This window comes from Sorghum bicolor, chromosome 2 (genome assembly GCF_000003195.3).
Source record: "Sorghum bicolor cultivar BTx623 chromosome 2, Sorghum_bicolor_NCBIv3, whole genome shotgun sequence".
NCBI lineage: Eukaryota > Viridiplantae > Streptophyta > Magnoliopsida > Poales > Poaceae > Sorghum > Sorghum bicolor.
The window spans coordinates 64,075,091-64,202,815 of record NC_012871.2 but is presented as its reverse complement, the minus strand read 5'-3'; the positions used below and the strand labels follow the sequence as shown (position 1 = coordinate 64,202,815).

General features: G+C 44.4%; 15 protein-coding genes across 27 annotated transcripts; 8 read left to right on the top strand and 7 right to left on the bottom strand.

Annotated features, from left to right (window-relative positions):
• LOC8054770 (probable glucan endo-1,3-beta-glucosidase A6) lies at nt 16,504-20,825 on the top strand. Its single transcript, XM_002462573.2, has 3 exons — nt 16,504-16,679; nt 16,817-18,145; nt 20,553-20,825. Exons 1-3 carry the CDS (start codon nt 16,601-16,603, stop codon nt 20,594-20,596), a joined length of 1,452 nt encoding a protein of 483 aa, XP_002462618.1. The 5' UTR covers nt 16,504-16,600; the 3' UTR covers nt 20,597-20,825.
• LOC8054769 lies at nt 24,303-29,850 on the top strand. Of its 2 annotated transcripts, XM_021452193.1 has the most exons (4): nt 24,303-24,690; nt 24,808-24,930; nt 26,611-28,056; nt 28,558-29,850. In XM_021452193.1, exons 1-4 carry the CDS (start codon nt 24,417-24,419, stop codon nt 29,526-29,528), a joined length of 2,814 nt encoding a protein of 937 aa, XP_021307868.1. In that variant the 5' UTR covers nt 24,303-24,416; the 3' UTR covers nt 29,529-29,850. The 2 variants fall into 2 exon arrangements, with proteins under 2 accessions (XP_021307868.1, XP_021307869.1); XM_021452194.1 differs by lacking the exons at nt 24,303-24,690; nt 24,808-24,930 and adding an exon at nt 24,978-25,573.
• Nucleotides 32,490-35,120, top strand: LOC8054768 (peptidyl-prolyl cis-trans isomerase FKBP15-1). The gene is made up of 6 exons (XM_002462571.2): nt 32,490-32,697; nt 32,786-32,835; nt 33,674-33,736; nt 34,202-34,292; nt 34,375-34,479; nt 34,748-35,120. The coding sequence occupies exons 1-6, from the start codon at nt 32,637-32,639 to the stop codon at nt 34,825-34,827; spliced, it is 450 nt and encodes a 149-aa protein (XP_002462616.1). The 5' UTR covers nt 32,490-32,636; the 3' UTR covers nt 34,828-35,120.
• Nucleotides 35,665-37,329, top strand: LOC8058962 (60S ribosomal protein L32-1). Its single transcript, XM_002462570.2, has 4 exons — nt 35,665-35,799; nt 35,911-36,000; nt 36,696-36,877; nt 37,010-37,329. The coding sequence occupies exons 2-4, from the start codon at nt 35,911-35,913 to the stop codon at nt 37,137-37,139; spliced, it is 402 nt and encodes a 133-aa protein (XP_002462615.1). The 5' UTR covers nt 35,665-35,799; the 3' UTR covers nt 37,140-37,329.
• On the top strand, nt 46,930-49,332 carry LOC110433137 (transcription factor bHLH49-like). Its single transcript, XM_021454836.1, has 8 exons — nt 46,930-47,550; nt 47,652-47,882; nt 47,994-48,059; nt 48,155-48,223; nt 48,305-48,379; nt 48,463-48,657; nt 48,752-48,845; nt 48,937-49,332. Exons 1-8 carry the CDS (start codon nt 47,260-47,262, stop codon nt 48,972-48,974), a joined length of 1,059 nt encoding a protein of 352 aa, XP_021310511.1. The 5' UTR covers nt 46,930-47,259; the 3' UTR covers nt 48,975-49,332.
• LOC8058961 (60S ribosomal protein L32-1) lies at nt 54,515-56,450 on the bottom strand. Its single transcript, XM_002460436.2, has 4 exons — nt 56,304-56,450; nt 56,080-56,169; nt 55,197-55,378; nt 54,515-54,869 (listed from the first exon to the last, which is right to left on the bottom strand). The coding sequence occupies exons 2-4, from the start codon at nt 56,167-56,169 to the stop codon at nt 54,740-54,742; spliced, it is 402 nt and encodes a 133-aa protein (XP_002460481.1). The 5' UTR covers nt 56,304-56,450; the 3' UTR covers nt 54,515-54,739.
• LOC8054767 (auxin-induced in root cultures protein 12) lies at nt 58,330-59,633 on the bottom strand. Its single transcript, XM_002460435.2, has one exon. The coding sequence runs from the start codon at nt 59,527-59,529 to the stop codon at nt 58,732-58,734; it is 798 nt and encodes a 265-aa protein (XP_002460480.1). The 5' UTR covers nt 59,530-59,633; the 3' UTR covers nt 58,330-58,731.
• On the top strand, nt 64,373-66,452 carry LOC8058960 (cytochrome b561 and DOMON domain-containing protein At3g25290). The gene is made up of 3 exons (XM_002462569.2): nt 64,373-65,359; nt 65,488-65,742; nt 65,837-66,452. Exons 1-3 carry the CDS (start codon nt 64,388-64,390, stop codon nt 66,134-66,136), a joined length of 1,527 nt encoding a protein of 508 aa, XP_002462614.2. The 5' UTR covers nt 64,373-64,387; the 3' UTR covers nt 66,137-66,452.
• Nucleotides 67,734-82,588, bottom strand: LOC8057257 (DNA topoisomerase 3-beta). 8 transcript variants are annotated; one of them, XR_002450152.1, is made up of 18 exons: nt 82,431-82,588; nt 82,244-82,300; nt 80,693-80,796; nt 80,315-80,408; nt 79,716-79,815; nt 73,800-74,037; nt 73,400-73,562; nt 73,202-73,321; nt 72,789-72,868; nt 71,778-72,056; nt 71,322-71,490; nt 71,109-71,237; nt 70,778-70,990; nt 70,323-70,502; nt 69,224-69,921; nt 68,904-69,127; nt 68,657-68,718; nt 67,734-68,573 (listed from the first exon to the last, which is right to left on the bottom strand). XR_002450152.1 is itself a non-coding variant. In XM_021453865.1 (15 exons), exons 1-15 carry the CDS (start codon nt 82,449-82,451, stop codon nt 69,268-69,270), a joined length of 2,601 nt encoding a protein of 866 aa, XP_021309540.1. In that variant the 5' UTR covers nt 82,452-82,588; the 3' UTR covers nt 69,186-69,267. The 8 variants fall into 8 exon arrangements, 1 of the variants encoding a protein (XP_021309540.1); XR_002450151.1 differs by having other exon boundaries at nt 68,904-69,122; XR_002450149.1 differs by having other exon boundaries at nt 69,228-69,921.
• On the bottom strand, nt 83,916-90,126 carry LOC8055899 (type I inositol polyphosphate 5-phosphatase 13). Its single transcript, XM_002460433.2, has 11 exons — nt 88,900-90,126; nt 88,500-88,752; nt 87,530-88,346; nt 86,892-87,016; nt 86,667-86,751; nt 86,249-86,402; nt 86,094-86,131; nt 85,747-86,014; nt 85,481-85,604; nt 85,037-85,397; nt 83,916-84,769 (listed from the first exon to the last, which is right to left on the bottom strand). The coding sequence occupies exons 1-11, from the start codon at nt 89,813-89,815 to the stop codon at nt 84,344-84,346; spliced, it is 3,567 nt and encodes a 1,188-aa protein (XP_002460478.2). The 5' UTR covers nt 89,816-90,126; the 3' UTR covers nt 83,916-84,343.
• LOC110432189 lies at nt 95,123-95,960 on the bottom strand. The gene is given in 4 exon segments (XM_021452152.1): nt 95,123-95,461; nt 95,464-95,511; nt 95,646-95,699; nt 95,702-95,960. Coding segments are annotated over 4 exon segments (300 nt in total). The 5' UTR covers nt 95,811-95,960; the 3' UTR covers nt 95,123-95,372.
• LOC8054766 (FBD-associated F-box protein At3g52670) lies at nt 96,554-100,195 on the bottom strand. The gene is made up of 5 exons (XM_021454764.1): nt 100,002-100,195; nt 99,561-99,667; nt 97,589-98,443; nt 97,320-97,481; nt 96,554-97,228 (listed from the first exon to the last, which is right to left on the bottom strand). Exons 1-5 carry the CDS (start codon nt 100,045-100,047, stop codon nt 96,872-96,874), a joined length of 1,527 nt encoding a protein of 508 aa, XP_021310439.1. The 5' UTR covers nt 100,048-100,195; the 3' UTR covers nt 96,554-96,871.
• On the top strand, nt 100,273-103,971 carry LOC8054765 (mimitin, mitochondrial). 5 transcript variants are annotated; one of them, XM_021454765.1, is made up of 9 exons: nt 100,273-100,543; nt 100,765-100,824; nt 101,031-101,083; nt 101,218-101,269; nt 102,476-102,535; nt 102,889-102,963; nt 103,043-103,121; nt 103,529-103,621; nt 103,715-103,971. In XM_021454765.1, exons 1-8 carry the CDS (start codon nt 100,429-100,431, stop codon nt 103,590-103,592), a joined length of 558 nt encoding a protein of 185 aa, XP_021310440.1. In that variant the 5' UTR covers nt 100,273-100,428; the 3' UTR covers nt 103,593-103,621; nt 103,715-103,971. The 5 variants fall into 5 exon arrangements, 4 of the variants coding, with proteins under 4 accessions (XP_021310440.1, XP_002462613.1, XP_021310442.1 ...); XM_021454767.1 differs by having other exon boundaries at nt 100,275-100,543; nt 103,055-103,121; XM_002462568.2 differs by having other exon boundaries at nt 100,274-100,543; nt 103,529-103,971.
• On the top strand, nt 105,267-109,754 carry LOC8054763. The gene is made up of 4 exons (XM_002462566.2): nt 105,267-105,579; nt 106,262-108,045; nt 108,974-109,178; nt 109,251-109,754. The coding sequence occupies exons 1-4, from the start codon at nt 105,443-105,445 to the stop codon at nt 109,543-109,545; spliced, it is 2,421 nt and encodes an 806-aa protein (XP_002462611.2). The 5' UTR covers nt 105,267-105,442; the 3' UTR covers nt 109,546-109,754.
• Nucleotides 116,582-117,609, bottom strand: LOC8054762 (classical arabinogalactan protein 9). Its single transcript, XM_002460431.2, has one exon. The coding sequence runs from the start codon at nt 117,361-117,363 to the stop codon at nt 116,980-116,982; it is 384 nt and encodes a 127-aa protein (XP_002460476.1). The 5' UTR covers nt 117,364-117,609; the 3' UTR covers nt 116,582-116,979.

Here is a 127,725-nt window from a genome sequence, read left to right as displayed (position 1 = left end):
CCCAGCTCCATGCGTGGTAGACGGGCCAGCTCCTTCAGAGCCGCCTGCTCCACCAAAGTGTTGGGGCTCCACTACGCCGGTGGTTTGTCGACAACCAAGGCGGGTGGCTACCTTGCGCAGGCGATGCATTACACGCTGCATGGAATACATATTATAATTGGGTAACAAATATATACGGGCGAACAAATATATACGAGCTCGATGTTGGATTACCTGTAGGGCTGCTCGTAATTCGTTAGCTTCATCTGGAGCACCTGGAGGGATCATCAATGCCCTTCCTTGTTCAGCGACTGTCCTCATGATTTCGGTACCCTGCTCACAAATACTATGAGTATAAATCATTTGACAAAAGACAACTGTCAACAAAATACAAATACATTAGGACTAACCGCTCTAGACAGCACAGGAGCAATCTCAACTTGTCGGCCTGTCCTGGTGGCTTCATCGTAGGGGTTGTCGCCCTCATCTTCACTAGCAATGTCAGCGATGTCTTGCTCCGTCCATGCAGGCCTCAAGCACAACCTTGTCCTTAGGCCTAGCCACACGAGGTACTCATTGAACGCATTGTCGCGGTGCACGGCATGAATTCTCATGTTATTCTGCTCATAACGTAGCCACTCATCAATGTATCTCTGGTGTTCAGCCTGCCAGTTCGTAATCTTCTTCTGTCGCTGACGATTCAACTTGTCAAATTGGGAAATGGTTAGTACAAGGACCATAAGAATTAACGAAACGGAAGAGTCAACTTTGAGAATTTAAGCGAGGTACCTATGTAGCTGCCAACTCGTGGAGAAGTCCTCCGGTGGACAAGGTTGGAGCCTACCAAATTGCCGGGCGACACGGTGCGGGAGGTGGTACTCGACCGCGTAGAAACATATGAGGGGGCACCTCATAGTCCACAAATCCTCATCTGCCCTGCACACTGTGCTAAGTGCCAAGCCAAGGATCCTTTCCCTCCTGTACGGTCTCCACTCAACCTGAAAACAACGACTGCGTTGAGTACTATGTCCATATAGATTGCTACAAGTCAAATAAATTGCTGGTAGACTTACGTGCTGTGGTTGAAGGGTGTCCATCTCATTGGTGTAGCTAATGTAAGCGTGACGGGAGACGTGGTACACCCCGCTCGTACGCTCGTAGAGGTGAGCCACCGTAGGAGCAACGATTGTGTCCCCTTCCGGGAACCAAGCAGGTGGCTGTTGCATCCTATGTGGTCTTCCAACAGGAAGCCTCTCCCACATCCAAATCTGCATTCAAAAGGAAGAAGAACTGAGTATCATAGGTCTATCATGAAATTAATGCCTTGCAAGTGAAAGGAAAGACTCAAATTATGTACCTGTAGAAGTGTCATGCACCCAGACATAGTAGAATGTGTACCTCCAGCCCTCTGACAAGCCTCGCACAGCTGGCGGTACAAGAAAGCCAAGATGGCTGAGCCCCAGCTTCTATTCCCAGCGTCATCCCAATTTTGCAAGCACGGGATGTACATCCAGGAAGCCGTGTCTCCAGTGTCATCTGGGAAGAGAACCGTACCAAACATGTGAAGAACATATGCTCTGCAGTAGAAGTTCACTGTGGCTTCATCAGCGTCTAGTGGACACTGATGCCACTGCTCTCGAAGCCACCTAAGTGGTACCCCGCTGCTCATTCTCTTCTTCCCTGCCTCAAGCTCTGGTAGTGCACGTCCCAAGAAGTTATGCACTCGGTTCTCCCACCCTTCGGACTTAGTGTCTCCGGTCACTGGAAAACCTCTGATTCTCACTCCAAGGATCATGGTTGTGTCCTCTAGAGTGACGGTCATCTCTCCACAAGGAAGGTGGAAGGTGTGTGTCTCAGGACGCCACCTATCGATCAAAGCTGTCAACGCCGCTGGGTTGAAAGGTGGAGTACCGCGACGGCACACACGAGCGACTGCAGCAAGGTTGGCCCTCTTCAATAGGGGCGTGTACCTCTCGTCGTACACCATGCTTGTAGCAGCCTCGTGGGTCATGGGTCTCAAACAGTGGAGCACCTGCAATGAAAACAACAAAGAGAAACAAACGAAAGTTATTCAAAAGAAAAATAGATGAATACAAGTAATAAGTAATACAAGTAATACAAGTGGTAAAAGAAGGGTACCTCTCCATCCTCGATCCTCCGAGCTCGATGTTTCTCATCGAACCTCGGGTCAAGCAGGGTTCGATCCATACTGTAACATAAGTGAGAACAAAAAGTTAGTATGAAAGTAACATTACATAAATAAGACATATTATGTAAATTAAAAAAAAGGAAACCTAAACAATTGTATAACACATGTAAAAGTAGTGAAATTTTAACAATTGTGGAAATTATAACACATGTAAAAACTACGTAAAAGTACCTCCTCTCTTATCAATTGTGGACATTTCCTTCTATTATGACCCGGTGAAAGGTCCTAATATGGCTAGAGGGGGGGTGAATAGCCTATTAAAAATCTACAAACTCACTAGAGCAAGAGGTTAGTAAATAACAAAGCGAAGCTTTTTGCTCTAGCTCTAATGGGGTGTTTGCAAGCCACCTATCCAACAATTCTAGTTGATATAATCACTAGGCACACAAGAGCTATGTCACTACTTACACTAGAAAGCTACCTAAAGTTTCTATACAAGTAAGTAAGCTACTCTAGTTTGCGGGAAAGTAAGAGAGATGGTTCGAACTTTATACCGCCGCGTAGAGGGGATGAACCAATCAATAATGTGAAGTCCAATCACCGGGAGAAATCCAATGAATCAATCACAATGGAGACACACATTTTTTCTCCCGAGGTTCACGTGCTTGCCGGCACGCTACGTCCCCGTTGTGTCGACCAACACTTGGCGGTTCGGTGGCTAAGAGGTGTAGCACGAACCTCGTCCTCACTAGGACACCACAAGAACCTACCCACAAGTGAGGTAGCTCAATGACACGAGCAATCCACTAATATTGCCTTTGGCTCTCCGCCGAGGTAGGCACAAACCTCTCACAATCACCGGGAGATGGCCACGAACAATCACCAACTCGTGCCAATCCTCCTCCGCTGCTCCAAGCCGTCTAGGTGGCGGCAACCACCAAGAGTAACAAGAAAACCGCAGCTAGAACGATCCCCAAGTGCCACTAGATGCAATCACTCAAGCAAATGCACTTGGAATCACTCCTAATCTCACAAAGATGTATAATCTATGAAGGAGATGAGTGGGAGGTGTTTGCTTAGGCTCACAAGTATGTCAAGTAGTCAAGAATGCCAAGAGAGTGAGTCCTAAGCCGGCCAACAACTATTTATAGCCCCTCAAACAAATAGAGCCGTTGGCTCTTTCACTGGGCGAAATACGGGGTCACCGGACGCTCTTAAAGGGGCACCGGACGCTCAACACCAGCGTCCGGTGCTCGAACGTCAGCCGCGTGTCAGAGTCTAACGGTAACCTACAGAGCACCGGACGCTGAGCAGGTTGGCACCGGACGCGTCCGGTGCACACCGGACTCATGCGCAGAGAGCTCCGCAAACTCGCAGGGTCACCGGACGCAAGCCACCGGACGCACCCAGAGCGTCCGGTGCTCACCGGACTCAAGCGCAGAGAGGTTTGCAAAACCTCCTAACACCGGACGCACACCACCGGACGCTTCAAGCTGCGTCCGGTGCCTATCGTCCGGTGCCTAACCCTAACCGAGTCAGGCTGCCTGCTCACCGGACGCACAGGAACAGCGTCCGGTGCTTCTGAGTCAGCGTCCGGTGAGTGTTCCTCAGCGAGAAACACTCCCGCGACTTATCCAATTTTCCCACCGGCGCAATAGAAAATATGCACTTCATTTCCTCAGCGAGAACCCATCCTCTCTCTACCCTTCAAACTCCACCTCCTTCTCACAGTGTGCCAACACCACAACGTGTGTACCAACAAGTGTGCACGTGTGTTAGCATTTTCACAAACATTTTCTTTGAAGGAGTTAAGTTAGCTCACTAGGTTCTAAATGCATGCACATGAACAATGACACCTAGTGGCACTTGATAACCGCTTAGCCAAAGAATTCCCCTCTTTATAGTACGGCTATCTATCCTAAATGTGATCACACCCTCTATGGTGTCTTGATCACCAAAACCAAAACCCTAAGCAATACCTTTGCCTTGATCTCCATAGGGTTTTGTTTTTCTCTTTCTTCTTTTCCAAGTAGAGCACTTGATCGTCTTGTGGTCATCACCATCATCACCATGATCATCACTTGCTCCATCACTTGGCATGTACCAACCTCATTAAGTCTACATATACTTAGCATAGAGGTTAGTACTAGGGTTTCATCAATTATCCAAAACCAAACTAGGGCTTTCACCCGGCTTGTGGCACTTAGAGCAACGAGATTTTTGGGTGTCTTCTACAAAATGAGTGCCAACCTTGCTACTAGTGGACCGACCTTTGGTAGCTCGGTCCATGTCCATCTTAAACCGCTTCCGTCTCCTCGGGCCTCTACTCTTCCATAGTAACCCTAAATCAGCCACGTACTTGGGTCCATCATAAGTGGGCCATTGGCTCTTGTCTAGAAATGGCTCAAATTGAGGGTGCCATGTACTTCTTAGATTTGTCAATGAGAACTCCACGGCCATACGGGGAGGAATCTCAGCGTCGACACGCCTAAGACGACAAGCTGTGATCATATGAGAGCAAGGCCTGTGGTATATTCTTGGTTTCCCACAGGTGCATCTATTTTCATTGATTATGACCTTATGTTTTCGAGCGCCTCGATCCTCTCCACCAATGTTGGTTCCTCCTCCCTCAAGAATCTCATAGCCATGTCTTATTGGATCAAAACATGAACCCTTCTGTCGCTTTGATTTTCTCTTAGAGAAAGCTAGTTGCTCGGTGGCTAGAAGTGGCCAAGTTTTCCCTTGCAACCATAGGGATCTAGCATGTTTCTTCCGCGCAACGAACCAAGAGTTGAGCTTGTAGAAAGTGAACGAGGCAATAGCGGTAACAGGCAGCCCACGACAACCTCTAAGAAGACTATTAAACATCTCTGCCATGTTACTTGTCATGAAACCCCATCTCGAACCACATGTGTCATATGCTAAGGTCCATTTCTCCTTTGAAGGCATCAAGTCACTCAAAAACTGTCTACAATCATCATTTGTAGCTAACTTAAGAGCTTCTAGCTTCTCATTGAATAGCTTAACCTCTTGCTGCCTACAAACCTCCTCGAATAACTTGAAGTTGTCTTTTGTGTGGTCACGTCGTATAAGATTCTGAGCAAGGTGTCTTGTGCACCAACGATGATGTATTTGCCCATAACCAGGGATCACCTCCTCTACAGCATTCAGAATCCCAGCATGTCTATCGGATATCACACAAACATCACATCCAGGGCCGATTACAACTTGTCTAACGAGTCTAAGGAACCAGCACCAACTATCGGTGTCCTCCTTCCGAACAATGGCAAAGGCTAACGGCACAAGCTGGTCTTCGGCATCTGTCCCAATACATATAAGCATTGTGCCCTCGAACTTCCCTGTAAGAAATGTGCCATCAATTGATACAACGGGCCTACAATGCTTGAATGCTTCAATGCTCTGACCGAAAACCCAGAAAGCCCTACCAAACACCTCCCGGCCATTCCTTGATTCACCTTCCTTAGGCACGTACTCAAAGTGCGTCCCGGGATTTGCCGCTTTCATTGCGTTCAACATTACCGGTAGGCGCTCATACGCTTCTTCCCAATTACCAAATATTATTTCCAATGCACGCTGCTTTGCTCTCCATGCTTTTCCATACTTCACGTAGTAGTTGTATAGTTAGAAGATTGTCTCAACCAACGCGGACACCGTTATGGTTGGCATATGCTTCACAATAGGGCACAATTGCCTTGCAATGAACCTAGAGTTGAGCTGGAAATGAGTGTCTTCTGCGTCAGCACTAGCACAAGTATGTGGTTGAATAACTGAGGTAATCTTCCATTTGCCTGCCCTTGTTTTCCTAGCACATACTCTCCATTGACACAATTGTTCCTCACAAGCCACGGTGTACCTCTTCTCCTTATATGAATTGATCACCCGAAATGGACGGTGGTGGAGAATTGAGTACTCTTGCAACCATGATTTCAACTCATCCATTGTGGCAAACAATAAACCCTTGCGTATGATGGGACAAACACTAACATCAGGGATGCTGCTCTCATTTAGCCCACCATCAGCAAAAGCCCTATGACCATGGCTAAGGTCCTCGAAATCACCAATTGAAGGCTCTCTATCAGGCAACACCCTCCTCAAAATCTCTATTTCCCTTTCAGTGAGACGACGAACGGGGCGATCGTCATCGGAGTCAACATCCGCCACATCCTCAAATATCTCATCATCTCCATCTACTTCGATATCTAATCGATTGGTGGCCCGAGCATCGCCAAATTCTTCTTCACCACTAAGATCATCCTCATCACTAAGGTCATCATCAATGGAATCATCACCACTAGCATCATCTAAACACTTTTCTGAGTCACCTATTACATATGAGTCATCATTGTCCTCATTGTCAGTGTTGCCCTGGACATCTCTATGCTCCATTGTATTGTCTTCAGCATATCTATCGTCGTCAGCCCATCCAACACCATGCTCGGGAAAACCTAGCCCTTCAGCACCACCATATTCATCATGCTCCTGTGATACTACCACTTGGCTATCACCATACCATGGTTGTGTGACAATTATTTCTTCTTCCAAAGAAGGACCGACATCTACGCGAGCGGGGGACGTTCGGCATTCTACTCTTACAGATGACTCCTTGCTAACAACTAAATCCAAAGAACGGACTTCAGAGGCCAAAACAACCGCCTTGTAATGACTCCATTCTAAGTCACTTGATATTGGCAACAAACGCTTGATACGTGGACCATTTGCCGACCCAACATCTATCACGCCTTGAATCTGAACAAAATCCACATCATTCCAACCTAACTTTATTTTCACTTCCTCTAACAATAGGGTCAATGTGGGCGATTCACCAAAAATCAACAATTGCTCACTCATTTTCTCAAATTTGACACTATCATCTCTTGTCCTAACAACACGGCCTCCATGATGCAACCTCACTAATTTATCCATCTACAACCATCACACATCGAAATATTGTCATATATATATATATATATATATATATATATATATATATATATATATATATATATATATATATATATATATATATATATATATATATATATATATATATTAAATATCAAAAAGTAAGAAACCCTAACACTACACTATAAGCCATACCAATTAAGATTTCAACATAACAATATACTAATTAATGTTCTCCACAACACCAAAACATGTACATTTAAACCCTAAACTCATACAAGAAGGAGGAATGACCAAATGAACAAAAACCACCTTCATCCTAGGGTTTCCAACGAAAACAAGCAATGCAGCAAAATCTAAACGGAAACGATGGAAGAGGGGAAGGAGTATTACCTCGTGAGCAAGTTGGAGGGGCTGATTTGGGCCCCTAGCCACTCCCTAGTGGCTAGGGTTTGAAGGGGCGGCGGGGTAAGGAGAGAGAGAGGCGCTGGAAGAGGGAAAGACCGAGGAGGAAGAAGGCCGCGCGCGGTCTGTATAGCCCAGACCTCGGTGTCACACGACTCAACGCCGAGGTCTGGGGCTCGGCGTTAAAGGGCAGCGCGCCGAGCTTTGGGCCGCCAGGCCAAAATGGGCCGTCCAGCCCCGCTCCCCAGGACCTCGGCGTGGTGCCATAGAACGTCGAGGTTAGCGGCTTGGCGTCATCTCATTTGACGCCGAGGTCCCAACCACCTGTGTCCGCCGACGACCATGGTCGTCGATGACGTGTCACTACCTAGGCGTCAAATGATAAAACGCCGACATGCGGACCCTGGGCGCGCTGTTACATGACGCCGCAAAACGGTCTATTTTCAAAATTTGTTTCGCCAAGGGTCTTTTTGTAAAAAATGTTTCGAAAAAGGGCCAAAATGCAAAAATTTCACCTGCGGCCACGGACGGCCTCGCGGCTGCTGCTTCCTTGCGGCAGCAGGAGGCAGAGACAAGTCAGCCTGCCGACGTCGACGACGGTGTGCTGTGCCTGTCGCTTATACCCGCGGTGGTGGACTCGTCGCAAGCATGCTCGGTGTTTACCTGACCGTTATGGGTTTGAACAATTGAACGAGAACCACCACCAACGGGACGGACGTTTTGTCAACTCGAATACTTTTTTTCTATTGAATCGTCAACCAGATTGCTCTTTTTCTTTTGAATCGTCAACTAGATTTACTTGTGTTATAGCGAATCTTCTTTTTTCCACTTATACATACACATTCATGGGCTGATCTGTCTGTCCAAGAACATCGTATGATTGGGCTACGTTAGGACATGCCAGATTGTTTCTAGGCCCAATTGGTTGGTTGGCTCCTCATCCCATTTCATCCGCCGACTCGTTGTCGTTGCTGCATGGAAAACGATCGACCAAATAGGATGCCGTGTTTCGAGTGACACGTCGGGTTGACTCAAGGATATGGGCCGATAGTATTTGTGTTGTTGGGCCCGGTTCAACCCAAAGTGAGACTTTGTAACAGTGGCGTGTGCTCCATTTTTCCCAGGAATAATATACTCCTTCTATCTTTTCTAGATGCAATAGATTTTACTATGCACTTAGATATACACTATGTCACTTGAAAGTATTTAGTTTTCTAACTAAGAGGATTTATCTAGAATCATGCATGAATTGGCTAAACTAAAGAAAATACTATTTCAAAAACTAGTTAATTCAATGATGACCTTCCATTGTAGATACATAGTAAAGCCAATATACCTAGAAAAGTCAAAACGTCTTAGAATTTAGAATAGTAGAGGGAGTAATTCAATGATGCCTTGTTTTCTGCCGATTTTATTCAAAATAAAAAAAACTCTATGGATGTCTTTGGTTGTTTGTGTTAGTTTTAATATGTGTTTATATGTAGCATATAATCTGATCTAAAACTAAAATAAGCCTACACAATGTCACGTTGTTTAATTTGGCTATTCTGCCTAAACAAATTGTGTCTGCTAAGATTATATTTTGTTGCTTATATTCTCATAGATGTCTCGTGTTCTAGAAGGGGGAGGTGACGAGATTCTATTTGTGTGTCACATTGGTTTATGCAAATTTGTCTTAGGTCTTGTTTGGCACAACTCTACTTCACCGGTACAACAATTTTTCTTTTGGCTTTAGCGATACAAGTAGCTCCACCATGAAGCTGGCGCAATTTTTGGTAAAGCGTTTGACAAAATAGCTTCTCGCGGTTGACAAAAGAATGAAATGGTCATAATACCTCTAACTTTATTTTGTTAATTTATATTGGACAAAAGTTTGTTTATATCCCTCTGGGTATTCTTTTTTTCTCGAATATGCACGAGTGTGCATATCATTGTATTAGAAGGTAGAGGATTTTATGATACAGAGAGTGCCGTTTCCGGCCGTTGGTACATGGTGCTACATTTTGAAGAGAATACAACCAAGGGTAGAAGCCAGCTACACGCGCACTAAGTGGGCGCCATAGATCCCAGATCACCGGCGCCTGCCTGAATCCAGCAGTCTGCTGCGGCTTTGATTAGTTGTAACAGGTCGCTGAAGCTTGCGCTTTGCCCTCTGAAACATCTAGCATTGCGTTCTTTCCAAACTTGCCAGGAGACTAGTGTGAAGAGAGAGTCAAATCCAGACCGCTGCTCACCCTCTAGGTATTCTTAGGAATAACTAACTATTTTGGTAAGAAAATTAGCGTATATCGTGGCTCCGCAATAAGCAACGACAACAGATATATCCCTCTTTCCCATCTCCTCAAATTCATTTGAGCCAAACTCTAGATATAGTCACAATCACAAACACACAAGACGTGAGCCTGCAAGTGGCGATTGCCCTGGTGCCACGCGCCCACGCGACAAAGCACGGGTGCCCTCTGTCCTGTACCTTGCCTATGACTCTGGCCTTGTTTAGTTCTGAAAATTTTTAAGAAATGAACACCGTAGAACTTTCATTTGTAATTGGACAGTATTTGACAAATATTGTCCAATTATAAACTAACTAGGCTCAAAAGATTCGTCTCGTCAATTCCGATCAAACTGTGCAATTAGTTTTTATTTTTGTCTATATTTAATACTTCATACATGTATCTAAAGATTCGATGTGACGAGAAATGTGAAAAAATTTACAAAATTTTCTGGAAACTAAACAAGGCCAGACTGTCATCTTGTCCAATGACTCATCAGACTACATGTCACATATATCTTGAGTTTCTCCAATCATCTTATTCCATTTGCTTGCTAAGCGAAGTAAAGTTCTTTTTTGATTAGTCTCTTGTTATTGGTTGAAAATCGTAGAAACGCGGTGGATTCCTCATTGTTTAAGGAGTGCCTGGCAAGTGAGAACCTAAAGTCGGAGAAGTGTGTTTGTTTTGAATCTTAGAAAGCACTCGTAGTGTTTATACTAGACTAACAAAGATGTTTTAGGCTTAACAAGTTACTTATCAGATCAGTTTGCTTGATAGCTAGATTGATCTAACTTTTTCTTTAGAAATACCCACCTCCGTCCTATAATATAGCTCATTCTAAAAATTTTAGAACAACTTAAGGAAATACTCAAAAAGATACATGTACCCATAGATTAATTCGAATTAAGGAGTTTCTGCTCAAATTATGGTTTTCTTTTTAATAAACTTTGCTAAATCTAAGCATAGTCACTACATAGAATGAATTATATGTCATTATAAATTTTAGAAATAATAATACACTATATTTCAGAATAGATGGTGTCGACGAAAGCTAGTCGGCAATCTATCTTGGGGTATACGTATATCCACGGTAGTAGTTTATCGGCAGACAAGTGCGCAAGCTACGAACTCGATGGTGACGCAAGACATAGATAGAGGTTTTTATCCAGATTCGACCGCCGTGAGGACGTAATAACTACATCATGCGTCTGATTGTATTGATCTGGGATGTGTTGAATTGTGTTAACCTGTTCTCTAGGGGACCCTTGCTCCTCCTTATATAATATGAAGGGACAGAGTTACAAGTAAAATATCCTATTTGGTATAATATCTTGTAACCTTGCGGTGCACGCCGACCAGCTTCGTGCGCCGCACGCCTTCATCCTGTGGATCGAGCTACCTCTCATGGTGTGGTCCATATCGACCCATGAGGGTATAGGGGTTTATAAGGGAGTACGACAACACTAAAATTCTAGCTTCGACAATGCTAATCGTGTCTGCCACTCAGGTGAAATGAAACGAGAGCACAACTTGAGTACCCAAGCCCCGCCTCCTATGGAATGGATCTATAAAAATGTCACCTTCTCCGAGAAATGAATTCGGATCTCAATTCAGATTTTAGAAATTGCTATCTAAAAAAATAGAAATTGCAGTAAGGGAAAAGGAACCTACATGCATTCTTCATCCTTGTGGACTAGAGGACTATAAGTTGCTCTCCTGCATGGAGTCGCATGTCGATGGGTCAAGGCGATTACCGAGTCACGACATAGTCGGAGTCTCATAAAGGCAGCGTGTCGTGACTTAATTACTTCACACGACACGACTCAAAATGTGCTAGTTAGTGATGCGTCGCACAGTACTTCAATGTTACCTTCTTAAGTTCTTATAAGTTTTCGAGCTTTTGGATCATATATATATACAAAATGATAATATATTGTGCACTACATATATCATATACGGGGGCACCTTCTTCTTGGGAACCTAGAGTGACCACCCTATTGACCTCCCTTCTCTGACTTTTCTTGGTGCTTTACCATTTCATAAACTTGTGTACCTTCTAAGATCTTGTTTGGATGGCTCGTATCCACCTCGATCTATATATATTAGGGTATATTATGATGAAATTTACTTTAAATTTTAGGGAGAATTGGCTATGGAACATGCAGAATGGTGGCCATTTGCTAGCGGACACTAGGAAAAATTAGATTGCTCAAAGACACTCCATTTTTTGTCAAATTTACTGGCGGACACTACGTCTAGTCAAACATTATTACAAAATAGATATAAAATCACATAAGTGCTAGAAAATTATACTATAATTTTTTTTACACTCTACATGATGAGAACTATAGTGTAAAAATATTGTTTAGTATTTTTAGCATCTTACTAATATATTAACTAATTAACCATGGTTATCTTTGTCTATTTATGAAGAGGGGCAAAATGGTCATTTCACTGCAAAACAATATTTTTACACTATAGTTCTCATCACGTAGAGTGTAAACAAAATCTATAGTATAATTTTTCTTGCACTTATATAATTTTATATCTGTTTTGTAATAATGTTTGATTAAATGTAGTGTCCACCATCAAATTTGACAAGAAACGGAGTGTCTTTGAGCAATCTAGTTTTTTCTAGTGTCCACGGGCAAATAGCCACCATGCTACATGTCCCACAGCCAATTCTCTCTAATTTTTACTATAGTCCACCCAACACATACAACATCTAACCAACGCTTAAGAGTATCTCTAAGCAAGTCCACAATGTGGGCTCCCCGCAATTTGAATCTATATAATTAAATCGAGTTGTGGATTTGTGAGCTAGCACACATATATTACCTAAATGTAATGTGTGCTCAAGGGGTGTGCTAACTGACAAGTGATGTGATGGAAGAAAATAAGGCTATAGGGCTTGTTTGGTGCCCGCCTACGCACGCCTTGCACTAGGCGCGGCCACGAAAAAAATGCAATGGAAAATTTATTGGTTAAACAACTATGCACGCTTGATAAAAGCAGGTGGCGCCACAACTTCAGGAGCAACCAAACAGCCGACCAACTTCTCACAACTGCAGCGAGGTGCGGTATGGACGTATGGTGCAGCCATGAACCAAACACAGCCTAACAGCATCTCTAACAGTTATGCAATTAGAATTTGCTATTTGTTAAAATTTGTCAAGTCCCTAAACGTTTTGTCAAAGGAAAAATAAATCCATCTCCAAGTGTTTGACATTTTTGACTTGGCATTTCCCAAAATAGTGGACCCAACTATTTTTGTGCGGGATCTTTTTTGTTTGGCGCGCTTCGCGCGAGATTTTTTCTCTGCGCGGGAATTTCCGTCGCCCGTTGCCGCCAGTCCACGAAGTCGCAAGTCACCGCCAGTCCCGGCCAAAACATCCTCCAACCAGCCATCTTCTACTCCAAGCCGGCCAAAGATTGTAATCCAAACCGCATACAAAAGACTGGATCGTAGGGAGTACTTCAACCGTAGCTGCGTCGCGTCGCGTGAAGGAAGGAGAGGAGGCGGCGATGGATCTCTCCTAGCCTCGCGTCGCGTGAAGGAAGGAGAGAACGCGGCGATGGATCGTATCTCCTAGTTGCGCGCGGGGAAAGAAAAGAGGTGGCGGCGCGGGGAAAGAAGAGTTTGCGCGGGGAGGAGTCCTCGCGGGAAACTACCGCAGCGCGTGGGGGGTCGCGCACGACAAAGAGTCCAGAAAACTGGGATATCAAAATTGTCAAGCCATTGTGCCTATGCAAAAATGTCAAGTTTGGTCCATCAAATGCCAAGTTTGCCAAAATACATAAGTCAAATGCAAAACTGTTGGAGAGCAATTTTTAAGGTTTTTATCAAATTTCTAGAATGCATAGTCCAATTGCATAACTGCTGGAGATGCTCTAAACATTCCTGGTTATCTTTTCCTGAATCATATGTAATGAGCATCTCCAATGGTTTGACAATTTTGGTTTAGCATTTGTTGTTGTTTGCCAACTCTCAAATACAAATGCAAAAGAAAAAATATAGCCATCTCCAAGGGTTTGGCATTTTTGACTTGACAATTAGCTAAAGTGAACCCGACCAAATCCTTTCGCTCTTCTCTCTGTCGCGCGCGCGAGTTGGTTCGCGCCTATTCTCCTTCGCGTGTATGGAGGCGCCGCCGCTCGCAGGTATGTATACGTCGCCGCCGGTTGTCCCCTCTTCTTCGTGATGCTCGTTGATGCACTAGATTTTTCTGTTCTCTGTCCCATCTTCTCCCATCACGTTTCTCTACAGTAGTACGGCAAGCAGTAGGCAGACAGCAGCAGCACACCAGGAGATTTGCCGGCGTGGAAACTATTTGGCGCGAGGACTCCTAGCGACAAAGAAAACCGCGGCAAAGAGACCTGCTCGCGCGCGGGATGGACGCAGGAATATCGGGCGGACGCGTTTGCCAAGCCACAACCTAACTCGCAAATATGCCAAGGGGAGCCTCTAAAATGCCAAGTTTACTAAAATGCCAAACCCGTTTTCAAAACCATTTGAGAAGTGATTTTTAACTTTTTGCCGAACCGTTGGAGATGCGAGGGTGCTTAGAATTCTTCTGCTCTATGTTTTAGCTTCGCTTTACGTTTTTTACTAAATAGTTTCAGCTTTACATACTTTGTTCGAGAAAAAAAATAAAGTTATAAGCACTTAAAAAGATGCTACAAAATTTTAGTCTTTTATAGATATGTTTCATGATAGAGTTTGTGAGCACCCAAGTACGGAGTAATATTAAAGCCAAAGGGAGAGAGGGGAATCAATAAAAGCAAGAGAACGATGGAAACTTCACGGGAAAAATATCAAGCATAAAGACTGCCTGCTCACATTGCCGCCGCCTCCGTCACTACACAGTAGCCGTTCTGTGTTGACCAAAGACCGGAGAATCGGACTGTGTTGACGCGTACTAAAAGAATAATATGTAAGTATATCTTATTTCTAAAGAGTCAAAGTTTATTAGGTTCAACTAGATCTATAAGAAATCATAGGAGTATTATAATTTATATTTTAAAATATATTTATTATAAAAATGTATTTTATTATTATTATTCTAAAGATATACTTATTATATATTGTGAATATTTTTAATTTTTTTGTTTATATATATATGGTTAATATTTTTTTAAAAATTATCTTAAAAAATAAGATTCACATTTTTGTATAATAGGAAAAATTTTGAAGAGCAAGCATCTATCACTATATGCTGACCACACATGAGTAGTTTTTCTACAACACACGCGTGAGTAGTGGGTAGGATGTCTCGCTCACACATGGTTAGTCTAGTACCAGTATGGACAAGTAGTCTGCGTGGTATAGGAGTTGTTTTAGATTAATTAGGCCAATCTTACAAGACGTGAAACTTAAGATGAAACAGATTTCTCTCAATGTAAAATTTCATTAGCACAGTTTTAGGGTTATTTTTAGCTTTTCAAGGGTTCCACCTGTGTCTCTCATGTGCACGAGATGAAACAAATTAAAGGTTATCAATGGAGGTTTCATGTGGTTTCCAATGTTTTGGAAACAATACTCACTTGTTTCATCACATGAAATATTTCCCTTCTCTCTTCTCTTCGATACATGCAAAAGTGTTGTTTCCACTGATGTGGCACTCTATTTATGTGCATAAAACTCCTACAAAATCCATATTGAGGCTAACCATAGTATAATAGTTAAAACTAGCTGGCTAATTATTAGCAGTAGAATGTTTGAAATCCATTATCCCAAAGGTCGTTGAATGTTGTTTTACCAAAACGTATCTCTGCCTTTTACTATAGCTTTAGCTAAAATTAGTTGGTTAACTATTAGTTATGAAGTGTTTGCAATCCACCAATCTATATATTGTTAAAGTGTTGTTTTACCAAAAATAGTTGTGACTCGTACTATAGCCAAACTCATAGTCAGATGCTAATACTTATGGTCTATTTGGATCCACAAAGTCGTTAGACAACCTCACTTTCTTTTGAATCCAAACGTGTCCATAACTATTAGTTAAATACCAAGTAACAATTATCCTATTACTTGGGTCAAACCAAATAATAATTAACTAGTTAACATTAGTTATGAATCATTTAGCTAGCTAGTTATTAACAACTAATAGATCTAAACAAAACCTTATCAATTGATGAGAAGGTATCAATGACAACTAACAAATGAGATAGTTATTAGCTAACACCTAGCTGATAGAGGAGTACAATTTTGGTTAAACTTGAAATTGTTTGATCCTTAATAAAAAGTGAAAAATACATCCCTACGCAGGTTCTCTGGTGGTTTAACAGAAAATGAGAAAAAGGAAAGTGCTCTTTCCACTGACGACGAAATTTACCGTGTAGCTTTTGACCTCGCGTGTCACAATTGACAAACTTCCAAAACCTGGAAGAACAGAAAGAGAAACAAACTTGCAAAAGCCAGCTTCAGCTCCCCAAAGCTCACTTCTCAAGCAGAGGATCCAATGCGCAAGACGAGCACACACAGCCCAAGAGCCCAACGCTGCAATGCACACTTGCACCACTGCAGTTGCACAGCACCTCCTCTCTTTTTCTTGTGATTTTCACCTAGCCTTTCTCCAAAGCATCAAAAAAAAATTTTCACCACAGCTTTACCTCGTTGTATTTTCCTTTTTTTTGCTTTATTGAATTATTTTTTAATTTCCCTTTCAAAAGCAAAGATGTGCACTGGCCAGTGTCTACTGTCTAGTGAAAAGTACTATACCGTTGCCAAACTTTAATTTAAAAAAGGAGCCCCTAGTTTAACACAATCCGCTCTCCTACAAGAAGAGGACGCGGCTTCCCATCCTAGGAACGCCAAGACGGCAACCCCGAGGTCTGAGAACGCCCAGGAAGACTCCAACAGAGCAGAGGAGCCATGGCGGTATCCATGGCCGCTCCACCGCTCTTGACCCTCCCCTTCCTCTTCCTTCTCTTCGCCACCGTCGCCTGCCGCGGTAAGCTTGCGCAATCCTCCTCCTCTGCCGTCAACCACGCCGTCTCGCTGGCGGGCTCAAGGATGGAGCTATGGCGAACCAAGCTGAGCTGAGGCCTAAGCTTTGTGAGCTTAAAGAAGGTGGCTTTATCTTTGCAGGGGCGTATGGGGCAAGCGGCGGCTACGGGCTCGGCGTCAACTACGGCCGGGTGGCGGACGACATCCCCTCGCCGCGGCGGTCCGTGGAGCTGCTCCGCGCGGCGGGGGCCGGGTCGGTCAAGATCTACGACGCCAACCCGGGCGTGCTCCGCGCGCTGGCGGGGACGCGCTGGCCTGTCTCCATCATGGTGCCCAACGAGATCATCCCGGACCTCGCCGCCTCAGTGGCCGCGGCGGACCGGTGGGTCGCCAAGAACCTGGTCCCCTACTACCCGGCGACGCGGGTCAAGTTCCTTCTCGTGGGGAACGAGATCCTCTCCGACCACTCCATCGCCAACTCCACCTGGCCGCGCCTGGTCCCGGCGATGGAGAACATCCACCGGAGCCTCCGCAAGAGGGGCATCAGCAGCGTTAAGATTGGCACCACGCTCGCCATGGACGCGCTCGCCGACGGCGCCTTCCCGCGCCCACCGTCGGCCGCCACGTTCCGCGCCGACATCGCCGAGGCAGTCGTGCGCCCGCTGCTGCACTTCCTGAACGGGACAAACTCGTACTACTTCGTCGACGCGTACCCCTACTTCGTCTGGGCCGACAACAACCTCACCGTCTCGCTCGACTACGCGCTCTTCCAGGGCGGACGCCTCCGCTACGTCGACCCGGGCACCAGACTCACATACACCAACCTGCTCGACGAAATGCTCGACGCGGTGGTCATCGCGATGGCGAAGCTCGGTTACGGGCACGTGAAGCTGGCCATCGCGGAGACCGGGTGGCCCAACGGCTGCGACTACGACCAGATTGGCGGCAACGTCCACAACGCCGCCATCTACAACAGGAACCTCGCGGCGCGGATGGTCAAGAACCCGGGCACGCCGGTGAGGCCGGGCGCCAAGATGCCGGTGTTCGTGTTCTCGCTCTACAACGAGGACCTCAAGCCAGGGCCGGGCACCGAGCGACATTGGGGGTTGTACTATGCCAACGGCACGGCGGTCTACGAGATCGACCTCACCGGACGGCGGCCACTGTGGTCGTACCCGCCTCTGCCGGCGCCGGAGAACAATACACCGTACAAGGGGCCGATATGGTGCTTGCTCTCGGCCGCCGCCAGCAACAAGCTGAACGAGACGGCAGTGGGGAACGCGCTGACGTACGCGTGCGGGCAGGGAAACGGGACCTGCGACGCCATTCAGCCTGGGAAAAACTGCTACATGCCGAACACGACGGTGGCGCACGCCAGCTACGCTTTCAATTCTTACTGGCAGCAGTTCAGGAAGATTGGAGCGACGTGCTACTTCAACAACCTCGCAGAGCAGACTATCAAAGACCCAAGTAAGTGTTTACACTCATCCTGCATTCTGAAATTATGGTCCATTTAGTGCTTGTTTTGAATGATTAATGCAGTTTCAGTCTGTAATTCAATTGACTAGGATGATCTAGAAAGTAAAAAGAAAAAAGAAAGCAACTATCAACAGATAGTAATTTGACCAAAGACTAGAGTGATGACTTTAGTCTGTAATTCATGTTGTGAAAGCATGTTTCAGTTTTGGAAACGGCACAGTACCAGGGCAACACTCTATAGGTCTTCCATGTACAGTATATTTAAAAAACCCTACAGGCTCTAGGTGTCTACTGTGAACTCTGATGATTGGGGTCATCAGACCATTCGTGTCCCCGGGGATTATTTAATCGCTAGTCAAGTGACCATCTGGAACAATTGCCATTTGCCAACTAGGATATGTGAAAAATATTTATTTTTTGTGATTTGTTGCCATCCAGTGAAGTATTCTTGTTGAGATCAATCTAAAATAATTCTTCTGGAGATCGTGGGACGTGCCTAGTTCATGTGCTTGTGCCTAGCGGGTACAGTTCCCAAGAAGTGGTTCCAACTTCGTATGTAGATCGATTCTATTATTTTAGTATAGTATAGGAATATAACTGGAAATGCATTGTGATTAAGATGCTCTTTCCATCTGTCAACTAAGTTTCGTTAGGGCCTTGTTTAGTTCCCAAAAAATTTTACAAAATTTTTCAGATTTCCCGTCATATCGAATCTTTAGACACATGCATGAAGTACTAAATATAGACAAAAATAAAAACTAATTGCACAGTTTGGTCGGAATTGACGAGACAAATCTTTTGAGCCTAGTTAGTCCATGATTAGATAATATTTGTCAAATACAAACGAAAAAGCTACGGTGTCTATTTTGCAAAATATTTTGGAACTAAACAAGGCCCAAAGAAATCTGTAAAGTGAGTTGGTTCCCACCACTTTGGGCTGAGGGATCAGGAATCATAAGCAACATATACCAATCTTCATAATGTGTTGCCATTAGCCTAGCCTAAAGATTTTATAATAATCTATACGGTAAAAGACTCCTGTCGTAGGATTCTAGGAGTACATAGAGATTCCTACAGTGACACTGTCTACATTTAGGGTTTGCTGCCATATATGCCCCCAAAATGTTCAGGTTGCAGGCTTGCATATAGTAGTTGCATGTGCACACCTGAACATGTGCAGTTGTGCACACTTGTTCAGGTTTTGCATATAGTAGTTGCATGTGTTAGCTGTCATCAGCCCATCACTCCATAGGAATAGTACTTTCCAGTGCTATGGTAGCTGATGACTAGTCCTTGTGGGCACGTGAAGCTGGGCCAAAGCCCAGACAGTTCATGATCTTTGACTGTTGTAGTTGTGGCCCATTTATGACTGGGCCAAAGTCCAGACAGTTCATGATCTTTGACTGTTGTAGTAAGGTCAGTAGATGCATGTAAGCCTGCAATTTCGTATATGAGTTTCTATGTGATAACTGTTGCATCTGAACAGTTGATATGGTAGTAGGACGAATGAAGAAACATACCTTTGTTGTGTGTTTTAGCTTCTGCAGGTTCAGTGTAACTGAGCACATCGTCTTTAAAAAAGATAAAATATGGGATCAATATACTTACTTCGAAAAGAAGAAAGAATTTGCTTCATGTGAGCAGTGTTTAGACTGGTTGCTACGTGCTCGGTGCTTGCACGTCCTAGCTGTGCTTCCTTGTAACAACTAACAACCATTTTATTTGGCTGAATTTGTTGCTGATACTCTTGTATTTGCACCAACATTCTCTACATAGACACTAAAGCGTGCTCTATTACAGTTCTAACTTTTAAGCGAGAGATCTGTGAAGGTTCTGTATCAGATCTAGTCCTTGTTGAGTTGATCAGTTCTACAGACACATCCTTGATTTGAACAGACCCCTTTCTTGTTTGCATGCACATCTCTTTACTTGTTCAGTTCTTTGGTTTCTCACCTGCCTTGGCTGCTTGAGTTGGTAAAAGTTATGTTGAGTGATTGAGTCAATGTTGCTTTCATCTCAAAACCAATTTCTTTCTGTTATTACTCAAAGAAAATGATGCAAAATTGCATTCAGATAAAGTGTCAGTCATGTAATCATTCCAGTGCTCTTACAATCGTCGGTCTCTGAACAGCATAGCATTGATAGGATGATGATAGTACATTAATTAGTACCTGAAGCTTACTTTCAATGATGCTCATTATCGTTTGTCCAAAAGAAAAAAAAATGATGCTCATTATTTTTCTGTTGGCCCAAGCAATTGACCATTTTGTTATATGTTCCCATGCATTTTCTTCCAGAGTTCCAGTAGCTCAAGCAATTGACCATCTTGTTTCTGTCGTGCATCTTTAGCTGTTCACGCGTCATGCTCATCATTTTACTCCTTTTTCCCCCCCTTCAGGTCATGGATCCTGCAAGTTCCCTAGCTCGTTGGAGTCGCCTTGAAGACAGAGGAGAGGCGGGGCGAGATGACAACATTCAAGTCTTGATTTTGTGTAACCTGCAGATTAGACGACTTGGGAGGTAGGGAAGTGGTGTGGGGCAACGTAGTAGATGTTCTAACACACAGTACTACTTCTTACCCAGACTTGTGCTATGACAGTGAAGGCTTCCTCTCAGTTGCTCCTGCTCGCTTTGAAAATCAGAAATGGAAGGTTGGAATTGGAATGGTATAGTTCGTTTCAGTACGTGTGCGTTGGGCTGCACGAGCGACCTGTAAGCCTGTAAGCCTCTCGCTCGGACGGCCTAAAACATCACTGAACCCTCGTGTCAGTTTGCCACGAGAAGACGCCTCATATCACCGTATCCTTGGCGTTGGCGACACCAGGTCCCATCCCAAGGAAAATAAACCCCGGCCGTGCGGCGTGCTGCCCAAATATGACTCGTCCGTCACCGCCGCCCGCGCACGCAGGCTCGGATCCGGCCAGTTCTGTTCGCTGGTCATAGGTCAAATTAATGTTGACTGATTTATTATGAGAGAAAAATATTGCTGGCGAATAGAAAAAATACAGCTGATAATAAAAGTGAACGATATTGCCATCACCTGACAACCACTCCCGGACTCCCCTCGCGATAACGTTCGATCAGTGCACTTGCACAGGACTACGGGATGGAGCCATAACTGAGGGTAAAGGACGGCGACGACGACGAGGGTCGGAGACGTCGGAGCAACCGTGCTCGGAAGCCGGAGCGCCCGGAGCTCCTTTTGGGGGCTAGTGTGTGTGGCTTTGCTTGGCGTGGGCGCTACGGAGGGGCCAGCAAGATTCCTCCGGCCGGGCTCCGGCCAAGTGGTCGGCATCATGGCTCGAGATCGATCGAGAAGGGTTAACCACTTCACGTTCGCCCCTCACCACCACCACCACCACCACCTAGTACCATATATTACCATAATAATAACAATATCATATCCAACGGCTACCACAACGCACGCACAGGAGAAAATGAAATCAAAATGATCATGAGACGGCGATGACTGATGAGTGCACTGGCGAGCGAGATGAAACGTACGTTTCGCGCTGCTAACCACCCACACTCCAGCCGTCTAGGCACATCTTTTTTTTTACTGAACAACCGTCTAGTAGGCACATCTTTAACCACCTCGTTTAATTTATCATCGCCACCGAGAAATCACTTCCGGTGCAAGTAAACACAATCGCTCTCAAACTCCTACTAGGAGCCACGGGATGAAGCAAACAAAATGAAAAAGTTCATGACAAGCTTATATATTTACATCTCACTCGTTCTTAACGACTGCGACTTGCTATCAACAGCGATTTGATGACGGTAGTAAAATTGAAGCGCGTGATTGTTCGTGTGTATTGGAATGGTTAATTTTATTTATGATTCTATAATTGCCGCGTCATCTGCCACTGTTCTCGCGACCTGTTCTGCATATGTTGCCCTTGCTGCAAGCCTGCAAATGATGTTCGGGTTCCTGCTAGCTGCATAGAATAGCGCCCTAGCTAGCCATCTTCAACCACCTGGGTTATCCATCCACTGCGACAAATCACTTCCAATCCAAGTAAACCAATCACTCACGGATGATGAGCTTTTTTTTTTTCAGCTAGATCTACTAGATGCCAACACTACTGAACTCCTCCTCTACACTTATTATTACTAGTGCACTGATCGATCAGTGTGGTGATGGTGCCAGGATGTGTCGCCTTCGTTCTGATCTCCCCGTATAGTAAGCAGTTCGTCCTCAATGACGACTATCATGCATCCAGTACATAGCAAAACCTTTTTTTTCTCTCCTGTTCCTTTTTTTGTGCACATGCATGCCCGGTCACACTAGCTGATTATGCATGCTCTGATGAAGAAAAAAGAAGCCATATATACCTGGCGAGCCATTGCCCGATCTGTCATCTGACAACTGACCCAAATGATGATCGGATCAGACGGGCAATCGGACCGACACTTTTCCAGCAACAACAAGAATTGAACAGCTAGCTAGCCGTGCAGACGACAACGAGGAAAATCGCGGAGCAGATCGCCTATTGAAGTCCTCCCCATCAACCATCAGTCAGTCTACAGGAACAAATTGCGATCTCTCTCTCCTCCAAGAACAGATGCGTCCGGCCGGCGGAGGAAGAGACGGGGGACGGGAGCGCCGGGCGCTGGGTGGCTCATGATCATGATGGCTCAGTTACTTCACCAGCAGGGGCCAGGCGCGTGGCCGCGTGGGAGGCGATGATGATAGCGGCGCCTTGTTGGTTTGGCCGATAAGCCAAAATAGAAAGTATTGTTCGTTGATTTGTTATAAAAAAAAGCAATACTAACTAATTGATTTGACTAATAAGTTCAAGTGAGACCTGTGTGATCCTGGACGGTCCGGTACCAGGATGGTGGATGGATCGTCAAACGCCGCGTTAAAAGCTGGCTGTTGAGACGTACGTTTTCGCCCCCCTGTAGCCCGTAGTAGGATCACGCAGTACAGTAACCGTTTTTCCCGTGGACCTTCAGCTATATATATGCATGTACTGCAGAAGTGCACGTTCAGTGGAATCCTGGCCCTGGCGTTCGAATTTAAGTTACCTCCAGATAGCTGGGAGCCGCAGTCAATATACATTTCCACGGTGAAAATTGTGAGTCCTTAGCGCATGATTGCATGAATTTCACAGGACCCAAAGCTCAGGTTTTTACCGAGGCTCCGTCTAAGGTCTCGTTTAGTTCCGAAAATTTTTTGGTTTTCGAAACTGTAGCAATTTCGTTTTTATTTGATAATTGTTTAATTATAGAGTAACTAGGTTTAAAAGATTCATCTCGTGATTTACAGGTAAACTGTGCAATTAGTTTTTATTTTTATCTATATTTAGTGCTCTATGCATATGCCGTAAGATTCGATGTGACGAGAAATCTTAATTTTTTTTTAATTTTTGGGTCAACTAAACAAGGCCTAAGGTCTAGGCAACACGACGAAGCAGCAGAAGGCCAGATGCACGCCGACGCCCAGGTCCAGTCCAGGGGCCAAAAAGGCACGAAGCAGGCCCCCAACTTGTCGCTATCACGTTGTTGGTCTCCACTCTCCACGGGCTCGCGTCCTCCTGTCCTCACCCGCGCCCTCAGCGGTCCATCACGCACGCAACGGCCAGATCTAGCGCAGTTCGGTACCACACTGGCACGACTTCGCTTCCAGGTGGGACCACACCCGCCCTCCCTTTGCTATAGAGGTGGATATTATTGATATTATATTTACTTTTATATTTCTATTCTAATACAAATAGATATCGTTAATATTATATTTATTTTTATATTTCTATTTGGATAGTCAGATATATTAGATAGGATATGAACATACGAACAGATAGATATTATAAATATACAATTTAAACATTCAGATACAAATATAATATTATATATTCAATATTCGAACTCAATACAAACAGACCTAAATTTCTCAAAATCAATGGACCATTTTCACTACTTCCCTCTTCACAAACCTTTCCCCCCCTCCACCACCACGCCCTAGGAAAAACCGGCGGGGAATTTCCTCCCCGCCCCGCCGCGCACATGGCCCCCATCGATGCATCCACTTGGGCATCCCATGATCACCGACGTCCGGGACCCACCTATCGCGGCTCCACCCGTCATACTCACGGCGCACGTGGCTTGTTAAAGCCAAGCCCTTCCCCCACGCCGCCCGCAACTCGCACTTCCCACACCCAAACCCAAACAAACCCCCCGGAGCAGCGGTAGCCTTTATCGCCGATCGCCTTTCCATCATCGCCGCCGCGGCTGCCATCCATTGCCGCAGCGGAGCCCGGCTATGGAGACCGACGAGAAGCGGCACGGCGGGAAGGAGGCGGTGGCGCTCAGCGGGGGCCACCTTTGCCACGTCTGCGGGTACCAGTACCCGAACCCGCACCCCAGCGCCAAGCTCCGCCGCTCCCACCGCAAGCACTGCGGCAAGGCGCTTCCGGCGGAGGCGGTAGCGGAGGCGGTGGCGGAGGTTGAGGAAGCCGTTGTGGGGGTCGGGGTTGGCGTGGGCGAGCGGGAGGACGGCGCCGGCGCCGGCAATGCGGCCGGGCGGATGGTGCTCGGTACGTCCGGGGGTTTAGCTGGTGCTTCTCGCTTGGTTTTATGTAGATTCGATGGTTTACCTTTTCCGTTCGGTGGTTCTGATGACCGTGCCCGTTCGTTCGTTCGTTCCGCTGCAGGTGGTGAAGGAGGACGACAGCGAGAGGAGATTGGCACGAGCGAGGCCAATGGAGGAGCGGCGGCGCTGCGCGGATCTGCGGGAGAAGTTGGCATTTCTATGGAGGACAAGCTGATTGCTGCAGGTAATCGCTGGTCTTTTCTCTCTTCGACCATTGTTCAGACTTCTCTACGGTGCTTGCTACTGCTACTTTCTTCAGTGCTGCTACTTTCTTCAGTTGCGTCCTGCGTTTTGGGGTGTTATGTTACAAATCGAAACTGGACTTAGGTTCAGCGGTTGTTATTATGTATAAACTGATTTGCATAGATGGTGGCATCTTGCGCTTTTTGTTGTTTTGCCCGTACTGCATTTTGCGATACATTGAAAAGGGTAAAAAGCCGCAAAAGGTTTGGCTGCCTTTCCCCCCTGTTCCCCGGTTGAAGAGGGAGGGAGGAGGGGCGCAAAACTCACATGGGCATAGTGAGATGGTACACCTGTGGGGACCTGAATAAAAGTCTGCTTGGCTCTTGGTCTTGGGTCGCATTAAAGCTCAAAGCGTGGGTACTTTCTCGTTTCCTTGGAGTTAGGGAGATACTTTTGTGATAACGATGTAGTACAACAGTTGGAGTGCCTTGTATTTGTAGCTTCCGAACTGTAGATCTGAACTTGGCTAGTAGTAGTATGTTATTGCTAATATGTCAGTAGTAATTTCATACTCCAGAAGCTGAGATCCATGCGAATCTCTCTCCTTGTCTCATGGAAAATTGTTCCTTTGATACTGGTCAGCAGTAAGAATTCGTTCATTGTCTTTGTGGACCTGTACATACATTGGATTCGTTCTCTAGTCCGCTAGGATGAATTTGTTGGTTTCTTGGTACTTGGTAAACCGTCTGTTTTCCTACAAATCCAACATATACGCATAGGTGGGTAGGATTTCTTTGATCTTGTCGTTGAAGACTTGTTTTCTTGGGTCTGCTAGTTTGTCGTGGCCCTCCACCACATGTTGTCTTAGTCACATGGGTGTCCTATTTATTTGCAAGAAGTGTTACCGTTTCATTGTGTCTGCATGTCTCGTCCTATTTTTATTTATTTATTTATATGTCATCTTCTTCTCATACTTGAACAGATCCCATCTTTTGGGGCGTTGACATCATTTCCCGCAATCTATTGTTTTTCCTAATTGTTATGACTTAGAGACATGTCTGTGCGGTATTGATCAATAGTAAAGTCGCTGCATTAGGTCTTCTAAGTTCAGATTATTATACTGCTGTGGTTGTGAGAATTGAGGAACAAGCTACTGTTTGTGTCACTTTTAGGCTAGCCCTCTAGATTGTCAACTTCGTTCCCAAGGAAGCTTCTGCAATGTGTACTTGAGACCGCTATTATACTAATTAATGCCATGATGTATTTTCTGTCGGGTATCAATATTATTAACTGTTAACCTGTTACTTGCATGATTTATTGGTCCTCACTTATTTTACTGTATGGACGACATTTTTCTCATGCCTCAATGTTCACAGTGTCATTATGATTTTACTGTATGGACTTCTGTTACAACCTTTTGGTGTGAACAATTAATGAGCTAGCGAATTCATTTTTCTGTGCCACAGAATCCCTTTCTTCCGTACTTGTTCCTTGTATTTCTTTTCAAATGCCTCGTAATATTCACTAAAGTTTCACTGGACCTATGGTTGTAAAGTTATTAGTTTGTTTGCATCTATTTCTCTGTGTCAGGAGCATTTCGTCCAAAGAATGTTGGATCATTTTACCTTTTTATTCAAGTTACCTAGAGTCTATGTTGATTTTCTCTCTATTGTTTTGATAGAACATTCTTCTCCTACCTGTACTGGAGCTCAAGGCATTGCCACTGAATTGAGTGAAGACCACCTGATTAATTGCGGCAGCAGTGAAAATGTTTTTCCTGAAGATACTGGAGCTCAAATCGACGCCAGTGAATTAAGTGAAAATGGCCTTGTTGACTGCAGCAGCAATTCTATTGAGATTGTAAACGAAGGCAGTGGAACTGAATTACTGATTGCTTGCACTAATGGAAGTCAAAATATTGTGGGACATCAAGTTGAGCGAGAAGACAGCTTTGATGAATACCAGGATGCATCTCCGTTTCTTCATCAATCTGATTCTGAAGATGGCGCTGCACCAAGTTCAGTATTTTCTACAGAAATGAATAAATTGAATGCTATCTCAGCAGGGTCAAGTGTAACTACAAATGTAAATTCTCTAGAAACAAATGGATTCCTCAAAGATCAATTTTCTGGAGAACCCAATGTGACAGATTTATGTGTTGACTCCATAGTTGGACGTAATTTGGAGGAAGGAGCTCTTAGATTGTCTGAACATGAATTAAACCTGAAGCTTGGGGGTCCATATGAACAAGCTGTGAATGTTGACTACACTTGCGCAGATATGGTTGGTAAATCTGATGAAGCATCTGTTCATAGTGAGATGATTGGTTGTTTGAATGCTTCATCCATTCAGGAAACCTGCCTGGTAATTTTGGAACCAGAATCAGAGTCTACATGCTCGAGAAAGGTGGAAGGTTTTATGGAAGATAGAATGCATGTTCTTCACACCATGCCTGAAGCATCACCAAGATCAGAAGTAGTGGGATCAGATAATGTTCAGTTGGAAACAATAACCAACCCTAGCACTAACCCCATGCCTGGTGATCTGAATGTTGTTTGCACTGATAATACTGCTACAGATTGTTCCATGGAGCCCCCCAGACAGAACTGGAGTGTTGAGGATGTACCAGATGGTAATCAACCTGTTGAGAATTCTAGCAAGAAAACTTTGAGATGTCCTGCTGCTGGTTTTCAGGATGATCTTCCTGTTACCAAGATAAATGATACTCCTGTTACTAATGTGGATGATGTAGAATTCACCTTTGAGGAGAGGCCACAGACAGATACTGTAGAAGAAAATCTTTCCATACATAAGACTAACGGGTTCACTAAAGAGGAAATCTGCAACAAGCAGTTTGACCCTGAGATCCCTGCAGAAGATCAATTTTCTGTGAGTCAGAAACATGACACTTTACTAATGGATCAAGCATCTTCTGTCAAGAATCCATTTAATCTAGACGATGACAGGAATGACGACTTATTTGAACTTCCCACTGAGAGCTGCTTTTTGGAGGTACCAAATGCTGTTGAATCAAGACAGCAAGTTGACTCTACATCCGTAATGGTGGATGAACCAACAGTCTCTAACCAAACTAGGATGGCTGAAGTTCAACAATGCCATAACTCAAGTAAGAATTTCTGACTCTTCAATTACACAGTTTTTTATGTAAGTTTGCACTGATTGACTCTGTTGTATACCCATTTTTTTGCTCGTTACTTTCTATGAGGTCACTTATAATTTAGGGAATGCACACTATTGTTGCATTGTAAAAAAAGTCCACTGTTTTGCATCCTTTGCCAATTTAATTGGCGGCTTTTAGAAAGCACTGGTCTTGGTCATAGCTAAGCCTAGATAGATGCTTCATCTTCATTTCTAGTTTGATTGATAAAGTATCGCAGTACTATAGTAGTATAGTATGGAGGGAGTTTATCTAATCCCATTGCCTTGCAAGTTTAGACTGTACCTCTGAAGTTGACTGTACACTGAGACCTGTATTGTAGTCTCAGAGTATTTCCATATACTAAAATATTGTATTTTGAGGCACCATATTACTGTATGTTTTTTCTATCAGATCTTTACCTTTGAATACATAAGGTTTTATGCTAAAATTTGTTGGACATTTCTGCAGCTGAACGCATATTATCTGCATCAAGTGCCAGTGAAAATGAAGTAGTTGGTCCAGAAGACATTCCTGTCAGCAGTAGTTCTGAACTGGTGAACAAGAGTTGCTTGACTGACCATGGCCTGCAGGAAAATGGGCATACAAGTGGTGATATTTTTGTGCCATCTCAGGCAGCCTCCGTGGAGCTTAGCACAATGTCTATGCAGGATATCAGTGCACTCAGTGAAGTTGAAGAAATTATGCAAACTGAAGATGCTAGTGCAAAGGACATGACTGCAGTACGTAGCATTGATTGTATTGAAATGAACCAGGCTATCAACACTACAGAAAATGATACATATGCCGCTAATGTTGAAGAAAAGAAGCTGATTGAAGGCACCGCTGCAGGGATGAATGAGGTGCGACAGACAGATTATGTTGAAGAACAGACACAAGCTAGCGATACAAAGGAGTTGAGCGCAGTACAGAACATAGGAAATTTTGAAGAAAATAAGCTGACTGAAGATAAAGATGCAAAAGAGACTAACGTACGGTTTAATGCAAATGATGTTGGACACAAAACACAAACTCCAAAGGAGATGGCTGCAGCAGAAAGCACATGTAGCGTTGAAGAGAAACAGCAGCTAAACATCATGGTTGGCCAAGATGGAAGCAACAACAAGCTGAATGAAGAGATTGCATCGACAGGCGCCAAGCTGAATTCAGGAAGAGTTCGTGTCCCGCTGAAGGTCCTCCTCGCCGAGGCAAGCATGGAGAACCAAGTGAAAAAACCCAGCACCAAGGAACGAGTGCTGTCGTTTCGGCGCCGGGTGACCAAGGACAGCAACTTGTCAGTGAAATCAGGGTCACCCAAATCTGGCTCTGACGACCATCATTGGAGCTCCCCAGCCAAACTGCCTCATAAGGACGTTGACAAGAGTTCCAAAGAAAAGAAGCAGCCGTGGATGCCGTTTATCTGCTGCCACTCCGTGCGCTGATGGCGTCTTCTCTCCAGATAATATATTGCATCAGCCGACAACTCTACATGTGCTGCTGTAACTAATGCTATCCGTCTTTGTGTAGATAGTCTGTGCAATCAAATGGTTTGATATATAATCTAGTATAAGATTTGAATCAGTGCAATTTTGATGTATCCACTACCTGATTTGTTAGACATTTGCGCATGAATCTGTCTTCATGTTCAGATTCTGCTAGTGTTTCTGTGGACTGAACAGGCCTGGAATCTTTACCGGATTAAGCTCAGTGTAGCCTGCTGGTAATTTTGCGCCAACGAAAAGAAGCAAAGTGAAATTAACGATACGATTTCATGTTCATGTGAATGCCGGATGTGATGACAGTTGGCTGGAGAGTGGAGAGAAATCAGAAGGGGTGGGGTGGGGGGGGGGGGGCGAGGGAGGAGGTGTCCTTGGTGGAGATTGGCCATTGGGAAAGTATTGTGTGCTATTCTACATGCTTAAAAGATAATTTCACCTTATTAGATTATACCAGACAAATAATTTCACCGTATTAGATTATATACCAGACACACTCATATTTGTCGACAAATTTGGAATGCTATAATTTTTCATATTTGCTGATGGAGGGATTGTCAAATTATAAGGCATTTTGGCTATTTTAGATACATTGTTTAAAATATATCTAGACATGATATATATCTAAATGCATAGCAAAAACTATTATATTTAGAAAATGCCAAAACTTCTTATAATGGATGGAGTACATTATAGTTTACTTTAGCTTTTCCTAATCCAATTCTTTTCTTAAATTTTGACTAAGTTTATAGAAAATGTATTAACACCAATAAAACCAAATTAGTTAATTTAAATTGTCCATAAAATATTTTAATAGCGAATGTTATATACATATTTGAATTCATAGATGCTGGCGAACCTCCTAACTCCTTCGGTCCATAGCGGCACTGTGCTGTCGAGCCGCTTCAAGTAGACTTCAATCAATACTACTACATCCGTTTTGAGGGGATCTTTGGTTGCTAGCCATAATTTACCACAACTAACTTTAGTCAAGTGTGGCAAGCCATAAAAAGTGTGGCTAACAAATTGGTTGCCACACTTTGCCATGCTTAAAGGAATCTTGTCACACTTTTTAACTCTATGACATGTGGAGCCCAAAAGAATCATGCCTAAACTTAGTTGTCAACCAAACACTTGCCAATTTAGTCAAACTCGCCTAAGGTAAAGTGTGACAAATTGTGGCTAGCAACCAAACAGCCCCTGAATTCATGATTCATGTATCTTTGGGCTTTGAGGGATTATTCCTATTTGTATATTTTGTTTACCTTTCCTTGATATTGCTGGGTTGTAGAGTGAGGAATTTGCTCTTGTTTCATCGTGTATCTACGGATCTTTATCTTAAAAGTAAATCATGTATCTAATTGATCCCTGCTATTGCTAATTTTAGCAATGAACTGCGTTAGAAATTAAACTGCTTTTTTCCTTTTATTTCTATATAAACTATAACTCTCCCCTTTGAAGCTTTGACTTGTATATTACAATCTCTTCTATATTTTGCAAAATCAGAGAAACATATAGTTAAAAAATGATGCTATGAAATGTGCTATATTGTTTTGTTATCTGGTTGGCAAGCTAAACAAGTCACCTTGAGTTGTTAACAAACCGATCCGAGTGGACACAGATTCAGTGCCTTAGCTTCTTCAAGGCACCACGTACCTTAGCTCCTCATCTCTACTATACAACATGCATCAAGGGCTGAAAAAGGCTATAAAGCTTCTTTCTCACAAGTAGTTAAGCAACGGCAGTACAATGTTTACAAATACCAATTTATGCAACGAAGAAAGGGGAGTTGTGCTTCCAAATTATATATTTTTTACTAGTGCTAATATTACTCCTGCATATTTGCACAACCTATGAACACTAACAATTTTATGACAATGAAAAAAAAATCTTTAGATAGCACAATATTCACAAATATATAGTATAATCTTCTGATGAAAAAATTAGTTCTAGCAACAAATCACATCTTAATTCAATTCAGTGCAATTTATGAGCAACAAGGTCTACTAGCACATTTGCTTATTTGTTGCAAATGACAACGTAACCTTGAAGCCCATTTGCTTCTTTGTTGCTTCTTTGCTTGTTTACTTGTTAAATTAATAGAAGAAATAATAACTTTAAATTTTGCCTTTCACCAACAGTCTCTTGTAATAGTATCCTATACGATTGTACTGGGACACTTTTGTAATAGTGTTTTTAAATGACTTTACATTGGAAACCCCAAACCATTTTTAACCAACCAAACCTTTTTAAATTTCAAATCCCAAAATTGTTGAGAGCTACAATTTTGATATAAAGTTTGTCTTCATCTGAATTCATATAAAAAATTATAAGTTATTTTTTGGTGCAATTATTAACCGAGACGAAGATCATAAGACGCCTGCCTCGGTTAATCGATTAAGGGACCGGTTGTGTTAGAATGTCTATCATGATTGGTGATTAGCTGAAGCAGTTGCACCTCGGTTATATTACAATGCCAACCTCGATTAAGCATTATCTGAGAGTGTCAGTGGCCCGCCTGCCCTGCCTCAACTAACCGAGGCGGGCAACCGAGCCACCCGCAAAATATTTTCTATTGTAGTGTAAGAAAATAGAACATGCTTCTTGTTGGAGGGCACTTTTTTCTTCTTTTGCTAAAAATCAAATTAGGGAGTTATTTTACAAAACTTCAAGACATGCTCTTATATTTTCTTTTGCTACTTTTTATCGGTTTTTGCTAATTTATTTGCGAAGAGGCGCGAGGAAAAAAATTCTGCATGTGATGTCATGGAGATCTCCCGCCTGATAAAAAACCTGGTCACTTGTGTTGAGGCAGCCGTTGGATGGCAATCCTACGGTGAAGAGAGGCAGCTAATTAAGGTACGTGGTGCCTTCAAGAAGCTACGGTACTGAATCTGTGTCCATCCGAGTTGTTAACGAGCCGAGCCGGCTCGTTTTATCCAGTCTAACCCAAACCAAACAGACAGCCACCGAGTCCTGCCGCTCTGCTATAAACGCACACTCTTCTGTCTCCACGAGATCGTTGAATTCATCTCTTCCCTAGCAGCACCAGCCATGGCGAAGCCGCAGCTTCTTCTCTGCTTCCTAGTCGCCGCCGCCGCGACGCTGCTCGTCGGTGAGTAGACCCCACCCCGGCCTCGATTTTTCGCCCGCGCAGCGGCCTCTGATCCGATCCGATCTGATCTGACATTTGTGTTTCGCAGCCACGGCCAAGAAATCCGGGGACGTGACGGAACTCCAGATCGGCGTCAAGGTACCCCTACTAGGACTTTTTTTAAAACTATGTTTCATTCCCTCCCTTCTTGTCGGATTGGGCTGGGCCAAGCAGAGCGGTTGTTTTAATCAGACTGGAGATTCTGCTTACGATGGAAGGGTAGATTTTGCAACAGATTGAAAATTGTAGAAACAAGATTTTTGCAACCGTCTAAGGAATTGTGGGGAAAGTAAGCTGTGCAGGAAAATTCTCAGTCATTTCGGTGGGGATTGACTGGGCCATTGGGCGAAAGATTTATTGTTTGCTCGATATAAAAATCGTGTGTTTATTTCGGTGAATGCATGGAGATTGTGATTTGGATATTGTTCTTTAATGGAACTCAACATTTTGTTGTTTCCCAGTGCAACAAGTCACAGTTTAATTCTGGTTGTTTTTTTAATGTTTATAATAAATGGATTTATTAATGCATAGTTCAAGTTTCAGTTCTCTTTCCATACTGAGTAAGTGCATGAATCGTATGGAAACCATAGACTGAGTTGGCACCTGAAAACCTTTTTGATTCGGCTTCAAAGCAACATAAAATGCTTTGTAAACTCTCTTCAATTTTTCGTCAGCCAGAAAATCAAGTTTTCGTACAACTGGTACTTTCAAAGTGTCATGTTGTAACTTGTAAGAAAGAAACTCTGTCATTCTCTTAAAGAACAAAATATCTAGTTGGACAAGCAGAAGTGAATGTGTCTATGCTTACTAAACCATTAACCATGTTGTAAGCAAATTGCCATGGAGTGTGGATAATCGCATGTGCTGCCATCATTTGCAGCAATTATTTTCAGCAGTTTCTTATATTGATGCTATGCTTGGGTATTTTGAAATGCAGTACAAGCCGGAATCTTGCAGCATTCAAGCTCACAAAGGTGACAAGGTTAAAGTTCACTACCGTGTAAGTCTAGTGTTCTGCCTTCTCATCTGTCCCCTTATGTTGCAATGTATCAATAATGACAGGTGTCCTCCGTTGAACTAACTTATTGTTTTCTTAGAGTAACTGTCACACATATATTGTTTCTCTTAGCCCATTCAGCACTGATCTGTATCTGTATGGCTGTATGTCATAGGCTTTCTCACCGCTGCCACTAGATTTATTGCCAATTCCAGTTAACAATAGAGCATTGTAACTTTTGTTGGATTTGGGAAAGTGGGACATGTACAATAGAGCATTGTTTCGTTCAAAACAATAGAGCATTGTAATATTGAAAAATGGTATCACCATTGGTTTTTAAAAACTGAGCAGAACTCATAATTCAACCAGCCTACATTGCTTCAAGAAGTTCTAATACTAGATAATACTCAGTGGTTACAGTAACTATCTTCTGAGTTATGTTCACTTGCTATGATTTTTTTTTGACAGGGAAAACTTACTGATGGAACAGTTTTTGATTCAAGCTATGAAAGAGGTGACCCTATTGAATTTGATTTGGGCACTGGACAAGTGATCAAAGGTGATTAATATGGCAATGAATTGGCTACTCTCTGTTTTGGCTGTGTTCTGTGTCTTTCTGAATTCCTTTACTTGCTGTGTAGGATGGGATCAGGGTCTCCTAGGAATGTGCGTTGGTGAAAAGCGGAAGTTGAAGATTCCATCAAAGCTTGGCTATGGGCCTCAAGGCTCGCCACCTACTATTCCTGGTATGTTTTTTTTTTAAAAAACATTTTCTGCTCTTTGTCTTTTGAGTATACAGTTGTGATAGTCACATTTGGATTATTCGAAACATTCTGTTAGCCATGAGGGTAATCATCCCATTGTTTGTGCACGGCAGAGAGCACGTAGTGGTTTATTTCTATTATCCTACTAACACAGTCACCTGAATGCCTTGCCCTGCTGAATGCATTCCTATAATGTCTAGGTGAACTTCCGCAGGTCACTGATGTGAGTCATTTATCATTCTCCTTGCAGGTGGAGCAACCCTAATATTTGACACGGAGCTTGTCGCTGTCAATGGAGAACCAGCCAACCAATCTGACAACGAGCTTTAGATATATCAAATAGATGAATGCATAACCTTATTACTCAGAACTCGGCAAATGTAATACATTCCAAGAAATGAGCCTTCATTCCCTGTGACTTTCTTTCGATATTCCACAAGAACATCTAGGATTTCTGGAGCAAACTCTGGTCTGTTTTGACTAGTTTACGCATCTGTGTCTGGAATCCGGAGAATTGCTCTGAAATCATTTCCTTGGCCCTAAAAAAGGTGCTGCTTAGTTTCTTGGCCCTTTTTTTTTCTCGAACTTGCTTATTTGGCTCTAAAACAAATTTCCTTTGGTTTCTTGGCTCTTCCGTTAGTTTGATGGACTAACAATGTTAAGTTGTATGCGAAAGAAGGCTACAATTCATGGGGTTTTCAGGCTATCTCTATCAATAAATTTTCAAAATAAGATACGATATTTTTCACTGCTCCATCTTCCACCGCTGGAGATTGGTTGGAGCCATTGCCAATGACGAAACTACGATATTTTTTAGCATAATATGATGCTAGAAATTGAATCATTAAATAATTCTAGTATTAAATTATTAATAGGTTGAACTCATGTCTCATCACCTGATTTCACAGTGAACAAAACTTATTCACCGTCAAACACATTCATCATTTTTATTTTTGATTTGAGATGCAACAGCCTCACCGATCTTATTAACAACAAAGTTTATAGACAAGATTTTATTTTTCGAGAAACGTTTATCAACAAGACAACAAGAAGAGCTGGACACCTGGACTGGATTAGTAGGAGGCCTATTGGGCTATACAGGCTTTGTTGTCTTTTGCTGTGCTTTCGACCGAGCCCATGAACGACCTCGCGCCCATGGTGGACTGCTTGTCTAGGGTTCGGGGATAAAAGACCCACTCCTGTCCCACAGGCACCCCAACGCCGGCCCGCCCGCCCGCCCGCTAGCCGCCGCCGCCGCCGCCGCCTCTCTGCTTCGCTGCAAACCGCTCTGGGTGCTTGAAGGTACGGCCATCTCTCAGCGCACTCTCCATCCCCACAGCTTCCACTGTTCGGTGGGTGTGGTTCTCATCCAGAACTGAAATTTCCCCGTTCGCCACCACTGTGTATCCGCAGATGGCGGTGCCGTTGCTGACGCAGAAGATCGTGAAGAAGCGGGTCAAGCAGTTCAAGAGGCCCCACCTCGACCGCTACAAGTGCCTCAAGGTATCACCCGCTCCCTTGCTGCGCGAAGCCCTTGTTCTGCGTTCTAAACATGCATTTGCTAGTGACAGCTCGTTGGTTTGTGTTCGATTTAGAATGTTGCCCCAATGGCCTGAAATGTATGCTTAGCTTGTGAATTGCTGGATCAGTATAAAAGCTTTCCTCATTTTAGGATGCCTCCTTTGGTTGATGCAACAGTTTTTGACCAAGCAACTGTTAAAAGAGATCAAGTCCCTCATGTTTGTGAAAGTTGATTAGTTTGTATTGCCGCAATTCCACTTATCCACTTATTCTGTAGCTGGGGATAACTTAGAAACAATACTGTACAGTGTAGCAAATGCTCATTACTTCACACCATGTTTGCTACTGGGTGAATCAGAAATTAGCCATACACAAAACTGTACCAGTGTAGCAAATGCCCGTTGCTTCTGGCCATGTTCGTGGCTGGGTGAATTTGAAATGTGCCATATCGTGCATAAACGTGCCAGAGTTCCCCCCCCCCCCCCCCCCCCCTCCTTTTCTGGAGAGGGCCATGAATTGAGTCTTGGATATGCCTTCTAGTTCTAGCTCTAGGCATAAGTAGATATCCTATAAAAAGATGCGCACACCTTTCTAATTCATTGGTATCTATATTTGCGTCATCTAGCATAAACATTTCTATTAGTTTATGCTAATTTTGCCAATGCTGTTTTCTGTAGCCAAGCTGGCGCAGGCCCAAGGGTATTGACTCTCGTGTCAGGCGGAAGTTCAAAGGATGCACCTTGATGCCTAACATTGGATATGGCTCTGACAAGAAGACCAGGCACTATCTCCCCAACAAGTTTAAGAAGTTTGTCGTGCATAATGTCTCTGAGCTGGAGTTGCTTATGATGCACAACAGGTATCCATTTTTTTTTGGATCTTCAGCAAACCTACTTATTTTATTTCAGGAGTGTAGCATTCCCAATTCCTGTAATCCCTTTTGTATCAAAATCATCAATTATTTACTAATATTTGTATCGCTTCACAACAGGACCTACTGTGCTGAAATTGCACACGATGTGTCCACTAAGAAGCGCAAGGAAATTGTGGAGCGAGCTGCTCAGCTTGACATTGTGGTCACCAACAAGCTTGCCCGTCTTCGCAGCCAGGAGGATGAGTAAACTGTTTCTAGTAGTAGTTTTGGAGTGGTGCGGCTTTAGAGGACTTGCTGTGTATGATGAATCAGTTATCCTATCTGTTTGCTTCATGGTTCTGAGTATTGTGAACCCACTTGCTATCAGTAGCAACCTAACTGTGGCAATATTATTATCTTTTACCATCTCAAATACATCAGTTTTGATTCACAAATCATGTGATTGTGCTTGCCTATTTGCATTGGTTAATTTGTGTTTTTGTTGACGCCCAGCCGGCACTGCTTGCAGCCTGTTTTGTTATTCTCGTCTTGCTGCAAGTGTGTCCAGGTTCTTACTGCACCTTGCATCGTGCTTGTAGCTGTCGAAGACAGTTATCAACCTCTAGTCTCATCCTGTTCTTAAACCTTTGACTTGGCATGTAGAATTTGAACCTTGCTGCTCAGGTGAGCAGTGAGCTAGTTTGCTGAAATGCTGAACCGAGTCTGTCAGTTATCACAGCTGTCCTGTCTGGTTCTAATGACATATTGCTGAATTCGCTGGGAGTTTGTGGTGGCTTCTTGCGTTTCGACCATTGGAAATACAGAATTGGCGTGGCATCGTTAATACTAGGATAGTAGGATGTATATCTCAGGCCCTGTTTAGATTTGAGTTTTTTGGGCCAAAAGAGTAAAATTTTCGTGGAATTGGGGCCTGGAAACTAAACGGGCCAAACAAATTTTGGGGCAAAATTTTTGGGCTGCACAGCCTATTACTGTGCACACACTCCCATAGAAGCCCACCAACGACAACAGCATGCAGTCCAAGTTGTGTCAGAAAAAAATTTGCCAAATTAAACACCTAAAATTTTTCACGTACATTAGACTTCTGAGCTAAAGTTCTGACCACAAAAAAATTTACCACTTTGGCCAAAAAATTTCAAATCTAAACAGGGGCTTACATGGGAGTCCATATATTTCAGGTGCCACTATTACTATATACTCCCTCTGTCCCTGAAAGCTGCAACTTGTAGAGTTATCTTAAGTCAAACTTTTACAACTTTGACCAAATTTATAGAAAAAAACGCTAAGATTTATAGTACCAAATTAATATCATTAGATTTATTATAGACTATATTTTCGTAAGATACTTATTTTATGTCATAGATATTGATGTTCTTTTATATAAAGTTGGTCAAAGTTAGAAAAGTTTGACTGACACAGATTGTAGGAGTTGAAGCTTTCAGGAACAGAAGGAGTATAATTTAAAGGACAACTTATAAGAAATAATTTACAGTTTTTTCTATAGTCAAACAATGACAAGAACCAAAAAAAAATCAGGCATTTGAAATATAAAAATGATCTTACGTAGGTTAAGCCATGGCCATAGAGCAGTTTGCAAAGTACAGTAACCTCCCTGGATTATTGGTGAAGTTGCACTCTGTTTCAGCACCATCCCACGTCTGTAGCAAGTTTTAACATCGATCTTGCCAACTCCCTTGATATCTGCATGTTTTCTAGCGTCAGTTACCGACTCCTTGCTTCTCAGAGTCAGAGACGGCGGCATGATTTCAGAGAGGGACATGACCTGAAAGGCTGAACTGTTCCATGAATGTATACTGTTTGCAAGAGGAAATGTGAGGTGGTCATCTCGTGTGAGATCCATTCACCGGACCGGACCAGACCTCAGTGCTGTATTAGCTCAGATCCGACAACCACCGAACCAACAACGACAATGCTAAAGCTGAACCTGGCCATATGACTATGGCCTTGTTTAGTTCCCAGAAAATTTTGCAAAATTTTTCAGATTCTCTGTCACATTAAATCTTTAGACACATGCATGAAGTATTAAATATGAACGAAAATAAAAACTAATTGCACAGTTTGGTCGGAATTGACGAGACGAATCTTTTGAATCTAGTTAGTACATGTTTGGATAATATTTATCAAATACAAACGAAAATGCTACTATTCATATTTTGCAAAATTTTTTAGAACTAAACAAGACCTATATAAACACGGTGTAGTCTAGATATTCAAAACTTTTTTTTGGTACAAAAACTCACATATTGGACAGTAGTAGTAGCCTAGTGGTACTGTACTGAACAGCTAGCTGATGTTACACTGAAGCCATTTGTTTAAGCAAGGAGTCGCGGTCGCATGAGCTGCAGAGAAAGGGATGGCGATTTTTACTACCGAAAGCATCACGAAATGATTGGCGAATTCACCTAACCCCAAAACTTTTTCCCTAGAGTTTGATTAAATAAGTACATGATTTCGTACGAAAAAGATTCACAAGATGCACCTACACCTAGCTAACTATATATTTCCTAGTTGGTGCGAGAAAAATAGTACCTACCTACGCGGTGTGTTCTTTCGTAGCAGGCTAGCAGCCGCAGCAAATTGCAAAGCATCGCCGTGCCAAAGCCCAAAGCTAGAACGAACTTGTGCGGCTGTGATGTTGTCAAAGCAAGGACGATAAAAAATATCAGCCTGCAGTTAGCCTCTGATGGCAGTGTCAAGCTAATCAAGATACGGTGCATGTGGCCGCAGCAGCATCGAGGTTGTGTTAGTTTACGATGCGCCCCTGTCCGTTTACTCTTTCATCATTCACACAGCCCTTGTTATCTTCCACGGCACGAAGAGTATGGCTCTTCTGGTCATGGTGGCGCTTGATTACTTCACACTGTATCTGATTGCGAAGTCTATATTTTATTTTGAATTTATGTTATCTTATTACCTTATTGTATGTACTACTACGTACAAGTTACGCCCTTAAAATCTAGATTTATTTTATTAACTGCTACAAAAAATATGATTGGAGAAAAATATGATATATGCAAAATTATACTTCCTTCATCCTAAATTATAAGATATTTCAATCTTCGATAGTCAAAACATCTCAAGTTCGACCAAAATTATAAAAAGAATTATAAAGATTTATGAGTTGTTCCATGTATGTGTCCAAATATTCAATAGAATGGGTGAAAACTTTTTGGATGAAAACTAAATAAGGCATAATCCATTAGTAGCCGTTACTCTCCATATTATATATTATCTATAAGAAGCAATGTAAACGAAAATTTTCCTCTTGTGCCTCAGGCCTTGTTTAGATCTAAAAAGTTTTTGGATTTTAATACTGTAGCACTTTCGTTTTTGTTTGACAAACATTGTCTAATCATGAAATAACTAGGCTTAAATATTCGTCTCGTAATTTACTGGCAGATTGTGCAATTAGTTTTTGTTTTCATCTATATTTAATACTTCATGCATGTACCGCAAGATTCAATATGACGGGAAATCTTGAAAAGTTTTTGGTTTTTGGGGCGAACTAAACAAGGCCTCACTTACCACTGGTCGAAGCATCGACAAGGACGTGGGTCTGTTCGCTGGTCTGAAAAGTTAAGACTGAAATTACTGTTGGCTGTTTTATTGTGAGAGAAAAACACTGGCCTGTAGAAAAAGTATGGCTGAATATGCGATTCAAGGTTAATATGCAAAGTGCTTGAAAGAACTTGTACCTCTAGACCTCCTCAATAAGTCACCCGTGTGTTTGAAAGGCTATGCCTCTTGGGACCTTCTTCCCTAGGCTTTATTGGTCATGGGTATTTTGTGTTACTTTGTGTTGGTCTGTTTTGGGTTTTATATATACACTTTTCTTATATTCTAGATGTCTGAATTTTAAGATAATTTTAGACAACACCTTTATATCATCAACTAATACAAATAAATTATTAATTTTGTAATTTGTTATTCGTCTTTGTATCATAAGACATTAAATTTTTGTCCTTGCCTTCCTATACAAATAATTGTTAATTATTAATTGTTTTGTACCAAAAAATAAGATTTTATCTTGTTCATGGTTTTGTCTAACGGTTTTTTATTCTCGGTAGTAAAAACTACAAATTGCGCCTACAGAGGTTTTAGTACAAAATAATATGCAATAATCTTCGCTTTAAAGGAAAACTAAAATTCCTTATATGTATTGTTTGGAGGTTTAGTTGCCGTCGTCCTGTGAATCGTCCTTTAGGATTTGTGTTCTCCAACTTGAGTCAACTTTTTCTCAGACAAAATACGTAAGCTTTTCTACCCGTGTGTTTTAATTTTTTTAAAAAGATGTAACTAACAAGGAACCGCCGCATTCGCTACAGAGAAGCATGGGCATCCGTGTCGGCTTATTAGAACAATAATATAACACTGAATGGTCTGAGCTTGTTTTCTGTTTTCTTTAAAATTAAAAATATAAAAAAGTGGGCGTTCCTATACGGCTAGGCCATGAAAACCACGGGAAGTAGCGGAATAAACAACCTTTTGCCGACGTCCCTGCGTTTTATTTCGCAAGTACGTACTCCTGCATTTGCAGTTGCAGATCCAGCTAGCATTTTTCGTACTTGATTATTCACAAAGATGTGCATATGTTTCAGCAGCCCGGAGGTTTTTTTTTAAAAAAAAATACGCGGAGAGGGAGATCTTCCAAAATCCGGTGTCCAGGACACGCGAGGGACGGAGCACTGAATGTTGCAAGGCACGGCCCGGGCCGGGTTTGACGATCGCGGTTCGCGGAACGCCCCCATTTATTCGATTCATTTCGCGTGCGTACGCAAGTGCCCAAGATGGCAAATGCCAAGTCCGGCTTTGCCTTCTTATTCAACTCAGGACGGGTTTCTTACAGGATAAGTTGCATGATTGATTGCCTGATTGGTCACTATCTGCAGTTTCATCTAGATAGAATCATTAGGCTAGTCTCAATGTATGTTCCACGAGAGTGTTATGCATATTAAATAAGGTGTCACATAAGCAAAATTGCTGACTTGACATGATCATTAAATGAAAAAGTTTCATTAGATGAGAAAGGAATTTTATCCCCATGAAACTTATGTGGCTCGATTATCTAGTTTATAATGTATTGAGACTAACCTTACTATTGTCCTCTAGAATTTTTATTTATAGATATAGACGAACGGTTTACTTAGGCCAGTCTTAGTGGAGGTTTCATCAGGATATCATGCATATTTATTAGAGCGTCATGACAGCAAAACTGTACTTTTTGCATGAAACGAAGAGGAGAGAGAAGAAAGTAATTTTAACATGGTGAAACCTCACGGGCGTTGTTTTCCACGCGGTGAAACAGGATGAAATCCCCACTGAGGACCAAATCGTTTCATCATCTTGCATATGATCCAATTATTTTGCAGCAATTAAATGCTTTGCTTAGCCTTGGAAACAACAAAGTGAAATGGGTTCAATGCTGGGTTATTTCATATATGGTTTCATTTCAATCTTGATGACGTGTTGGTATGTGAAACCGTACAGTAACACTATCCATTGAGACTGGCCTTATGGAAGCTGTGAGAAAAAAATTATAGGCTGATAAAATTGGAAGATCCTTAAAAAAAGGAACAAGAGGTGGCTCAGGGATCATAGACCTTGCGGCTCAAGATGCTTACTTGTTAATTAGTCTCTCTTTAAATTAACAAAATGAAGAAAGGGCTTGGAAAAAAAAAATAGAAATAAGTACTTAAAAAACAAAAAAGAGAAAACACATTGGAAACCAGGAGATTCACACTTTTGGTCAGGTCTTATAGAGGTCAAAGATCGTTTCCTAGATTTATCTTCTTTTAATTTACACAATGGTTCCCTATTAGGTTTTGTGAGGACAAGTAGTTTGGAAACTTGGCTCTCAAAGAATAATACCTAACTTTATACAACTAGAAAAACTATTACAATTACTCAAGCTTTTAGTTCTACACCACTTAATTTGACTTTCCATAGGGCACTAGTTGGTGATAAGCTAGCCAAGTGGAATGAATTGGTATCAAGAATAGCGTTTGTGCAACTTGATAACCACAAGATGTAATTAACAGTGGAATCTCAACAACCAAGGTTCCACACAGTTCAATCCACGTATACTTAGTGAACCAACTTGTTGTGATGCCTCTAAATAAAGCAATTTGGAAGTTGAAGTTACCTCTTAAAACTAATATCTTCATTTGGTTCTTTCTAAAGGGCATAATTTTAACTATAAAGATAACCTTGTAAAGTGTAGTTGGAGAGGTGATGAGAGTTGTTTCTTTTACAGCACAAAAGAAACTATTCAACATTTTTTCGATTCCCATGTAATGCACTTTATTTGGAGGGTGTTTGAAATTGCTTTTTGTTTACGTCCACCAACAAAGCCCTGTTGATTCTTTTGGTCCTTGACCTCGGTCCTCAACAAGTATATCACAACTTGCACTCTCAAGTTTGTGTAGGAGTGAATGCAATGGAATGGCTTGGTTTTGAAAAAAAATATTTACAGGTTATTTTAAAGGATACTCATTGGACATTCTTCTGGTCAATCTTGCAAAAAAAAAATTAACCCACCAATGTTAAAGTGAGCAAGTCGTATCTTGAAGACAATAGTAATAAGGATATTTACCAAAAATGGATGGTCATCTTTGTAATAGAATTATTGTATACATGGTCGTCATTGGACATGTTGGAAATATGTTTGCTTCTAGCGGGCTCTTTGAGGGCTAGTTTTTATAAGCCAAAGACTTGATTTGCATTAAATTTTGATCGAGCGCATGCTGAGATCAGGATAAAACTTTTTTTCAAAAAAAAAGGTTGGTCACCTAGGATACATTGGAGTTTAATTTCAATTCAACCAATACTTCCACAATTCTACCATACTCAACTTGTGCAATATGGATGGAAATTAATGCCTAAAAATCTTAATAATAATATGGATATTAGTATTCGTATTCATTTCTAATATAGATACTAAATGGATGGATGTATCTGATTCTTTTCTATTATTTTCTTTTATCTAATTTGATATTCATATTAAAAATTAGATAGATATCCAATACCATCAGCACCCCTGAAGAATATAGCATGTATGGAAGAAATAAAACTGAATTTGGCTAAACAAATCCCATCCAGACCCTACTTTTTGTTACTATTAATTTATGTTGGATTCACATTTTACTTGTAATAGAGTTGGTGAGTATTTTGGTGTAATTTCTAGGTATAATTGGTAAAGTAAAAAACGATGTGGGAAAAATATTTCACCTTATTCTTACAACAACTTTGATGTGAGCGTAGAACTCTTCTAAAACACTCAAATTTTTTTCTTATAACATACTCATAAAATTCAAGTATATGTAGGAAGGACTTTTTCACCTGCTATAATATAGTAGTAAAATTGTTTTTTATAACATACTCCCTCCGTACCTATAAAGAAAGTCGTTTAGGACAACGACACGCTCTCCAAAACCTAACTTTGACTCTTTGTTTTTATAAAAATATTTATCAAAAAGTGGTATATATATACTTTTATGAAAGCATTTTTCAAGACAAATCTAGTCATATAGTTTTTATATTTTCAAATTCAACAACTCAAAAGATATTCATGATTTATATTTCCAATGTTTGACTCAAACCTTGTCCAAAAACGACTTTCTTTATGGGTATGGAGGGAGTAAGTGGTATTCATTTCTTAAGACAAATTTAGTACACTAACTAAACACGGTTAATGTCAAGAACAGTGGGCTCATTCCAAGACATATACTCAAAATGATAGAGTTCTCACGTGTATGCGTGTAGTGTGTCTTAAAAAAGAAAAAATATATAGATAGCCATTGAGATTCTACAAGGCCAAAATACACTATAGAAGAACAGTATCGTATCCTTATCCGAAGCTAACACCCATCCTGTACAACTCGTGGAACTTAAGCCGATCGCGTCACCCCTCTGAAAAGATCAATAAAGCAGTGGGACGAACAAAAGGGGCCTTTCTATTTGGAGCGCAGGGAAACGAAAGGTCATTATGGGTTTTAGGCACCCTGATTTCCATCCAGTGAGGTACTATCAACTAGTAGCATCTGCATCCGGTTTGCAGAACTGAGCTAGGCATTTAGGTGAGAAGTGGCCAGACCCATTCCGTTTCTGCTTCTGCCCATCGATTGGGAGCCACTGCCAACAAACAGAAATCCAATCTCTATCTGGACAAATAAACTGTTGTTATACTTGATTAACCCAAACAAACTCTTATCATTGTCATCACCTGGTTGCCCATGCATGCGCCTATGAGAGGCGCCAATGATCTAGATTGGAAGGGAGATTGTTTCATAAATAGAAAGTGTTAATAAAAGTATACTACCTCGTATAGAATTTAGAAGTCGTTTTTGGATAAAGTTTGGGTCAAACATTGGAAACATAAATCATCAATAACTTTTAAATTATTGAGTTTGCAAATATAAAAATTATATGAATAGATTTATCTTAAAAAATATTTTCATAAAAGTATACATATATCATATTTTCCTAAATATTTTTTATAAAAATAAGAGGTCAAAGTTGTGTTTTGGAGACCGTGTCGCTGTCCTAAATGACTTCTAAATCCTATTAAGTGAATAATGTCATATCTCCTAATATTCTATGCTTTTGGATATGCATACAACTCAATAGAATTTTTTTAGAAGTAACTTTTTTAAATAATTGACTAGTTACATACTCTCTCCATCTTGTAATATAGTAAATTTTAAAAATTTTAACTCAAATTAAGAGAGAACATAAAAGACATATATACCCTTATTTTATTTCCTAATCAAACGCTATCATTAACATGATGGATGGTGAATGGTTGACAAAATGAAAAGTATTTAATGTAAAATTAGGTTTTATCCTCTAGAATGTATTATATTTGAGGATAAATTTTGAATCCTAAAATGCACTATATTACAGGACCGAGATAGTAGAAAATAGTATTAATATTTATATGAAAGTATATTCCATGATCATTATAACAAAGTTTATTACACATCATAAATATTGATATTTTTGTTATATATTTGGTAAGATTTAAAACGTTTGACCCGTTATTAAGCGAAATATGCACTTGTTCTGGGACGAAGTCCTAGTCTATAACATTGTTTGGCTACAATCTAAAGTTTGCACGGATATACCCTGGCAGCAGCAAGCCCGAGCAAGTGCCCTAGGTCATGGTCTCATGGACCCTCTTTGGCTAGACTTCGGCCTTGTTTAGTTATAATTTTTTTAAATGGATATTTTAGTATTTTTATTTGTATTTAACAAATATTGTCCAATCATGTACTAACTAGGCTTAAAAGATTCATTTAACAAATTACAGACAAACTATGTAATTAGTTATTTTTATCTATATTTAATGTTCAATGCATGTGCCGTAAGATTTGATGTGACGAGAAATTTTGAAATCTTTTTGGAAGTAAACAAGGCCTTCAAATGGCTTCAGCTCAAATGCATCTGCTTGGGCTTGAGATGCAATTAGTTATTTCCAATGTTTGACCCAAGTCTTGTCCAAAATGACTTAAGTATAGTTCTAAATTCAAACCAAGTCAAACCTTCTTCACTTAGTTAAATTTAGAGAAAAAAATATAATATCAACATGTATATGTTAAACATAAAAATGTAGTTTATAATATTTTAGTAATATTTATTTGCTATCCTAAATATTACTAATTAATTTATAAATTTGGTTGAGCTTAAGTTGTTTGACTCTAAAAACACAAGAATTACTTTTTAGACGGATGGAGCAATTTAGCTTGAAATAATAAATAGCACTAGCATTTGGATCCTAGTCGAGTAGTACTACAAACTACTCACCCTAAAAGACGGCATATTTTTAGAATTCTTTCACGGTCCAGTGTAGCCGTGTAGGCTGTCAACACGCTGGAGGGCACCTTCCGTGATGCGTTAGCGCAGGGGCAGAAACGTCCTTCTCACGAGCCAGAAATCCCGGAGCACTGCCCCCCAATGGTGAGCTGCCAGAGACCGTTATTTCCTCGGCCTGCCGGCGCGGCGGCCACTCCGTCCCGTTTTGACCGCCCGTTTCTCCCCTCTTCTCCGCGAGCGCCGCCGCAGTAGAACCCGGCCCGGTGGTAACCCACCGCCGCAAGCATCCCACCGCGCCGAGCTACGCGACGGACGCGGCGCGCGGCCCACAGACCCAACCGCAGCGGCAACAACCGCTCTATAAAGCAATCCCCCCACCTACCGGCTCCGCGGCCTCGCTCGCTGCGCTTCGCTTTCCCCTCAAATCCACCGCGGACTCGAGCTTTGCTCGGAGGAGACGAGACGACCCAAGACTTGCTCAGCTCCCCCCTTTGCTTCCTGCGCAATCCCTGCGGCAGCGCCTTTTCTTTCATTCAATGGACAGCGACTACGTTGCCAGCCTGCTCATGGGCTCATCCGCCCATGCGCTCGACTTCGCCGCGCTGGACACCGGGTTCCTCGACACGCTCTGCGGCGGCGCCGGCCTCTTTGGGGTGCCCGGGGTCGCCGCGGGGACTGGGTGTGGCAGCGGCGGCGGCGGCGGGTCCCCGGAGGGGTCCTCGGTGTCCGACCCGGCGTGGGCGCGCGCCAGCGACGGCGGCAATGCCAGGAAGCGCAAGGCGCCGCCCACGGGGTCCGCCGGCGGGAAGGAGACCTGCTTGGGCAAGGTGCGGGAACGACCAGCGCGTAGTGGATTCTTCAGATACCTACCGAATTTAGCTTGCTGGTTCTTGATGGTGCTGGTGCCGTTCTGAATATTGGTTTGCAGGCTGCGGAGGCCAAGGTTCCGGACGGGAAGAGGTGCAGAGTGGGCGCTAGCGACAGTCCGGTGAAGCCCAAGGTAGAGGAGGCGGCGGCGAGCGACGCCTCGGTTGAAGTCAAAGGGCAGAAGAAGGGCAAGGGGAAGAGCCCGAAGCCGGCAGTCGAACCACCCAAAGACTACGTCCATGTCCGGGCACGGCGAGGTCAGGCAACTGACAGCCACAGCCTTGCAGAGAGGGTAAGACACTGCAGTTCCACTTGGTTCCTACTGTTTGAGCTGAATTGCAAACGGAATTTTGTGCTTTGGGTTTGAATTCACAATCATACTTTGTTATTGGTGTCTTGATAGGTTAGAAGAGAGAAGATTAGCCAGAGGATGAAGTTTCTACAGGACCTAGTGCCAGGATGCAACAAGGTATGATCATAGAGTTCTTGGACAGTGAATTGTTGTGTCTTAAGTGTGAATTGGTGCCTGTAATTGGGCTAATTTGTGGGGATTCCCTATTGTAGGTGGTTGGCAAGGCACTCATGCTCGATGAGATCATAAACTACGTGCAATCGCTGCAGCAGCAAGTTGAGGTGGGGATTCCACTTACATTTGGTTACAGAACACAGTCAGCTCGTAATTCTAATCAATTTTGCTGTTTATTACACTTTCAGTTCCTGTCCATGAAGCTTGCCACTGTGAACCCGCAACTTAATTTCAGCAACCTGTCGACTCTCCTACACAAAGATGTGAGCTTGAACATATCATTTCTGATGCTCTGTATCTATAGAACAATTTGCCCTTGACACGCTATTTTTTCTGGTTAATTCAGATGTACCAACCATGTGGCCCATCAGCTAATTCGGTCTTTCCATTGGAAAGTGCCGGTGCAGCTTTTCCATTTTGTGACCAAGGGGATCTTTTCCAGAACTTTGGTTCGGGTGCTATGGAGGATCAGTGCTCTCTAAGTCTGTTAGACACGGCTCTACCCCACACGGCCAACCCACAGTTTGCTTTTCAAAAGCAGGTGAGTGTTGCCTGAGGAATCAGCAATCTATATAATTAATGGCAGTTAATATGAATCTTATCATAATACTGCTGTCCCTGATTTTATTTCTCAGCAAAGGGACTTCTGGGAGGATGGCCTACAGAATGCTTTGCCTACCGGTAGTGAGCAAAGACAGGAGGATGGGCTTTTAGTACCGAACTTTGATGGTATGCGACTTATGCTTAAATGATAAGCGATCAATTGAACTGCACACTTTGGAGATTACCATTTGACTAATAACCATCATATGTGATGCAGGTCAGTTACAAGCTGATCAGGCAAAGATTGAGTTCTAGTCCCTGGTGATCTCCAAGGTTGATATTTTTGTATATAGGCGGTACGAAGAAGACCTGTGGCAAGCAAAGCTCTCCTAAGCTGACCATCATTAGAGTTTAGGCCTCCAAACTGATTCATTCTGTGATATGCTGGATGTTTGGCAACTCGATTCTTCCCATAGAGACCTTGTGATCGATCTCGCAAAATTGAAGTAGATTGTGTACTAGATATGGTGCAAATATTACATGCACCATCTTCTAAAGTTCTACTAATATGTAAGAGCGCTGGCTGGTATTGGGACGATGCCGTGTTACTGTTTGTTGCATTTTTATCTTATGATGACGAAAGTACAAGTATGAGATATTTCTCCTGGGCTAATGTTTCTGTGCCATCATTTGGTTGTTGCAACTGAGCTTGCCATGAGTTCATCATAGTGAAGTGTTGTTCTCCCATACTGATCAAATCCGTTCACAGTTCACACTATAGACATGGTATGTCCTGGTAAATTTTTGCAGATGTTACTATAAAGACTGATCTGAAATTGCTGGAGAAATGAGCAGACCAATTAGACATTTTTTAACCACGGGTAGGCAACACACTTCCCTTTCACACAACTCACGATCACAGCAGCTCAGCGACTTGGGTAAGCCAAGTCGTGAAATGGGTGTTGCCTGTTGCCCTGGCCGTCGTTTACGTAGAAACAAGCGGGCGGGGGCCGTCGTTGTCTCCCCCAATTCCGGTAGGTTATCCATCGCTTTTTTTTCCTCGGTTCCTGCTGGATCTCAATTCGTGGTACTCCGCTGTGCTCCCATCCAGTGATCCATCCACGCCGCAACCGAATCCTGCCCGCTTTTTCACAAAACGCCGCAGCTCTGTTCAGGCGCAGTGCAGCGAGAATGGTAGCGCCAGTCATAGCTCTGCACACTTCATCCAGAAGAGGCAATTCAACACTCTTCCTCAAAAACAAAACGCCGCCTGCATATTCGGATGCAGACGCAAAGCACAGACACGGTCATTTCTCTCCTCTCTTTTTGCAGATGAACCACGGCAACTTGGGCTGGGTCGCGTGTGCTTACAAGAGGAGCACTATCACTGCATTGTCTAGACAGAGAGGTGAAAAAAAAAACCTTGAAAATACTGAACAGAGAAGTGTTGTCGTATGCTACCAAGTAGTAGTATAGTAATGCAAGGCTAATACAGCAAAGAAAGTCTTGTACTGTCGGCATCAGGATCAGGCTGTGCTGTCTCCCCCTATTCTCATTCCCCGTGCATGATTTCTACGTGTATCTTGAAAAACACGGCGTATTCAGCGCTGGGTTCCTGCAAGTAGGGCCTTGTTTAGTTCGCACCAAAATCCAAAAAGTTTTCAAGATTTCCCGTCACATCGAATCTTGTGGCACATGCATGAAGCATTAAATATAGACGAAAGCAAAAACTAATTACACAGTTGAGCTGGAAATCGCGAGACGAATATTTTGATCCTAGTTAGTCCATAATTAGATAATATTTATCACAAACAAACGAAAATGTTACAGTACCGAAATCCGAAATTTTTTCGGAACTAAACAAGGCCTAGGTTCCGTGTCGTCGTGCTCGCTCGGCCCCGGTCCTTTTTCTGCTCCCTGCAGGCGATATGGTATGGTACAGGTACACACACATTTGCAGGTTGCAGCTACTAGCCTCCGTCCGTCCGTCCTCTCTCGGAGAGTGGACTGGCTGTGGAAAACTGACGGCTGAAAGGGCGCACAGCTCATGAGAAGGTCGAGTACGTGAGTGCGCTAGTACTGGCCAACAGTGCCTCGAAGACTTTGGAAAAAACAGCCATGTCCTTTCTTGCAAGAATGACCTGCCTTGATGCTTCGACGTGCCACGTACTTGGACACAACTACTACCAGCAAATCAAATGAAGAAGAAAAAAAAACAACAACTTGCAGCATAAAAATGTTAAACTGGAACTTGCATAAGCATCTCCTTTGGACAACTATCAACTAACCTTTGCATAATCATAGCTTGATGAGAGGTCGTTGTTTGTTTATTCGGTCAATTCTCTTCTTCAATCAAAGGAAGAAAAAAACAAGTTTGTTAGATGGCAGTCTGTATAAATCTAATGTCGCATGTCGGCTATTTAATTTGATAACCTTCAATGATAGCACTAACTACTAGAAGAATACATATGTACTCCGTACAATGTTTCAGCTTATATTAGATTAGATCGTTTGAATATTTTATTTGTGAGGTATTGAATGTTAAATTTGGTGTTCCAGTCAGGCTAGCCACATTTACATCCAAAACCCCGAACCGAACTGCACCTAACCGAACAGAAATTTGCTGGTAGTAGTTAAAACTTCAGTTAAAACCGAATGCCCAGCATGATGTTCGAGGAAGGTTCACACCTTGTAATGCGCGGGTCGAACACTACAGAGAGTTTGCTGGTTATTCGACGAGTCTTGTTTTTCAAAATTCACTGGATTAATTAGTCGAATATAGTATACTGTTATATGAACTATTGACATGGAGTTCTTTAACGTTTCTGTAACGGGTATCCTAAAATTTGTATAAGAAAATATAATTATATATACTGTTGAGTTGTCGTTGTCACATAATCAGTCCAATATATGGTTCTACACTATTTAGTGGCTTGCCTTGATGCTTGAATGTGATACATACTTGGCCACTCTGCAAATTAAATTAATTAAAAAAAAACGTGTGTCAATAGAGAAAATTGATATTTGCTTATGCATGTACAAACTTGCATAAGCATAATTTACTGAAATCCTGCAGTCAACCTATATATTTTTGTTCCTGAGATAAAAGCTCACCGAATTATTAGTCCAATAATACAAAATACTATTATTGGAGTGAACTTCTTGTCGCTTTTACTCAATAGTATTAATTATCTCTGTACCAAAGATAATCATATATACTCCCTACACTCAAAATCAGTACAGTATTGTTCAATCTAGCTTTGCCTAAGTCAAACTTTGCGAATTTTGACCGGGTTTTTGAGGAAAGTATTATAGCATCAGCTATCTCTGTCTCGCAAAGAGTGATGTCTTAGTTTTGCCCAAAGTCAAAATACCTTATGTTTCACCAAACATTTATGACACCAAATAAATTTACTGTGAAATAATTATGTTTCATGATGAATCCAATGATATTTGTTTAGCAAGCGGAACAGAGCTAGTACAATTTTAAATAAAACGCACTATCAAGACACAAGTCATATCAAAAAAAAACAAAACTGATTTAAATAGTAGATGTTGAAGCATTTTTTCCTATATATTTGACCCAAATTAGAAAGTAATGTATGATTTAAGACAAACTAAAATAAACTTCTCCTTCTATTTCAAATTATAAGTCGCTTTGATCTTTTAGTATATTTATTTTTGTTATTCATCTAGATATAACATATGTCTAGATACATAGTAAATTCTGTGTTAAAAAAAAATAAAGCGACTTATAATTTGGAATATAATTGAAACACAAGGAAGACATCGTGGGATGACATGATTAGCCGAAGCTATTCACTGTTGGAGTTGTTGTCGTTTGCCAAGCTGATTGATGTGTTACCCTGTGTTCCCCACGCTCACTAGGTAGCAAACCTACTCGCATAATAAACCAGAGCCAGCCCATTTCCCATTTAATTTAAACATCTGTCTTCATCAGCCCCTATTCGGTGACGCCGACGTGTCCAGCTGTAGTAGGGCTTGCAGCGACTCGGAGCCAAAACTGTTGGTTTTTGGTCCCCCGTCCATCCGCCGGAAATGGTGCTCGCGCGCTCAGCCCTCCTCGCCCGCCCACGATCGCGGCCTCGATCGATCGGCGGTCGGGGTGGGGGCTGAAAGGCAGGCCGCCATGGGCGTCGCCGTCGCCTGACGAATCCGCCGATCCGGTCATGATGCCCAAGGCTTTTATTTGGCGCCTTGCTCCGCTCCGAGACGTACGACCGCGCGCGAGGGCAAGGTGCGTTGCGTTGCGTCCACAGGTCAGTCACGGCGGCGGACGGGCGGGCGGGCGGGCGGGCAAACGGTGCCCGGCGGGTGCGAGTCGTGCGATTCCGAGTCGGGCGGGCGGGTTTCCATGCACCCCGGCCGCCGTCGCCCTCTCGTTCGTCGCGCCGGCGGGTGACGCAGCGCGCGCGTACGTCGGCGTCGGTGTCGTTTGTTTATCCCTGTCTTTGCCCGGCTGCGGATGAGTTGGAGCGACAGCGACGACGCCGACGAGGACGATCGGATCAGGACGGGCACGGCAACGGCGAATGATCGATGCAGTCGTCGTATCGTACATATATATATCCCTACGCCGCCGTAGGGAGGCCGAGGGGATCGGACTGTAGCACGCAGGGCATCCTGCTGCCTGAGCCCTGAGCCCTGAGATGATGAGCAGCAATGGATCAGGATCGATCACTGCACGCTTGTGCAGTGCGCGATCTGCGGCCATGCACGAAGCGGACCAGCGGGATGGCCGGCCGGCCGGCCCGGCCTCGTCCCGATCCGATCGATCGATCACCGGCTCCGCTCCGCTCATGATGGCCCCCCACCACCCCACCCGGGGGCCGGGACACGAATGAATGAATGCGTGATGGAGATCACAGTGTAGTTTTGTTGCATGCATCGTATGGTCCTGCCCGGCGGGCCGGCTGATCGGAGAGAATGAATTGAATGAAACCAACGAAGAGGGCAGCCGGACATGCAGCCGCGCAGGCCAGCAGCACCCAGCAGCATAGGATAGGAGACGTACGCATACGCTCTGCTCTGATCCGACCGATCGTGTGTGCGCGCGCGCTCTGCGCACGGAGAAGACGGCAGCTAGCTAGCTCCACCGCCGAGAACGAGAGCGAGAGCGAGACTGCGAGAGGATAACGTGCAATGATGACGAATCGAATGATTGCTGGAGACGGGGTTGGCCGGATTGGTTGGCCGTCTCCGTCCACCCCGATCGCGAGGTCTCCGTGACAGTAACGCCTCCGTGGGAGGCTCAGCCGCTGAGGTCTCCTCGGCGCCCGCAACGGAGGAGGAGGTGATTCGGGATTGACCGCGGCGATCGGTCCGGGTCCGGTAAGGAATTATCCCTGCCCTGCGGCCTGCTGCTTCTCTGAAAACTAACGTCTCCTCCTGGCATGATGCCCGGGCCCCGGCCTCCGGCCTCCTCCTCCTTGCATTGCAAATGGTCCCGCGGGACGGCCCTGTGGCTGTCGTCGGATGGGGGACTCTCCGTGGCCACTGGCCACTTATTACTGTCGCCCTTCAATGCTCGACTGCTCGTCGTCGTCGACCGACGAGCGGTGTGCACTGTGCTGTCTGCTGTGCAGGCCGCAAGCGCCGGCGAGCTCACCGAGTACAGGTACAGTGGCCGACGACACCGTGGCGCAATGCAAAGGCGAACCCCGCGGCCCGCGTTATGTGTAAATGGAAACGAGCCTCTCGGCATCGCTGCTCTGGGCCTTAGATGGGCTGCGTCGTTACGCTCGTCAAAAATGGGGGATGGGTTCACTCCGCACCTTGTCTTCATCATTCGAATAGGCCAACAGCTCTGACTCTTGACCTCAGAAAATGCAATATAAGCTTCAGAGTCACAGATTCATTATCATTACTTGCAATTGCAAGGCTCCACACTTCATGATGTCGGGTCAAAACTAGATGGTACTCTCCATCACTCTTTACTCATAACATATAATTTTGTCCATAGGAAAAGTCTAACATAAGCATAAAAATGGTAGAGCAGTATCTCCAATCTCAGTAACGTCTTGAACACCAGCAAATCACAATCAAAACTACTGAACATTTCACTCGTCCTCCTGGCTGCGAAGCCTGGCAAGCTTGTTGGTGACCACAATGTCCAGTTGCGCAGCACGCTCAACAATCTCCTTGCGCTTGCGGGTGGACACGTTGTGGGCAATCTCAGCGCAGTAAGTCCTGCATTGCAGAAAATAGGATAAGTAGGACGTAAGAAAAAAAAAAGGGGGGGTTGGAGGATCAAAACATGTAAGCATGTTCACAGCACATTTAAGTAGTAATGGTCAGTCGGTCACAAAGTCAGAGGCACATAACGGAAATGGAAATCTCATTGGCTCATTGCTATGACACAACTCTCAACTTCTGCTTAACTACTCGCCCTACTAGGAGAGTTAGTATCATTCAGTTCAGGTGTAAGCTACGTTGTAGCCAGGCTTTCTGGAATGATTATGTAATAAATTCACTGCATGCATGTGTGGCAATATCAAAAGGTGAACCAAAAATCACCTGTTGTGCATCATCAGCAGCTCCAGCTCAGAGACATTGTGAACAACAAACTTCTTGAACTTGTTGGGAAGGTAGTGCCTGGTCTTCTTGTCAGAGCCATATCCAATGTTGGGCATCAAGGTGCATCCCTTGAACTTCCGCCTGACGCGGGAGTCGATACCCTTGGGCCTGCGCCAGCTTGGCTACATAAAACATTATCAGCAAAATTAGCTTCAACCAACAGAAATGTTATGCAGATGACTCAAATATACAGTACCAATGAATTAGAAAGCTGTGCCCATCTTTTTATAGGATATCTACTTATGCCTGGTGCTAGAAGTCATATCCAAGACTCAATTCATAGCACTCCCCAGAAAATAAAAAGGAAAAGAAAACTCTGGCAGGTTTAGGTATGGTATGGCACATTTCAATTTCACCCAGTTACCAACATGACCAGAAGTAATGGTCATTTAATAAACTGGTACAAGTAATGGGTACTTGCTACACTTGTATAGTATTGTTTTTAAGTTATTATCCCCAGCTACAGAATCAGTGGCACAACATCAACTTCCACAAACAGAAGGGACTTGGTCTCTTTTAATTAACAATTGCTAAGCAGGCATCCTAAAATGAAAGTCTGTATACTACTCCAGTACTTGACAAACTAAGCTTACATTTCAGGCCATTGGGGCAAGATTCTACCTAAATCCTACACAAGCCAACGTGCTGCCAGTTCAAACCAAAATCGGACCAAGGCATTCAAATTAGTGCACAAGTGACATTCTTCCGGTGAACCTAAAGCAAAGGTTATGTAGCAGTCGACCAATGGATCAACGAATAGCAAGCACGCAGAACAAGGGATTCGGGCAACAAGGTTCAAGGCGACGGGCGATGCCTTCCCTACCTTGAGGCACTTGTAGCGGTCGAGGTGGGGCCTCTTGAACTGCTTGACCCGCTTCTTCACGATCTTCTGCGTCAGCAGCGGCACCGCCATCTGAGACAGCAAAGATCACGCAAAGCAATTAAACACCAGATGCACGGACCGAGCCACAAATCCTGTAGTGCGAGAACAAGGAATTCGAGCACGTCGCGGTCGGAGTCGCGCCGCGGCTTGCCTGGTGGCAGTACCTTTGCGAACCCTGCGGCGATGCGGCGGTGCGGGCGAGTGAGGCGCTAAGCAGCGGCGGCGGGCGGCAGGGTGCGAGAAGAGGAGAGGAGAGGCTCTTATGGCACCGAGAGAACCCTAGGGTTGGTGGGCTCGGGCCTTGTGGGCCGCTAGCCCTTCGAGGTGATGCCGCGCCACGCGGTGACCCTTGGGCGGGCCGCAGGCCGCAGCGTATCTGTCTGGTCTAGTAGACTTTTTTTTTTACCTCTACATGGGCCAAACAGGTCGGGCGCGAACCAACTACTTTGCCTTAAAAAATTATCGAGGGTTTAGAACTAGCGCCTAAAATGGTCCACCGGCACTTCTACCTAGTTTGAATGATCAATATCAACTAATTATAATAAATAACGAGAGTCTCTTCTAACAAATAAGCACAAGATTCGAACATTTTTGAACTAGGCATCATAAAATAGAACACGATCTCAGAAAAAAAAATTAAAACTAGTTTCATTATTCTTCAAGTTAAAACAGTTTTCTAAGGTTTTTAAATTGCATTTTTTTTTCATGTAAAAGTATTTGGATAAATTTTGGAAAATTTATTTATGGAATTTTAGTTATTTTTTAAAATATGTCAAGTCCAATTTATCTTCCTTAATTTTTAACTTAGTGCGGTTAACTTTCTCTGACGTGGCATCACATCAGCAAAATCAGCATAAAATCCATCCAAGGTGCAAAAAAAATGGTTTCAAAAATTGAAGGGAGTCAACTGGTTTTGTAGTTTATGGAGTAAATAATATTGTGGGAGATGCCGGAGGGGAGAAGGCCGGATTTGGGGCAGGTCAAGGTTAACATCGATGCTACTTTAGCGGTGCACAACCACAGTGGACTCAGCTTGTATCATTTGGAACCATTGAGGGATGTTCAAAGTAGATCAGGCTTGCTGGTATGATAGAAGCGTAGACGCCTGCATAATATGGAAGCTATGGCTTGTCGAGATGGGTTTAAGCGAAGCAAAATGGCGAGCTACGGGTGATGCTTGAGACAGGTTGCCTTTAGCTTATTAATCTATGGAAGAAGAAAAAGGTGCAACCCTCCATCGTTGATCCGGTGCTGAAGGAGATTGATAATATCAGACTTGCCTTTCATGATTTTTCTTTTTCTTATGCTAATGGATATTGTAATAAGGTTGCTCATGTTTTAGTTAAACAGGTCTTAGACACGCATCATGCGGAGATGTTGCATGTAACTCAGGTATATGTGTTTGAGCCGGTCTTGTTCTTGTACGAGGCTTCGACTGGTTGTTGTTCAACAAAAGGCAATTAAGTAAAAAAAAAGATAGTCATAGAACTTATGGGAGGTAAATTAAATATTTTTAAAATTTGTATACAAGCACCAAACAAAATAACGGGTCGGACGTGAACCAATTGGTAGTTAAATATGTCAGCCATTCAACAATATTTTTTTTCGCATAATAGATCAGCTAACATCTGTCATGGCATGTCAGCCCAGACAAGATGATGGGCCGCGCGGGAGTACGCATTGGGCATTTCCGCTCGATTATTGTCGGCTGCAGACGCAAGCGGCGGCGGTTTGCCGGTTGCCCGGTGTTGCAGGTGGATCACCATTGGCAGGGCCACGAGCCAATCGGACCATCAGCAGGTGGCTTTCCATGGAATCGCGCGCAGGCGCAGATCTTCAAAGTTCCAACCCACCACGACTTGGGAGGAGGTGATTTCTGAATCAAATGAGTGCACGCAGCTAGTTTACCTCTACCCAGGCCAGTTCAATCGTAGGGATTAGGGCGGCATCGATCGATCACGTGCGGCGAGAGCTCCCGCGCCGGACGGAACCGGCAACACAAAGCCAAACTAATGCTTTTTTAAGCTGCAGGCCGGCTGCAGCATCCATGCTTCGTCTCGGATCAACCAACACAGTTCAGATTTACAATCATCGCGTACAGTACGTAGCATCAATGAAAAGTCAGACGTTGACCGAAATTCATCCAGTAAGCTGCGGCTAGGTGCTAGCCAAAGCATTGGAACACTGTAGTGAAAGTGAAACTAGCCAGTGATCTACACATGAATTGGATTCCCCTATTAAAAAAATCATGAATTGGATGGAACAATAATATTTTTTTTTCTCTCTCTCTTTCGGCACAACAAATGAAGGAGAGAAAAAGAAATAATTAATCCTACTAACCAGCCAGGACAGGAGCTCTGCCATATTCAAGAACGTGACAGCACTCAAACACTCCAAATACAGTGGTGAATCAATCAAACGTACGTGCCAACAGGCAACAGCTAACGAGAACAGGATTGCAGGCGTATGCATCACCCACCTAGCAAGAGGCCGGTGCCAACAATCTCGATCGTGTGATCTTTGCTGCGCGCTTATTGTCAGCGTACGTGTCACCAATAACTACGTGTCCACGAGAGATGAAAGATGATACGGTTACATTATTGCTAATAAGAAACCCGCCAATAATGCCAGCACCGTGAGCGCTGGAGCAGACACGTACGCGGTGGCCGCCGACTTCCCGCCAGACGAAGGTGCGGCTCCACCGCCTCCCCCCTTCGTCGCCGGCGAAGCACCGACGCCGCCCGCCGGGGCCGGGGCTGGCGCCGCCTCTACCGGCTGCGCGGCGCCCGAGAGCACGAGCGTGCCCTTGGCCTGGAGGTTGGCCTTGTCGAACGCGTGCTTGGCCGGCGCGCCGTTGGCCACCGTGGAGCCGACCTGCCAGATGTGGTTCACCTTCTCCACGCCGGGTCCCAGCTGCAGCTTGCCGTAGATCCGCACCTCCCCGCCGCTCTCGTCCGCGGCGAGGTCCGTGGCCTTGTACGCGATGGCCGTGGACGCGGCGGGGAGCGGCGCGTACCCCGTCAGGTTGTAGGTGTTGACGACGTAGGCGGAGGCGGAGGCGCCGCCCTTGAATGCCAGCAGCGCCTGCGCGCCCTTCATGCCGTCGCCCTTGGTGTTCACCGCCCACGACACCCAGCCGCCGGCGCCGGCGGCGGGCTTGGCCACGAACGCCACGGACAGCGACCCCGTCTTGGCGTCGTAGGTCCAGTGCAGCTTGGCGCCGAGGTACGGCAGCGCGGCGCAGTGCGCGTAGCTCTTGCCCGCGGGGAGCTTGTCGCCCTCGCACCCGCCGGTGGCGGCGCGCGTGGCAGGGGAGGCCAGGAGGAGAGCGACGGCGAGGACAAGGATGCTGGCGCGCCCATGCTGCGTCGTCGTCGTCGCGTAGGCCATCTCGGATCGGAGCGGACGGCTGTGTGTGAGGGGCGGGGGGACGGGAATGGGAGTACGTGCTGGGGAAGGAGCGTACGTGTGTGAGGGGTTTATATAGCGAGGGGAGGGAACTTTCCGCTCGAGCTGCTAATTATGGCGGCCATGGCCAATTGGCCATGATGGCATGATCATGTGAGGGTGCAAATGCATGCAATGTATGTGGATGCTTAATCGGGAGATTTTGCTAGGACCATTTCAAACAAGTTGACTGCAGTAGCTCGCATGTGACCACAACGTTCACAACGGCCTGATTTTCAGTGCATTCCAAGTCGAAGCACTTGCAATGCAGTGTCAACTGTCAAGAATCTCCTCTCTCTCGCTCGCTCGCTCGATCTGCTCTCGGTCGTCGATCGATGCAACAAATATCACATTGTTTGGTTCGCGAAGCTATACGCTTCTTACGGATTTGCGGCCACATGCACGTGGTACAACGTGAGGTCCAATCATATAGTGCAACAATTAGTGGAAATATTATACGGTACACCTGACTGAAATTAAATGTTGTCGTTGTTAGAGCATCTCGAGTAGATTTGTAAAACAACTCTGTTTTAATTTTCAACAAAAAAGAAAAATAAAAATCCTTCCCCCCAACAGTTTGATAAAAAAAATATAATTTTCTGAAGTTTGGAGAAACTCTGTATCCTTGCCCGTCTTTTTGGTTGGGAGATCAGAGTAAGTTGGACGTGTGTGAGTGAATTAAAAAAAAGTTCCAAGTGTCAAAACATTAAGAAAAAAAAGAAGCTATTAAAAGAGGTTTGGATGGATAGGAAAGTTTAGTGTCCGGTACAAAATGGTTTATAGCTAGAAAGCTAATATAGAAACCTATTAGAGAGGAAAATAAAATGAGGATGCCACTAATGTTATTAACTTGCTGAATTTATTGATGCCGAAATAATACTGTATAGTACGTACATGCACCATAACAGGACACATGAATCCAACTCAATTCGGGCCCGATAGAGTTGACCCGTAAACCACGCCACCACGAGAGTGGTCAGCCCGGTAAACTCGCCGGCGGCTAGGCACCGTTCATGGATTACGCAGGACATGACAGTGAGATGACGCACCCAGTATGAGTGCTGTGGTGGGCTTTCATAATTACCCGTCCGGATTTTTTGTGGGCTTTATTGTTGAACAAGAAGATTCAAGGCCCAGATCGACTTTACGCGCTACTCTCAACTGTTTTTAACCCCTTATAAGGCCTTGTTCAGTTGATCAAAAAACCAAAAACTTTTTAAGATTTCCTGTCACATCGAATTTTATGGCATATGCATGGAGCATTAAATATAAACGAAAACAAAAAAATTAATTACATAAATCACAAGATGAATTTTTTAAGTCTAGTTAGTCTATAATTAAATAATAATTATCAAATAAAAATAAAAGTGCTACAGTATCCCGGACCAAAAAACTTTGGGAACTAAACAAGATTAGTATGCCCTAGTACGGAGCTTATAATCACCAGTCGGCCCAGTTTGGGCTGAGCTGGTCTTCATGCGTGAGCGTCTTTCTGCTAGATGGGCCTGAAGAAATTTCTGGAGCGTAGGAGCCCAACGGCCATCGATCTATATGTTTTTTTTTCTTGGAGGGCCATCCATCCATACGTGTAGATATGCGTTCATGGTTACTCTTTCTTGACCCAACTGGCTCTTTGAAGGATGAGTTGTTGGACAACTATTCTTCATTCCAATGCCATATTGGGAAATACGGGGTTCTGGCTAAGATTAACGGTTTAGTGGAACAAAACTCATACAGGAGGAATAGTTGGCGATAGGGGTTACAAATAAGATAGGGAGTGTTTGGTTCACGTTTTCAACTTAGCCTGGGCTAGCCAACTAAGCCAGGGTACCCCAAGCCTGGCTCTCCCAATGCAAGAGGCAGTTGTTTGGTTCACTTGTCTTAGCTAAGCCTGGATTGCTTTGATCATGTTTGGTTGTCTGCTCAGCTTAAATACAGTTACCTCTTCCTTGTTCTGGTAGCATTACCTCTTTGAGACATTACATCGAACAGTTGGTGAGCGGCCGCTAGAATCTCCACCGCGCTGTGGCAGACGAACTCCCTGGCCATGGCTATCGATGCTGTGCCACCGCCACCGCCCGTGACATGGACGAGGAGGACATATTCACCTTCGTCGCCGTCGACGACTCCATCCCGCGCGTGCGGGATGTCGATGGTGCCTTCCCAGATGCCCGGAAGAGGAGGACATCGATGGCCACCGTGCGGGTGCCGCTCGGGCGGCTCCTCCTGGAAGAGCCGTGGTGCGACAACGCCGACGCAGAGTGGATCCAGGGTTGAGAAGAGGAGGCGCGCGTCGGCGAGATCCGGGTTGAGCAACGAGGTCTCGCGCGCGGCCGAAGCTCCTCCACCGCGGACGAAGGGGAGAAGAGGAGGCGCGCGTCGGCCGAAGCTCCTCCACCCGAAGCTCGCCGCCCGGCTCCGCTTCATGGACTACCTCGACGAGGAGCAGCGACGGGCCATCACCATGAAGCCGCGGACGGGAGGTGGCGGCGGCGCAGGAGGTGAGACGGTGCGAGAGGACGCGGCAGGAGGAGGCGCGGACGGGAGGTGGCGGCGGTGCGGGAGGACGCGGCGGGAGGAGGCAGCGGTGCGGGAGGTGAGACGACACGGAAGGTGAGACGAGCGGCCGGGGCGCTAGGCCAAGCCTGGCTCCGCTAGAACGACCAATTTGGGCGTTTCCACGGAGCCACCAAAATCGTACGGACTGGGCTTCCACAAGCCTGGCTAGCAGGCCTTACAGGGAACCAAACAGACCCAAATTGCATTATGTAAGCCTGGCTAAGGGCTAAGCCAGGCAACCAAACACTCCCATAGAGGCTAGAGTTCTTGAGGTTGAAGAAAAGATTTGAGAGTAGTGACATGTAGGAAGCTCACGTAAAGTGCGAAACAAGCCTGTGCATATGTGTGTGTGTTTTTGGCTAAACGTGAGAGAGATCTCCTGCCCCTCCTTGTATAGCCGGATGAATAGTTTATAGATTTCGTTGAGTTCAGTTTATATATCAAAAGTGATATGTCCTTTGCTGGCAGATTGTCCTTCGTTTCCATTGTAGACGTGTTGTGTAAGGGGATAATGGGAGGGTACACCCCCCCCTACACAAGGGAGGACTCTATCACAATGGTCCACACCCACATCGCGGTTGGTGGAGTAATGCCACCCACATTCGCTCATATGCGGGGAGTTACTTAGGTGCTCTAACCACTAGGCTAGAGGCCCTTTTGCAATTCATTAACACATTGATTCAACCAATTAGAGTCGGGCAGAGGGTTAATCTTCTCTCCATGCTGATACTGAAATGTTGTGAGGAAAACATAGTTCAAGCGTTGTAGTGAGTTTTGACTCATCTATAGAATGCAATATCCAAACTCTTTAGAAAAAAAAGCATCTTTATTTGTCGAAGACTCGGCTCTGCAGTTTCCCCATTGATTCAAAGTTGTGCTGGGATAACCAGGTGCGTTCTTGCCGATGGCCATCGTCATACTCCCTCGCACATGAGGCTTGTGAGTTGCGAGTATGACCTATATATATGGGCACCAGCGACGTCCTATATAGTTAGCAGTTGGGACTGTGCGTGTCGTCTGGTTGGGTCTCACGTTGGCCCAGCCCTTGCCATCATCAACTCCATATTCATTCTGTTGGGATGGGATCGGACAAGCTACCGGAGCAGAGCATGCTTTAGGTTTTGGGCACGGTCACACGGAAGCGCCGCGAATGATGATAAGACGAGTACGAGTCCGATTCTGGCACTACGCGAGAAGGAAAATTTGTTGGGAGTCGAAAGCCGAGAGCCAAAACACGGACACTCGGCAAAGCCTCTCTTTGTCAAGTATTGCACTCGACAAAGATTTGTACTGGGCAAAGAGTGGCTTTGTCGAGCGCCAAAAAGAGCCTGACACTCGGCAAAGAAATGCTCTCAGCAAAGGTATTCTTTGCCGAGTGCAACACTCGGCAAAGAATGGCACCCAGCAAAATAAAAGTAACCTGACGGCCGCCCCCACGTACGCTGTTAAAAAAATATGTATTTTGTCGAGAGCTGGCATAAACACTCAGCGAAGACGCTTGCTTGGCCGAGAGCCGGGATGTGGCACTCGGCAAAGAGCTCTCTTTGCCTAGTGCCACTGCCTAGCACTCGGCGAAGAGCCCTCTTTGCCGAGTGCCGCGGCCTAGCACTCGGCGAAGTTTTTTTTGTTTTTTGTTTTTTTTGCCCATGTTTTTTGTGAGGCTTTACCACATTATTTAAAACTCTATGTTCAAATTTGGCGTTAAAAACGGCGTGACCTGCTCGGTAGACGGCGTTAAATTTTTACCGAGCGTCACCATAGCACTCGGTAACTCCTTTGTCGAGAGCTCGCATTTTGGCACTCGGTAAAGCCGGCTTTACCGTTAACATCTTCGCCGTAATTCTTTGCCGAGCGTTGCACTCGGCAAAGGCTTTGCCGAGTGCAATTTCGCCTTTGCAGTGTGCTTCTGACGGCAAAGAACCAGCCTGCAGTAGTGTGGCCAGAAAAGCACTGAATCGCCGACAGCTAAGCTAATACCTTGATGATTTGGGCATGGTACACCGTACACTTGCAAGCTTACGACCATTCACGATTGATGAGTTTGCATGCAGTGCAGTTGCAGCTGTAGTGCACCAAGCCCGCCAACCAATCACCCCATGGCCATGGGCCTCAACTATTGCGACATCGGATCGGACCAACTCCAGTGATGAGTAGCTTGAGCAGTTCCAATCGACAAACAAGGACATGCTGCTTGAGCTAACCCTTTTTTCACGGTCACCAACCCCACCCATAACCCAGGTCCATGGGGCCACGTCAGTGTCTTGCCTGCCTGCCTGCCAGCGCCCAGCGGCGCCGATCAACCTGCCCCACCGGCCGTTTGCCCATCCCCGTCGCGGCCAACCGCGCCCGCGCCGATCCCAGCCCTGTTCCGCCCCGTCCCCGTCCGTTCCTTATTAAACCGACGGTTGCCGCGCGCCCACTCCACCTCGAAACGCCCGAACAAGGGACGAGGCACGTCCGCGCCGCGCCCGGCTCCCACTCACCAGCACTCACTCACTCTCACTCCAGAGGCTCCACCCACTGCCCCAACCAACGCAAAAGTACCCCCATGGCCGTCGCCGTCGCCGTCCTCGCAGCATGTACCCTCACGCTGCTGGCCCAGGCGCCGCCGGCGCACGCGGCGGCGGGCGGCGGGCGGTGCGCGGGGGAGTCGTTCTCGGCGAACCGCGCGTACGCGGCGTGCAACGACCTGCCCCGCCTGGGCGCGTCCGTGCACTGGACCTACGACCGCGCGACGGGGGACCTCTCCGTCGCCTTCGTCGCGGCGCCCGCCGCGCCCGGCGGGTGGGTGGCGTGGGCGATCAACCCGACGGGCGACGGCATGGCGGGCGCGCAGGCGCTCGTCGCGGGGCCCTTCTCCTCCTCCGGCGGCGGCGGCAGCGCTGGCGCGTCGTGGGCCGTCCGGACGTACAACGTGACCGGGTACGCGCTCGGCGAGCCAGGCCCCATCGCGTTCCCGGCGTCGGACCTCGCCGCCGAGATCGGCGCCGACGGCCGCGTCAGGGTCTTCGGGAGGCTCGGCCTCGGCGCCGCCGGCTACGGCGGGGGCGTGCTGAACCAGGTGTGGCAGGTCGGCGCCGCCGTCTCCAGCGGCGGTGTCCCCGCGCCGCACGCCATGGGCGCAGACAACCTCGCCGCTAAGGCCAAGCTCGACGTGCTCAGGGCCACCACCACCGCCGCCGCCGGAGTCGACAGCGCCACCAGGAAGCGCAATGTGAGTGCTCTTCTGCTCGGTCACACTCTCGCTCTCACCGGCGCGGGGCGGCCAACCAAACCCACCACGTGTTTGCTTTTCCTCTGCTGTAATAACAACTCGATCGTGTTCTTGTTTTGCAAATAAAGATCCATGGAGTCCTGAACGCCGTGAGCTGGGGCGTGCTGCTGCCCATGGGCGCCATCTTCGCCAGGTACCTCAAGACGTTCCAGGCGGCAGACCCGGCGTGGTTCTACCTCCACGTCACGTGCCAGCTGATGGGCTACGCCGTCGGCGTCTCCGGCTGGGCCACCGGCATCCAACTCGGCAAGGAGTCCAAGGGCGTCACCTACACCGATCACCGCAACATCGGCATCGCAGTCTTTGCTCTCGGCACCCTTCAAGTAAATAAAATTTCTCCTCCACTTTTATTTAGACAGAAAAAAGAAGAAGAAGCTGGTGGTCTCGATGAGTGAGGAGGACATGCATAATATACAGGTTCTGGCGCTGTTCCTGCGGCCGAAGAAGGAGCACAAGTACCGGGTGTACTGGAACATGTACCACCACTCGGTGGGGTACACCGTCATCGTGCTGGGCATCGTCAACATCTTCAAGGGCATGAACATCCTGGGCGTGGAGCAGCGGTGGCGGACAGCCTACATCGCCGCCGTCTGCGTGCTGCTCATCGCCGCCGCCGCGCTGGAGGCCGTCACGTGGGGCGTCGTCCTCAGGCGCCGCAAGGCCGAGAGCAAGACCTTCAACAGCGCATCCAACGGCCACCTGCCACATTCCGTGTGACTGTGTGAGCGTGCAATGTGCATGAGAAGAAAAAAAAAAGTTTTGTTTTCTGGGGTCCCTCTAGCTCTGGCTCTGGCTCGCATGTATGTATGTATTTATCGGCATACTATCGCTAGTGGCGTATGTGACTACGGGCAGACGATAGTAGGTTTAGAGTTTTCTGGGGTTTTGCATTGGCCTGCCGGCTGTTGTATGTCCGTTTTGGACGGTTTTCTGTAACTCTGCATACGTCGCGCTGGAGTCTGAGCTGTAGCGATCATGTAGTACTGTATGTTGGCATTTTGTTTATGTATGTATTCCTTTTTAGTGCTGAGTTCATCTTGCTCGTTTGGAGATGGAGGAGCATCTAGAAAGTAGGCACACACACAGGGCATCGCTTCTGGACAGTCGGGTCAGCGTCCGGGAGGATCCGCGGCGATCACGCACTTGGGCGTTCAGGTCCCATGCCGGAGCCTGGAGGCCATAATGGTTGGTGAAGCTGAAAGCGAGGTTTGTGATATCAAAACGCATCACTATCGGAGGGCGTCTAGAATGCCCTGGCTATAGCCTTTGCATGAGGCCCTGATCCTAGTCCTAGCTATCCGAACAAGTGCAACCTTGTCCTGCAATGTCTTGGAGTGCTGTTACCACGTCCTTGACACCGAAGGGCAGGGGTTCATCATTCCAGAAGAGAATGACATTAACTGGTAATTCATGTGTGTGTGTGTGTTGTCTAATCCATCATCGCGTATCCTTTTTACAGGATTACTTTAAGAAGAACAATAATAAAGCATAAAGGTCGCGAGCATATTTGCCAACACCAATTGGAAAAGCAAAGAATATTTGCTCCTTTATTTTGCCGCAAGAACCTCCTTTTGCAACACAGGCCTACATTTTAATGCTACTTGATTTCCTCCTAAATAAACTAAGCCTAGATTAGTTTTAGCGTCTAGCACTCTAGCTTTGGTCACTTTCATGGGGGCACAGTACACCCTTTTCTGATTGTGACCATTTTTGTTGTATAAAGTCTGATGGCGACAACTGAAATGTTGCTGCAACAACCAAATCAAACGACTGATCACTCAGTTCCTAGCAATTTACCTTGGTAATGAATCAGTTCATCAACAATTTCTTCTAATAATGCATCTGCTACCATAAAAAGCTCAGTTGGGCCTTGTTTAGTTCCCAAAAAAATTTTGCAAAATTTTTCAAATTCCCCGTCACATCAAATCTTTAGACATATGCATAGAGTATTAAATATAGACGAAAATAAAAACTAATTATATAGTTTAGTCGAAATTGACGAGACAAATCTTTTGACTCTAATTAGTCCATGATTGAACAATATTTGTCAAATACAAACGAAAGTGCTACAGTGTTGATTTCCCAAAAAAATTTGGAACTAAACAAGGCCTTGGACTAACCCCTAAACAATTTTGAAACCCTTTTTACTGGTTTGATCTTTAATACCCTTTCCGTCTCAAAAAGGATATAACTTTACAATAGTGATCAATCAAACTATCTTAAGGTTGATCAAATTTATATAAGAATATATAATAAATAAATATCATTTGATTTGCCATGAAATATAATTTTATAATATTACTTAGTTGGAGTCTTAAAAGTTAACACCAGTTTCCATAAACTCAGTTAAATTTAAGTTATTTTGACTCTGACAAAATCCAGAATACGACAGCTAGTATGGCCAAAGCCTTGCGTCGTTGTGCTTACACTCATAACTTTTGGCACGCACGAGTCACGGGCCACCCGTTCCCTGTTTCCTGTCTGGGTTCCAATCAAATGCTTTGTTCCCTCTACAAAGCAACGGGCTAACAGAGGGATTGGTTCTTTGAACACGACCCTCATTCGTCAGTGTTCAGACGGTCAGTTTGGGTTGCACTCTGCTGATCTGCCCAGTTTCCTTGGACTTGAAGGGAACTTTTAAGCTGCCATCTAAGTTGGTGGGTGCAGGGGCTTGAGACAAAGAAACCATACGTTTGCAGCAAGAGCAAAGCAATAAAATAGACAGAACCATCGTTTTCTTCTGAAATCCATCTAGAAGAATCATAACAGCTCGGAAGGAGCTATCAGGTGTACCACCAATGTTGCAAAGAGATGTTGGTTGAGCTGCATTCCGATCTATGGACTGGTGAGTGCCTTTGTCATATTGAGCTGGAGGTTCTCAATTCTCACCAACCTGGGATCTTCCGCCAAGCATTGGCACAAGGTTCCAGCTTTCAAGTATTACAGAAACACTACTCCTGAGTATACAATTGTGTTGTGCTATCCAACATTTTAAACTACAGATTCAGTGTCCTGAGTCCTGACGCATGGAATGTGTCAATACACAAAGACATGGGGCAGCAGCTGACTCTTAAGTCACGTTTCTAATAATATATTTACTCCATTCTGGGGGTTTACTGAACACAAGACAAAGCTGCAGATGATGGTTGCTTTCCTGCGTAAGCATGACTTAGAATGTAAGGATAAAAAAGCTGGGCAGAGTCCTGCTGGCAGTTAAAGAAGAAGAAGAAAGCAGACCTGCAAATAACCACTGAAGGCTGCTATGGAGAAATGCTCATTTCAAAATATAAAAGTTATACCTAGACATAAAAGGAAATCAATAGTTCAATACAAGAGGTAATAGCCTCAAGATCCAAAGGATATATCAAATATTGCGTATATAATAAGAAACACATGCTCCATAGTGCTTTATCGCTTGCCTTGTTCTTCCATAATCCAAACTCAGATATACTTTAACATCAATGAAAACAGTAGTAGCGTATACCTTTTTTAAATATAAAAAAACTTTGCACGATAAATTTCTGAATGGACATGTGAGTTGGCTTTTGAACGTGGTAAATATCTTTCTGTACATCTCATTGTCAAAGTCAAACAACAGATGCTTCAGGTCCATCTCATTTCTGGACAACTTCAGGCCAACATCGTTTCTTTCCATTTGGTTTAAAGAAATAACTTGGCACCAATTATAGAATGATTGAACAATCTACCCTACACAGATAAAATATGTGGTTGCAAAAAAGAAAAAGAAAAAAAACAAGCAGTAACATTGCAGAATAAGTACCAAATTAACATTTCTGTACATACTTACAAAGTAGTGAGTAGTGACCCTTGTTGGAAGTCCAAAATCTTCAAAAATCCCGGAAGCTCATTTTAGGATCATCATACCTTGAGTTCCCTAGTCTTCCTCTGCCACGACTGCTCCCTCTGCCCCGGCCTCTCCCTCTGCCTCTGCCTCTACCTCTCCGCATAAAGAATGATTTACCATGCTTCATTTCAATCAGTGAATGCAACAGATCATCACACAAGATACAGCCCTCATGCAATGTAGCTCCATCTTGAAGAGGGGTGGTTTTCTTGTTGAAATCAACTTCAATGATAGTAGATTCACATGTTAGGCATTTTTTATCTGTAGTGGTGATCCTGTGAGCAGCATGTGGGAGTAATACAATGCAATTACACATGTTGCAGTAAAGCCGCCATTTGGGTGCACTAACTGGATCAAGAATCAGGGTACCACTACACTCAGGACAAGCACAAACTCCCTGAGTGATCATAGATTGCTTGCATGTTGGGTGAGGGCAAAGGAAGCATGGCATGCCAGCCCCTTTCCCAACCTTGCCAGTGTCATCAAGCTTGAGAGCACCAAAGAGTTTGTCGATGCCTTCAAATGGAGGACAATTATAGCAAAAAGGGCACAATGGGAAAGATTTTGCATCAGGTCCCACCATCGAGAACAGAAGCAACTCAAAACCATCAAGAGGGCATATGATTTCTTTGTAAAGCTGGAAAAAATAGAATTATTAATCACAGAGTAGACATAAACTGAGCTTGTCATAATAAAGCACAGAGGATAACGGGATACATGCTTGTAGAATACAACCTAGCATGAAACAAAGTGATGAACAAAAAATTAGGGCAAAGAGATGGAATACATTGCAAGTTATGACAATTATGAAAAAACTAAAATCACAAGTATGGGATCAAGCACCCCCCCCCCCCCCACACACACACACACCCACACACACAACTCTGAAAGGAAATTCTGGCCAGAAAGTATTAAGTGTTGCTTGATTCCAATACATGGTCCACTGGTTCAATTCTCATGAACCATACATGGAAGTAAAGCAACTGATTCAAGAAAAAAAAAAGGTAAATTTCCAATATATGATATTAAAGTAATTACCTTAATTGAACCATTCTGAGGAAGATAATAGACATCCTCACAAGTTATACAATACAACCTCATTGGCTGAGTGGAAATGTACTTCATATACCGACCACATTTTCCACACTTGCTTAGTAAGCGGCCAGAGTCTGCCAAAGGTGAAAACTGTGCCTCAAACAGCGCATCCATGTTTTCAATCTGCAAGAAACAAGTTGAAATAGCATTATAGCAATACACAACTGATGTCTTGTATCAATGAATTTTGGTTGTTAAGAACAGGAAATCTTAAACATGCTTTAAAACTGGAAGAATAAAGATATCTGCAAATGTAAAGTACTCGACAATTTTGGAGGATTCATTCTTGCTACAACTTCAAATGAAGCTAAAGCATCCCAAAAGATCATGAATTTAAACTTCCCCAAATACCATAGAAGACAGCAACAGTCTCATAGATTATCAATAAAATATATTACCTTTTTCACAAAGTAAGAATACTTTTTCATAAATTGCTGAATAACATGTTGAATAACTCGAAGATGATCAGCTTTGCCTTTTGCAATTAGAGTAATCTGTTGCTCAATAAAGCTTCTGATATCTGGCAAGCAGAGATCAGCATCAATACACTGATACCCTCTTATCAATGTAGTTCCCAGGGGTGTCGGTACTAACCTTCTTCCAGAATTCACCTTCGAGAAAGTAAGTAGATGCATTCAGGTTTTTGGTACATTTACATACTTAAGCATAGACTTGCATGTAAAAATTCACAGTATATGATGCTCCGAAGTTTCATGGAAAACAACTAACCTGAACATAATTACGTTCACAAATGTTGTTTATATGTACAGGAATTGATGCATCTGTACCTATGCCATTCTTCTCCATGAGAGAGATCAATTCACTTTCAGTGAGGTAATCAGGTGGTGTAGTGCTTCCCTTCAACAAACAATTATGATTGATCAACATCATATCCTGATAAAAGGTAAGTACATGTTGTTTGAGCAAACTGATCAGCCTTACCTCATATATGTCAACCTTATGAATACTAACAGAGTCTCCCTTTTTAAATGCAGGAAGACTATTCTCACTGATAGCCAGCCATGGCATGATAGAAGTAAATCCTTTAGAAGTGACTCGATACCCAACACAGTGGAAAGTTTCTCCACCTGAAGTGAACTCAATGGCAGTCCTGAAAATCATGTTTTAGAAAGGGGTATTTACTGATGGATTCCTTTATGACCAACTATTGAATTTAATCGAAAATCAACAATGCAAAAATCATTGAATTACATGACATGCTTGCATTTCAAATAGTAGAAAAACATTAGATATCTAGATAAGGGCATAGTACAAGGAAATATCAATAACTAGCATACTTACAGTTTATTATAATTTATAAGAAGCTTGTGAACTGTGACAGAAAAAAAGAAACAAATGATTTATCTAGCTATATGAAACAATAAAGGGACAAACTACCTTGTATATCTACAATCAGGACTAACAGTTCCAATGAAGTGCTGGCATATGTATTGGTACAGCCTCCAAGCATCAGTTCCCAGAGCTGCTTCTGTTGCTGACCTCATTGGAGTGATTGGAGGATGGTCCCCAGCATCATGACCTTGACGAGGCTTAACAAAACCAGCATCCAGTAATGTCCGGACATCATTGGACCATAGAGGATTATTTAATAGTGCAGCAAGTGCACCTCGAAAATCAAATGATGATGGATATGCCGTGCTCTCTGTACGAGGATAACTGTGCAAAGATAGCCATTAGTGCTAACAGCCAGCAGCATCACCTATGTAAGGAGTTTTCCTGTTCAAAAACTCTTTTTCTGCTAAAAAATCTAAGGAGTTTTAAACTGCAGGGTAAAAAAATTTTGTACCAAATTAAGTCTAACAGAAATAACATTCTAGTTTGGTTAGAAAATTTTGAGCTTAAACTAGAGTCATTATCATGTGCACTTAAGATGGCATTACAGGGTGTAATGCAAGGCTCAACCATAAATGATAGTATGATACCTCAAAAAGGATAAGGTCTACATGAATAACTTGGTATCATGGGGGGGGGGTATGGCAAGAACAGGTATAGTAGTACTTAACAAAATCACACATTTACTATAGCAAGAACTTGTGAAATGACAAATTAACTCATAACTAGTGACCAAGGCCTCAGTTCGGTCAAAGTCTACATCAGTTCTAACCTCAAAAAAAACATAAAGGGGTCTGCTAAAGCTCTTAGGAACACATAGTACGCCTAGTTGAACAAACAAAACTAACAACCTCTATTACAGATTTTTGTCAATTAGTCCTATTCATATGATAAAAAGATACCAGAAAATACAAGGAAATGTCATGCATCATTTCATATTGCAGATAACCCCATGCTGACTTCAATAAGGTTTCTGGTATACCAACATTTCCCATATAACATAAGACAAGATTCAATGCAAAATATAGCACTATTTCAAGGTTCATTTCTGAAAACCTGATGAATCCTTGAGTGTACAGCCGCTCCGCCAAGTGCATGGCTGTCTGAGGTCCAATACCAAGCGCACTTGATGCAACCTGAGATGAGAAGAGTATTAAGTATTTAAGTAAACAAAATTTACTCTACTCTTATATAAGGAGCAGATGTCCTTTGCCATATCAATACCATCAAGTCATAACCCAACAGGAACATCTTGGGTATCAGATTTCAATCAAGATCATCATGACGTAACATATGATAACAGTACACACCAGTAGAACAGTGTAAGAACACACCAAGTTTCAAATGAAACTGAACAAAGATTACACTCCCAGGCAAGCACAAAGTGAGATTTGAAGATAACAAGGCAAAATTAATAAGGAGAGCTAAGGAAAACATATGGTTACTCTAAGAGGTAAGAGCTATGCTACCTTAAGCATATTAACTGTATTAAGGCCAGATGGACGGGTTTTGCACTCCTCCTTCACTGACACATCTGCTACTTTTAGAGAGCCATCACTGATGACCATCTTCTGGAACATTACAGTGACCTGTATTTTTAATTAAGGAAAATGGTAAGAACATTTGGAAGAATACAGCTAAATCACTCGGATACATGATGACCTCACATCAAAATCAAAAAGTTTCTTCCGGTCCCATTCTAGCTGTATTTCATCACTATCTTTGATAATATACGTTTTCAAGGACCAGAATTTCTCTGGTTTGAATGTGGTGATTTGCTGATAGCGTTGTACACAGAATCCAAGTGTAGGTGTTTGGCATGGACCATACCTGATTTACAAAGGAAAACCAAACTTAAATCAGTTCTGAAAAATATTATTAAAAGACAGCGGCAGAGCAAATGTAAAAGATATTGTTATAATGATTTGAATAAAGAATAAAAAGGTTCACAGACAAAAGGTATTTGAAGATTGTAGATACCTGATAGCGCGTCTTTAATAAAAAAGAAGAATTCAATATGCAGTTGGTTAAAGAAATTTGAATCATGAAAAGAGATGGGGAGCTTACGAAATCACTCTTGAATCAAGGTTTCCATATTTTCCTTGGAAATATCGAGTCTGAAATCGAGTAAATGCTACTCCAACCTTCAAGTCAATTTCTTGGCGAGCATCCACTGATAGCGCTTCATCTTTGTTTGGCAGAACAAGATTATCCATGGCGGTCAATATGTCTTTCTCAGTAACAGATGAAAATCTAGCACGGAAAATTCTTCTGCCATTGTCAGGAATCCCAGTGCACTCAATAACTGGAGCATATGTTTGGCATTGTTATTAGATTGATGAAGCCATAAATTTCTGGAGGTAGAACAGAGCAAGCCATACATATATGTAGAACCAAGCAAAGAAAGCTCATGTATAAATCGCATCAATCAGGACCTAAGCAATTCTCAAGTATAAAAATAACTACAAATGATCTTTTGCAGAAGTATCCATGTACTGCGTAGACGAAGAAATAAATGTTAGAGGTAACACAGATTTTGATTAGCCTTGAGGCCACTAGCCCCAGGCGTCTCCTTCATATATATAGAGAAAGACAGATATTGCATTGATTACAAACAGCTCACTAGAGCTTTAATTAGACAGACTAGCTGCCTGGGTACCCGCACAACTCTTGGGCTACCCAAGGCCTTTAATGACAGAAATTTAACTAGCACAGTTATCTAAGAAATGCTTAGGAAGCAGGGCTTATTAACTACATTTCTCCCCCTAAGGCCTGCTTCAATTAATCTTGATCTCCTTGATCCCAATCCTGCTCCTCATCTCTTCCAGCTTGGTTTTGCCCAAAGCTTTAGTCAGTATATCAGCGAGCTGATCTGCAGTGGGAATGAACTCTGTCTTGATGCTACCATCTTCCACACAATCTCTGATGAAATGATGCTTGATTCTAATATGCTTGCTCCTGTCATGGAAAACAGGATTCTTTGCCAAAGCCAGAGCAGACTTATTGTCTACTCTGAGTTCCACCACTTCAACTTTTCTTCCCAACAAATCTGCAAACAGTCTTGACAACCACAAAGCTTGGGTTGCAGCTGTTGTCATCGCCACATATTCAGCCTCACAGCTAGACAGAGCAACAACTCTCTGTTTGACAGACTGCCAGCTGACCAGGCTGGTTCCAAGGAAGAACAAACATCCAGTCGTGCTTTTGCTTGAATCAACATCTCCAGCCAAATCTGAATCACTGTAACCCACAAACCTTGCTTTGCCTGTTGATCTGGTGTAGCAAAGCCCATGATCTAGAGTACCAGCCAGGTATCTCAAGATCCTCTTCACAGCCTGAAAATGTTCAGTTGTTGGCTTCTCCAGAAATCTGCTAACATACCCTACAGCAAAAGCCAAATCTGGTCTGGTGTGCACTAGGTATCTCAAACTGCCAACCAGTCTTCTGTACTGAGTTGGATTTACTTCTTTTGCTGTGCTTTCCTTGCTCAATTTCAGCCTTTCTTCCATGGGTGTGGTGGCTGGATTACAACCTGTCATACCACCAAGCTCAAGTATCTTCTTAGCATAATGGGTTTGCTTCAGAGTGATGTTCCCTTCTGATTGTCTCACCTCAACTCCCAGATAGAAGGACAGAAGACCTAAATCACTCATTTCAAAGGTTTGCTTCATCTTTGCCTTGAAAGCTTCAATCTTCTGCTGATTGGCTCCTGTGATGATCAAATCATCAACATAGACTCCAATTACCAGTAAGGAGTCACCTGATCCCTTTCTGTACATAGCAGCTTCATACACATTCTGCTCAAAACCCATCTGCTTGAGAGTGAAGTCAAGCTTGGCATTCCATGCCCGAGGAGCCTGTCTCAGGCCATACAGGGCCTTGTGCAGCCTGTACACTTTCTTCTCTTCTCCTGTTACAGCAAAACCTGGAGGCTGTGTAACATAAACCTCCTCCTGGAGTTCTCCATTCAAAAATGCAGACTTCACATCCATGTGATGTACTGCCCATCCCTCTTGTGCTGCTAAGGCAAGCAAAACACGCACTGATTCCATCCTTGCAACTGGTGCAAAAGCATCTTCATAGTCAACTCCTTCCTGCTGCACAAAACCACGGGCCACAAGTCTTGCCTTGTGCCTAATTACAGCTCCATGTTCATCCTTCTTCAGCTTAAACACCCATTTTAGTGAAATGGGACGGTGACCAGGACGGGGAGAAACAAGTTCCCAAGTCCCATTCCGCTCTACTGATCTCAGCTCCTCCTTCATCGCTGCTTGCCAATCTGGATCATCTTTGGCTTCTTCATAGCTTATAGGCTCACCAGAATGGGTGAGATTAAGTTCTGCAAACAGCCGCTGCGCTGGCGGAGGGGTTGGCTGATCACCAATAATGTCATGAATCTTCCGATAGCGGAGTTCTTCATCGTCATGGTAGGCATCCACCCTTTCATCATCATCTTCCAGGGGAGTCACATGCTCAACCTGAGGACTTGCTGGAGCTGGTGTAGGTGTTCTGGGTGACGCAGGCGCCTCTGCCTCCGCTGCGGGCTCCTCTGCTTCTGCTGCAGGCTCTCCTGCATCCACCGGAGAGAAACCAGGCGATGCAGGATGTGGCGGAGGAGATAGTAAAGGTGACGCTGAACTTCCTGCTTCAGGGAGTTCCTCCGCCCATGGGAATTCAACAGAAAACTCACTGCCCGCTGCTTCCGGTGTGCCTGCTGCTGGTGATGCCCAGTCCCAGCCGCGGCCTTCGTCGAACACCACATCACGGCTGACACGCACGCGCTGGGACACTGGATCATAGATACGGTATGCCTTGGCCCCTTCCGCATAGCCGATAAACACGCCAGCCTCTCCGCGATCATCGAGCTTGCGAAGCTGAGTAAGTCGCCGGGTATAAGCCACACAGCCAAAGACCTTGAGGTGGCCGACTGTTGGTGCCCGACCATGCCACGCTTCATAAGGAGTGACATTCTTCAGCGCCTTCGTCGGGGATCGATTCAGGATGTGTACAGCCGTCATCACAGCCTCCCCCCAAAACCGAGAGGGCATCTGGCGTTGCTTGAGCAGAGCTCGTGCCATGGCCACCACTGTTTGGTTCCTGCGCTCAACAACACCGTTCTGTTGCGGTGAATAAGGGGCACTGTAATGCCGTTTAATACCTTCATCAGCGCAGTATGCAGCAAACTCTGCGACGGTGAATTCACCGCCATTGTCAGTGCGCAGGACCTTCAGCTTGCGCCCGCTTTCCACCTCTGCTGCCACCTTAACCTTCTTGATTGCTTCTGCTGCTGCGTCCTTGGATGGCAGCAGCACAGCCCACATAAAGCGGGTGGCGTCATCGACAAGCAGCAAGATATAGCGGTTGCCCGCCGGTGTCGCTGGCGTGACCGGACCGCACAGGTCACCATGCACCAGCTCAAGCTGATTCTGGGCACGGTATGCTGCTGCAGCCGGAAAGGAACGCCGCCTCTGCTTGGTGGTAACGCAGGTGTCACACACCTGCTCAACATGGTCGACCACCGGCATCCCGCGCGCCATCTCCTCCTTGCTGAGTCGCCGGAGTGCATCGAAGTGCAGATGGCCGAAACGCTCATGCCACTGCCACCACGCCTCTTCATCCTTGCGTGCCGCGAGACAGACAGGTTGTGCAGCCTCAAGATGCAGAATATACAACCTATTCTTCCCTCTGCGTACCTTGGCGAGCAGACGGCGACTCTTGTCCCAGATGCGAAGCACGCCATCATCAATCTCAACCTTGGACCCTCCTTCATCAAGCTGTCCCAGACTTATGATAGAGTTCTTCAGCGCCGGAATGAAATAGACGCCATGAAGAACCCTCTGCTCACCGGTCTTGGCTTGGAAAACAATAGACCCGACGCCCTTGATCTCAACCTTCGACGCATCCCCGAACCGGACCGTTCCTCGAACGCCAGTGTTCAGATCAGCAAAGAGCTCTTGGCGCCCGGTCATGTGATGCGTCGCGCCGGAGTCCAGGTACCAGCCGCTGTCCACCTCTTCTTCGTCCACGCCGAGGTAGGCGCGAGCGCGTGGCTCAGAGAACTCGACGTGCTGCGCCATGTAGCTGTGCGCCGGCGTGCTCTGTTCCAAGCTGATGAAGCCATGTGCCAGAAACAGAGCACCATCTTCATCGCACTCAGCGTACTGGGCGCGCGCCTCATGCCTTCCTTGGTTCCCACCACGCTGCCCAGCCTGATTTCCGCCGCCACGACCTCCACCACGGTTGCCACCACCGCGGCCAGCACGGTTTCCCCCTCCGCCGCGCTCTGCATCTTCACGGCGTGCCTGGGGACACTCACGTGCCCAGTGGCCTTCCTGGTTGCAGTTGAGGCAGGTGTTGGGGCCAACACGGCCAGCGCCTCTGCCTTCTCCACGTCCGCCACCACGGCCAGCACCTCTGCCTCGTCCGCGTCCACCACCACGGCCGCGTCCGCCATGCTGGTTCTTGAAACCAGAACCGCCAGCTTCTTCTGCGCCTTGCTTCTCCTTCTTCAAACGTGCACGCCACTGCTCCTCGGTGTACAGCAGCTTGCCGTTGACGGACACCGGCTCTGTCACAGCTTGCGCTTCACGTTCATCCACCGCCTTGAGCCTTCCTGTCACCTCCTCAAGCGAGAGTGCCTCGAAATCGAGGAACTGCTCGATGGCGACAACAATCTGCGCGTACTTGGCAGGCACCGTGCGCAGAAACTTCTCCACAACACGCTTCTCGTCGATGTCCCTGTCACCATGAAGAACAAGCTGCTGGTGCAGAGTTGACAGCCGCAGGGCAAAATCCTCCACCGGCTCGCCAGGCTTGACATCCATGTTCTCCCACTCCCGACGCAGCCGCTGCAACATCGCTCGGCGGACCCTGTCCACACCGATTCGAGTCGCAGCGATGGCATCCCATGCCTCCTTTGCTGTCGCCTTGTCAAGGAGCGGGAGCCCCAACTCCTTGGGCACAGACGCGACAATCACCTCCAAGGCTCGCCTGTCGTCGCGGTACTGCACTGGGCCTCCTTCGACAGCTTCCCAGAGATCGCGCGCCTGCATCCTGAGCTTCATCGTCTGGCTCCACTCATAGTAATTTGTCTTGTCCAGCATTGGCCATGATGTGCTGCTGCCGGAGTCGCGGTAAACCACCCTGCCTTGCGGTGATTCATAGCGGCCGCCGCCACGACGCCTTCTGTTACGCAGTGGTGACTGCGAACGGCGCCTGTCCCGCGATGGAGTCCTCTGGCTCCTCAAGTCCTCCTCTTCCTCTTCCTCCTCTTCCTCCTCTTCTTCTCCCTTCTCAGCAGCAATTTCGGCCCGCAGCTCCTGCGCCGTCCTTGCTGCCGCCTCTGCCGCAGCCGCCGCCTGCTGTGCTGCCTGGACTGCCAGCGCTGCTGCTTCCTCTGCAGCCTTCAAACGCGCGGCCTTGAGCCTGGCAACGCGCTCAGCAGAGGTCGACATGGGTGGAGGAGGTGAGGAGTTGGCCTCGTGGCTCTCTGGTGTCTAACCTAGCTCTGGTACCAAATGTTAGAGGTAACACAGATTTTGATTAGCCTTGAGGCCACTAGCCCCAGGCGTCTCCTTCATATATATAGAGAAAGACAGATATTGCATTGATTACAAACAGCTCACTAGAGCTTTAATTAGACAGACTAGCTGCCTGGGTACCCGCACAACTCTTGGGCTACCCAAGGCCTTTAATGACAGAAATTTAACTAGCACAGTTATCTAAGAAATGCTTAGGAAGCAGGGCTTATTAACTACAATAAAATCTGTATAGCTTCCACAATGTAAAGAAATTCAATTGATCTAACTGTTTACACAATATAGCAGAGAACTTCCCATATGATGTCTAACTTATTTTGATTATAGACCTCTGTTTTTGCTTTTCAGGGTCCAGGTTGGAAAATGGGAACATCTACATATATCTTTATATTTTAGTACCAACCAGATTTAGATGCATAACTGTTACAGAACAGGTTTAATGTACCTTCATAGCATATGTTTTCTCCTTCTCGGTCACAGTCCAGCCAAAGTATCAAATAAGTGCAGCCTCGAGCTTCTTGAGCTAGATGCCTGCGTATATGAGCCTGTAACAAAACTACACATCAGTGTTGTATTTAGCCATGTGAGTATGTGACATTATGATCCTTATGGGAAAAAGGGAAAACATATATGTTAAAAAAAATGGAACAGTGGAACATATAACGAAGATACAGATAAACATAACATCAGACAAACACTACATTGAGATTCAGTAATTTTGCAGGTTCTGCAGGTGCAACTAAGAGCCTGCCAAAAATTGGAGGAAACAATAACCAGGACATTTGTTGATTCAGATTCCACCTAGAGTAAATTAAATGGAGGGGGCAAAGAACATAAGTTCAAGTATCAGAGAAACTGCATAGTTGATCAACCATCCATGGGTCATGGGTGGAGTAGATTTGCATAATAGAACTTATTACTGCTTCACTTTATTCAGTTACACCAACAATCAACTGAGTTATATTCTCTTACGATCTGAGTTGACCCTCTACAGTTAACTAAGTTGCATTCTGTTTCAATTAGAGTTGTAAATGAACACATTACCTTTGGGTTGCATTCAGATCTCAGAACTGGAGCCTCAAATAGGTCCAATGGATCAGTTGCTTCCCAGTTCTGATATGCAGGGGGGAAATCTACACTGGAAAAAATCAGACAGAGATTAAGAAAACACAAATAAAATATCCTTATGTTCAGAAACTGTAAGCATCTGAAACATCTGTCTGTAGATCCTGCTAAAGTTTAATAACTACTTGTAGCTTTCAGTATAAACACTTCAGCTATGCATTGGCCCACCATGTCTGTACATATCAACATTCAACACTGGTATACAGAAATGTGTATGTAAAATAATTCATATATGCAGGCTTCAAACGATGTAGCTGTGACAAAAACTCTTAAAACAACTGAAGAATAAAGCAAAACCTTAAGACATGTCCAATGACTGAAGTCACTTTGAAGTTTGCATAAGAACCCTGAAATGTTCCGTCAAACTCATGGACATCTGTGCTTCCCTTCCTTGTAGACATCTGCATGAATGTTGGGAAAAAAAGGATACAATGTGAGTGAACTCTCAAGTCAAACACTTGCATTCTGGAGTCTGGACCTTCCTAATATTAATATTATTTCAGTTGGGACCTCCCCTACTGTTCTTTTCAAAAGGGGAAAAATGTCTGGTCCATATCAGCAGTGTTGGAACAGCAAATGAAAATGTGCAGACACTTTAAAGGGGACATAGGTTAAGCATGGCTCTTCTAGAACTACCGGGGCTACTGAGCTTAAGCATTGGTCACCAGGCGAAACAGGGAAAATTAATTTACCCTGCCAGATGGGACTGGGAAAATCCAATTACCACTACAACAAAATGAATCAGTACTCGGCTACCTACCACAACCCCTGACCCTCCATTAAGCTAATAGGTACATCAACAGAGACAGTGAGATCAATGAGACGTCACAGGCTTGCTGTCGCCAATGACATAGCTCAAGCTCACATGCACTGGCGGAGCTATATGTCGGCAAACTAGGCCATGGCCCCCATGGCCCGAAACAACTTTCAGTGAATATACTACATGTCAGCTCAATAGCACATTTAACATTGACAACTGTTCTAGTTTTTTGCCTTTGGAATGGAAGAGAATCACCCAGGCACCTACTGCAATAACGCGCCAGCAGCCACCTCACCTACCGGCCGGCTGGCCAGCGTGTCCGCATGTGCATGTCTCTGGCACCAGCCTCCCGCTCCACACTCGCTTCGCTCTGGCTTCACTCTTGACAGCTGCTGCACTCTCCAATCCGCAATCCTTACTTCTGTAGTGCTGCGTCCCACGCTGCTCAAGCTGCAAGGGTTTCCTAGTCATCCGTCACGGCTCATCAGCAATGGAAGCCGGCAAGTGCAAGTAGGCACCAGCAGGATGTTTATTTGCCTTTTCTATTCCTTGCTTCCGAACCTCAAGAGCGGCAATGCATGCTTGCATTCTAAACCGTTACTGACATACTGCCTATTGGGGTAGTTTCCCTCTTGCTACCTTTCCTCCCAAATTTCCTAGTTCATATGATTTTCTAGTACTACAGATAATGACTAGCCTGTACCTAAACTCATTTATGATTTTTTCAAAACGAAAAGAGATGATCCAGTTCCTAGCCCCTTAACTGAATAGAACAGAGTTAATTGGAACAAAAACACGTATTATCTGACACCAGTGTACGTTTTGAATTGGAACAAAAACCTTAGTTGAATTGGATCCTCTTATATTTTGCTTCTAGCTCCGCCACTGCTCCCAGGGAAAAAAACTAGGCAACAACCAATCAAACTACCAACACGTCAGAAGAGTCAGCACCTATCGGTGCGCCGCTCATTAGGGCTAGCTCCTCCGACACGACCCACTGAATTGGAGCTAACGTCTCGCCCAAATTTGACACCAAAAACAAAAACCAGCACGGATTCGGCGGCGGAGGGGGCAGCCGGAGCACTTACGCGGCCACCGGAGAGGGCGGAGGCGATGGAGAGCGCGATGCTGGGCTTCTCCGCGACCTGCAGCGGTAGGAACCAGGAGTAAGTAAGGTGTTGAGAGTGGGGTCAGCGCGGTCGCCATTAACGGCCGCGCCCGCGCAGCACCGCGGTGGCCTAGTCGGCGTCTGCGACGGGGAAAATGGTGGCTTACCATGAGAACCTTGGGCGCCATCGGGACCGGCGGGCGGCGGCTTCCGGGGAACGAATGGGAGGAAACCCGAAGAGAAGAGGGGTTTAAGGCAAGGGCTGTCCCTGTCCGTGGCCCGAGCCGCGCTGCGCGTGCGCTTTTCTGGAGACCTGGTTGCACAAGACAGAATTGGCCCGTGCGCTGCGCTGCGTGCGCTGGGTGAGTTTCATAAAGGTTGCAGGTTGCTTGAAATTTGGCTGCAGAACAAGTATTATAATACAGCTAGCTGCTGGCTATAAAATTTTTTTATAGTTTTTTTGCAGTCCACTTATATAATAGTTAGCTCATCACTATTAATATATAGTCCACTTGTTTGTCTTACATACTTTTTTGGTTTTTGTGCCCGCTTTTATTTTTTTCCTTCTTCTCTCTCATCCATCTCAGCATTTAGCTGGCTTACAGCCTGCTATAATACTTGCTTTTAAGAAGACTGAAGCTAGTGGCACAGGTCAAGGGACATCAATTTGTATGGCAAGAAAAAAAAAAGTGCTACGGTTGCATCTTAACCGCCTCTACTTCAGATGGTTGTGTCATTGAACCTTCTTTTTTTCCGCGCTCACCTTTTCCCCCAAATCATCAAAAACTTCATACTTCCCCATAATAAGAGCAAAGAAGGAAAACTCCCTCTATAGTTAGGGCATATTTCGCACAGCTCAACTTCACTAGTAAAGTTGTTTTTTTTAGAAAATAGCTTCATGAGCAACTTTCTAAATTAAGCTGAGTTATTTTGGAAAAAGTGTTTAGTAAAATAGCTTCACCAACTACTTCATACATAGATGAGAGAGAGAAATGAGGGAGAGAGCTGCAATAAGCTACTTTTTTCAGCTTTATTCCAACTCATATCTTTGTGAGAGGAGAAGAAAAACAGCTTTACCCATGAAGCTGTTTTAGAAATAAGTGTTTGACAAAAAAAATAGCTCATGAAGCTGTTGTGAGCTGTGACAAACAGATCCTTAACCACTCTTTAACACTCCTTGGTATACGCAACCATGTCCTTAACGACTTCTAATACTCCATACAGTACATGCCCTTGACCCTTGCACGAAACAGATGACATGTACCACTACCAACGCATTGGCATTAAGCAATCAGGGCCATTCCGAAGCCAAAAAGACCGGTAGATATGGAAGAGCGAGTACAATAAACCATGTATTTGGCTTATAGCCAAGACAACTCAGCAAAAATCAACGTGGATAAGAGAGAATTGAGGAAAGAGAGATCACTTGTTCCGGACCTTCTCTCAAGACCAGCCTAGCAACATTTTGTCATATAGGTCCTATTCCTACTCAGTGACTGGATCTAACGTTATGAAAAGTTAATGTTTTAAATTATGAAAAGACAAGTTGTTGTATACCTCATTTATTGATGTAGTCTCACATCGCTTGGCTATAATAAACCAAACTTATTGGGCTTGCTCTAATAACATAAGCATCATCAAATAATTCGAGGGGATGAAGGATTGGTTTCTTATTAACAATGGCAATAGTCAAGAAGTACAAGATCATTATAACTGCTGAGTAAAGAGACAACAAACCTAAGGTAATTCTATTGAACATATTACATCAAACATTGTTCAAATATCCCTGGCTTCTACTATCTAGAGAACACTCTTTAATAAGGAACAAGAATAAAACAACAAGTTATTAGCACTGTTATCTCAGGACTCTAGACTCTTTGCTTGGGCTACATGAGAATGACAGCTGATCGAGTGAAGCCTATGTACAGAACCGGAGGAACTCCTCCTAGACTTTTCTCTCTTTTGCGGGGTACTCCGGGACTTCGATGTGAAAAACCTAAGACTCGTAATTCCCACCTCCTAGACAGAACTTCAGTATCCATACTCCTTTGTAGTAATGTAGGAGTAGTTTGTACAGGTCTCAAGGGCACCGCATGCGGCACAAGTCATGTACCTCCGAGCTCCCAAACTGCGGGTAATCCTGCTGTTGTTGTTGCTGTTCCCGGTGCTTGGACTGGCTCTTCTTGGAGGAGCGCTTTGAAGTCGAGTGCCCCTCGCTGGCAAGGACATTGCTCGGAGGCGCGGCGGCCACCGGTTGGTTCATCATTGGCGGTGGCGCCGATGATGGTGGGCAGCGATGTTGGACGTTGATGGTGTGCGTCTTGGTTTCGGTTGAGCTGCTGCCTGTTATATTTATTCTGAGAACGGCTTCCTTGTCCCTGGTATCCTCACACCACCAGTTCTGTGGTATTCCGTCTACAAACTCTTCCTGTGTGTAAAAATCTTCATGATGTAGTGTAATTTCCACCGTTTCACCTGGTTTTATCAGACCGATGGCTGGTTGGACCTGTGTGAAACAGAAAAAAATATCAAAAAATAGAAATCAGAACACAGAATTTTGAATGCAGAAATGACAGGCAGCAGATTAACTGTTTCCTGACATCAGAAGGTACTTCGGTAGTTCGGTGTCATATTCAGTCACTTGGGCATTGTAGTAACATTTTGACCATATCAGTACATATGGAGGGAAATTGATTTTTGTATCAATATGTTCACTTGGCGGCAATTGATTAATCATGAATGTATCATAGGCTGAGTTTGCAATAGTTCTTACCTCAAGCCAAAGTGGGAAGCCAAAGGATGCCCTTGGAAAAAGCTCTGATTTAGTTCCATCCTCCTTCTTGATTGACTGCCCGTCACATAGGATTTCGAAAGCTGCTTTGCTTGTTTCACATTTATTTGTAATTTGGAATATAACATTCTCTTGATTCTCCAATATGATTTCGCTTATGCTAACTGTGGTGTCTGGAACAAAACAAGCATCTTGGAACAAAGAGCGTACTTTTTCATTCGATTCAACTATTTCTCCATACTCTTGCCTTCTTATTAACTCATCAACTCTAGCAATATCAACGCTGAATGTACACCTCACAGGTTTATGATCACTCTCTGTGACTTCCATGCATGCCACGTACCTATCAAAAGAAATCAATCAGTATGGATAAAAGGGATTACCGGTCATCTGAAAGGGGGAAAAGGAAGTGTGATAGTATCTCACGACGTGATTGAAGCAACTACAGGGCACTCTAGTGAGCATTCAGCTACTGATACAGAACGGCTATCACGATATAGTACCCTATCGCACCAAGCAGGTATCCGCTTCTTCTCGCCTGAATCATAACCTACATAGCAGTTGACAAACAGTTTTCAGCACTGTGATGCAAAGTAAGAAACAAAACTTACTACCTTAGTCAGGGAAAAACTACATAACTACTTGAACAGAGAGAAGAGATCAAAAGGTTTGAAGCAGCAACATATATATACCTCCAAGACCAGGTTGGTGCTTTTGAAATTTGTATGTTGGAGGGAATTTGATTATAGCTTCACGCATTCCTTGGAATACCTTTCCAGCTTTCATTTCTGCACGAAGCTGATCCTTCTCTCTTAGCCAATCGAAGCTTCTTTGTGAAACCATGTCTCTCGCTTCATCATATGTGATACCATAAAGGCGGTAGTTGAAATCACCAAGAAATACGATCATATCAGCTTCTGCTAGATCAGGCCTTACTTCTTCAACCTGATTTCCATTGACCTGGCAACACCACAACATTTGGCTATCAGTAATAATTTGATAGTTTCTACTGATAATTTCAAGGTTAGATCACACATACATTCACTGTTCTGTGCAATTGGACAGATGTAGCAGAAGCTGCATCACAGAAAAATAAGGGTTATGTAAACATTTTTCAGTATGAAAATAGTATTTGTAACACCTATAGTTTGCTGCCAAGAAAAACAGGCACTTCAAACAATGTGAAACATGAACCTGTGGATCCATGAGGTTTGTTGAAAGCCATTGTCCGATAAATGTGGTCAAAGTCAGCATTGCGTCTGCTCACAGCTTCCAGATGTGCAGCAAAGTGATTACTCACAAAACACATTTTACGATCATATACCCTTATTCTCAATCCTACGCCACCCTGCAGGAGAATTTATTGTCACGGCACAAACAAAAGAACAGAGGAGCATGACTTGAACATGAAACAGAATATAAAACATAGAATAAAACAGTACGTGAGGATTCTCTTTCCATAAACCTTGCTTATGTAATCATCTTTAAAATTTCTTCCAACATAAGACATACAGATATCCCCAAAAGGAGATAAGATCATGCCATTACAGAATGAAATTTCAATTGGGAGGTGGGGGCTGATGAAAGCTTGTACGACTATTTTATCATGTACCTTATTGCCAATAGCACGTCCAAGACCACACGGCACTGCAGCAGCTTCAACATCTCCAACATATGGTTTAAGGCTCTTTCTTGCCCTTGAAAAGTTAATATTTTCCATGTCATGTATATCAAATGAGAAAGATAATTAAACAAACAGTTAATTGAACAACTTATCACTATGTGATAACAAATTTCTAGTTTAATTCTAAGAAACTAATTCACAAGAAGCTAATACCATGCAGCAATAAGCAGTGCAGCCAACTGCCTAGAACCAACTCGGTGGAATGATGTTCCCTCGTCAAGCGCTTTGCCAATATTGTCTATCCACCATTGCCCATTCGCACTGCCCTCAAGCCCTACCTGAAACCATGAAAAGAAACGTTCAATGAAATGGTGATTCAGATAACTTAACAGATAACACTGCAATGACAAGACAATAGCCAACGTGACTCGTGAATTACAACACAAAACGCTGGAGGGGTGCAAATCCCTACAGTTTCTTTCAAAAAAAAATTACAACACAAAGGACAAAGAGGATCAAATCTGTTAATTCCTGTAAAAACAAGCATCTATTCAATAGCCTGGCAACTATTTCAAAAAAAAAAAACAGAAATAAATGCTAGTCACGTCTACCTCAACAATTATTAAATTTGAAAACGCAACAGAAAGTATCTAAAGTGCAGTAAAATTACAGGAAACACCGAGGTGAAAACTATGTTTCAGATTGATCTGTAACAAATTATGGTTACTAGAAAAAATTAAGATGGAACAACATAGCAAATAGTTATATCTATGTTAAATAGCAACCTAGAAACGCATAACTAACTGAATTGAACAGAAAAAAAACACCAGACGGTAAGGCAAGTATCTTACTGTTTCTTTTGCAGCAGAAATGGCGAGAAACCCTGCGCCCATCTCAACCTCTTGTAATCCAACAACAACCAACCCAACATCAGATGCTACACTACCCAACCATGATCTTAGTGACTCAGCAGATGCTTTCCCTTGTGCTACATTCCAACTCCCTACCATTATATTTATCTTCTCCATTCTAGTGTATGACAGCTCTTTGTTAGACAATTCAGTTCGGATAATATCGTCAAGGGGTCCAGGAGAAGTTAGTGGCCATCCCCGAATACCACCATGATGTGCCAGTGTGTAAATGTAAGAACGACCAATTGCCATCCTTATAACTGGACAGCTATGCCCAGTCCATCCTGCAATAATGTTACCTTCAGCATCCATGACTTGAATCAGGCCACTGGCATATCCCACCCACACCCTTTCTCCAAGTGCCTTTATGCACTGCACAGAAGAAGTATGATGCTGGAATTCTTGCACTCTATTCCCATTTCCATCCCACTGAATAATGGCGCCATTCGTGCATCCTGACCAGATTGATCCATCCATTACTTGAGCCACCGCTCCTGTTCTGCGGTTATCTTCGACAAATGTCCCCTTTGTTGCAACCCTGCGCACCGCATCAGCTGCTCCTATTAAAGCATTCCTAGATTTTTGGAAGAAGTTCAAAGAACCTTGTGACTTGTCCTTCTTCGAAGGTTTTGCTTTAGGATTAGGATTGATCTCATCCTCCATAGGTTGCTCTGGCATGACAGGTGTCTCTAGCTTTGCTGACTCAACTTGGCCATCCATCCCAAATACTTTCAGCAACTCCCTTGTACGAGCATCCCTGTAGCAAGTAGTTCAGTAGAATTGGCATGTTTAAGTACCTACTATGTGATGGGGAGAACAGTAATCTAACTAACACATTTCATCTGTTCCGGATCTTTCAAAAAAAAGAAGAAAAAAAGAAGAAAATTCATCTGTGTATGTGAAGGCATACCAGAGAGCAAATGTCATGCTAGTCACGGTCCAAACTTTCGCCCGTGAATGATCCACTAGCATGTATTTAACATCAGAAGCGGGCAACGAGCAAACGTTACCAACTGTGCAATGGTTCCTCAGGTCGATATAGGCTCTCTCAACCAACAAAGCAGCCATATGTCTCTCTTCTGGTGACAATGACAGGGACTTGGCAATGGCATCGTAAGGCCATGCCTTTATCATTCCACCCTCGGAACCGGACCATATCTCACCTGTCATTTAGATTCAACGATCCATAGTATGTATGGTCAGATATTTTTTATTTTGTAGTAGTTCACATGCAGTGATGTCAATGTTCAGATATAATGCAATTGTGAGTTTGTGCCAACAGAAATGACGGTCGTAAATGGCATGCTAACCATACGAAGTGACGACCATAGAGAGCACGGGCGTCCGGCCATAGGCCTGCCATGTGAGGGCTTCCCTGAACACTGGCGCATTATTGCTTCCCCCGCCGTGACTACTTCCCCCAACACTCCCGCCGTCGCCGCCTGCACCAGCGGCCGGGGGCGCAGGCGCCGTGGCGGCCGCGTCGAGGTCCATGCGCCACGATCGGATCCTCCCGTCCTTATGACCCGTCCACAGCAGGCGGTTGGCCTTGTCTACGACGACGCAGAGCGCGGGCGGCGCGGGCATGCCCTCGCGGAAGGGCGCGCTCTCCTCGTCGCCGCGGCGCGCGCCCGCGCCCCACTCGGCGAACACCTCGTCGAGCGACCACACCCTGATCCCGGACTCGGCCCCGGCCCAGAGCTGGCGGCGCTGCGGGTCGGCGGCGAGCGATCGGAGGAAGGAGCCCGCCTGCGTCTCGCGGAGCGGGTGGGGCCGTACCTCGAGCGGGGGCGGACGGCCCGGGTGCATGGCGGCGCGGAGCGGCACACGGAAGATGCCTTTGCCGCCCCCCGCGCCGACGAACTCCGGGAGGGTGCCCTGGCCGCCGCCGTACTCTGACATGGCGCGCTCGAGCGTCATGGAGCCCTCGCTGACGCCGCCGGCGGAGCGTCGGGGGTTGGAGGAGTAGGACGCGCTGGGGTGGTGCTGGTGGGGCGGGAGCGGGGGGTGGTAGCCCATGGGCGCCATGCCCGCGGGGTCGTGGTGGAGCGGGTAGTTGAGGGAGTGGGAGGCCGGCAGAATGTGCTCGTCGTCGAGGCTGTGGTTGCGCAGCGCGGCGCGGCGCGCGGACGCGGCGTCCCGCGACAGCGGCTGGCTGTAGGAGATGCCGCGGCGCTGCTGCGGCGGGGCGCGCGCCGCCTTCAGCGCGTCGTCGTCCGGCTCCATGGCGATCGGTCGCGCCCCGCCGATCGGCAAGCCGGTGCGGGTGCGTTCTGCGTTGCCTGCGAGTGCTTCCTCGCGCGGCTCGCGTCGCGCGCGCTGCAGGTTTTTTTTGGGGCGTTGGCCTGGGCGTGGAAACGGAAGAGAGGGATAAGACGGCCAGAACCGGTCAAGATGGGGAGGGAGAAGAGCGCGGCGAGTTCGTCGCGGGAGTGAGAGGTCGGGGTCGGAGCCGGAGGGAGCGAGGAGGACCCGAGGTCCGAGGAGGGCGGGGCGCGGGGAGAGAAACGCGAGCTGAGGTCTCTCCTCTGTGACCGTGTGCGTGTCAGAGAGAGCGGACGCCGTCAATGCCGCTTCGGATGGTCGCACGTCGGCACGTAGGTGTAGCAGCCTAGCGGGCGCGGTGCCACGCAACCGCAGTGTAGCTCCGTGGTACAACCTGTGTTGCAAAATATAATTTGTTTGATTTTTTATCCAAAAATTAAACAATTATTTTATTTAAAATTTAAGTAAAATATCACTTCCTTACTTTATTAATAAAAGTTTTTAAGAGTTGCTTAAATTTAACTATATTTATTTTTTAAATAAGATGACTGATTAAACTTGAAGTTAAAGAATCAAACGAATTATAATTTGATATGGAGCAGCTTATTACTACTGTCAAGTGAAATATGTGTCGTCATCGATCTCCAAACACTTTTTTTTATTAGAATAAATAGTTATTCCCGAACTCCCGGTGGATAAAATTGTTCCACCATGCGTGAGAAAAAAATGCTATAAAAATTGTTCCACCGCTAAAAAATTGTTTACTTAAAAGATAAAAATATTGTGGCATGATAAAATTGTTCTATCACAATAAAAATATACCATTTGAACAAAAAATGGAAAAAAGACTGGTTATTTATGTTATATTCTTTTTTAACATGTAGATGTCACATTAGCCAAGTGCAGCTGTGGAAGAGCGCTGGAGCGAATAACAGGTGAGTTTTTTTTTATTTTCTATATATTTTTTCAAATATTCTTTATTTAAAGTAATCTTTATATAGCTTTTCTCATAAAGATTATTCAAGAAACGCTTCCGGAATCAGTTCGCCCGTCAGTCCAGCAATTTTTGAAGAATCAACCAGTCCTTCAATTTTTGGAGTTTTAAAAACTCTACTTTACGGTTCCAGCTGAAAAATTTGCAGAAGTCATTCCCGATATCCGAATGGATGAGGCGTAAGAATGACTTGGTAATAGATCCGTTCAACTCACGATGCAAACTAAATAGATATAGTTGAACAAGTTTAGAGACCGAGATGACACATATAAACAAGTTTGAGGATCGATTTGCGAGTTTAGAAACCGAGATGACACAACGATACAAAGTTTAGAGATCAATGATAAACTTTACTCTTATTATTATATAAGGCCTTACTGGTGTGGTATCATTGTACTTACAGCTCTGTTTCATTTAGTCACATCAACTACTTGAGTAAAATCTCTATATACTTTGGCCTTGTTTAGTTCCAAAATTTTTGGCAAAATGAGCACTGTAGCAGTTTCGTTTGTATTTGACAAATATTGTCCAATCATGGACTAACTAGGCTCAAAAGATTCGTCTCGTCAATTTCGACCAAACTGTGCAATTAGTTTTTATTTTTATCTATATTTAATACTTCATGCATACATCTAAAGATTCGATGTGACGGGGAATCTGAAAAATTTTGCAAAATTTTTGGGGAACTAAACAAGGCCTTTGTTATCTCCATAGGGATATTCTTTCAAGCCCAAAGTGTCAACACTGAAGTAGAGGCTGGGACCATATCTATTTGGATCTAGTCGAATTCGCATTAATCGACATAAATTGGGGTAAACTATTGTGTAAGTTGAACTAAATTCCATCTCATTCCACCCTAACACATGTGAACTGTGGTGAATCCGATAATATTCAAATAGACCTAAGTGATAATCAAGACATTTCACCCTAATACATGTGGATTATGGTAAATCCAATAACATCCAAACAATTCTAAGTGGCAATAGAGAATATCTATGGCACAAGACTTCCTGCAGGCACAACAATGGGATAAACGTTTGATGATGGAACCTGTAGAAGCTAGTGTGACTTCAACCAGAACACGGAAAAGGAAGGATTATAGGAACATATAAAAGCAGCATTTTATCTCAGGTGCTGTATCTGCGTGACCAAACACAATGTGCCCTAGCTGCATTACATGTAAGGATGGGGACGGTGCTCCAAACGGGTAACCGCGGTTCTTCCCTAATGTAACTAAATGAACTAAATGAAAAAAAGAGGAAAGAAATTGTCTATTTAGTTCATTAACTTACACTAGAGAAGAACCGCGGGTATCCATTTAAAGGGCCATCTCCATCCTTAATTACAGGGGTAGGAAATGCATTGGAATGCAAATGCAATGGGTATACTGAGGATCATCATACTTGAGTAGGAAATTTTTGTCTCTCCATCAGTGTTATGTGACCAGGAGGTGCCCTGCCTCTTCGACTTCGAGTGATGTTGGCATGTTGCAGTCTCAGAGTCAAGACTCAAGGACACGTCATGCTCTTCAGCAGGCACTTCTCACTTACTCATGACTTACTCAGGGAGAAACCAGTGATCTTGAGTTCTTGACGCGCTCCAGCACTCGAGTATGTCATGGCATTGTTCTGGCATCTGAACCAGATCCGTCAACAAGGGTATGTCAACTTCAGAATGGACAGTGTTTGATTCAATATTCCATTTTTTTTGGAAAAAAAAGATTAATCTCAAAGCAATGCATCTTTAGTCAAGTAAAAGACAAACAAATCTAAACTGATAAACATGCCCAACTGCCCGAGTCTGACTGATTATTTGGCCTTGCAGTCTGGTGGAGCCTACAAATACACGAATACATAAAGGTCATAGATATGCATATCTCAATAGGCTTGATGTTAATTTGTTTCTATTGCACGAAACCTTTTTTTTTCACCACGCCAAACAATGTCTTGTAAGGGCCTGTTTAGATTGGAAACGAAAATTTTTTGCGTGTCACGTCGGATATGTCGGAAGGATGTCGGGTGGGGTTTTTAGAAACTAATAAAAAAACAAATTACATAGCTCGTCAGGAAACTGCAAGACAAATTTATTAAGCATAATTAATCTGTCATTAGCATATGTGGGTTACTGTAGCACTTAAGGCTAATCATGGAGTAACTAGGCTTAAAAGATTCGTCTCGCGATTCTCAACTAAACTGTGTAATTAGTTTATTTTTTTATCTACATTTAATGTTCCATACATGTGTCCAAAGATTCGATGGGATGGATGAAAAATTTTTGGACGAGGAACTAAGGCCTTGTTTAGTTCCCCAAAAATTTTGCAAAATTTTTCAGATTCCCCGTCACATCGAATCTTTAGATGTATGCATGAAGTATTAAATATAGATAAAAATAAAAACTAATTGCACAGTTTGGTCGAAATTGACGAGACGAATCTTTTGAGCCTAGTTAGTCCATGATTGGACAATATTTGTCAAATACAAACGAAACTGCTACAGTGCTCATTTTGCCAAAAATTTTAGAACTAAACAAGGCCTAAACAGGGCCTAACTTTCCTTCTGACATTTCTAAGGGTCCCTTTGGTTGGGCTTTTGAACCTGCTTTTGCTTTTGTAAAAGCCAAAAGCCAACCAAAGGGCCCAAAAGCCACAAGTGCTTTTGCCCAAAAGCAACTTTTCTCGTAGTACAAATCCAAAAGCACCTCACCCCCTGCTTTCACTGACTTTTGGGATCCGTTCAGTTTTTTTTTCCAAAAGGCACAAGTGATCAACCAAATGACTTTTGGGTTTCTCAAAGCCCACATCCCACAGCAGCTTTTCAAAAGCTCAAAGCTCACAGTAGCTTTTCCAAAAGTCACAGCCCAACCAAATACACCCTAAAAGGTTCTGGGGTTCTGAAACCATGTAACTATTCTTGGCAGCTGTGGCTATGCAGCTTGTGAACTACGGGGTATTATAGCGATAGCGAGAGCTGCTGTGCGAACACACCCTACAAGTCTAGCTTTTGTACTTTCTCTGTCATTCAAATGTTTGAGGATTTAAGCGGCAGAGGATGCACCATGAGAAAACAAGATTCAAAGGGTGCCACAAACTTAAGGAAGTGACCAAGATTGCCTGTCATGAAGCAAGTTTCTTTGATGCAGATGCCTTAATACACATTGTGTAAAGAGACAACTAAAGGTATCACTATTCCTTAGTCAAAACTCTTTAAAACAAATAGGTGCCGCTATTCTCACAAGTTTATGGCATGCATATGCCCATATAAGCTTCTTGTGCAATATCAAGGGACAAATGTGTTAAAGTGCCATCCAAAATATTGTATCCCACAACCAAAACTAGTGCCATAACAGTAGTTAACTAGTTTATTATGATGATATTACTTGCAGCCACTCTTTTGCATTTATACCTACCTGAAGAAGGGTGGGCCCTGAATATCCAGTTGCCTCCATGAGAATTACCATCTTGATCACAAGCCACAAGGCAAGCCCTTCAAGTGGCCAAGAAACAATCAATCCATCTGAAGTGCAAATGCAATGCATCATGGTTATCATATAGGTTAGCCAATAACAAAACTACAAAGTACAATAATATCAACCAAGCTGATTTTTCTGGGGCAGCACACTGATTTGTTTACTCTGCCTACCTTATGTGCAGGAATACAAACAACTCTATTGTTAAGAGCCAACTTGTAAGAACACAAACACAAAGGGCACATCCAGTCACATGGATTATCAGATAACAAACTAGTTAGCAACAATGTATGTGTGAGCTCCTGGAAGGAGCTTCGTTAGAATAGAATAGAGAAGGGGACTGGAGACAGCAAATCGAACTCTGAAGAGAGAAGCCATAAAGAAAAGATCGCATAGGAATCAGAACTACACAGAAGGGCAAGATCAGTGCCCGAATGCGATTCCAGTGCTGCTAGATCTGCCAATGCAGGAACTTCACCTTCAAAAAACTGATCATGGACACCATTTGGTTTGCATCCATCTACAGCTGCATGTGCTGAATAGCTGAGGATGCAAATGGATGAATGGCACAACAATTGTGCTCCTTATCAAACCACAAATATATAGTACTCCCTCTATTACAAAACATAGGCCAGTTTTCTGTCCTAAGTCAAAATTCTCTAATCGTGGCCAAGTCTATAGAAAATATATTAACGTCTACAATACCAAATAAATACACTGGCAATACATATTTCCTTGTGGTCTTGGCAATACCAATTTGATGTTGTATAAACTTGGTCTTAGTTAGAGAAGTTTAACTTAGACAAAACTAAAACGAATTATATTTTGGAATTGAGGGAGTACTAGCATAGAGAAGAATTATACACAATTGTCGTAATAAGCCAGCTAAACCAGCAGAAGAGGGCAGGTGGCTTGTTTAGCTAAACTGGAGTTTGTTTGAATGCTCCTTGTAAGTAGTGCACTCAAAAGTAAAACCATCATTTATAACTGTATCAATTCAGTCAAACAAGCAATCGATCTGATCTACACAAGGTACAAGAGGAACTAACTACTAATCAGCTAGTAACTTGATGTGATGGTGCCCAGTCTCGAGGAGCAGTTGCATGATCTCGCCACGCCAAAACAGACAGAATGACAAGCATCAGGGGAGGCGATCGATCCACCCACCCACCCACTCGCTCAGATGAGCCCCTTGTTCCTGCAGCAAAGGCGCATCACGGATCAGTTTAAAGCGAGCGCGCAGATCTGGTGCGTCGACGGTATCTCCAGTATCTCACGGAGGAAGGAAGGAAGGAAGGAAGGAAGGAAGGAAGGAAGAGAGGCAGAGCACACCTACGTCTGCTTGGAGAAGGAGGAGGGCCCCGCGGCGGAGGCGGAGGACGGCGAGCGCTTGCTGCGGAAGATCATGTACGCCAGCGGGAGCACCACGCCGGCCATCATGATCGCTGCCCCCACCAGGTACCTCGCCGGCGAAGGCGCCCCCACCTCCAGCTCCATCCTTGATCTCTGTCGCTCACTGGTTTTGGATCTGAGGAGGTGCCGAGGTGGAAACCCGGTGCAGAGGAAGGGGGCGAGTGAGGCGGACCAACTCGCGTGCGGTGCGGTGCGGTGCGGCCCTGCCGGCGTGCGGTGTGGCCAGTGAGTCTAGACATAGGCGTCACCTGCGAGTTTCGCACGTGAAACAAAGGCAAAAACGGGATTGCATCAAACTGCGATTGCGCTATGGTGTTAGCGTAACAACATCAAGACGCTTTCTCGCTATGATGTGCATTCGGATTCTATACCGACGGCAATCTCATACTCCTGTTTTTTTTACACGTCATGTTTGTTTTTGTCCTAAATTAAATATTACTATTTTTAACTATTTATTTCAAAAAAACCCTTATAGTTTTATCATATATAAATTATAGATTAGAGTGAATAACGAGTCCCTCCGTTCCTTTTTACACTCATATATTAGCTTTATATGGATTTCAGATTTGTTTTTTTAAGAAAAAAACATTTTAGAAATATACCCACGATTTATTACAAAAACATGTACACAGATCCTTGTGAAAAAAAGACTCATAGACCCATTATGCAGAGATGTTGAAGTTATGAATTAAACTTATCAGTCTCATAATAAATCAGCGAACAATACTTTTTAATTTGGCTTATTGGCGAAACGGACAGGGATACTAAAGTTTACATAATACACGCATGATGCACGGCATCCGTAGAAGCATGGAGGATCCTTATCCTTACACCAATAATTCCTTTTTACTCTCCAACATAGAACAAATGAGCAATCTGATCAAAGAAGATACAATGGTCCTTCAAAGGGGAAAAAAAGAAATACAAGTGGAGCGGGCGTTGGAGTACTTTCTTGTGATGTCCAATCCCGGAAAAAAAAAACAGAAAAAAAAAGACACCTACTGCAGGCATGCAGGTAGTGCGTACACTGCCGAACAGCCGAAGCCAAACCAAACAAAGACGCAGCCACCTATGAGGTGCAGATCAGCAGATAATAAGCCTTCTAAACTTAAATGGTCATAGTGATTTAATAATCAGAGACCTCACTAAACATTGGATGGCAATGATAACTTGACATCTAAAGTACAAGGCTTCGGAAAGTCTAGCCTAGTCGTCGAGGGAAAATTCCCCTCGATGTATGCTCTGACAGCGAAGATGAAGCATTTACCAGATTTGCTGTGAGAAACCCCAGAACAACAGCATTTCGTGTCCAATGTAAGGCATTGAAGCGATGCCGCACTCTCAAGAATATGACATGTTAGTTCAACCAGGCTTCTCGCGGGGTGGAAACGGTTGATCTTCACCCTCTTGAGGTTGCCGTAGTGGTGCTCTGCCGTCTGGCGCATATGTGATTGTGAGAGTTCTCCAAGAACTGACTCAGGATCCGCAAAGACCCTACGTAACTAAAGACAGAATGCATGGTATTCAGGTCGATCCATTAGTCACTACTCACTAGGTATACTTGTTAATTGCAATATGAAAAATTATACGTACATTAAAATCCAAGATGAAAGTCTCCAAGGAAGGAGAAGCATCAAGAAAAGAAGCCAGAGAAAAAAAATCATAGTCTGGAACAAAGTACTGTCCAGGAACACAAATATCCAAGTACTTGAGCTGGTAGAATTTGCTGGGTAGGATCGTTATATTATTGACCATCTGCATCAAGATTATCAAGTTATACTCCAAGTTTAAGAATTCATTCTTACCACCATATGCATTCACTAGTCTATAATTACCAATTTACCATAAATTTTAGAGTATACCTCCTTATGCGACTCAATGGTAAGAATCTCGAGACATGGTGCAATCAGTGGAAGGTCCACACGAGCAAAATAGACGGCACCATAGTGGGACACGTATAGGTCTTTCACTTGACATGCTTCTCCAAGTGAGAGTTGTACAGGGTTACGGCGTGAAAAGCGAAAAGTGGATATATTTGGAGCTTCGATCTGTATCGCTTCTAGACTCAAGCATGCTTTCACCTCCAGATAGCTGAGGCGCTGCAGCAGATAAGGTATCTTAAGATTAATTATCTTGCTGCAACTCAGGAGTTCCAGCCTCTCCAAAGCAAAGGAATCTGATAGAATGCACTGTAACTCATCATCTGTGCTACTCACAGAACAAAGATATAACTTCTTCAGGCTTCTCAAACAAAATCTAACTGTAGGATGAAAGGCACAGGAGCTAAGGCGAAGATTCTGAATCGAGTCTCTACTCTTGCCAGATAAAAGGGAGCATGGGAAGTTGTACCATGGCATGCACATGCCTGACCACATCTTTAGGCCACTGCACAACTCAATGATGAGTTCTTCAAGCCCAGATGAAAGAGCAAGGTGAAGCCAGCTATCAAGATGACATGGGTCGTAATGACTAGATATTTCAAGCCCAAATGTCTTCAAGCCAGTGCCTGAGTGCCTTTTCAGAATGTGATAAACAGTGCTGATGAAATCCAATTGCATTTGCTCAGGTCCATGCAGAGTATCTTTCAAGCCCATAGTTTCATTACTGAAGTAGAGGTTGGGATGACACTTCCAGGAATTTCGAAATGCACGAGACACGGAAGCAGCACGGGCAGCATCTCGAAGTGGCAATAGAGAATGTATATGAAGCAAGATATCCTGCAGGCACAACCATAGGAGATGTTCAATGATGAAACTAAACAAGCTCATGATTAATTACTTCAATAGGAAGGCCAAACCAACAGGAATACATGGGCTAGCATTCTATCACAGGTGCTCTGTGGAGGATAACGTAACACTGATGGCAATTCTACCGTAACTATAGTTACGTTTACAAAGGTGTGTGTGCATCAAGCTAGGTTGAACGATGAGATGGCATGTTCAGACTTTCAGAGTAATATTGTTGGTTGATGATGACATTCAGGCTATGAACATGAACCACATAAAGAGATGTTTATTGATATGAAAAGTATCAAGGAAACATACTTCATATATGAATGTGTCACTCTTGCTTTCCAAGTGTTGGTACAATGCTGGCAAATAATGACAAGTGCTATATAACAGAAGAAAGCTAAGGACAAATTGCTCATGAAGTGTATAACAACTTCCAGAATTTGTAATATTGGGGCTTGCTTTTCTATACTCCAATTCCTGAAAAGTATCTTTTTCTTATTTAAGTAAAAGACAAACAAATCTAAACTAATAGATATGCTCTCTATTAATATATTTGCCTGGCAGAAGTCCTGCCAGCGATTAAAAAAACACTAGATATGGCTAACTGCCCTGACTCTAGATGATCTAAGGCCAAGCATTCTGCTGGAACATACAAATGTGGAAAGCTCACAGGTATGCAGTTCCAGCAGGAGGTATGCAATAATTTGTGTCATGTATGAAAGTATGAAACCCTTTTTTTTTCTGCATTCCAGACACTTTTTTGGAGGTTTCTTTTCAACATCTCCTCCTGGTAACTTAAAGGGTGGCATAATAACCTGAAGGAAACCTGAAACCTCACAAAATTGCCTAACATGGAAAAGCTAAAATTAATTTGATGCAGAGATGTTTTAATTTCATATACATTCTGTAAAGAAATAAAATAACTATAGGTATCACCCTTTCTCCATACAAAGGTTGTGATATCTATATGCCATTGTAAGCTCTGTGTGGAAGCTTGGGACACATATGTCAAATGCCATCTGGAAGTTTAGTCTCCCACAATCCAAAGTTTTGCACTAACAGTAATTATGATGATATTACATATGCAACCGTTATGCCGTACCTCAGGAAGGGCGGGCCCTGAATATCTACTTATTTTGCCTTCTCGAGAGTTACAATCTTGATGACAAGGCAAGCCCTCTTCCGCAGCCACGGAAACAATCGATCCATCTGAGGTGCAATACATCATGGTTACCAAAGAGTTCAGCCAAAAACCAAAGAACAACAAGAGAATCAAACACACCAATTTTCGGCGGCCAGCACATTGGTTTACTTTTCTTTTAACTAAATACATTGATTTGTTTATTCCATCGAACTTTTGCGTAAGAAACAGTCAAACAGCAGCAATTTTACTGTCAACCAAACCAAACATTGAAACATGTATGGCTACCTCCTCCCTACTGCATGCCTACCTCCTCCCAATCTGAACACAGGTTGTAAACGCCATGGCACCCGTACGGAGGTAGACCAAAGATCAAAAATCGAGAAAGCTAGGGAAACATACCGCGCGCTTGGATTCGGGGATGGCGAAGCCGCTGGTGCCGCCGCATGGCCTTTGAGCACACGGTACGAGCGAGAGGAGCGCAGCGCAGGTGCCCAGATCGCGTCGTCGCCGCCGACGATTTTGTGGGGGGCTTCGGCCTTCGGGCTCTCGAGTCTCGTCTGACTCCGGCGCCCAGCTCCCCCGTCCTGCGCGTTAAGGTCTTGGGCTGCAAGTCCTATCCTGGAAACGGCCCAAACATGGCCCAACCTAATTATCAGTTGAGCTACGGTGTAGTGGGCCGTCTGTGGACCAGACACCCAGACTGACGGCACACCGACGGCCATCGGAGACGGAGCTGGCGACCGGTTCCGGCGAGCCGCAGGCGACGAAGAGGGGACGCGGCAACCTGTTCTAGCGAGGCGGGTGCGGGGAAGATTCGGAAGCAGCGATGTCGAAGCGGCTGCTGTCGCGGCTGCTCGGCATGTTCCAATCGCGGACGCAGGTGGGCGTCGACAAGGCCGGCAACCGCTACTTCACCCGCGTCGAGGAGGTCGACGGCGCCAGTACGTGTCCCCGTCCACCCCGCTCATCCTATCCTCCTGCTCCCCCCTTCTTGCACGAGCTTGCCTCTAGTTTCCCCGCTCCTGGTCTCCTACTCTCCTTTGGGGAGGAGGAAGGCACGTGAATGCCGGTTAAGCAAATCTCGACGCTGTTGCTTTTGCTTCTTCTTCTTCTTCTTCTTCTTCTTCTTCATGTTGTTCTTGATTGCGGAACATGTGGACAGTGAAGGAGAGGCGGTGGGTGGAGTTCAAGGGCGCCGACCAGGACTCGACCACCGTTCCAGGTTACATTCCTCCCTTCCTTCTCGTTTTTCCGATGAGGATTTTGTGGTCTGAATGTGATACTGTGATTGAAGAAATGGAGAATTCCAATTTAACTAATACGACACCGTATTTGCAGGCATGTATGGATTGTGGCTTTGATTCTAGATTATATGCTTGGATTTGTTGATTGCATACACAACATCTCATAGTTATGTCGTGCTTGTAGTCGAGTGGATTTGCTGGCTGAATGGCCAAAGGAAGAAAGCTCCAACACCAGAGGTAAGAGCAAGAACGTGAGACAGCACATTGTCCTTCAAAGTTTTGTTTTTTGTTATTATATCATCAATTCAAACTTCACGATGAGAGCAACATGGTCATTGTATCTGATGCTGATGTATTGTTGCGCCTTTCAGGAATTGGCTGAGCTGGAGGCAAGGCGTGAACGTGTCAAGCAAAACATTGCACGTATGTATATGGCATTTCCTACTTGTGTACTCATGTATGATTTTACTAATAAGCCTCACTGTGCATTGCGCATGCTGCTGCGCTGAGCAAGAGTCCAAACATGTTTTCATAGACATTGGCAGTTGAGTAATCCATGTTAATTGCCTCAACTACTTTATGGTAGCCCATATGTATCATCATATGCACTCTATGCTAATTTCAATACCATGCGCTGGATAAGACTAAGAAAAACGCAATCAAATGCTGGTTAGATATGTGTGTTTCTTGTATTTGATGCTAATTTTTTATTTTGTAAATAGAAATTGTTTCGTATTTTGTGCCACGAATCCTCAATACGGTTGGATGAAACATGGTCACGTGTAAACTTTGATCTCTATTACAACTTTGCAAGCATTCCATCCATAGAAGGTTAACACTGATATTCAGTTGTTTTGGGGTGTAATTGGTGGTTAGAAAAGTAACAGGATATGCTGTTGTGCACTTAAAATTTTCGTTTATTAACCTCATGATTATGGATGCAAGAGCTGACACCAAATAGTTGTGGGTCAGTTAGCTAGTTAATTTTTACCCCACTTCCCTTCCTTTGAAATCTGGACTAGTTCGATTGAGTATTGGGTTGATCTGATGTCCCAAAGAAAGCAAAACTTGCATCCCTACTAATGACCCAAATTCGATGATGCCTGCTATATCTATTTAAATTCATCAATGGAAAACATGTTGGAAGTGCTGGTTCTACTTTTTCTGGCCTTAATTCTTTTTAGAGAACAGTGTTACAATGTAATGTACTGGATACATCTGCAGCTATGAAGCTTTTGTTAAGGTATAATAGTCAAGGGTATTAGTGTAATCTCCTAGTCTAGGGTTTCCCTCTTATTCCCTCATGTACTATATATATATAGTCCCATTGGGCCTCAATAGAATCATCCAGTTTAGTCTCCCTTTATTTGTAATATGGTATCAAAGCTCTAGGTTATTCATAAGAGCTTTCGTTCTAGTTGCAGTGCAGTAAAAGATCTTATTCATACCAGCATATGTTTGCTATTATGGTGTCACAGCTTCTTTTAAGTTTTGTTTCCTCAAGAATCAAGATCCTTATGCATGTAATTTTTAATTAGCCTTGGTTATTCATAAAGCTGTCATCTTTCTTAGTTGATGGCCAATAATCTGTGTTTCTCCACTAATATATTTAATCTGTGTTCAATCAAGTTCTCAAAAAGAAAGAAGAAGAGGAAAGAAAAACCGGTATGCGACCAGTCAAGAAAATTGGTACGTTCTTTCTGGTACCTTGTACTTCAATCCTTGCTTATATGCACTTACAGCTTTCTGTGGATTCTTTAGTATACTTCCTGTATCACAATTCCACTTTCAACTCTTACCCCTCTCTTCTCTTTTTGGCTCTCTTATATATCTAATATATTTACCACAATAGGGGTCTGATATATTGACATCATTTGATGCCGTGTTGTGATACTTGACAGTTATATAATTTCTCATATTATCAATTAATTTTATTGTAGTTTCTCCCTGTTGTGTTGGTGAAGGGGAAAGAATCTCATAATGCTTTTCCTTTTTTCACCCTGATTGTTTGACTGCCGATGTTCCTCTTCCTCCAAATGCAGGGAAAGCTGAATCTCCAAATCTCCAAAGTTTTGTGAAGCAGCAGTTCTCAGGTACTCCTCCAGATCAGCAGAAAGGTAACATTACCTTATTTAACTATGTTTCTCACTGGGAATATAAGTATGAATACTTTTGAAATGCATGATGACATTTTAGTTAACACTTTAGGACCTGAGGAGGTATCTAGGCCTAAGGACGCAACTCATACAGAAGATGCTACGACAGACAATGACAGGTGCTTCAATTGTGCCTGGCTTTTGATTTATTTCTGCCTTCAAACATTCAGCATGGTTTTGCAATTTTCTTGGGTAGAACATTTATGCTGTTAATTTATGCTTAAAACATTGTGTGGGCGCGCGCACACACAAGGAACATGCACAATAAAGTTCAACTTTTAGGTTGAAGTTGGGTATTATAATATCATGGTAATTGCTATTGGATCTGACAATATGTTATAGACACCTCGGTCAAACTTCAATTTGAGTATTGCAGAGCTATCGAAATTTGCATCGATTTATTCATGGCTCCAGCAGATACAGGAGTTACATGAGAAACAACAATCTGCTATTGTCTTTTCTTTTGTGCGAGTCTTCATCTGATTACATTAATTCAAATATCAAACTCATGTTTATTTGTCTTCAGGTCATCTGAACCAACAGGAACTGGCGCCACTTTCAAGCCAGGGACTTGGCAGCCACCAACATGAATGCCAACCTGAACTCTAGAAGATAAAGGGTGGTGTAACAGAGCATTTTCCTTTCACCAATTTGTGTAACATTTTAACATTTGCTCCGAAAGAATCAATAGCATGAGTTCCTTTTTTTTCAGCTGGTTACTCCATCTGATGGAGTTTTAGGTGATCAGGGCTCCACGTTATCCCTGGAATCGTCTTCAAAAAAAAATGTTATCCCTGGATTTTGGCCAAATTGCCCTCTGTAATCTTTTTATGGACTTGTGGTAGCAACTATAATTAACTTGAGAGATGTTCTGAATCAAGGCTCTGTCAGGGACATTGTTCAACATATTTCGGTATGTCCGATGCAAAATATTTCCCTAAATGAATTCAAAGTCTATATTACGTCCTACCCCATCAACTGATATAAAATTGATGTTTTACTTTTATTTGTTGTATATATATATGTGTCTTTTATATTTTAGTGGTATATTTGTTGCCATGATGGGTCCCTGAATGTTGGTCTAAAAAATATAAGAATCGGGCCTCAAAAAATCTGGGCTGAATTTGTATGAAGTATGTGTTTGAACTAAAAAATGGAGAGTTAAATTGCATCCGATCATTAGAGGCCTATTACTCCCTTCATCCTAAATTATAAATCATTACAAAAATCTTAAAGAGTTAAAACATTTTAAAGTTTACCAAAATTATAGAGAAAAATACAAAGATTTGTGACATAAAGTGAGTATTGAAAATATACTTAAGGAAAAATCTAATGATACTTAGTTGGTATTATAATAGTTATTTTATTATATAAATTTGGTCAAATTTGAGATATTTTAACTCTCTAAGATTCTTGATTGACTTATAATTTAGTATGGAAGTAGCTCCCTTCCTTGTACAGGCCTAAGAGTAACTCCAGCCGAAGTACCCAAATCAAGGCTTATACTTTTGATTTGGGTGCTCACTCCTATTTTTCTAGGTCCAAGAATTGATTCTACTCCAACCATACTAGTCAAATAAAGCCCCTAAACTCATACTAGCAGACTATGACCAGAGGGACCCACATGTCATTGAGATAGCCTTTCTTCCCCAATCGTTCACACGCTCATCTGCGGTGGAGGGAGCTCACGGCAGGCCGCGGGTGGCCACGCTCGAGACTCGCCCGACCGAGGCGGGTGCTCCAGCGCTGTATCTCACGTACAGAGGCACATGTGGGAGGAAATGGCGGGCAGAGAGGGAGCTCGCGGCGGGGAGGAAGCTCGCCCGCGCATGAGGAACGAGCGGCGCGCTCGAGCTTCTCTGTGGAGGGTGCGGTGGCGCTCTTTCCAGGGGAGGAGGCCGCCAACAGATCCGACGGAGCGGTGGCCGCTATGCACCGGCGGAGCTCGCTAGCGTCGCGCGCTGTCCAGGCTGCCCGTCCGCTCGCCGACGTGCCGCGCTGGGCCGCCAGCTCGCCTGTGCGCCGCCGCCCCGCGCTGGGCCACCAGCTCGCCTGCGCGCCGCCACCCCGCGTGTGGACCACAGACGAAGCGCGTGCGTCGACGGAAAAGAAGGAGAAGTGGTGTGGGGCCCATGGATGAGAGGGGGATAGGGGCTGCTGGATCTAGGAATCTGAAACTATAATTTGAGAGGATAGGTTGGAGTTTATTTTTTGATCAAGTTCAGATTTGGAATTAGGGCAGGTGGGTTGGGTTGCTCTAAAAATGATATTGGGTAGCCCACCTGCCCACCCCCGCTGGAAACCGACGCGGCAGCCGCCCGATTCCACGAAAACTTAGCCGATCTTCTCCGGTAGCCGTCGTCCTGCCCCACCCTGACCCCGGCTATTCGGCTATTCGGCCATTCCCCAGTCCTCCCAGAATCCAACCGCACCGCTGTGGATGACTTCCGGTTTCTCGCCCGAATCCTCGCAGTCTCCCGCCGGTTTCCTTCTCTCCGATCTAGCGGACCAGATCTGCCGCCTGGGGGAGCTCGCCCCCAAGGACGAAGCCTTCGAACGCTTGATGACTGAAGAGAGGTGAGGCTGTGTACTTTATTCTATATACCTGAACTCAGTTCTTTTCCAGTAGCTTGTGTAATTCATAGCCAAAAATAAAGGGCTCGAGTTTGGATCGGATTTTTCCGAAACCGGCCGGTTTTCATCACGCGAGGTCAGGTATCGCCGGATACCGCCTGGATTGTTCGCAAGCTCGGAGCTTGTGTGTCCTTTCAAAAAACTATTGTAGTCATGGAATAAATCTTAGCTGCTTTTCTTCTAAGCTGTAACTGGTTCTATTTACAGCGAGACGCCTTGAATCATGAGGTCGTTGTTTTTCTTTTCCTAGCCTAACCTTGTAACAGAAGCTGCCACAGTTAACCCCACAGGTCCACAAGCGAAGGACTGCACACTTTTGTGGTGTTCTAGATTTTTATTTTGCCTGCTATATTCCAGGGTTCTAGGCTGTGCAATGAACATATATAAATATTTTTACCTGCTTCATTGACTTTTTTTTTTAAATTTGAACAAATGCATAGTAGACTGTATAAAATGAAAGAGTGTGCAGCTTATTTCCTGGATATGTACTCTGCTGGAGTTATTATCCTATGAAAACTGTAGTGCTCTTATAATCTTTGATTAATCATGGAACAAATGTGTAATGATACACAATTGATGTATGGTAAAAGTTCTAAAGTACTTTTTTTTATTCTGTCTTTATTAGAACTCAGGTAGCTGGTACCGCATCAACTGGAGTCACCTTGATGGCATCACCTTCGGCTTCTTCGAGGCCACTGGATCCTGCTTGGGTTCACGCAAAAGTGGATGCTAGTTCAAGAAATGCCATCATATGTCTTCATTGTGGCAAAAAGATTGGAGGTGGCGGTATTACTCGCTTTAAATATCATCTTGCTGGAGTTCCAGGCCAAGTTGAATCTTGCAAGAAGGTGCCTGATGATGTGAAACGTCAGATAATACAACAAATTGATGAGAAGTGGAGAAATGAAGAAAGACGGTATGAAACTAGAGATGTCCGCAGTTCACGCGTCAAAGATTCTTCAGATACTATTTTCTCAACTGAGGGAGGCTCTGAAAGCCTATTCAGACCATCAAGGAAGCGAAGAACAGGATACTTTCCTCCCCAAGCTACCACAGGTTCAGAGCCAAGCAGTGTTGCATTTATGACTTCAGAAGACATGGTTCAACATGGTGTAGATGGTACAGAAGCTCCAAATGATCTGTTACATGAAGCAATAATTGCTATGGCTAGATGGTGGTATGATGCAGATGTACCCTTTAGTGCAGCGAATTCTCCTTTCTATCAGCCTATGCTAGATGCAATAGTATCTGCTGGACTGGGCTTCAAGGGACCATCTTATCATGACTTACGCAATCCATTATTGAAACAAATTGCTGAAGGCATTCATGAATATCTGGATGATCTAAAGAAAGAATGGAGTTTACATGGTTGCTCAATTATTGCTGACAGACAAAAGGACTATGGAGAGGGTTCTATAATCAATTTTCTTGTATACTGCCCACGAGGTACTATGTTTTTAAAGTCAGTAGATACTTCGACAGAGAAATTTGATTTACTTGAGATATTTGATCAAGTTATTAGAGAAGTTGGGCCACAAAACATTGTTCAATTTATCACTGACATAGATGCAAGATATAAGTCTGCTGTTAAGGTTCTGGAAGAAAGATATGGCACTTTTGTTTGGTCTCCATGTGCAGCGCGTTGCATTGACTTGATGTTGGAGAATTTCGCTGATCCTAGATATTTTCCTATGATCAATGAAACTTTAGGTAAAGCCAGAAAGATAACAAAGTTTGTATATAATCATGCTTGGGTTTTGTCTTTAATGAGGAAAGAGTTCACAAATGGTAGAGATCTGTGTCGTCCTGGCATCTCGAGATTTGCTACTCATTTTCTTAGTCTCCAAAGCATTGTTAAATTTGAGAAAGAGCTCCGCCAAATGGTTACCAGCAACAAATGGGTGAAATCAACATATGCTAAAGGTGGTGTTGGAAAAGATGTCACAACTATTATTATGAAAGATGTTGACTTCTGGGCCAAGAGCAAACATGTTGTTAAGGTCACTGAGCCCCTGTTGCGCGTTCTGCGCTTGGTGGATAGTAATGAAAAACCTTCCATGGGCTATATTTATGATGCAATGGAAAAGGCAAAGGAGTCGATAAGGGCAAGAATGATGCACAAGGCCTGTGTGTATGGACCATACGTGCGAGTAATTGATGCGAGGATGGAGAAGCAGCTCCATAGTCCATTGCATGCAGCAGGATGCTTTTTCAATCCTTGTATTTACTTTAGCCCCTCTTTTAAGATGCAAAGCTATGCATTTAGGGGCCTTATTAAGACAATCACTAGTTTGGTCCCTGATGACGATGTCCAAGATAAGATATTTCTTCAGCTTGAAGAGTATAAGAAATCAACTGGTGACTTTGGCCTTCCAATTGCAATTCGTCAAAGAGAGAAACTTAATCCAGGTAAGAATGACTTCTATGTTAGATTCGTTTTGAACTTTTGTACAAAGTGAATTACATAAAGATACCATTAGTCACAAACCCATCAATAATTGAGGCTTCCTCACAGAACTACAACATTTTGCTTCACTCCATTTCATGTCTACCTGGTACCACATGTCATAGGGACACCAAAAGGCAACCCATTTTGGCTGCCAAGCAGGGTGTATGCTGCATTAACATAATTGTTTTTTAAAATTTTGTGAGAAAATAATCTAGTATATGATGATGAGGATAACAATGAAGAGTTCTCCTGGACCCAGTTGAGGTGGCAAGCGGAAATATGTTCCGTTTTCTTTTTCCTCCCGCTGATCCAGGTGGATAGGAAAAAGCAAGTGGCAAAATTTGCAGTTTTATTATGGGAAGAAAGCCAGATTAGTGGCGTATGTAGGATTTTGGGTATGACTTGATGTAAATTGTTTAAGTACTGCAAATTGTAACGTGCCAATATACAATAGGAGTACAGAATTTATTACTAAAAGCACGTTAAGTAAGATAGGTTAAAAAGGTGTCTTGCAAACATCTTAAAATCAACAGTTTAGTATGAAATTTGATTTAAAAGAAGCTTACATGGCTACAGTAGTTGGAAGAAGATTACAATACCAGATTTCCCACCTCACATGAGTTCTTTTTTCCCATACCTGGGCTTTGGGCCAAGGAGTTTTTGGGTGGACCGTGGACCACCATCTCTCCATGGCCCCAGGTATTGTTGGGTTTGTGAAATAGCAACAGAAAGTATTCCATTGGTTTGTGACTATTATTAGGCCAAATATTGGTGTGTTGGTTAAGTTTACTCTTTCCTAAATAAAACTGGAAAAAGATCCATTTTCCATGGAATTGTCTTTGCCTGGATACATTAATCTCACGTTTCCACATAATTGTTTATTCTTAGTTGCATGGTGGGACAACTTTGGTAATGGAACTATAGAACTTCAAAGGCTTGCAATCCGAGTCCTCAGCCAATGTTGCAGCGCAACAGGGTGCGAAAGGAACTGGGATGCATTCAAAGATCTCCATTCCAGGAAGCTAAGCAGGCTTGAGCGTTCAAGGTTAAGCGATGTTGTCTTTGTTAGGTACAACTTGAAGCTCCGAGAAAGGTACAAAGACTGGAACCATGTCATATATGTACCATCCTGACTTGCTACTTACAGTTCAGTGCTGTCATGCAGGAACCAGCGTAAGCTTAAGGATGCCATAGATCCTATCAGCCTTGACAACATCGATGTCTTGGATGAATGGGTCAGTGAAGAACCTAGCCTTCTCTGCAGAGATGACCTGAACTGGGAGAGCCTAGACGCGCCATTTGCCGAACCAACTTCGGATGACGACGAAGAGTTCGTTGCTGTTGATGACGGCGAGGAAGCCCCAATGGCGGCACTGTCATGGCCAGCTGCAGATGATTTGTACTGCCCACAGCCAGATCAGGACCCCTACCTGTATGTCACGCAAGATTGCGAAACTTGACTGGTTATTAGGCTTATTATGCCTATGTTGTATGGTGAACTGAGCCTGAAATGAAACATATGTCAAGGTTCTGATGCTTGCCTCGGCGTGGACTGGTGATGGTTAGGCAGTAGCAGGTCATTTGGGATCAAATTCTGGCGCTGAAATGAAACCATTCTCTTTGTTTTGCATGCAGAGTGAAGCATGCGCGACGCATCTGCGATGTTTCATTTGCCCTTGTGATGCCAATGTTATTGGAGTGGACTGATGGTAGATCTAGCAGACCTGGAAGCCCACTGTTTGCCACATCAGGGGAAAAAGGCACAACAGTCACTGCATATGTGAGCTGCCTGCTAACACTCTGAAATCTGAATTGATGGCGGATGCTATGCCCCTCCTGTCCCGGTGGCCACTAGGACTGTGGCACTGTGCTCACTGCTCAGCTAGTCTGAAGGAAGCACTGCAATGACTGCGTGTGAAGTAGCTGCACTTTTAGAGCAGTGCTGGTGCCCAGAGCTGAAAAAATAGAGTCCCGTCAGTTGCTCAATTATACATTTTATTTATTATTTATTAGACTCTGGGTCTCTGTGGTCGACCTGTGTAGTTTATCTAGTCGTCTTTCTACTAGTAGAAATCTAGATCTAAGACCTGGAAGAAATGATTGAGCCGGCTGATCGATGAGTAGAGTAGCTGCTGCGCGCGCGTGACAATCATATCACACCGGCGTGAGAGGTGGTAGCATATACGCGATTTGCCCGTCGTAATGATGCGGAATACGACCTTCTTTTTCTAATAAAGCCCTTGTTTATCGAGATCAGATGGAATGCGTACTCGTCACGGCTGCCTCGCCGTACGGGTCACCCGGCCGTCGTCGTCGACACGCCAGAATATATCCAATCCAAATGGCAGCAGCACGTGAGGCGTTCCTCTTCTCCGGCCCGAAAGACAGGCGCATGCCTTGTTTGCATACACCGTTTTCCATAGAGGTCCTTATTAACAGTACTGTACCGCGCGGGGATCACACGAGAGGCCGCCGGCTTATGTGGTGCTCGATCATCCGGTACGTTCCATGCATGTGCATGCAATGCCGACACTCATCGATCGATCTTCGGTCGGTGACAGCACGGTTTACACGACGATCCGTTGCGTTCCAAATCGTCGGTCGTTCCACGGAACGTTTCATTGCTCATTACACGTACGCGCTGGCGGGCCGGCGCGCGGCCTGCTTGGACACCTAGCTGCTAGCTAATAACCGTGCGCGTCTGCTGCGCGCGGCAGATGAGATGACAATGCATGACACGGCGAGTGCAATTGTCTCGCCGTATGTGGCAGCTGTCTCGATCGATCTCCATCGCTGGATCGTGCTCGTCGTCCTTTAATTTGCGCAAGCCAAGCAAGCAGCTGTCGGTCGACGATCGTCTTCAATTCTTCACTCTCCCGATCGACGATCCCCCGGCCGGCCCGGCCGTTTTCTAGCTTTTTTCTGGTGGGTCTGGGTCGCCCACGGGCCGTGTCACGTTGTCGGTCCGCCAGACAGACAGACAGACAGACAGATTAAAGCATGGCACACGTGCGACACAGATCAGATACGCGCGCGGGTGATTCACCGTGCACTCACACGAGAGGACCGGAACCCGGGCGCGACGATCGCGCTGCATGCTGTAGCCCCTGTAGCTGTAGTGTGTATATTGAAGTCGGCGGCCGGCCGGGTGCGTGCGCGAGGGCAGAAAATCAACGGCCCCGGCCCCCTTCTTTTTTTTTTCCCTCTTGCCGTCGCCGACGACTAGACCCGCGCGGGCATTGCACGGTCACTCCATCCACCGCCTGTGATTCGCTGGCTCTTCGCCCCACTCCCGCGCGGCCGTGCATCGACGATCATGGACACGAGCGAGCCGCACGATGTCACAAGAGCTTTTAAAAAAATTAGCTAGACATCAGCTAGCTAGTACAGCATCAGCCGGTGAAGGGAAACATGCATGGATCATCATCCCGGTGCTTCTGGGCGGCCGGCGGCTTTGCATTGGATGCATGGCTCGGTCGACACAGTCGACCACGACAACAGGGACCCAGCGCCAGCGGCGCCGTAGGATTGGGGTTGGGGATGGACGCCCTATGCATGCACAAAAGCAAAGCATGCATGCAGAACAATCGTCTTCGGGAATGCATTCGATCCCTCTCCCTGATCTATCCATCCAGCTGGGGCTGGGCCGCCGAGATGCATGGGCATGGCAACCCGTACGTCACGTCGGCATCCTAAGCCTCTTCCTTGTTGCGGACAAAAGCCAGCCAGGCTTCGATTCGTTAGCGGCCGGTCAAAAGCTAGATTAGCCTAAAGAGAGCTGGAGCAGCAGCATCTCCAGAGCATCCATCACGTTGCTTGCATGCCAAGGCTCGCACGGCACTACTAGCTCCTCGTCATCATCATGCGTTCTCGTTACCTCTGAAAAATCGATCCAATCCGCCGGTCGACCAGCGGTCCCTGGCGATGATGTAATGTACTAATGTACTACTTGACCATCATCGTCGTCGTCTCTGTGTGCTAGCTTTACATTTCCTGATGAGATCGAACACACACCGTTACTATTCATAACCAGAAACACTCACAGTGGCGAAGCTAGAGCAAATTAGAGGGGGGTGCACTTAGCTTGTGGGTGCATAGATATCTTTCATAGGGGTGCATATATGGTGAAATTTTGGACCTAATCACTGTTTCTACAATTTTTGGGGGTGCATTTGCAACCCCTAAGTAACAGCTAGCTTCGCCCCTGAACACTCATACAGTGACGATAAGTCAATAATAATAAGGATGTTATAAAAAAAAACTTCCTTCTGATTATCGTCACAAGATCACAAAGACGGGAAATCAGGTCAGTCGTTTGTTTCAATCTGTCGTAGCGGCTGACGACTGAACACGCAGCATCAGGTTCTCTGAAGAAAGGAAAGGAAGCCTGACGAGAGGGGCCCTGAGACTGAGAGCGATGGCTGCTGCCTGCTGGATCTTGCTGGTGTCCGCTGCACTCGTCCGGACCTGTAGGTAAGCACACACGCACTACTCCTCGCAGGCTCGCAGCTCATTAGCCGCTAGTGCTGCGCGCCACTTGGAGAGAGCCCTTTTGGCACTGCAGCTGATGAGACAATAAAATTATGCGTCAGTACACATCACGCATATACAAAACTTCTTCTCAGGCCTTGTTTAGTTCACCCCGAAAACCAAAAAGTTTTCAAGATTCCCTGTCACATCGAATCTTTCAACACATGCATGAAACATTAAATATAGACGAAAATAAAAACTAATTGCACAGTTTACCTGTAAATCGCGAGACGAATCTTTTGATCCTAGTTAGTCCATAATTGGACAATATTTGTCACAAACAAACGAAAGTGCTACAGTACCAAAATGCGAAAACTTTTCGGAACTAAACAAGGCCTCAGCTTGGAAGAAGCATGTACAGTTTCGTCAGAATAAGTTTGAACTTTTTACCTCAAATCCTCTGATACTAGCTACTGCTACCCAATCCTTTTTTTTTTTGCTGCACTTGTTATGTTAGATAACAGAATGGACAAGATATATATGTTGGGTGTAAAAAAGACTGAATTTATAAACTTCACCGTACTTTGAAGCTGCTAGCCAAGGTACACAGTACCTTGCGCGCAAAATTGTACCTTGGGCAAAATTTCCACGGTGTACCTTGGCTACCTAGTAGCTACTGGTTTTGTGTCCTAGCAACTAGGACTAGCAAGAGCCAGGGGAAGTGGTTAGTGAACATTAACAAAGCTTGTGTTTTTTGGACCGGCAATAAAGCAGCTGGTGGGTTACAGTAGTATTTCCTAGCGGCCAATGCAGCAAACCGTACTGTTGCAGCGCAGAGGAGGACTGGTTGGTGTGGCTGGTGGGTTAAAAGGGGCGGCCATACATTTGGATCCGCGAATTAGCAGCCCAAATCTTTTTTGTTTGGGTGGACAGTCATGTGGAGCTACTGTACGTGCAGCTGCCTGTCTTGTGCCTTCACGCTTTACTGCTGCAATTGCTGCCCGAAGAAAGGGCAGGCAAATCGTACATACACGAGCATCCAAATTAACTGGTGTTCCATCGGCTCTCACTCTCTCTTCTCTCTTTTTGTTTTCTTTTTTGAAATGACAACAGACTGCGAATTGAAGCAAATGCATGTCGACCCGAAAACGGCAGCCAGCAACTGCAGCTCTCAGCGAGAGACAGAGTGATCCGGATTCCGACAAAAGAAGGTGAGATTGTTTCTATTCCGGTAATGATTGCCACGCACTGTTACAGCAGTTTTGATTTATGATTTGTCATGCCATTTTTTTGGCTGTAGCTTTTGTAATTTCGAAAAACAATTTTGGTGGGAGGGAGTTGTCTAATAATGGAGCGAGCGAGAGTATTATTGGACGAGTGGAGATGTTGCAGGTGGAAGGACTGACAGAGAGCGCACATTTCTGCCGGGACCGAAATTAGAATGATTTGAACAGAATTCCATGCTTTCATATGGTATTTGACAGTATTTTTTTTACATGTACCACGAGTTGACGGTCATTTTCTTTACATGTATCACAAGTGCTCGAAATCCGTTTCTAAACGCTTACGAGAAAGTTTCAAATGCTGCGATGATGAACTAATAAGGTCCTTGAGCTTGCCAACAATGTTGTGAGAGAGGGTCAATGAATTCTTCCACCCAGCAGTCCAGCACTACGCAACATCTTCATGGCCCTGCAGCTGCTACACACTGACATCATGCACAGCACGAAACGGAATTTAAAAAATCGCAGGGAATGTAATTGGCGAGAAAACGGGAGCAAGCATTACTTGGGTAAATCAATGGGGCGTGGAAAAAAGGCAGATGAGTCCTTCGCATATTTACCTCGCTGCCAGTACACGCACATACCCGTTGTTACCGCGGTCCGCAGTCGAAAGAATCCTAGGTGATTTACTTGCATGCGTAGGTACGTACGTGCTTGCCCGCTTGACTTGGCATCCTCTTTTACGATTCACCTCTGTTTAAAATCCAGGTGTGCACACTGAATTTCTGTACTCAACGTGTTGCCATCATCTACAGTTTTCATTCGAGCAGGGTGAAGCTGAAGGGCAAAAAAAAAAAATGCACACTAGCAATAGCAGGTAGTGCACCCTATCATTTTTGCCATTTGCTAGTCTGGGCCCACATTCTAGTGACAGAGTCATGTGTCCAAAATAAACATCAATCACATCAGGAAAAAATGGTATCTTTCTCGGGGTTAGTTTCAGCTTCTCGCCGGGACAAATTTTTACAGCCGGGCCTTGTTTAGTTCACCCAAAAACCAAAATCTTTTTAAGATTCTCCGTCACATCGAATCTTACGGCACATGCATGAAGTATTAAATATAGATGAAAATAAAAACTAATTGCACAGTTTATCTGTAAATCACGAGATGAATCTTTTAAACCTAGTTACTCCATAATTGGATAATGTTTGTCAAATAAAAACGAAAGTGCTACAGTTCTGAAAACTTTTCAGTTTTCGGAACTAAACAAGGCCCCAGAAATAAAAAAAAGAGAGAGAGAGGCTACGCCTTGTTTACTTCCAAAATTTTTTGCAAAATAGGAATAGTAGCACTTTCGTTTGTATTTGACAAATATTATCCAATTATAGACTAACTAGGCTTAAAAGATTCGTCTCGTCAATTTCAACCAAACTGTGCAATTAGTTTTTATTTTCATCTATATTTAATACTCCATGCATACGTCTAAAGATTCGATGTGACGGGGAATCTGAAAAATTTTGCAAAATTTTTCGGGAACTAAACAAGGCCCTAGTAGGTTTATTCGGAGACATTCCTTGTGCTGACCACAGCAGCAGGTTCTACCGCAGGTGAAAAACAAAAACTGAAGATGCAGAAGTGCAGGAGGAGTAACAGATAGAACGGTTTTCCAAGCCCTGATCCCTCGCGTCATCCTGAGACAAAAGTGCCCGGGCGAGACCTGTTCTGTTCCTGAGGCAACAGCACTGACCGTAACTGCAAGTAACAACCCATGTGATGTGAGGGAGCCTTTTCAGCTCCCTCTCACAACTCCCCCGAATCCTCAGCCTCAGGGCATCATGGCAGCCTTTTCTCATCATCTTCTTCTAGAGACACAAAGCCATGCTGGCTGGGTGAACTGAACTTTCCTGTAGTAACAGCAAGAGCTTTGTTCCTGAGAAACAGTAGTAGTAGTAGTAGTAGTAGTAGTAGTAGTAGTAGTAGTAGTAGTAGTAGTAGTAGTGTGCACTGCAGGTAACATATGCAAATGGTTGGGATCACCAATGTGGTTTAGAACCATCTCTGTGGCTTGGCTTGGCTTGGCTTGGATTTTACCAGCTAAATCCATATGGGAATTCACAGTTTTCATCAGGATATACAGGACACTTGGACGTTGCTACCTGAACTGAGTGTGTGCTGCTGCCAGGCAATGTGTATATATGCCTGAACTGTGAACTGTACTACTACTTGTGAGCTCTGGTAGATGTGGATTGTGACCAATGTAGCACAAGACAAAAGGCCCTGAGAGGAAAATTTGTTGCCTGGCATTTTCCCCTGCCATGATCCATCAGCTGCATCTGCATGTTCTTGAAACTTGTGAGAGCTTGGATTCTTCTCAGATTTTCCAGTCATATCTCAGCTGCATGTTCTTGAAACGATAGTTCATACCACTGTACTTACAGGGTACTAGGAGTAGTAAAAAGACAAAGCTTGAGCTCAGTGCCTGAGTTTGTGCATGGAAAGAGCTCAAACGAACAGTTAGTTTTGGCGCTTATAGACAGAGAGTAGAGAGACCAATTGAGAAATTAGGCCTTCAGAGAGGCTTTTACCGTGCAAAGATTGATGAAAATTGAAATGGAAAAAAAATAATGTCGTGTCCTGATGATCAATGGAAGATTCGCTCTGTCTGTTCTCTCTCTTGCGTTCGGACAAACACAACCAAAAGTACACTCACCATCAGAGCCATTTTCTTTTGCCGAATTGATTTGATGGGCAGGGTATCTAATCCGTCCACTGCCGAGAGCATTCAGTAAAGTAAGTTCGAAAAAATTCAAACTGGTCACAGGATGATTATCTCACAATTAACAATTCTCGGACTCGGATGTCTTGTTGTAAGAAATGGTGGATCTACCCAACCCAAATTTGCATTTTTTGTCACCGTGCTGATGGCTTCATGTGCGCTGCTTCATATATATATCCACTGAATTATGATCTACAATTAATGGCTGAATTCCCAAACAATTTTACAGATTCGGCAGCAAGCGAAACTTATAATTTAATTATACTATGGCCGTGGCCCGTGGGTAGCAGTAACCCAAAGGAGAAAAGAAACGAGAAGAGGAGGGGGAAGAAGATGAAGCCAAGAACTCAGAAGAATTCTCCGAGAAGAAATTGACCAAGCCTGGGAAGCCGCCGGTGGTAAATCACGGCCAGCAAATCGCAGCATCACGACACCCGGATCCGCTTCTTGGGAGGCAGCGCCCGGAAGACAGTGGAGAGGTCGCGCGGGACGGCGACGAACACTCGCGCCGGCGCGGGCGAGGGCAGCGGCGGCTTCCGCTTCACGGGCAGCCGCGGCGCCGGCGGCTTGCGCGGGGCCGGCGGGCACTCGGCGGGCGTCCGCAGCCTGCTCCCCTCCGACGTCGGCGTCGACGGCTCGTGATCCTCCTCCTCCGCGGCCTTCGTCGCGCTGTCCACCGCCGACGGAGAGGTCGAGGCCGAGGCCGAGGCCGAGACCGTGGCGGACGACGGCGGCGGGGGCGGCAGCGGTGTCGTTGTCGTCTTGATGGGAGGCAGCGCCGGGAGACCCTCGTCGCCGGGCGACGCCATTGCGGACCGACGGACTTGCTCGACGGCGCTGTGAAATTGGGGTCGAATTCTCCTCGTTGTTGGTGGAGGCCTGGAGGGGGTGCAATTGCACAAGGCGGGTAGAGAGGAAGAGGTAGAAGGAGAGGAAGGGAGAGAGAGAGAGAGACTGAGAGAGAATAAGGTTGGGGCGGCGGTAACGCGAAGCTTGTTAAATAGCGGTGCTCTTCTATCTTCTTCAATGGAGAGAGAGAGAGAGAGAGAGAGAGAGAGAGAGGCGCAACGGAAAGAGGATTACGAGGGCTGTTAATGGTAAGTGCTGGGCTTTAACATGAATTATTTAGGCCCAGTTATTTATTGTTGGCAGGCAGTAATGCTGTTTACGTGGGGTAATAAACATTGCCAAAAAAAACGGCAGCATGAGGATTTGAGGTGAGTGAGTCGTTGCGTATTTTACATTTGCATCCCTCAACTTGTTGATAGGGATATATTCTACGTATAGCCTTTTTTTTAATATTTGATTGATACTGTATACAACCTATCTTTCTGTGCACAGAAGTTTGGGTAATCATGGTCCCAACAAGTTGTGTCTAGGGATTTTACCACATGGTAGGAGCTTCTTGAGACACTCCGTACTCCATTTCCTTTTGTTATGCACGTCGATCCAACCCACATGTATCTCAATTCAGGCACGAAAGGATGGATGGTTTGCAGGAGTTGTATTTTTATATTATGTAGAGATTATGCTAGCGCACTATGCAGGTATCTTAGAAATGAATGTTGAAAAATATTCCCTTACAACACCTACTAGGCTACCAAGACCAAAGAGTATGTTGAGGCAAACTCTCATGCATGTTTCAAAAAAAAAAGCCTAAAATATCGACTCCACACATCGCATTTGGTTCGCACCCGTGGAGTTGTGGCCGCGTGCCAAAACTACGGCGATCCACTCCAATCGCGGTAGCTCTTGGCGCACAAGTTGAACTAGAATGCGATGGCTAGGCTGCGCCATTATGCATGCCGCAAGTTTTGAAAGGGAACCAAATGCATGCCGGAGCTTGGCTGCGGAAGCTGCGGCGTGGTGTGGCAAGTTTGGGTAGCCAACCAAAAACGCGCCCGTACATTCTTCACACGCAACTGTGTGGGCCTAATAGTAAATGGCAACTCATTTTTGTAAATTTAGATAGGAGTAGAGAAGAAGAGGAGGAGGCCAGAGGGCAACATGATGATGATGATGCAGGGAGATGAGAGTGGAGGAGCTAAGTTGTAGTTGCCACACAGCGTGTAATCATCACTTTGAGCAGCTAGGTACGGTAAAAAAAAGCTGAGGGCCATGCATCTGCATATGATGGATGGAAGGCGCGGGCAAGCTCTTGTGCTCCTCAGATCGCTACTTGCAAAGGCGCACAGCACAGCAGACGAGTGAGCAGTTTTGTTACGGCACAGCAGGTAGCGGTGCAGCCAGCACCGGCACCGGCATCGGCATCGGCATGCAGGCATGGTCAGTCAGCAATTGGAAGGGGCTGCTCTGCTCGCTGCTGGGGCTGGTGAGCTAGAGAACAAGCAGGAAACAAACAACGGGAGGGGGTGGCCTTTTGCTGCGCTCTTCTACTTCTGAAAATCTGAAGCCTTTCATCATCATCCGCTGGCCTGCTGCGCCGCCCCCACGCGCACAGTCGTCGTCGTCGCGGCACCGGCCGGGCACCCACCGCCCACTTTCCCCGGTCTGCCTGGTCTCACCACAGTGACAGCGCTGTGTCCTGCTCCTGGCCATTCCATCTCCATGGCGCGCGCGGCCGTGCGCAGGCACACGGTCCCCTGTGGACCAACGCTGCTGCCTGCTTCTGCTTCTGCACTGCATGCCCAGGTTTCTGCAGGATTTCCTCGTGAACAAAAGAGAGAAAAAAAACTGGAGCTAGCTTTTCAGGGCCTTGTTTAGTTCAAAAAAAAATTTGCAAAATTTTTTAGATTCCCCGTCACATTAAATCTTTAGACGCATGTATGAAGTATTAAATATAGATAAAAATAAAACTAATTGCACAGTTTGGTCGGAATTGACGAGACGAATCTTTTGAGTCTAGTTAGTATATGATTGGATAATATTTGTCAAATACAAATACAAACGAAAGTGGTACTATTTTTATTTTGCAAAAAATTTTAGAACTAAACAAGACCCAGCCATGGGCTTGCATTGACGGCCAGGGAGGCAAATTTGCCAGGATTATTGTTTCTCTCAGACAATGTTCAAGCTTTCTGTGCGTCTTTTAAGAAGGATGCATGGGATCCAATCGCCTGTGTAGATTAATTGTGTCCGATATATATGCTGTACCATAATGCATATATTTATTGATGCTGATGAACCAAACAGGGCTAGCTCTGTCTCCAGTGCATCGTGGGATTCAACAGTATATATGCCAGGAATTAACCTGAGCAAACACCTTTCTTTCCATACGTACGTGTGACTGACAAAAGGCGGGACACATTTTGAACTGATGATGCATCTCGTAAGAAAAATGCGCGGGAGCAGAGCTAGCGTCTAGTTTGAGTAAACTGAGACTGTAATCGTTTATCTTTAAATATAATAGCAGCAAAACTATACATAGAAGGAACTAAATTCCTACTCCTGTTTTACAGCAGAAATAATAACAGGACCAACAAAGGCAACTCATCAATCAATATATCAATGACAAATTAACATTGCGTACACTAATGAATGATGCCTTTCACAATGTGGTTCCTATTCCATGCAGAATCATTTTTCCATTGGTCTTTGTTTAAGGGTGTCAAATTGAAATAAAAGATAAATTGGAAACAAAATCTTGCAATATAGTGATGCACCGGCGGAGCCAAGGCCCGGCCACCCTGGGCCAGTGGCCGGGCTCATGGTGAACACATACGTATATACGCTACTAATACTAATATACCGGTAGCTGCAACACATACAGAGCTGATGCTCTCTCTCTCTCTCTCTCTGCCTAATCAGATGTGCATATATTTTTTCTCGTGAAGAAATACAGCCAGAAGTTAGAAATATCTGTAGCATGGAGATCATATGTCAGGAAGACAGATCATGGAAGGATCTCGCACTGATGAATTCTTTAGGCTAGCACATCAAGCATATTGCTTTGCTAATTGGTAGGAGGACCTTTGTAGAGCCACTCAACAAGCGCAGTACAAACTTTGTAGAGCTTAATTTGTAGGCGGTTATTAGTAGTAGACGTTAGGCGAGAATGGATTAGCTTAAAATTATTGTGGTTCTCTAATTTTGCTTTTATGTACAATGTTCTATATTACGTGTTAGATTTTGTTTGGCAGGACTTCGATTTCAGTTTCTTATGGCTCCTTGCAAGGAGCCTTGCTAATCGGGCATCTACAAAATGGCTTGTTACAATGACTTCTCCTTGTTCCTCACAATCCTAATACAACTTATTAAAAAAATTGTCACTAGTGGAGTTATTTTTGTTAAATATTTTTCAAAATATCTTAACTTTACCAAAAAAAAGCTAGTCCATGTGAGGAGCCAGATCCATCTTAGAAAGAGTCAGAGCTATACTAAATATATCATTAGTATTACATTGCGTTTTGCTCAGGCTCTACAAGAATCCTGGCTCCGCCACTGTAGTGATGTGTGTTATTTCTTAGAGACAGAAACTATGGGCTTGTTTCGCTCGCAGCGCATGCCATCTTGCCGCAAGTCAGCTGCATATTAGATGCGGCGAACAAAACGGACGCCAAAAGTTTAGCGAGAGATGGGAGGAGGTTATACAGCGAGCGGCACCACACTTCTGCACGCGCAAAATGCGGTAGCAACCAAACACGTATGGGCGTGCTCGTGCCGCGTTTAGTGAGAAGTTTAGTTGTGGCGTTGTGTGGCTACGAGCCAAACGAGCCCTATATGTCGCATCTGTTTTTTAATAGTAAAGTTCTTTTTTAAGAAAACACACATACTGGGAGAAAAACTTGACAAAGAGGAAAGCATAAGGTAAAATGTAAAAACACACCCTTAAGCACCAACAGTTTGCTTTACTTCTTAAACCGTCGAGCATTGAGTGTTTGGCTTGGGAAATCGACCTATTCTAAACGAGGCGGTGTATCATGGGTCCATTCATCAAATCAGTGGATTAACTTCATTTCTCATATTAATACTAATTATTAGTTTTTTATGAATAAGGTGGTGATAGATAAACTTACTCTATTCCACAAGCCAAACAAAGAATTGATGAATGAATAAGATGGTGATGGACTGTATTACACAAACCACATATGTTTACTATTTTTTTCTTTGCACTACTTGGTGGTGTCCTTTTGTTGCCTATACCCAAATTGCAATAATGGATCGGATGGCTGAGGCCCTGTTTAGTTTGAGGATAAAATTTTTTTGGGTGTCACATCGGATGTGTCGTAACGATGTCGGGAGAGGTTTTTAGAAACTAATAAAAAAATAAATTACATAGCTCCTCAGGAAACTGCAAGACAAATCTATTAAGCATAATTAATCCGTCATTAGCACATGTGGGTTACTGTAGCACTTAAGGCTAATCATGGAGTAACTAGGCTTAAAAGATTCGTCTCGCGATTTTCAACCAAACTGTGTAATTAGTTTATTTTTTTATCTACATTTAATGTTCCATGCATGTGTCTAAAGATTCGATGGATTGGATGAAAAAATTTTAGGTAGGGAACTAAACAGCGCCTGAGTACATCAATCATGCCGGGGATGTTTGGTTGGTGGATTAGCAAATCTGTTTGGGTCAAGCAACTACATCGGACCAGGCTTCTAAAATCCAAAATTGTTGTTTAGCCAAACAAATTTCTCAGGTCAACAGCTAGACAGGGCCGACGTCTGAAATTGTAGTTTGGCCAAACAAATTTGCCAGGTCAGCTAAACAGGCCCGTAGAGAAAGGGAAAAAAACACTTTTTGAGAGTGTGCAATTTGGCCCCTCTGTAGTTTGAGTTTTCTATGTTGTCATGGGTGTGACGGTGAAGGGAAGAATAGCCCTCAATTATGGAACAATTACGCGCCCTGCCACTGGCTTGCAGGGGAAGAAGGGGTTCCGAGTCACCGGCAAGAGAAGACCAGATCTCGCCTCCCGCCCCACCAGAGATCACAAAAGGTGGTTGGCACCAAGAAAAAGCTGGTGCTGCCAGCCCACATGGATCCTGTTGGGTTGGAAGGGGTTTATTAGTCCTCCTAATCCTCCCATGTTTTTCTACCACTTTATTCCCATCCGTGATTAACTAGCTTGCACATTCTTTGCATTGCAGCCATGACAATTGCCGGTACATGCACACTTCCCAAGGCAAAATCTATCTCTTGTCATCCAGCACAAGATTTTTTTTAACTCTGCTATACTAGCGGATAATTTTACTGTGGTAGTAGCCGAGCGAAAAAGCATGCATGTCTGCCTTGTTTACTTAAAAAAATTTTATAAAATAGGAATAATAGTATTTTCGTTTGTATTTGACAAATATTGTTCAATTATAGACTAACTAGGCTTAAAAGATCCGTCTCGTAAATTCCGACCAAACTGTGCAATTAGTTTTTATTTTCATCTATATTTAATACTCCATGCATACGTTTAAAGATTCGATGTGACGGAGAATCTGAAAATTTTTGTAAAATTTTGGGGAACTAAACAAGGCCGGTCAATTTCTACTTCTTTGGTTACCTTGGATTCTTCTATTACGTACAAAGTGGGTGGCCAGAAAGGGATGAAAACGTTGCGTTCTACTCTAGGTACGGTGGAAGTATGTATATATAACAGTACATATTGATGTATATATGCGTTTTTTGTAGGTAATACACTATAAATTAGCATGCAATTAATTAATGCAAGTTGATAGATAACTGCCCACATATAAAGCACTTTAATAATTGTATAGATCTGGTTACATAAACAATATACAATGTACTCTCTCTATTTCAGAATTTCATAGACGGATATTCAATTTGCTCTTTGTTCTAAACATATATGTCATGAATGTGGATTTATTCGTCTTTACCGTCTTTCCCCACCATTTGTTTAGTGAATCGTCGGTCCATTTCTGGCCCTGTTTAGTTCCTACCTAAATTTTTTTATCCTGTCTTATCGAATATTTAGACACATACATGCATGAAGCATTAAATATAAATAAAAAATAACTAATTACATAGTTTGCATGGAAATCACGAGACGAATCTTCTAGCTAGAGTAACACTTGTGCTAATGATGGATTAATTAGGCTTAATAATTTCGTCTCACGGTTTCTATGCGAGTTATGTAATTAGTTTTTTAATTAGTATCCGAACACCCCTTTCGACATTCTATGAAACATCTTATGTGACACCAAAAACTTTTCACTCACAAACTAAACAAGACCTCTATCTCTCACACACATGGATGCCAGAGAGAGAATTAGCTAGTGCAAGTAGTATTTGTTCATAAATTTTGAGGACTCGGCGAGAATGAGATAAAGATATACAGTTTTGTTTGGGACTGTTTCACTCTATCAAAATTGACTCTACTTCCTATGTCTCCTTTTCAGAGTCGTTGTAGTTGTGCTTCTAGCTGTCTCCATTCAAAGCATCATGCATGTATCTAGGTGAAGGCTTCCATCCAAAATCATAGAATCTTGCATGTACCTAAGTGAAGGCTAAAACGACTCTAAAATGGGGGACAGAGGGAGTATTTCACTAACCCCACCATGAAATAGTTCCATAAAACAGCTAGAGTTGGCCCCAACTCCACCTTTTTTTTTCTAAAGCAAGGCTCGGGGAGCTGTCACTGTTTGGTTAGCGAGGTTATAGGAGCGGAGCAGTCCAAAATAAACCCTAAACGGTAACAAAAGATTGAAGTTGCATGTCCTAAAATAATAATGGCCCTTTATTTTGAAACGAATAGAGTATAGTATTACATGTTTACACTACAATAAAAACCACAGTCTTTGTCACCCCATCACTATCGGACAATCTAAAACCGACATCATTGTCGGATTGTTAAACCAACCAATAGTGATCCCTCATCCCTGGATCCAATTTTTCTTTTCAATGTGATTAACTCCATCTCCCCTTCATGTCCACATCCTTAAGCTTCAGTATCTCCTCTCCTCTACTCTCTCTCCCCTCCCTAGATCCCTACCAAGCTCCCGTCTCTTCGAACCTCCCCTTCGCTTGATCCCGAATCCAACTCTGGCAGAGAGCTCTCCTCCTCCCCCCTTCCCCCCTGCTGCGGCACGGTCTGATGGCAACAATGTAGATGTGGCGGCGGCTGCTCCCTCTGGGTGGCGACACCTCGCTCACGAACAGTAGATTCAACAACCTAAGCGAATGGATGCTAGTATATATTTTTCCCTTCCTTTAGACCTTGTTTGGATATTCATGTATTAACCTTAATCTATGCATGTTGGACTGGTAATGTGTGGAATTTAGTTTAAATTTACACCAAACCACTACAATACACATGGATTAAGGTCCAAATAAGTTCTTAGCGTTGTTTTGTGCCGTTTAAAAATATATAACAATAGTGAAAGACGGTTTGGAACCAGCACAGTGATCGCAAGTTGTGAAAGTTGTGGGATATAGTGATATATAATTTATGCCGCTATGGCACGTACGATATATATAGGGATCTGTATCTGTATGCAGTATGTACAAATATATATTTTGTTTCAAAAAAAGATACACATACAGGCGGATCCATCAAGTTGCGTGTTGCTCCCATAGTTTATATTATATCTCAGACGAAAAGGTGTATATGATTAATATATGAGGTGAGGTGAGAGATTGGAAGAAGGATGTGGTGTGGGTCTTGGAAGCATGTATATGCATGCACGCACGCATCATCTTCGTCTATCTCGAGAGACATCTCATGCATAAATCATGTGGGCCATGTGCGTACGTGATCATCCTGCATGTGATCCGGCGCCCATCGCTGGCCTGCTACTAGCTTCCGATGCAATGCAAGCAGGATCCGATGCACTTCTAGTATGTCAATGTACGTGGATATATATATGTAACTTAAACAATTAAGCTTGGCCGATCCTCTGAGCCAATAGAATACGTAAAGTATATATATGCTCCCTGCAATCATGAGCGGCGCGCGCCGTCGATGCACGCCACGTGTATCGATCCGTGTATAGATGGCATGGCATGCATGGCAGCTAGCTACTCTACCACAGCATGTGTATGATACTATTATGCATGCATGATCTTGATCTCTGACTAGTTTTTGTTTTGAGTGAAGCTACGCAGTCCGAATGTCTTGACAAGCTTTATTTTGAAGTTCCGATGCTCGTTCGTACTACGTGGCCTGCTGCTGCTGCTGCTCCTCTCTCTGGGACGACGGCATATATACGAGTTCTGATTTTTTTTTTAAAAAAAAGAAAGAGTACACGGCTGCTGCATGCTGATTGATCTGTTTCTTAGCCATGGGCAAAACAAGACATGATTAGCCGTGCAACTTGTTCAATATACAAATCAGATATACTCTTGAGGAGTGTAGTTGATTTTCAAGGTCGCTGTGTTGTTTTGCCTTTGTCCAAAACAATGAACTCCAAGTTAATTAACAGCTCAACTCTCGCATGATTTTTTTTTTGCCTGACGAGCTGGCCACGAATGCAAAAGGGCATCATATATGTGTAGCAGAACCACCGGCCGGCGTGTCCTGCTGCACTGCAAATCGATCTGCAGGGCATCTTTTTTTTCCGTTCACTGTTGCTGTCGTCGATAGGAGAGAAACCTAAAAAAGGTCTCGGTGATGCATGACCACCTCACCGTGCATGCATGAACAGTGTCCTGCACTGCTGCTCATCGCACGGCGCATGATTCTCGTCCCACCGATAATGCAACACCTTCAGTTCATGTTCATCCGACGTGTTGGCGTACCACGGCCGCACAATTATTGAAGTACACACGCATATGCAGCCGTCGGCCCGCCGGCCCGGCCGCGCGGGGACCGGCCGCCGTCCACCGCTCGATCTCGCCGGCCGGCACGGACCACCGGAGGGAAGAAGACAATCGGGTGTGTGGCCACAGGCCATCAGAGTTGGTCATCAGGCGGTCCGGTGTGTGCACCTGCATGCATGATAGACGATCGACGACGGCGATGATCGGAGGGCCGCGCTGCAGAGTGCGCGAAGAGACAATCGAGAGGACCACCTGAGGAAAAGGCGAGTTTTGCAGCTACCTGTTTCTCCTTTTCCCCGGCCTAGCTAGCTTGCACTGTACTGCATGCACGCAGACGAGCGAGGCACTGCACAGTTTGGGCGCAGCGGGGGGGACGAGAGATCGGTCGGGCGATTAGGATTTGCAGCGCGGGAAAGCGAGGCTGAAATCATTTGTCAGGCCGCTGCCTTGCCTGCCTGCCTGGCTGCCACATGTGCTGCTGCGAGAAAGCAGCTAGAGCTGAGGCTGTGGAGCCTCTAGTAGGTCGATCAATGGCCTTCGGTTTCGGTCTGGCCGATCCCCGCGCGATCATGCATGCATTGGGAATTGAAGATGTGATGATGCAGTGAAACGCAGCAGGTACGTAAGTACGTAGATAGCTGCACCTGCGGGCAATGCAAAATACTGTAGCTGCCTAGAGAGCTAGGAGATCCTTTCTCTGAAGACTCTGAGTCTCTGATCAGAGCTAAACAGAAACCGGTCGATCAGAGCTGCTTGGATTGCAGTTAAACTTTCGTTTGGCTGTGTGAGTGTGAGTTGCAGCAGTAAATTGTGCAGTTCTTTTGGTCTTCGGTGCAGTAAATTGTTCAGTTTCTCCCGGAAGAACTAGAGTTTGGAAGCTTTTGAGTTGGTGTTCCAATTAAGGAAGGGATCATCTCAGTCTGACATCACAAGGGGCCAAGGGCCTCTCGCTTCCGTTTCAGTTTCAGGCTTTCAGCCGAAAGCGAGAGGTCGCGAGAACAAAATCCGTCGTTGTTTGGAGGAAAGGAAGGATTGGACTAATCTGGGCTTTCGCTCCCCCAGGCCCAGTTGCCCAGCAGCCACTTGAAACAAAGGCCACCGAGCCTACCTGAGTGGGCCCGATGGAGGCTTCTCAAGCCTGGCCCAAATCTCCAAACAGTGCCGGTGAGACAAGGAGCCATTACGGCCCTGTTTTGATTTTGCGCCACAGAGAATAAGGCCAGTCTCAATGAGGAGTTTCATCTCCCTGTTTCCAACACGTGAAACTTTATCATGAAACAGATCTCTCATACAGTGCAAAGTTTCATAGTACGGTTTCATAACTTTTTTTTTTACTATTTATGGGTCCCACCTGTCCTATAATCTCTCTCTTCCCCACATCCTTCTTGTCACCGTGACTCCGCTCCGGCTGAACACATCTGGCAGAGACAGAGCCCGCATGTCTGATGGTGGCGAAGTGAAGGATCTGGCGGAGGACGAGCCAAGGCCAAGCCACCGCCGG

Bases quoted from the DNA above. Each gene is read 5' to 3' on its own strand.
- LOC8054770 (XM_002462573.2), top strand. From the start codon at position 16,601: ATGGCGGTATCCATGGCCGCTCCACCGCTCTTGACCCTCCCCTTCCTC. The intron at 16,680-16,816 runs GTAAGCTTGCGC...TTATCTTTGCAG, and splicing joins CGCCACCGTCGCCTGCCGCG to GGGCGTATGGGGCAAGCGGC. The intron at 18,146-20,552 runs GTAAGTGTTTAC...CCCCCCCTTCAG, and splicing joins GCAGACTATCAAAGACCCAA to GTCATGGATCCTGCAAGTTC.
- LOC8054769 (XM_021452193.1), top strand. From the start codon at position 24,417: ATGGAGACCGACGAGAAGCGGCACGGCGGGAAGGAGGCGGTGGCGCTC. The intron at 24,691-24,807 runs GTACGTCCGGGG...GTTCCGCTGCAG, and splicing joins GGCCGGGCGGATGGTGCTCG to GTGGTGAAGGAGGACGACAG. The intron at 28,057-28,557 runs GTAAGAATTTCT...ACATTTCTGCAG, and splicing joins TCAACAATGCCATAACTCAA to CTGAACGCATATTATCTGCA.
- LOC8054768 (XM_002462571.2), top strand. From the start codon at position 32,637: ATGGCGAAGCCGCAGCTTCTTCTCTGCTTCCTAGTCGCCGCCGCCGCG. The intron at 32,836-33,673 runs GTACCCCTACTA...TTTGAAATGCAG, and splicing joins AACTCCAGATCGGCGTCAAG to TACAAGCCGGAATCTTGCAG. The intron at 34,293-34,374 runs GTGATTAATATG...CTTGCTGTGTAG, and splicing joins CACTGGACAAGTGATCAAAG to GATGGGATCAGGGTCTCCTA.
- LOC8058962 (XM_002462570.2), top strand. From the start codon at position 35,911: ATGGCGGTGCCGTTGCTGACGCAGAAGATCGTGAAGAAGCGGGTCAAG. The intron at 36,001-36,695 runs GTATCACCCGCT...TGTTTTCTGTAG, and splicing joins ACCGCTACAAGTGCCTCAAG to CCAAGCTGGCGCAGGCCCAA. The intron at 36,878-37,009 runs GTATCCATTTTT...GCTTCACAACAG, and splicing joins TTGCTTATGATGCACAACAG to GACCTACTGTGCTGAAATTG.
- LOC110433137 (XM_021454836.1), top strand. From the start codon at position 47,260: ATGGACAGCGACTACGTTGCCAGCCTGCTCATGGGCTCATCCGCCCAT. The intron at 47,883-47,993 runs GTAAGACACTGC...GTGTCTTGATAG, and splicing joins GCCACAGCCTTGCAGAGAGG to GTTAGAAGAGAGAAGATTAG. The intron at 48,380-48,462 runs GTGAGCTTGAAC...TGGTTAATTCAG, and splicing joins CGACTCTCCTACACAAAGAT to ATGTACCAACCATGTGGCCC.
- LOC8058961 (XM_002460436.2), bottom strand. From the start codon at position 56,169: ATGGCGGTGCCGCTGCTGACGCAGAAGATCGTGAAGAAGCGGGTCAAG. The intron at 55,379-56,079 runs GTAGGGAAGGCA...TGTTTTATGTAG, and splicing joins ACCGCTACAAGTGCCTCAAG to CCAAGCTGGCGCAGGCCCAA. The intron at 54,870-55,196 runs GTGATTTTTGGT...TCTGCAATGCAG, and splicing joins CTGCTGATGATGCACAACAG to GACTTACTGCGCTGAGATTG.
- LOC8054767 (XM_002460435.2), bottom strand. From the start codon at position 59,529: ATGGCCTACGCGACGACGACGACGCAGCATGGGCGCGCCAGCATCCTT.
- LOC8058960 (XM_002462569.2), top strand. From the start codon at position 64,388: ATGGGGCCACGTCAGTGTCTTGCCTGCCTGCCTGCCAGCGCCCAGCGG. The intron at 65,360-65,487 runs GTGAGTGCTCTT...TTGCAAATAAAG, and splicing joins GCGCCACCAGGAAGCGCAAT to ATCCATGGAGTCCTGAACGC. The intron at 65,743-65,836 runs GTAAATAAAATT...CATAATATACAG, and splicing joins TTGCTCTCGGCACCCTTCAA to GTTCTGGCGCTGTTCCTGCG.
- LOC8057257 (XM_021453865.1), bottom strand. From the start codon at position 82,451: ATGGCGCCCAAGGTTCTCATG. The intron at 74,038-79,715 runs GTACATTAAACC...CATATGCTCCAG, and splicing joins AGAAAACATATGCTATGAAG to TTATTGAGTGCACTGGGATT. The intron at 73,322-73,399 runs GTGAGGTCATCA...TTAAAAATACAG, and splicing joins AGAAACTTTTTGATTTTGAT to GTCACTGTAATGTTCCAGAA.
- LOC8055899 (XM_002460433.2), bottom strand. From the start codon at position 89,815: ATGGAGCCGGACGACGACGCGCTGAAGGCGGCGCGCGCCCCGCCGCAG. The intron at 88,347-88,499 runs GTATGCCTTCAC...TACTTGCTACAG, and splicing joins AGCATGACATTTGCTCTCTG to GGATGCTCGTACAAGGGAGT. The intron at 85,398-85,480 runs GTGAGATACTAT...TTCTTTTGATAG, and splicing joins GTAGTTGCTTCAATCACGTC to GTACGTGGCATGCATGGAAG.
- LOC8054766 (XM_021454764.1), bottom strand. From the start codon at position 100,047: ATGCGGCGGCACCAGCGGCTTCGCCATCCCCGAATCCAAGCGCGCG. The intron at 99,668-100,001 runs GTATGTTTCCCT...ATTGCACCTCAG, and splicing joins TCCCCGAATCCAAGCGCGCG to ATGGATCGATTGTTTCCGTG. The intron at 97,229-97,319 runs GTACGTATAATT...TTCTGTCTTTAG, and splicing joins CTTTCATCTTGGATTTTAAT to TTACGTAGGGTCTTTGCGGA.
- LOC8054765 (XM_021454765.1), top strand. From the start codon at position 100,429: ATGTCGAAGCGGCTGCTGTCGCGGCTGCTCGGCATGTTCCAATCGCGG. The intron at 100,825-101,030 runs GTTACATTCCTC...TCGTGCTTGTAG, and splicing joins GGACTCGACCACCGTTCCAG to TCGAGTGGATTTGCTGGCTG. The intron at 101,084-101,217 runs GTAAGAGCAAGA...TGCGCCTTTCAG, and splicing joins AGAAAGCTCCAACACCAGAG to GAATTGGCTGAGCTGGAGGC.
- LOC8054763 (XM_002462566.2), top strand. From the start codon at position 105,443: ATGACTTCCGGTTTCTCGCCCGAATCCTCGCAGTCTCCCGCCGGTTTC. The intron at 105,580-106,261 runs GTGAGGCTGTGT...TGTCTTTATTAG, and splicing joins CGCTTGATGACTGAAGAGAG to AACTCAGGTAGCTGGTACCG. The intron at 109,179-109,250 runs GTACAAAGACTG...GCTGTCATGCAG, and splicing joins AACTTGAAGCTCCGAGAAAG to GAACCAGCGTAAGCTTAAGG.
- LOC8054762 (XM_002460431.2), bottom strand. From the start codon at position 117,363: ATGGCGTCGCCCGGCGACGAGGGTCTCCCGGCGCTGCCTCCCATCAAG.